At 42.6% G+C, this 119,323-nt stretch overlaps 4 protein-coding genes across 8 annotated transcripts; 2 read left to right on the top strand and 2 right to left on the bottom strand.

Moving 5' to 3' along the window:
• The first annotated feature begins 3,544 nt into the window (after positions 1-3,544).
• On the top strand, positions 3,545-7,926 carry lysmd3 (LysM, putative peptidoglycan-binding, domain containing 3). Its single transcript, XM_034091182.2, has 3 exons — positions 3,545-3,689; positions 5,539-5,816; positions 6,275-7,926. The coding sequence occupies exons 2-3, from the start codon at positions 5,550-5,552 to the stop codon at positions 6,962-6,964; spliced, it is 957 nt and encodes a 318-aa protein (XP_033947073.1). The 5' UTR covers positions 3,545-3,689; positions 5,539-5,549; the 3' UTR covers positions 6,965-7,926.
• A 93-nt stretch (positions 7,927-8,019) lies between these two features.
• On the bottom strand, positions 8,020-14,355 carry polr3g (polymerase (RNA) III (DNA directed) polypeptide G). Its single transcript, XM_034091183.2, has 8 exons — positions 14,065-14,355; positions 13,759-13,887; positions 11,918-12,047; positions 10,224-10,289; positions 10,091-10,147; positions 9,942-10,006; positions 8,309-8,437; positions 8,020-8,205 (listed from the first exon to the last, which is right to left on the bottom strand). The coding sequence occupies exons 2-8, from the start codon at positions 13,867-13,869 to the stop codon at positions 8,113-8,115; spliced, it is 651 nt and encodes a 216-aa protein (XP_033947074.1). The 5' UTR covers positions 13,870-13,887; positions 14,065-14,355; the 3' UTR covers positions 8,020-8,112.
• A 117-nt stretch (positions 14,356-14,472) lies between these two features.
• Positions 14,473-23,146, top strand: mblac2 (metallo-beta-lactamase domain containing 2). The gene is made up of 3 exons (XM_034090662.1): positions 14,473-15,056; positions 21,490-21,704; positions 22,486-23,146. Exons 1-3 carry the CDS (start codon positions 14,615-14,617, stop codon positions 22,657-22,659), a joined length of 831 nt encoding a protein of 276 aa, XP_033946553.1. The 5' UTR covers positions 14,473-14,614; the 3' UTR covers positions 22,660-23,146.
• Positions 23,147-23,869: 723 nt separating this feature from the next.
• On the bottom strand, positions 23,870-118,191 carry rtkna (rhotekin a). 5 transcript variants are annotated; one of them, XM_034090655.1, is made up of 11 exons: positions 117,689-118,191; positions 35,745-36,006; positions 33,961-34,014; positions 31,238-31,355; positions 30,521-30,745; positions 29,920-30,014; positions 28,948-29,054; positions 28,552-28,683; positions 27,397-27,562; positions 27,167-27,271; positions 23,870-26,103 (listed from the first exon to the last, which is right to left on the bottom strand). In XM_034090655.1, exons 1-11 carry the CDS (start codon positions 117,797-117,799, stop codon positions 25,391-25,393), a joined length of 2,088 nt encoding a protein of 695 aa, XP_033946546.1. In that variant the 5' UTR covers positions 117,800-118,191; the 3' UTR covers positions 23,870-25,390. The 5 variants fall into 5 exon arrangements, with proteins under 5 accessions (XP_033946546.1, XP_033946547.1, XP_033946548.1 ...); XM_034090656.1 differs by having other exon boundaries at positions 28,552-28,680; XM_034090657.2 differs by lacking the exon at positions 117,689-118,191 and adding an exon at positions 89,112-89,708.
• Between the last annotated feature and the right edge of the window lie 1,132 nt (positions 118,192-119,323).

Below are 119,323 nucleotides of genomic sequence, written 5' to 3'. Positions count from 1 at the left end.
GCAGATGGTGAGGGGTGCAAATCTCCTAGCCACTGGCACATTGGACCAACATGGTGTGCCCTGGCTAAGGTTCATACACCCAAATGAGCATGGAGTGAGCGCAGTCAGCTCCCAGCACAGAGAGAGGCAGCTTTAGAGGATACATCTGTTTTGCACCAAAGGATTTGTTCTACTGCATGGTACATCTAAGCCGGGAGACGGTCATTTGAGGGAGTAGTGGGAACGTCGGAGCAACATTGTATCCTCTCAAGGTGTGGACATGAAAACCAGACCATAACTAATAAGAGGTGTCTGTTGGTTTTCTCATCTCACATAATAACAAATGTAAACGCAGAACACTCACTGAGGGATACACAAGAAAATCCTTTTGCATTGTGTTTACCTCTAATAAAAGGTTTCTCCACAGTACTGATTATTTATGTTATTTTTAAGAGCATGTGGTAAGCAACAGAAAACATGTGAGAAAGCAACCAAAGAAGTTGTGTTCCAATAGCGCAGATATGTCTGATGAATATCCAGTGAGTATCTTCAAGGCCATTCCATCTAAGTATATAAATGTCCTCCATTCAACAGATAAAGACATTATTAACAGCGATTGCCCCCAACAGTGATCCATGGTGCACAGATGAGCGTTGGCGGGCACAGCCTGTTGCCGGGCGGGTTAATGTATGTAGAGTTGAGCCTTCATCTTCGATTCCCCTCTATCCCCACACACTGGGAACGCGAGCCCTTCTCTTCCCCAGCTAACATTAATCTCAGCACGTCAGCCATGTGCAACACTTCAGCACCTTTCATCAATGAACAGGCTCTGTTTATGGCACTGTCCCCCTTTTGTGCCGTGCAGCCATTAGGGGGGAGAGACAGAAGGAGAGAGAGGCAGGCAGTAAAACAGTTTCCGCCCAGTGAATCACATTCAGACCCTCACACAGGCGACTGGGGGCTGACCCCTGCCAGGCGATGACATAAACACTGACAAACAAAGGACCTGAGCTCTGAGTGTGGATCTTATAGGACCTACATCTACAAGAACGCACCAACAGAGGGTGACCCGTGGGTTTGGCATGATGGAAATAGACATTGTATAGTGGAGAAAATAGAAAATGTGAAAATGTAAGGCAGATTTAGCTGTTTCCAAACAAAGGGGCACGACTGTCCAACAGATTGAACAATGTCACCCTTCCATACAAAGATACATACAAGAAACAGTGTGGAGTGAGGGCTGGCACTGAGGAAGAGCAGGTGTAAGTGCTGAATGGATACAGAAGCAGCTCCCTCCCTTCCTCCCCGGTGAGAAAAAAGGATTTAACTCTGCTGGGGCTCCACAGAGGAGGCAACAAAAGAGATTTGCAAGAGACGCACCAAGATGACATCATGTCAAATCAATTAAGATATAAGGTGGACATATTTAATTATTCAACGACTGACAAATTGTGTAAAATATGAAGCTTGCACATCTTTACGCAAAGACGAAGCAGCACAATGAGGCCGGTTTAACAGAAACAGCACATGTGCGCAACTTTATATGTGCCAAGATTACTTGTGGCCAGAGTAAGCCTATAGATTAGCCATCGGGGCCAATATGAGAGGGTCTCCAGCTCACCATGTGTGGCAGTTGTTGTTTTATTTCCGAGGGAGAGAGAAACCCCACACAAAGCGCAGTAATCACACTGGAGATCCTGGATGTAACCATGGAAGCATTTGTCTTCTCCTCAATGGGCTGCCCGGCCATTCATTTACTGATCGCGCTGAATCAATATTTAGGCTTTTCAATTTTATTAGCTGCTCCGAGGGGGATTCTTGGCACGATGCAAAAAGAAATTAGCAGTGGCCAAATACTTGTAATCGTTTTCTTATAGTGTTATACAATATGTCTGCTTGAGCTGTCTGGCATAATTGATGAGGAGTATCGCCATGTGTTTGCTTTATTCTCAAAGCTATTAATCTAACGCCTGGAGACACCAATCATTACTGACTAAATAAATCTGTTTTGTCTCATGACCATGTGTCACGAAGCATGCTCATCTCGCTTGCAAGTCTTTCTGTGAAATTACCCAGCAAAGTTCGCCACATTTGTATTATTAACCGGCACTCACAATGACAAAGAGAAGCATTTCAAAAAGCTAAATAAGATGAATAATTCCCACTTACCTGACACCTTGCTTGGACTCCTAGTCCAAAATTAAACACTATAATGTTATTGTTGAGGGTAACATCGATGAGTCCTCTTCTTCTCAAACAGCAGCCAATAACAATCTCATGTTGTAGTGTTTCCTAAAAAAAACTACTGATCTCGGTGTTTCACTTCAGCTCTGAAGCGTGTGTATGTCATCTAACGGGACCGGGAGAAATAACGGAGACGGAGCAGTTCCCCGGTGCGTTCAGGACCTTTTCCTCTCTCTACACACACATCACGGTCCTCCTGCAGCCATGTGAAAGCTACTGCTACTGCACACACACAGACACACACACACACACAGCTCTAACACAAAGATTAGTTTGCAGCTTCTCAGTGACTCGTCTCCCGGTCTCTGCGTAATGAGACAAGATGTTTTAATCCCATGTGTCTGTCTGGGGCTCAGTGAGGTGGAGGACAGCGCCACCCTGTGTCCGGGACAGCCGTCTGCTCTCTTTTGTTGTCACTTCACTTTGCAAATAGCCTATGTACTTCTGTATAAGTAACTTAAAATTGATCAAAGTTAGATAACTAGCCCACACACAGTAGTTTAAAGTAGTTTTACGCGAAATGGCTCCTGCCTCTTTGCCCGATAAGGTTGTAACATTACGTTGTTGATTTATAATAGGCTACTATGTTTGTTCTATTGTTGATATTGATCATATAGCCTACTGTTACTTGCATTTTGTATGTGTTATTTATTGTTATGTATGCTTGTGTGAACTCTTTCACGTTGGTCTTGCAACACAATCTTGAAACATTTTATTTATACTCTGTTTCTTCTTGCTTTTTTAAAATGATTGCTTTATGACTTACCTATATATATATATTTAAGTTGCATTGTTGGAGGAGCCTGAGACTTAAGATGTACATTGCCATAACTACTCTGTAGCTACTGTGCACAATAAAGCCTTTTAATCTTGAATCTTACCCGTCATATCCTGTATTTCAACACCTGCATTTCCCTACATAGAGATCAATACGGTTTCTTCTTTGTCTTAAACATATCTTAAACATGTACTCGATAAAGAGGACTGCAGTGTTTTAAATATACTTTACATTACACTTGTGTGTAGGCCATTTGTTAGTTAGACTAGATGAAATAACCATGCATACCTTATTCTACTGGATTGAGACTTTGATTTAACATGATATTTCATATTTTGAGTAAAAACTAAGCAATCAGCTGATAGTAAATCGACAGCACAAGTCTTGGGGAGAAAAAAGAAGCAATCCTGACTTCAATCCATCTGTTATGGTTTCCTCGTGGGTAAGGTATCCAGCAACTAGTAGCTTGCCATTTAGCGCCATCTCTCGATTAAAAGTAAGGACGTCCTCTCAGTGGTTACGTCATTACGTCATTACGTAAACATTATGTGGACGTGGCGTAAATGCAATGGTAACAAGTCAACGGTAGCTAGCTAGCCGTTAGGACGGTATGCAAAGGTGAGACCAAAGAGATGGGAAGTATGGATATAATCCAGGCCAACTGAATGATTGCTGTTCATCTTTTCAGGTAAAGATTATTGTTGAAGACTTCCTCCAAAAATATAATTCACCAACTGTGACAACGGATTGATAGAAAGGACCATACGTTTCTAATCACAATTAACAGGGCGATGCTACTTAGCACTAGCCTGTGTTAAGGGTTCATACTTTGCTAACTTTTCAGCAACCTGACAGTTATTTAACACGTTATTTGCCGGAGTAAACGTGTTATCTAGTTATTCCTGCTGGAGAACTATATATCCTATACGTCTGTGGGGTGAGAGACTGAGGAGTAGTATTAGCTATTTTTCATTTCCACTATATAAATAGTTGCTAACCTGTGGTCTTAGTCACATCAGCCTTGCAAGTTTAGCTTTTAACGACACCCCTGCCGGCTTCTAAACAAAATAATTGCAGTTCAACATGTATGATTGTTAGCTGCTCCGCAGAGGTGGGAGAACTATTCAATAACTGCACTTAAGTGAGAGTAGCAATGCCAAAGAGCAGGAATACTCTGTTACAAGTAAAGGTCCTGTATTGAACATGTTACTGAAGTAAAAGTACACACGTGTTGGCATCAAAATATACTTAAAGTAAAGCATTCATTATGCAGATCGGTCCATTTAATTTATATCTTCCAAGTAACCAAAGCTACAACATAAATGTAGTGGAGTAAAAATACTGATTAGTAGTGGAGTAGAAGTACAAAATAGCATACCATTGAAATGCTCAGGTAAAGTACAAGTACCCCAAATGATACTTAAGTACAGTACTTGAGTAAATGTACTTAGTTACTTAACACAACTGCTGCTAATTTAGCTAGCATCACTTCTCGCCAGGAATATGACATTTGGTTTAAAGTGCTTTGCTCATAGCAGTTGCATCACAACTGCAATAGGGGAACAGTTAGGTAACACTATTTCAGAAGATATCACATTAGCTACTGAGCTTCATATGATCGTAATCAGAAATGTTTCTAAAACAGAGGACATTCGAGACTAGTATTCAACATACTGCCTGCCTGCCATTTATCAAACTCAGAGCACCAATCTTATCTAGTCTAGCTGTAGCTTGGATGCCCTGGACTGTCAGACAGATGGACTTTAGTCTCTAGTTTGCAGACAAACCTTAGGAAAGTATTATTGCTGAGCTGTGGTGAACTTCTGCTTGACTCAGTCATTAGCTGGCTTCACAGACCAAAATAATACTTTGATAAATGTATGGTTTGATTGGTTATATTTGTTGTCTGAAACAGTGAAGGTAGGACTCACATTCATTATTGTAATGGTACACAGAGAGATCCTTAATAAGACGCCCACTGGTGGTAACATGATCTAGTCAAACAGTCGCATGCATGTAATGTTTTAATGTTCCTTCTGTCAAGCTGTCAGTTGTCCAATTGTGCCTTGCACGACCACACTTTAACATTACAATAATATCCTCGTCTTAGCTTAAAGGTGGGGGAGGTAAGTTATATTCCATGGAATGCTCTTAACATCCCGATAGCAATGAATATCTGAAGTGCTTTGACAAAAAATACATACAAAAATATCATCTGTGGAAGCCGTAGTGCTGTAAAAAGCACGACCAATCATCTGAGCCGGCCAGGCTAAAGTAACTGGATGGCCTACCTGCCTGTCAGCCTTCCATCTGTGCACAAACTTATCTCGTGCCCTCATTGGTCATGTGCGCGTTCGTGTCCTTCGCGTTTCCGGCTGTGTATTTTCAAATTCTAGCACACTCAAGCCGGTTTCTCAAATTTACCTACTCCACCTTTAAGTTAAACAAACTGTTAAATAAGTGTTTAATCTGACTCAAGGATGTTTGCCTTAGTTTCACATTTGTGACTCATCCTGTCTTTTCTCTTCCCGATACAGTGTAGAAAAACATGTCCGGTATAAGCCAGCACTATGGATTCCAGTCCGCCACCATGGTGCAGCCGGCCAATGGCGGTCACGCCTACCTGTTTGGAAACAATGGCTCAGAGAATGACTTGTCAGAAGAGGATGGGGAGAGCTATGAGCTGCGGCCCCGTGGCAGAGAGAGGCTGCGGAGGAGCACCTCCAGAGAGAGGATGGACGATATCATCTACCTGACCAAAGACATCCAGGAGGGGGACACGCTGAACAGCATCGCCCTGCAGTACCACTGCTCAGTTAGTTTGTCACATGGAAAAGATTATCAACTCTGTTAGTTTGGGCTAGCCTTACTTTAATTTAATAAGTTTTGTATTTAATACCTGCTTTGTTATTCTCTAGAGACTGAAATATTCAGACCCCATTAGGGCGGCTCGATTATGGCAAAAATTATAATCTCGATTACTTGGGTCAATAATTGATATCACGATTATTAAAAACGATTATCCATTTATTGAAAAAAATGGAACAGTATGTTTTAAACCGTTGATTACCCTGAACTTTACGTACAACTCAACTGAAAAACCAATACAAAAATTAATCGTTTTATTTCGATGACGTTGTTTTCATAATCGCTGCAAGCCAAAATCGTAATTGCGATTAAAATACGATTAATTGAGCACCCAGTAAAATAAAAAACAGCAATTTTTATTTTGTAAACCGAATTGTAAACCGATATTTGCACTGTGTTTCTCAGGTGGCTGAAGTAAAGCGTGCTAACAACCTCCTGACGGAGCAGCACTTCTTCGCCCTGCGCTCAGTCAAGATCCCTGTGAGGCGCTTCAGTGTCCTCACTGAGACGCACAGCACCGCGCCTCTCAAGTCTGCCTCCCCCTCGGGCTCCAGGCACCTGGCCCAGATCTCACCCATAACCTCCCTCCCCTCGGAATCCTCCTCAGACTCTTCCTCCTCCGCGGACAGCATAGAAGGGTTCCTCCTGGAGAAGGACAAGGACATCGAGCGGCTGGTGAAGTCCACGGGTCCGTCTCGGAGCAGCCTGAATGAGGTCGTTTCCTCCTTAACGCTACAGCAGCCACTACTAGCAGAGGGGGAGTACAAACCGGTGCAGAGGAAGGACCCTTATTACGGGGCAGACTGGGGCATGAGATGGTGGACGGCTGTGGCCATCATGCTGGTGGTTGGCATCGTCACGCCTGTTTTTTATCTGCTGTACTACGAGGTTCTCATGAAAGCTGAAGTCAGCCATCACGGCATTCCTACAGCGGCTCATGGAGACAGGCCTCACGGACATCCAGACGGCAATCATTTAAACATTCCTGCAGGAGAAGACCACCACGCTGTGGAACATGCTGGAAATGTTTTGAATGGAGATTCGGCTGGAGGTAAAGCCGGAGACGGTGAACACGGAGGACTTGAGAAAACATAACAAGGGATTATAACTTTTCATAGAAGACACATGCCGACTCTAATGACACCTAATGGAACTGGGTGGATGTCCCCTTGTCGAGTCGTTTTAAGACCTAATGCAATCTGTCTGACGTGGACGGTCTCTTTATAGTGCGAAAAGTCCTTTTTATAGGGTTGAAAGACATTCCTTGTGTATCTCAATATACAGATGTGCTTTTTAAGAAGGAATATCAATGGCCTGAAGAAAATAAATGTTATGATTGGCTGAAAAGGGATACATGTCAGAGTCTATATCAGGATACCCCACAGATTTCAGGTTATCAAAAATGTTGGGTTGGCGCATTTGCTGGACTCAAAATGTATAATCTAAGTGATGTTTGTGTTATCTGCATTATCCATAAGCTACCCTCCAACTGTATGAAAAAGAACCACAGCAGCACTTCCCAATTTCTGTTTAAACAGGGATAGAAAGTCATCTTTAATTCTCCAGATTTCATTTAAATGTATTTCTTGCCATGTATGAAAGTGTATTTTCTAATGCCGTGTGTCGGGGAAAGTATGGCTGCTGCCATTGAGTTTTTAATGTGCTAATTTATTTAAAGAATGTAGTGCATTAGCCTCTACTTACAATATCAGTATTGGAAGGTACTCGTTAAACTATTTTCTGAATTTCCATTTAAGTTGCTTGAATATATTTTTGCGTTAGCTTGCAGGGAGAAATGCATCGTTTCCATTTACAAACCTCAGAGCGCATGGTGAGGAGAATGGGAAATGCACATTATTCCCACAGTGACTCAAACTTGTAATTATTTGAGATTTTAGACTTTGTTATATAGCCCTTTTTATTTGATCAACGTGTCCACTTGATACTTTATGAAAAAGCATTACATGTTGTCCACAGTATGTGCCTTTCAACCTGTGGAAGTGTGCCACAGGCTGGAAAATAAATACATCTATTTTGAATAAATTATTGCCAGTGCACATCGTTTGGCATTTCTTATTTACACAAGTCAAAGGAAAGCTCGTCACTCAGGATCGCACAGAATAAAGAAAACAAACATCACTCTGCTACACATTGTTCCCAACTTATCTACAATATTTAACCAAGAAACAATCACTCAATGATTGTTTACTTTAACCCAGTCTTCGTGGTTGAGTCAAACTTCTTCAGTATGTTCCCTCGCCATCAACGTTCTCATCACTGCCGGCACCACCGAAATCTTCGCCATTGTCAAAATAGCTGTCAATGTAGTCGTTTTCCTAAAGGGGAACAAAGGAAACATGAAGTCTCCTTACATCGACCAGACATTTGGATTCAACACATTTGCTAGTAGAAATGTCAGGTTATTGTTTGTTATATCACCTCTTCAACATCCTCTTCATCATATTCTTCCGCTTCAATTTCTTCCTCCTCCTCTCCCTCATTCACTTTTTTCTTTTCGGTCTCATCATCCGATTTCTCAGGGTTCCCGTCATCTTTCTTTTCCAGTTCCTGAAATATTGACGACAACATTAAATTATTTATGTAAAAACATTGGCTAGCTCAGAGGCCTGTACTACGAAGCCGGTTCAACCTAACCTGGATATGTTTGAGTTAGCCGGTTGGCCTAATCCAAAACATACGCGCTCAACGGTCCTACGACGCGGGTTATCAAGTGGATCGCTCAAGCCAGCCGTGTCCTATCTAGTTAGGTGCGCGTTCACATGAAAGGGGTGGTATCTGGAGCATTCGACCAATCACAAACATGGAGAAGCGCACTGACAGCGCAGCGTCATACTTCCTGAATGAAAAGTGAACTTTAATACTAGTCAAATATGAAGAACTTTAAACATCCATGACTTAAACACTTTATCCAGGATCAAAGCCACAGAGCTGCACCTGCAAGGTGAATACAGCTGGCAAAAGAAAAAGTGTTTGAATGCGTACATTAACAGGTTTATGATATCACTGCCCCGAGACACGATCTGTCTTTAATTACATTTGACTCGAGTGTTTCGTCAACTTAATCCATCCATCCATCTAATCCGTGGTCGGGTAGCAGTTCCAGCAGAGAGCCCCCAGTCCCTGGCGACATCAACCAGCTCTGACTGGGGGATCCCAAGGCGCTCCCAGGCCAGTGAAGAGATATAATCTTTCTCCTGTAATATGACTTGATCGCTTTAAACTCCGCACACTGAGCTCTGATTGGTCACTGAGTTGATCTCTTAACCTGCTCCGGGGCAGGTTAGCCGCTCAGCATAAGTTACCATGGAGATCTAGCCCGCTAAAAAGAGAACCAGCGTCGTAGGACCGGAAACCCAGAGTTTTCCCTGAAGTTAGCCGGCTAAGCGAAAATCCTGCTTCGTAGTACAGACCTCAGAAGTGAATCAGCTCCCAACACATAAATGGGTACTTTATAAATCAAGAAAATAGCCAACCCAGTCTCACGGCATTTTGTGTTATAGTCACAAAATTAATTTAATCTATTGATTCGTGTTCCACAACACGATTTTCCCCTTTTTTTCGTGTCACACAGAACGAAAAGCAATGTATTTCTATTGGTAGTATGTTTCGTGCCTGCAGCACGTCTTTTTGTCCGGTCGGGTCTTGGAATACCAGAAGCTGTGTGGTTCATAAAAACATGTTCTTACTCAATATCTTACCCTAAGCCTAACCCTTTTATTTTAAATTGTATAATGTTGGAGTTTATTTGCCGTCCGCGAGGAAAAGAAATGGCTCAGAGCCTCAGAATACTGAAATCTGTATTTTTTGTCATCTTTTTTTCCTTCTAATTTGGTATTATTTGGTGCAGGCACGAAACATACTACCAATAGAAATACATTGCTTCTAAACTCGTTCTGTGTGACACGAAAATAAATGGCGAAATCGTGTTGGTGATGACAAATCAATAGATTAATTTCGTGACTATAACACGAAATGCCGTGAGACGGTGTTGAAATAGCAGTACATGTTATATTGGGCTTTGAAAACTGAACAAACAAGTGAAAAAACATACATCTAATTTTGTCAGCATAGCCTCCGTTTCTTTGCGTGAAATCTTCACAGCCTTCTTCTGTTTGACTGTTGGATTAAGGCATTATGTTGTTACTGTTATAACCATCAGATGGAATCTCACATATCACAAATATATATGCATTTATTTACCTGGTTTAACAACTTTTTTCTTTTGTGGCATCAATTCTTTTGGGAGGAGGCTCCAGTCTACAATGTCAAAGAGAGTATTAATAATATATTTTTGAATTTGCTATGATCACATGACCATGTATTGCGCATGTACCTGGAGTCCAGTTTGCATCATCTAACTGGCTTTGCTTCAGGTATCTCTCCGTGTATCTCTCCACTTCTGTTGTATGTAAACAAGAGACATCGTTTAAACAACAACTCTCACACTCAGCAGTTTATCACAACCATGATTGATTTTATCAGCACAAACCACTGTGCTACTCCTGAGCAACAATATCTCAGATGGATTAAAAGGTCAGCAATTGTCATCTCCATAAATATACATACAATTCAATTAGTGCCAAAATAAAAGTGATTTTAACCTGATCAATCCTAGTCCATAAATAAAGTGATATTATTCTGTGATTACAAAGCACTCTGACAACATTCAGAAAACGTCATTCTTTTGTGGCTATATTTAGCTCAGTGCTTACCTGTGCTGGACTACGGTGATTTGGTCTATATGAAAGCACCTGATCAAGTTAGATGCCGCCTATCACAGCGCACTAAGATGTGTTACTAACTGTAAAGTAGGGCTGCTCGATTATGGCAAAAATCATAATCACGATTATTTTGGTCAATGATTGATATCACGATTATTAAATACGATTATTCATCGACTTTGAAAACATCCATTTATTGAACTTTAAAACAAATACAAATAATAATTTAAACAGTATCTTTTTAACTGTTGATTACCCTGAACGTATAATTCAACTGAAAAACCAATTCAAAAATAAATGATACATTTAATTAAATAATATCAAAATAATAAATACCAATAAACAAGATCAACACATATTTTGGAGCGCACTTCAACAAGCTACTAAACATATGGAAATATGATAAATACAAATAAATTAGACCGATCAAATATGTTGCCGTGCACTGTCACAACCAAGCAAAGCAAAATAATTGTTTTTTTCGATTATGTTGTTTTCGTAATTGTGGCTGGCCAAAATCGTAATTGCGATTAAAATACGATTAATTGCACAGCCCTACTGTAAAGTATTAACTCATCACTGTACCCTGTGTGCCAGGGCAGGTCTGCCTTCACTAACTGTACGGAGGCTCAGTCACTGGTTCATCTACAAAGCCATGTTAGGTAAACTACCATCTTACATCTGCTCTCTGATCACACGGCCAATTGAAAGTAGTTATCGCCTGAGATCTCATGCTGTGGTAAGTGCTAGGACTGTCTCAGGGACGAAAGCTTTTAGGTGCGCAGATCCACTAACTTGGAACAGTCTGCAAAAAGAATGGAAACTGAGCAATTTGGTTCCACTACATGTTTTTAAAGCTCGGATAGATGCTATGCAATCTGATACTGTTGGTACCTGTAAATGCCGTTAGGTATGTACATTGTAAATCCCTGTATCTATGTTGTCCTTTTCTGTTGTTTTATGTTTTTCTGTCTTCATGTGGAACCTACTTGCAGCAGGTCTCCCTTGAAAAAGACATCGATGATCTCAATTGGATTCACCTGGTTAAATAAAGGTTTGAAGTGGCTGAATGAGGGAACTCGTGAAGGCCCTATCAGCACAGATCATATACATCGTATTAAAGCCAACCGGATGAGGCAGCAGCTGCAACTCAATATTCTGCAAACTATCTTTCTCCGTCTCTCCTTTTCCCAGATATAACCCTAATGAAATGTCTCAGCTCCTAAGTGCTGCATTACCTTCCCTCACAGCAGCCATAGCATTACTACCAGCCGTCAGGTCTCTAATGCACTGCTCTCCTCCTCACCTGCTTTATTGGCATGACACTTGATGTTGTGAGGTAGCCGTTGCATCGTTCCCCTCATTTCCTGTTTCAAAGCCAGCATGTAGTCCTCTTCCTCACCAGCTTTCAGCGGAACCGGCTTAAAGTCTATGTTCTGGGAGGGAGATAATAGCTATTACTTTTCCACAGGTAAGTGTGTTGCCTAAAGTACACTATGTAGCTGGTGTGGCAGCATGAAGGATATGTTTCTATGTATGCAGCTTCAGTGTTCCCTTCTATTCTTATTTACCACACTTTATTTTAATTTTATGGAATATCTTAGCAATAAATATATTACACTAAGGTGCTTTATGGTAAAAGCTACCACATTGGTCCCGCATTGATCTGAAAAAGATGACATTTGAAATGCAGCATTAGCTGGTTTCCACCCTGCCAAGTAATGGTGCAAAGGGCTTTTGGTATAAATGAGCAGAAGCTAGCTCAAAATTGAAATAAAAACAAGAAAATGATGCTCACTATCTCCTTGAGTTGTTCACCATACTGCAAGACACACGCATATCAGGGTTTCCGTTAGCCGGTAATTACCGGTTTTTAGCTGGTAAAATTTATAAAAAACCGGTAAATTCAAAACCTGACGGTCAAAATGTCTGGTAATAATTAGGGAGGCTCCGATCGATCGGCCGCCGGTCATTATCGGCCGATATTCACTCTTAATAGTTTGATCGGTGCTCTCTATAGAGGCCGATCAGGAGAGCTGGATCTGATCGATATGGACATGAACGCGAGTGAAGTGTAACCAGAGCGAGAGAGAGATCAGATCAGCTGCTGAGTCTGACCGAGTAGCGAGCTGCAGGAGCTGCTTGAGAAACTGACGTGCTGTCAGGAGAGAGAGGGAGGGAGGGAGGGAGAGAGAGAGGGAGGGAGGGAGAGAGAGAGAGGGAGGGAGAGGATCCGTTTCTCCCGTGTTATTATTCAAAGTTGATGTAAACTTCTGAATAATGTACGTTATCTACTACAAGTAGTTTGTTTGAATGTAATAATTATGTTGTTTGTTGTTTGTGGAATCATTTATTGAAAAATTAATCTGAATTGTTTCGATCTGTTACGATTATAAACTGAAGCAATATAAAAATGAGCCCGTGAACTGAGTTTTAAACATCAGCAATGCATATCTGCTCATAGTCCGGTAAATTACCTGCTTACGGAAACTCTGCTACTATTATTATTATTATTATTGAAATATGACCGGTAAGTTTCAAATTTGTCCGGTAAAATAAATTCTGCCCGGACATTTGACCGGCGAGAAAAAATCCTAGCGGAAACCCTGACGCATATATACCACCAAAATCAAATGGTCATGATTAGTCTCTTAGAACAAGATATACACAAATCTGTCATGTTGTGTGTGTTGGTTGTACATGCATAGAGCACGTATGCACTATTTACAGAATGTTTGAGGAAAAGGAGTCAGTTAGGACATACAAATAAGCTATGCCCGCCCCTATAGATTTATATTGGTTGCATCATGCAGAAAATAAAATAAGCATCCTAAAGCAACTCATACAGAATATTGTCTATTTGAACATTAGCATGACAACAAACTTTACTTTAGTAGTGTACACACAAATATAAGATTGTTTTCTAATAGATCATAATGGAAGCTATGTTTTCTGGGAAGTTTACAATGTGATATCATCCAGGCATCTCTGCATTTCTGTGTGTGCGTGTGAGAGAGTTTGTGTGTGTGTGTGTGTGTGTGTGTGTGTGTGTGTGTGTGTGTGTGTGTGTGTGTGTGTGTGTGTGTGTGTGTGTGTGTGTGTGTGTGTGTGTGTGTGTGTGTGTGTGTGTGTGTGTGTGGTACTTACTGGAAACAGCGGCATGGGCCCCACCCTGGAATCTGGCATGCTACCCCTGCCGATGCCAAGAGCCTCGATGTTAAAGGTAAAGGCCCCCACTCCACGACCCTTGCCTGCCATGGCTGTACTCCTCTGTTCCTGCAACACAGCAGCCACATGCCTTTAGTCAACGTCACTATCAAACACGTGTGGACACAACAACTTCATGTAACGTTAACACAGCTTTAACGCATTTTGCCTACTATGAGGCGATGGTCGGCATTGAAATAGTACACTGAAGACACATTGAGTCGTACAATAAGTGGTTATACTCACTATGGGACTGTTTGTAAATTTCTCCTAATGTGGAGACGTATCTCAGTGGATTTTTGGTGGCATTTAGCCTTTTAGCCTGTACTAGCTCTCCATGGTTTCACTTATGCAGTTTACTTGTCAATACCATTCAGCTCCTCCGGTGTATCTATGGTTCGGCACTAAAAGTAACTCCTTAAATTCACTGAATGTATAGTTAAACGTAATAAAGATGCGGCTTTCTACATGCAACGTGGAAACCTGTGCAATGTGCATGGACTACACTCAGCAGTATGCGTAAATGTGGCTTTTAGTCGCCCCGCCCCGTGTGACGTGAAAGAAGGCGGGGCTTGTGTTCAGCCAATAGAGTAGCGCGCTTTATGTTCCCGTCATTAATCTGGTTGTCCAGTGAGAACGCTCTCTTCCTGCAAGGGTGTGTCCGCGGCCACCATCACATTAACCACAATGAAAACCTGATGAAAACACATCACCTCTAGTTTACACCTCTCCGCCGCAAAATCACCTGACAGCACAACACCCGCAGCAGGTTACGTCGACCAGTGCATGAACTGGGATGTCTGCAGCCGACTGGTACGCTCACAAATCGCTGGGAGACGGGCTCTTCTGGATCCAGGAGCGATTCTACCAGTCGGAAAATCGGGCCAACATCTGGCTGCTGCGCGGCTCGCACCAGGACGTTGTGATAGACACTGGGCTGGGCTTGAGGAGCTTACCTGACTACATCGACGGCGAGGGGCTCCTGGGCGAAGGCCCGCAGAGGAAGAACCCGCTGCTGGCCATCGCCACCCACGCGCACTTCGACCATTCGGGGGGTCTGCATCAGTTCCAACAGGTGGGCGTCCACAGCGCCGAGGTCGATGCCGTGGCTAACGGAGACAACTTCGAGACGGCCACCTGGCTCAGCGACAGCGAGATAGCCGAGGCTCCCAGTCCGGGATGGAGGGCACGGAACTACAAAGTGAAGGCTGTGCAGCCCACACACATCCTGCAGGAGGGTAGGTAGGAGATGCAAGCTTGGCACCTAGTGTTTACTGCAAGGAAATGGACCTGTAATAAAAGGCTATAGGTCATAATGTCTAATCGCATTTGTGTAGGGATAAGTATCGAGGTCGATACCATTAGGCGAGATTTAATGGGTGCGCCTGGACTTCAGTAGCTATGCTCTTATGCTCCATCCAGAACCCTATTTCTCCACTCACAGGAGGATTACACCGCACAATGCATTTGGCAGAACATCAAAAATGACTTGCTAAATGAATGCAGACATCCATTTTTGCACATTCATGCATACATCAAAGTAGAGGAACCATATCAGGTGTGGAGTATTGCTAACAACATTTTGCATCAGTGTCATAAAGGATTTGTATTTGCTTAGGCAGAAGTGCAATATGAGTTGAGATGTAACACTTATCCAGGTGGTAATTGCTTGTATACAGAATCCAACTGTGTTGATAGTTATGTGACGAGAAGAAAAGTGTTGTTTTGTTGGCAGCTGCTTTGCTCATTCTTTTTCTGTCAGTGCGGAGCAGCTCTATTTTAAGAGGCTGACTCTGTTTTTTCCAAGAAAGAAAGAAGAAGAGAATGCAGAGATGTGCCATGCTCATGGAAAGCATCCCACTCAGTATTAATAACACCCCAGCATTGATTGATCCATAACCCACTGTGTTGTTTGCCGATATACACCACAGCACAGCACCTATAGATACAACTCACATTCTGGCAAATGTCTCTGCAATTTAACATGAATTGCATCATAAATGCTGCATGAAGCTTATATCACTAAGGATGTGTTTGTGTAATGTATGAACAGTCAGTCAATGCGGACTTGTTCTGCTGTGTCAGAGCCACTGCTGCAGTGCAGTTGGATATCTCATTGCCTGCTATTTCAGTTTCACCTTTCTGTAAGACTGTGCAACTTCTAAAGTACTAAATCAATGAGTTACTGAATGTCCTGAACTGCACAACATGGTGATATGTGGCAACACACACAAACAGAACCCTGGCTTGTTTCCAGTCAGCCAAATTGTGAGGAACATGAGGTTTGGATATACGCTTGGCAGTGGCGGAGCCAGGACATTTTCAGTGGGGTGGCCAGGATGGAACCAGTGATCATTTTGGGGTGGCATTGAAATCACTATGATATGAACATAAAAATACATCTCACTATAACATAAAGGGTTATTTAAGGCACCTACAACACACCTCGACATTATTTGGGATCAAGTGGTGGAATAGATCAAATAATATTCAGTATATCTAACAATTTCTTTCGTATTCCCGCAGGCAAAGTATCAATGAAGCTTATTATACAAATGTAAATGCAATATACAGACTGTTTAGCTTATGGTGATCAGTAGCACTATGAGCTCATTCTCTCAGTGTATCATCAGGAATACAGAGAAACACACACATCATTTAAATAATAGTTTTTAAATTAAATGATAGGTTAAGAATAAACATCTTAAAGTAAATAACAATAAACAATAGCCCTTAACCCTGTAAGGCCCCCGGTTGTAATTTTACAACATTACTTTAAGCTATCCTAAAAAAGTCAGTAAATGTTATACCTACATTTACATAGTCAAAAGGTCCTTTTGTTCAGCCTCACAATATTGAGTAGTAAATGTGTTATAGGTCCTGCCCTCTGGCCACACACGCCAGGCATTTTGGGCCCCATGAAAAGATATCACATTGGGCCCCACCACCAGGCCCCGGCCACGCCAACCAAGCACAATGCTGTAACCACACCTCCAGAACCCAACCGACTCATTTATGCTTTAAATAACTCTACCTGTACAGGCTTGCATCTATCTTGTAGTCCAATACTAACATTACTTTAAGCTATCCTAAAAAAGTCTTAAAAAAAAATACTAACTGCACAATATTTACTGACACTGAGCTGTGAAAATATAACAGTGTGCAGACGTGCAACATTCTGCCGCAGTAGAATTCACTATTTGATATAAGACTAACATTCCTGACAATATATCTCAATAGTCATCTTTTATGCTGTCCATGCCTTTTTAATAATAACATTTTTGAATGGAACATTCTCAACATGAATGCATAAATCCAAATAAATATAAGTTAAATATGTGGGAAAATACTGTGTTTGAAATGTGTAATTGAAATTAGATGCTAGCTTTTTGTTTTGATATGTATATATATATATATATATATATATTTTGTATTCCAGTCTCCCTTCAGATCTGTTAAGTGGCATGGCATTCAACACAATGCTACTCACTTCCTTCAGTTGGGAGAAAAGCTGGTTCAGGTTCAGCCTTATGGGGGGACAGGGCTGCTGAGCCTCGAGATGGATCTGTTGGTCCTGGCACCAGGGGGGGGGACAACTGATTTAGTATGAATAGCTGCTAATAATCTACCTGCATTTGTTAAATGTCAGCTAAAAGAGCAGTGCAATTAAAAACCTGTATAGATATTAACAGTACTTAATGTCATCTTAGTAAAAAAAAAACATAACAATTATTATTTACAATGGACTTAGCTTTGCGAACAGACACAATTCCACCACTGGGTGACACACTGTCGCCCTTTATATATATCCTTTATTTAACCAGGTAAAAAACTCATTGAGATTAAAATCTCTTTTCCAAGAGTGACCTGGCCAAGAAGGGCAGCATGTACAAAGTTACAACATATAAAACACAGACATGACAGGCAGACAAATACAGCTGTAAAACACAAATAAAATGGCACATTAGCCAGTCAATATGCGAAGTAAAACAAACTATTAAAATCATTCAAAAACTGGCAACATTTAAAACGATTTCAGGATATACGAGCACTCACATCGACCAATGGTGTCGTGTTCTCTGTCCTTTAAGATGGACCTGAATTCCCCCATAGTGACTAAATCTGAGAGTTTCAGCTCCTTCTGTACATTGTTCCAAGCTGTGGGGGCAGCATATCTAAAAGCTGTTTTTCCCAGTTTTGTTCTCACTGTAGGAACCAGCATCTGAATAAAATCTTGGGAGCGCAGGCCATATCGAATTGCTCTTTGACACATATATGTGCAGATGTAGGAGGGAACCAACCCAAGCAGAGATTTATAAATAAAACCCAACCAATGGGAAAGTCTGCGAGCAGACAAAGATGGCCAATTAGCAGCAGCATATAAAGTGCAATGGTGTACTCGATATCCACATCCAGTGATAAATCGTAAGGCACAATGGTACACAGTATCCAAGCTCTTTAGGCATTGGTCAGAGGCATTCATGTTTAGCAGGTCACCATAATCTAATACAGGTAAAAACGTTGCAGATATCAGATGTTTCCTTGTCTGAAAAGAGAAACAGGATTTATTCCTGTAAAAGAAACCTAATTTTATTTTTAGCTTTGAAACAACATTTTCCGTGTGTAACTTGAAAGACAAGTTCTGTTCAATAAGAAATCCCAGATATTTGTAGGTAGTGACCCTCTCAATGTCAGTCCCTTGTGCAGTACAAATATTGGGTAGAATAGATGGTAACTTTTTGCCATTCGAAAATATCATTACTTTGGATTTTTCAGCATTTAATACCAACTTTAGTTGATATAAATGGGTTTGTATGACATCAAAGGCAGACTGGAGGAAATCTAGACTTTGCTCTATAGAAGCGGAGGAACAATAAATAACAGTGTCATCTGCATAAAAATGGTAAGAAGCATTTGCTAAATTATTACATAGATTATTTACATATATGGTAAAAAGAATGGGTCCTAATATGGAACCTTGTGGCACACCCTTTGCTATCGGGAGGAAGGAAGAAAAGGACGCAGAAAATTGGACGCATTGGGTTCTCGCTGATAAATAATTTAAAAACCAACCTACAGTATGCCTAGATAAGCCGATACTGTGAAGTCTTTCCGTCAGGATGATATGATCAACTGTATCAAATGCCTTTGACAAATCAATAAATAGAGCTGCACAATACTTTTTACAGTCCAATGCCTCAATTATGTTGTTCACCACTTTAATAGCAGCAGTTGTTGTGCTGTGTTGTTTTCTAAAACCGGATTGGTGTTCTGACAAAATATCATTTGTGTCCAAGTATAATTTAAGTTGTTCACTGAGAAGCTTTTCGAGGACCTTCGCTACAACACATAATTTTGAAATTGGCCTATAATTATTAACAGATGAGGGATCCCCTCCTTTCAGTAAAGGAAGAACATATGCAGATTTCCATATGTTAGGAATCTCATTGTTGGAAAGAGTTAAATTAAAAATATAAGTAAGCGGCTCAGCTATAAAGTCGGCTGCTAATTTAAGAAAATGAGGAGGAAGTTTGTCCGGACCTGCCGATTTGTGTGGATCCAGATTCTGCAATGCTTTATGGACCTCTATCACCTCGATAAAAGTAAAATTGAATGGCTGAGCCATGTGATGGGATGAAGGTGGTGAGGAATCAATGTTCTGTCCAGGGCCCGAATGTAGGGACTCAAACAAAGAACCAGATGAAATAAAATGTTCATTAAAGCAGTTGAGAATGGCCGATTTGTCAGTGAGGGTTTGCGAGTCTTTAACAATGCAGGCTGGTAATTCATTTTTAGTTAATATAATAATGAGTTTTTTATTACCTTCCAAAATGTCCTTGGATCATTTAAGTTACTAGTAGTATTAGAAATATAGTACTCAGATTTAGCCTTTTTAACTAGGAAGGTGAATTGATTTCGGAGCTGTCTAAATACAATCCAGTCCACTTGGGATTTCGATGTTCTGGCCCTTGACCAGGCAATATCCCTTTCTTTTAGAATGCTGGCCAGTTGAGGACTAAACCAGGGATTTTTTAGCCCTTTCACCCTAAATGTGCGGAAAGGAGCATGTTTGTTTATAATTCTAGTAAAAGCCTCATGAAAATAATCCCATGCCAGTTCAACATCACTAATGAGAGAGATCTTGTTCCAATCAAAATCCCACAGGTCATGAAAAAAATGCTTGCTCGCAAAAATGTTTAAAGTCACGTTTAAAAACTATTTGTGGTCTTGTTTTTGGAAGCTTAGCTTGCCTGATTGTAGCTATAGCGCAATGGTCACTCATATCATTTACAAAAATACCAATATCCAAAGAGACGATAAGAGACGATAAGAGACGATTTATCTTGGTGTTTAAGATTAGGACGAGTTGGGCTATTGATAAGTTGCGTACGATTAAAAGAGTCACAGGTTGATTTAAAACTATCGGAGACAGAGGACAACCAGTCCCAATTAAAGTCTCCAGCAATTAAAATCTCATTAAAATCCAAGCAAGATAACTGATGACTCAATGATGATAAAGCCTCAATGCTTGCTGAAGGGAGTCTATAGCACCCTACAACAGTGATGAACTGACCCTTAAGTAGTTCAAATTGTCTGCTAAGAGACACAGATGATTGGATGGTAGCATGACATTTTGTTTTTACATAAATTGCAACACCACCACCTTTTCTGGGACGGTCACAACGAAACACATTGTAACCCTTAATTGCAATGTCTTTGTCCGTGATAGATTTCTTTAGCCAAGTTTCAGATAAAACAAGAACATCAGAATCAGAGGATTTTGCCCAGATTTTCATGTGGTCCATTTTAGGAAGTAGACTTCTGACATTTATGTGGATGATACCAAGACCCGACCTTGCTTTAAAATCATCAGGGGTACTCAGACAATTAAAATCTGGTCCAGGGTTTGGATGAACGTTTCCCGATAAGAGGAGCAGGATAACAATGAAAGATTTCCTTTTCACCCAAGTTGTTGTTTGCATAGATTCATTATATAGGCCTATTACTCTCTTTCCACCATAGGAACACGAGCTCATCGAAAACAACCATTTATAAGGACTAAAAAGACGAATAAGACAAGGTAGAGACATGAGATCCTTGGAGATTAGAGTGCTCCAATTTACAGAGCTCTTAAACAAAGTAGAATCCCAGTTTCGTCCCTCTCTTTTGTTTTTCCCTCCTTTCTTTTCTCTTTTGAAAGCCTGACTTTGTAAGTCGTTGAGACATGGTACTACACACGTAAGTACTAGCATCCCAGCTCCTCACATGCTCACACTAGTCTCTGCTAGAAAGTGCTGGCGGCGCTGCACCGCGTTTGGAGGCAGGACCAAACCATTACATGTAAATAGAAGGGGGCGTACAGAGGCTTTGGATAATTAACTTTTGGAAGAAAATAAGTTAAATGAATTGTAAGTTTAGTGAGTACTTTACATTATCGATATAACGTCCTATTAATGTTAATTCTTGATGAATGATGAAAGGTTACTTAAACGTTTTTTTGTTAATGTTCTAAAATAGTTTGGGCCCCGTGGTGAGACTGTTTGGGGTGGCCAATAGGGTGGCCAGGATTCAGCCACCCCCCACCTCCGCCACTGCGCTTAGCAGTGGGATGCGATTGTGTTAGTATCTTTCAATTATTTTGTAAACATCTCTCCTTCCCTGTCTTTCTAGGTGATGTCATTAACCTGGGCGACAGACAGCTGAACGTGCTCCACATGCCCGGCCACTCGCGGGGCAGCATCTGCCTCCACGACCGGGACAATAAGATGCTCTTCAGTGGAGATGTAGTGTATGACGGCGCCATGATTGACTGGCTGCCCTACAGCCACGTCAGTGACTACATCAGCAGCTGTGAGCGTCTGGTGGGGCTGGTGGACAGCGAACAGGTGACGCTCACACACAGCTGAGGGTCGACAGACTGTATCTGCTACTTCAGCTCCGACTGCCTTGGAGCAGATTGTATTTAGCATCTTTGTTTTCATTGTCGAGTGAACTGGTTATCTTTGTTTGACAAAATGCTGAAAAGCGTTCATTAGTATTTGCCAAAGAGGAAAGATTAAATCATCAAGTTTATTTTTGTTTCCACAAAACAAATATATTTTGAGTATGTGACTGAGGTACATAAACCAGAACATATTTACATTTTACAAGCTGGATTCAAACTTTTGTTTAAATGTTTTCTTTAAAAACTACTCTAATACATTGATAAGCAACATGGTTAATTTAAATCTGAAAACGTATTGATGAGTCTTAGTAGCTCTACTCTAATCCAATCGTCAAAATATTGTATTATTGTCGTATTATGAACATGTCATGGTCCTCTTATGTAAGTACATTTTAGGGTGATTTCTTTTCACTAACTACCTTCTGTATTCATGGGAATTCATACTTTATGTACAACCTACATTTTTCCAGAAACTGTTTATTAAAATAGGAAATATAATGATTAAGTATTTTGCGTGTTAATCCTCAATCAAGATTTACCAGCATTTGAGAAGGAGCTGCAGATGAAGATACAGAATTCACATCCATTCAGAACCCGGAGAAATGACACTCGATTGTGACACGGCTTGTGTGTTCATATAGCATGTGCTCATATAGCTTGTGTTCATATCGCATGTGCACATCCTTTTATAAGTGTTTAACAACTGGCCGTTCATTTTCCAGGTGGACCAAGTCCTCCCAGGACACTACAACACCTTCGGTGCGAAGCGGCTGCACCGGATAGCATCGTCATACATCAGCAGAGCTGGCACGTGCCCGGCAAAGTTCTCCACGTTCGCCTGGGGAACTCTGGCCGGGGTGGCGCTGCGGGCGTTTAACCCCCGCTGTGCCTGCTGAGGCGAGGGGACCGTGGAGCGTGAGGAAGCACAAGTGCACAAAGAAAGATATTTAAATATGGAGGGCACCCTCATTCATCTGTATCTCGATGTATCATTGTTCATTTACTTATGTAATCCAACGTATATCATTGAATTGCCAAACTTTGTGTTAAACGCCCTGTTTGGGTTACATAAGTCAATAATCAGCACCATACGAAGCATACAATATAAAGTATTTGTGATTCTGTTCTATACTAATCGATATGTATTTGTTAATATGGTTTTTTATACTTTGAGCATTTAAATTATTAATAGCACAACAATGGTAAAACTCTGCACTGCAAACAGGAAGCAGAGTCGGTATGGCCATAGTATCTCTCTATGCATTTGACAATGCTCAGTGAAGCCTCGCTGTCGACTACCTCGAATGTTTGTAACAGTGCTTTGTACTATTGACAGATATAAGGCTTTGGTATATACACAATGAGAATAAAGCCTCTGTTCTACCTGCCTTTCTTTTTGAATCTACAAGACAACTGCACCAGGTGTTTTATCTGTCGTCTTTAGAAGGGTTCTCCTCGGGGGTTATTTGGTGGAAGGAGAAAAACAACACATGTTGATAGGATCCGCCACCTGCCCGATGTGCAGAGCTCTAAAGAGGCCTTGTTGTGCTTTTTGGAGTTTTCACTTTCCTGCAGTGTGTTCTATCGGTTTGTATGCATGTGAAAAGGCTGAGGTTCTCTCCCACACCCCCCCCCCCCGTCTGAAATGCCTCAATTGGACTCATTTATTCACTACCTGAACATAGTGACATCACTTTGTAACACCCATGCTTCTATAGGCTAGCTCTCCAACATATTGTACATGATAGATTAAGGGGCAGGACATCTCTAATTGGTTGACTCATATCACGGACAGAGCCGGCAGCTAACCAATCAGAGCAGACTGAGCTCTGGTTTCAGACAGAGGGTGAAAAGAGGTGCTGCAGTATGAGAGAAATAAAGAGCTTTTTGAACATTAAAGCTTGGAGACATGTCCCAGTGGAGACACTACATACTGATATGAAGCTGAAAGTGAGAAGAACAGGGCCCCTTTAAGAGGAAGCTCTCCCACTGCAATAACGGGTGTACGTAGTGGGAAACAACAACAATCCCCTAGCTTTTCTAGTATATTATAGAAAATATAAACATCTGATTTTATGTAGATGTGTTAAAAAAAAAGTGTCAGTCTTGTATTGATAAAACATTTATTATAATTAATGTTATTTTTACAGGAGATTTCCACATTTCTCATGTATGTCCGCCTTTATGACGGCGCACATGCAGAACACAAAGCCTGCCAACAGGAGAGACTCTTGCAAGGTTATAACACTCAATGTTACCTATGCATAACAGTTATACATCTGCACATCATCTGTTAACATTATGATAATCAGGTATCAGTAATATAGCTGCAATTATAACAAAATCAATTATGTAACAAAAGAGAAAAAAGGAGGTTTATTTGTTAATTTATAAAAATTAATTTACAGGAACAAATGCTGTTTTCCTAACATTTGACAGTTTGTATTCTTAGTCAAAATAATCACCCGAGTTCTGAGCCCCGAGACGAAACTGTTAAAGTAAGACCAACAGTAAGAGAAAGAGAAGAAGAGGTTTTACTGCACACACACACACACACACTCTCCTATAAGATGTATAACGGACGCCTTGAGCCAGATGCCTGTTTTCTTACATAAATTAAAATGGCATTCCATTAGCTTGCTCTGACCTATTGATTGGCTATAGTTTCACATAATGCTTAAAAAGTTGTTTTATAATATGATTGGTGGATGCTTCACATTTATTGAAATATCTATAATAAGGAACCGGAAAGCTTAAAAAACCCACAATATTGCGTTAAAGTAACATGATCAGAACGGCTTGTTTTTAATGACATTCAAAGTTTGAGTTATTACATTTTTATTTTAATGTTTCTTATGTATTTAGGGATAGTTACCTGTGTGGGAGTTGAGACCAGAGATCACAGTATTAACCAGTACAGTGTGATGAGCCTTTGCATAAGCTTTCACCAGATTCATGGTTGAAACGTGAAATCATGCAGAAACAAAACAAAATGGTGGATAGTCATTTTAGGAGAAGCATGTATGAATAGTTAGACGCGTACACTGAAGCAGATATCACAGTTCAGACAGACCAACGCTTCCCTCCACACTTTATCATTTGAAAACTCTTGGCCGTCTTGCCCGTTCATCTCGACTCCTGCTCTCTCATAGCTTAAACACTGCATTGATTTTTTTGAAAATATTGATCCAGGCAGGGGACATTTATAGAGATGATTTTCAAATCCTGTTTGTGTTGCCAGGATACGGAGGGGGGGAAAAACCTTTCTAGTTTCAGGGTGGCGAGTTCATCTGAAGTCCTTCGCGCTTAACATCACTTTCTCCCAAGCAGCATGACCATAATCATTTTTCAAAGCAAGCAAAGTACCTCCCATTTAGTTCTGGACCATCTTCAACTGCAGTGATTGTCACCTGTCCTTTGTGATCGAAGACATTCCAGTTCGCTCCAGGAGGGTCTTCAATGATCCCCCCCCCCAGGACGCAGGCCAGAGGCAGCCTCCTCAGGGCTGTGCATGTTGCCAACAGACTGCCTGAGAGGGCGGTTCACATGTGTTAAGCCAGTTAAACCTTGATTTCATGAGAACTGTTTTAGGTCAGTGTTAAACATGTCCGTCTGGCAGCACGCGCTTCACACCTGACTTTGGAGCCAGTTGCGAGGATCGAGTCTGGCCCTGAGGTTCCTGAGGCTGCGTCGGGCCGGGGAGGGCCGGGAGAAGGGGGCCCCCTCGGAGGACTCGGGGCTGAGGCGGCCCTCACTGTTGCTGGAGCTGTTGCTGGAGGTGGAGCTGGAGCAGGAGAGCGTGGTCTGGGTGCTGCGCTGCGACCGAGGGGAGCGAGAGGAGACGGGGAGCGGGGCGAGCAGCGAGGAGGTAGGAGGCTGGCAGGAGCACTGGAAGGTCCCTCCCCCTCTGAACCCCCTCCCCCGCAGGGTGCTGAGCTTAGCATCCAGGGAGAAGGTGCGTGGCCTCAGGCGGGAGGGCGACGAGGACAGGAGGGGGAAGTGTGAGGAGGGCTCGGGCCAGGCGTGGCGGTGGGAGCAGGGGCTGGTGCTGCAGTGGCTGTCGCTGTCCGAGGTCAGGCTGGCGTCTGAGGAGAGCAGGCTGAGCTGGGGGCAGCGGTGGGGGCTCGCAGGGCTGCGGGGGGGGCGGTGAGGTGTGCAGGGGCTGTGGCCGGAGAAGCGGGAAGTGCAGGGGCGAGGGCGGCCAGCGCTTTTGGGGTTGTTCTCCTCAAACAGAGACATCCAGTTCGGGGAGGTGCCCAGCTGGCTGCGGAGCTCCAGCTCCTGCATCCTCCGAGCCAGGATGTCCGACACCGTGCTGAGGTCGTCAGACGACTCAATAACTGCAGCAGAAACACTCATTATTATACAGCTGTTTACTGGGCTGGAGCCAGGGGTTCCAAATGGAAGGTTCTTACCATTTGAACTGGTAATACAGCCATGACTTGGAAATAATTAAAATGTTTTTCTTAATATTGTATAGATAGTATGGCTTATGTACGGATTAGAGACATACTTGCACTTCATAAAATGTTAGTTTGAAATGTATTCTGAGAAGAAGAAGAAGAAAAATATGCTTTGATATTTTTGTTAAGTTATTTTCCAATGATGAATGAAACAAATATCCTGTCCTTTAATGTTTTGCAGTAAATCCTGGACTGCAACATTTACCACAACATCGTTTACATGGAGCCCTACTCCTGTTACTTCACCTGTCGTTGTAATAGGACGAGAGCAGAGCGCGAATCTCAGCAGACACAGCGTTATCCTGCAGCAGAAGACCCTCAGAGGAGGGCGTGGCAAGAGGGGCTGCCAGGGCGGGGGGGGGGGGGGGTTAGGAAAACCGAGAGGGAACAGGGAGCGAGAGAGAAAGGGTGGAGAGGATAGGAGGTGTGCAACAGGTGGAGTTAAGTGTGTGTGTTGAGGGTGGCGGGAGACATCGATAAGGGTTTATTGTTTATTAAGGAAATGAATGTTATGGCAAGATGAGAGAAAAGAAATCACTCAAGGATAGTTGATGAAAAACGTGGCGTTGATTATACATATTTATGAGGACACGGGGAAATAATAAAAGGACAAAAGGAGCGATGGATTCAGGACACACGAGGACAATTGGAAAGGACAAAGAGGAACAGAGAAAGAGAAGACAGACAGTCAGCGTGTCAGAGATAAGATTCGATTCTACAGAAGTCAGGCCGCAGAGTGTGAGGTCGAGATATCGGAGCGGAACATTTTATTATGACAGCATCTCACATGCACAGACTGAAAGGAATTAAAGCTACACACAGGCATGCAATGCAGACGCTTTCTCTCCCTGCCTCAACGTTTACGTTTTCTTATTTTATCGACTAAAATAATCCTTTTTTATTTCATATTCACAATGACATTATCACAGTGAAATCTTACCCATTTCGTGATAGAGCGAGCCTTGTTTTGGTGTGACGGGAGTCGGTTTCCTTGGCGATGGCAGTTCAATTTTCATTAAGTCATCACAGCACTGTTTCCATTGGCCTGTATTATGAAGAAAAACAGATGTTAACGAACCAAGCGACAACAAGATATGGGAACCTTTATGTAGCTATGGTTACCGTGAGTTACTGTATTCACACGCTCCCCATGTTAAAGCAAACACTTACTCATGTCGTAGAAATGCTGCCAAAAGGCCTCCATCCACCGGTGTGTGTCCTCGCGGCTGTCTGACGTCAGTGTGTGTGTAACCTCCTCACCTCCGTACTGGTTACTGATACAGATGTTCTGAACTTTACTTTGAGGGTCTTTCTCTGACGCACGTATTCTGGTCTCCTGAAAAAACGGGCGACAAAGAATACAATCATCGGATACAAAATGACTACAATCACGAATGAATGCCAGCACTCCAAAATGAACTCAATTATGCACCGCAACAAGTGATCATTACAGCAATTGTAGATGTGAGACTCCACTGGAAATAAGCCCCTGACTAATAAGCCGCTAATTAGCCCTCTTCCAATCCATTTCCCTTCTGCAATTATCCAACACAAGGTGCAGACTCCCAATTCCCACATCCTCGTTCTATTCCAAATGTGTCCAAGTGTGTTTTTGACCACTAGATGGCAGTGTTGTTCCATTCATCACCCCTCGCTCACTCTTAATAAGAGACAACGGACTCCTGACTACAGACGCCTCTGACCTGTCTGACTTGGCTTCAGGTCAGCTGTGAGATCAGGGTCAGAAAAGGACTGAGTGAGTCACCACGGGAGGAATGGGAAGGCCCACGGGCATCAACACAGACACAGGAAGTAAGATGATCAAGGACCCATGTTGTTCATATTTGTAAAATCGGGACGAGGGATGAAAGAAATATGATTAGTAGTCGGATGAGCCTGAAAACGGTGTCTTACTGACGGTTTGCAAAGACTGGAGAACACCCTGAACAAATCTCATTTTAAAATCTTCAAAGCCTTTTATCTGGAGATGCTCTTTTCAAGTCTTGCTGAACTTTTTACACAGTTACACCTGAAAGCTGAGAGCCAGTTTCCACCTCTTGGCTTTCAAGCAGCTCTACATTGGGTTACGAGGGGATGAGTTCCTTGCTGAAAGGCACTTTAATAGCACTTAGTTACTAAGAGAAGAGATCGTTTTTTCTTGGCTCATGGTCTACCAGCTGGCTAGAGACTCAAATTGGCAGCAAATCACAAGTCCATACCTTTCCATCTTTGCTACTGATGCCTTAAGCGTAAAACAAAACAACTCTATTGGTTTTTGTAAGTCGGGATCAACCTCAGGTATTTTGTTGTGCTTCCATTGCTGACCTTGTTGATGGCGATGGTGAAAGCTGGCTCGACGTTAGCCTCCACATCTTCTTGCCGGTGGTAGCAGAAAAGGCTTGTTCCTTTTAGTACGCCGTACACTTTTGTCCAACTCTGAGGTTCACCTCCCAACTGCTGCGAGGGGGAGAAAAAGATCAGTCATGTGTGGAGTGAAAGACATGGAGAGAATCAGCAAGAGAAGCGAGGAGGAGGAGGAGGAGGAGGAGGAGGAGGAGGAGGAGGAGGAGGAGGAGGAGGAGGAGGAGGAGGAGGAGGAGGAGGAGGAGGAGGAGGAGGAGGAGGAGGAGGAAGAAATAAAGACAGAAATAAACCAGGACAAAAGCCAAACACTCTTCAAACCCTGAGAGGGATATTTCCCCTTCACACCTGCCAACTTACCTTCACTTTCAAACATCCACTCATCATCTGTCGGGTCATGCAGTGAGGCTGAGCTGCGAAGCGACAACACATGCTGCCATAGAGCGGCAGCCAATAGGAACACTCCTCTACAGGGAAGAGAAGAGATGGGCAAAAATAAACACCATAAATAAATACAATATTCCCACGTGATATTGAAAACCCACACAAACATGTATACTCATGTGCATCCACACACACACACACACCATGTATACATCACTTCAGGGGACATTACATTGACTTACATGCATTTCCTGGAGACTTATCCTAACCTAATCCTAACCAAGTCTTCACCCTCAAATTAATGACACACACACACACACACACACACACACACACACACACACACACACACACACACACACACACACACACACACACACACACACACACACACACACACACACACACACACACACACACACACACCACACACACACACACACACACACACACACACACACACACACACACACACACACACACACACACACACACACACACACACACACACACACACACACACACACACACACAGAGAGGACAGGGTGTAAATGACTGGCAGCTGCAGGGAGTGTTCATGAAGTGCAGCAATGAAACTTTACTGCAAGCTGAAGGGCCAATGAATAAAAGACTAGGGGCCTGTCTGTCGGAGGGGTCCGGGCCCTTGTTAGCACACATCATTACACAGCAGACACCTCACCAGAGCAGTCTTTATAACTTTGACCTTGGCAATGGCTGTCTGTCAGAGAACATGGGGGGGGGACAGAGACAAAGAGGAAGTAGAAGAAGAAGAAGGGGGAGGAGGAAGTGTACACTTGGTTTAAGGGAAGTTATTAGAGTGCTGAGTGAGACGGTGACGAGTGAAGCACAAAGAAGAGACAGATGGCGGATTTGGCAGAGAGAAGAGAAAGATGGAGAGGCGACAGATTGATGGAGGCTGCCACTCACCGTTGCCTGAGATGGTGAGGTCATGTGTGCGAAAACTGTCCTGGATGTGTGACAGCGACATGGTGGTATGAGCTAACAGGTGGTACTTAGGACCCCTGCCAACACACAAGAGAAGGAATACAGATTAATGTTTTGGTTTGAGCATCCATTTTCTCAAAACAACTCCATTAAGTATTGTTGTGTCTGAAATAAACATTATTTCACTCTTTATTCTCTCCTTCTTTTTAGTTTGAATGCAGCTTGTCTCCTTAGTGTTGCATAACAACCACCTCATCAGTATCCAGTTTTCATATTTGGTAAAAAACATTACCAAACATTTTCTCCCCGGTCCACCTTCGCCACAGTCCAGTCTGTCCTTTTCTTTCCTTAACATCACCCCGTATTCTCTTCAGTCCCTCCATCACGTCTATTATCTTTGGTGCGTATTTCCTGCAGTCCAAATGGATATTTCCCTATAATTCTTAACGCCCAGTTTAAGTTACTGTGCCATATTCTGAGTCTTGATTTTACCACATCCTCTCTCCTTTTTCCTCACCTTCCTTTCTGGCATGAAATGTTCTTAATCTTCTCTCCTAGTCCCAGATGTGTGTTTTAAACTTACGGTACAGAGGGAACTGGCAGAAGCAGAGGAGTTGCCCCCCCGTTGCCAACAGGACTACACGGCCCAGGCTCCATGGCCGACCTGAACTTCTTCCCCGCCGATCTGCCCAGCGACGAGCTCAGTTTGCTGGCTAGCTTCCTGGGCGTGCTCCCTGCTGAGTAGTCGTCTTCTGAGCAGCAGCTGTACAGCTCCACACGCATCTCAAAACCAGGGTTGGCTTCACTACTGCCAATCAGAATCAGAATACCTTTACATTGTTACAGCAGAAAAGATCCAAAGACAGCTTAATGTTAACTAAGAAGCATGCATACAAAAGTGTTCAAGATAAACCAATTATAATACAAAAAAAGTTACACAATTTACAAAGTGCACATCCTGTAACAGTTCTGAGGATTTAGCAGCTAGGTATATAACGGCATATATATTGCACAAGGATTCACACATGAGGAACATTACATTGTTGCAATAATTAGAGTTATTGCAGAGGATTATTTTACTCTACAGTATTTCATTTCAATTCTGTTTAATGTTCTATTTATTAGTCTTATTCTTAACTTGAACCATTTTGTCAACTAAACTATTTGATGTATTTTATTGTTAAGTATTTCATATGTTGCATTGTTTTTGGAGACATAACAATTTAATTGACAAAACCACGCTGTAGCTTTTGCACACATGACAAATAATGGCTCGAATCCTTTGAGATGGATGACTTACAATACGATGGTGTTGTCGAAGCAGATATCGGTGAGCGTCCGGTCCACTATCACCATGTCGGTGTCAAAGATCTCTCCTCCGAGCTGCACCAGGCAGAACACTGCGCACCGATGAAGCTCTACAAAGGGAAGGTGGGTGGAAAGAAAGAAAGTTAGAAAACAAACCTGTGATTTATGTCAAGAGATTTCATTCAGTTGCATCACTTGAAAACTACCTTTCAGCTTCAAACACTATCATCGCGGAGATCTCAGTAAACAACATGTTTACCCCGAAGGCTACAGAGGGCTTATGACCTGAGCAGTTAAAGGTTGAAACAAGAGTGGCTCGTCCACCTGGCTGGCAAACACTTCCACTGTTGTTAGTTTCACTTCAGCGATCTTAATGACCAGCTGTGCAAAGAATGACCATGAAGTATTGTTCGCTTGCTTTGTAGTTAAAACTGAGTCCCCTGGTTTTAATGTTACAGTAGCCAATGAGTTGAAATAATAAAATATATAGTGTAGTATATAATGACCCAGTTTAGCACTTATATGCTTCCCTGTTTATGGCACAATGACACTTAATATTCACAGTCGTTATTCCAACATTGTAAAGAAACGATCTCAGGAAATAGGCATTGTAAAAAGCTGTAAAACCCTTTTTTGGGCAAGCTCACTAGGATGATGGTCAATTCCTGTGCAGAAACCATGACATTTATCATCAAAGTAAGACTTATATTCAAAAAATGATGTTGTATTTAAAAAAAATGTGGCACCTCTTAGTCTACTATCATTGTTACTATCACCAATTCCTTTTGCCTCACATTTAACATTACAACTGAAAAGGCTCCTACCTATATGCTTCCTTGTGCATGGCACATTGACACTTAAAGGTGGGGTGTGTCATCGTGGAGAAACCAGCTCGAGTGCGCTAGAATTTGAAACTACGCAGCCGAAATAAATCTGCCCCTTCCTTCAGACTTCCTCACAGAGCCCCTCCTCCAACACACACGAACGCGCACATGACCAATGAGGGCACGAGATAAATTTGTGCCCCGATGGAAGGCTGACAGGCAGGTAGGCCATCCAGTTACTTTAGCGGCCGGCTCAGATGATTGGTTGAGCTTTTTACAGCACTACGGCTTCCACAGATGACATTTATTTATTGTCAAAGCATTTAATATATTCGTTGCTATCGGGATGTTAAGAGCATTCCATGGAATATAACAAAAAGTGTATCTGAAATAAATGACATACCCCACCTTTAAGACTCACACTTGTTATTCCGAGTATGTGCTCAACGCTCTGTTTAAAAGGTGATTGAACACGTGGCAAATGGCGTGCTTTCCTCGTCCTCACCTCCTGGGCTCAGTTTATGTCTGGGTGTGCTTAATGACCTTGACTAACAGCCTCATTAAGCTTTGTTAAGAGTCTACTACCTGTCTCTTGAGTTCATTTACATGCACAGGTCATGCAGATTAATCCCGGTCTAGTTGCCAGGGGAGAGAATGAGCTCAGGGACGGTTATAATGATCGCACGGGGGATAACCCACATTGACTCTATTGAGAGGGGGAGGAGGAACAGCAAATAATCAATCTAAATATCACCATTTGCTTAATGGCAGTGCACAATTGAATGCTAATGCCATCAAAAAAACATTTATATGTGAAATGGTTCACAGCAGTACTATTACACGTAAAAAAGGAGTCCCTCGAATGCAACACAGATCTTTTCAAAATGGCTTTATAACAGAGTGATGACGTGTTTTTAGGCTAACCCAGAAGCTAGCATCGCAAGGGCTTCCTTCGACAAAAAGAAAGGGGATTTGGGGTTATTGCAGAAAATAAGTTTATGGTACTTATACACTTTGTACAGCAGGATAATCACTACATATATCACAACTTTTATGATTTTAGAAGCGTCTAATAAATTGCCAGAAAAAAATAAGCTAACACTGCTAATAGCTAAAGGCGGCTATTTAGCATGATTTCTTTTAGCAGTCTCATTTATTCACTAGATAGAAACAGCCAGTTTTTTACGACACAACAGCTTTTGACATTTAGAAGGGGGAAATGTACTGATGCATTGTAGGCGGTATAACAACATTAAATGTCTCTTACGCTTGTGTTAACCACAGACCTTTTGTCAGGCATGTAACCAAATAAATCACATTAAAAAATAAGTCGACTTTGAGATAAAGGGAACCAGATGTGGTAAAATTCGAACTAATTTCCATGATTTAGGACTCATTCCGGCATGCCCTTTAATGACCCAGTTTAGCACCTGTGTGCTGCTGCTTCTCAGAGCCAAGAGACAAAGCCAGCAGCCCGTGCTGAGGGCCAGCTCGTGCTGTCAGGAGTCTCTCATAGCTAGAGAAATCTGTTCCTGGAAAATATGGAGATATGTGGTAAAGCTGCAACAGATTGTAATGATCAGTTCCGGGAACTGTGCTGCATAGAATAGAGAAAATGCCATCCTGTATGGTCCGTTTGCACAGTTAAAGGGGTCAGGGGCATTTTAAAATATAACACTAAAAATCTATAGCCTATCAGTGTTTCAACCTCTAGCCAATGATAAAAGGAGATGAGTTACGAGAAATCCCACACTCACCTCTGTACAAAGCTTTTACACATCTTTGAATTAGCCATTTCATAATGTGTAAAGCTACATCAGTTCCCCATGAAGCGAATCATTAATGCTCCATCAATGACTTTCTTCACATGCATACAGAGGTGGCTGCTCACCTCCTTTGTTCTTGAAGTACTCCGTGTCTTTCCACATGAGAGGGATACGAAGATCTGTAACCACAAGAGACAAGACCGCAAAAATGTTAATCAGCCTCACTGTCAAACTCATATGTGGGCTGCACTGGCTAAAGTGTCCATAGCGAATTACTGTGTGTGTGTGCGTGTGTGTGTGTGTGTGCGTGTGTGTGTGTGTGTGTGTGTGTGTGTGTGTGTGTATGGTTTGCTCTCTAGCTGGGTACAAGACATGCAGCGGTGGACCCATGAACCTACACCCACTGTCTCACAGCTCATTAATATCATTTTGTTTACATTCTCATCACGTTCTAAAAACAACCAAAACAAGAAGAACTTAAACAAAGAAAACCCCGTCTTGGTTTCCATGGTGTGAATTATCTCTCTGCAGTGCGTCAGTGATGCAAACAGAGCAGCTCCATCATCAGTCAACCGACTGCCCGCTGTCATTTTGCAAAGCGCAGCACCGTAACTCAGCCTGTGCCTGAGAAGAGGAGCTCTGGATTGAATTGTAACATTAAAGTGAACACCGAGATCTTAATAACAGCTGGTCCATGTCGACATATACCAAATAAATACATTAAAGGTCCCCTAATATACTGTTTTTCATCAATATATTAGAGGCCTCAGATATATACAGAACATGTCTCTGATTGGCTGAAACACCAAACAGATCATTGCAGCATTACCCATAATCCCCTCTGTTTCAGCCCTGTTTCCAAAGTGCTGATTCTCTGTCTGTTACTTCAGACATTCAGACATTTGGTTACAAAGAACTCAATGGTGCTCTAGAGGAGATTCAGGTGATAAGGGGGGGGGGGGGGGGGGGGGGTTACCTTGGTTGCTGATTGGCTAATGGTTACATAAGACAACACATCGTTATGACATCATAAAGTGGCCAAAATCTGATCAGCTCATTTTCAGACAGGTTTTTATAGAAATGGATCAAAAAGAGAGAGAATCTTTGTTCCTGACACTTTCAGAGTCTCTTTCCACAGAGGGGACACATGTTGATGTAGAAGAGACATGAAGAAGAGGGGACACATGTTGATGTAGAAGAGACATGAAGAAGAGGGGACACATGTTGATGTAGAAGAGGCATGAAGAAGAGAGGACACATGTTGATGTAGAAGAGACATGAAGAAGAGGGGACACATGTTGATGTAGAAGAGACATGAGGAAGAGGGGACACATGTTGATGTAGAAGAGACATGTAGAAGAGGGGACACATGTTGATGTAGAAGAGACATGAAGAAGAGGGGACACATGTTGATGTAGAAGAGACATGAAGAAGAGGGGACACATGTTGATGTAGAAGAGGCATGAAGAAGAGAGGACACATGTTGATGTAGAAGAGACATGAAGAAGAGGGGACACATGTTGATGTAGAAGAGACATGAAGAAGAGGGGACACATGCTGATGTAGAAGAGACATGGAGAAGAGGGGACACATGTTGATGTAGAGGAGACATGAAGAAGAGGGGACACATGCTGATGTAGAAGAGACATGAAGAAGAGGGGACACATGCTGATGTAGAAGAGACATGGAGAAGAGGGGACACATGTTGATGTAGAGGAGACATGAAGAAGAGGGGACACATGTTGATGTAGAAGAGACATGAAGAAGAGGGGACACATGTTGATGTAGAAGAGACATGGAGAAGAGGGGACACATGTTGATGGAGAAGAGGGGACACATGTTGATGTAGAAGAGACATGAACAAGTGGATTTTGCAAAACAGGTGACCTTGAAGGTAAGGTTTACTCGCCTGAGATGGCTACTTTTCCCTTGCACGGGTGTCTGTCGTCCATCGCCCCTGCATCCGACGACCTCCGCGTGACCTTCTGCATGATCTGCGCCTCCTTCATCCTCTGCAGCTCCGTCATGTAGGCCATGATGCGAGTGCTGCAGGTCTGCAGGCTCTTGGACGCCTCCAGCGCCTGGTCCTTCTGAGAGCAGGCGGCCAGCAGCTTGCAGGCCCCGTCCCGCATCCGGATCTCATGGTCAATCTTTTTCTGGATGTCGCTGTCCTGCAAGGAAGAGAGATGGTGGAGAAGGGGGGGGGGGGGGGGAGTGAGGTTTAATATCCATTACATACACGCTTAAATGTCACGAAGCACAACTATTGAATATGACATTTAGGGAGCAAAGACTAATACCAGATCTAAGCACACGTTTTGCAAAACACTACACACAGCACTGTTTTCAAAATCAAGCAATCGTAAAGAAATGTAAATGATGGATTGATGTCAATGTGTTTGGCCAACGGAGAGAGACATAAGAGAAGTGCAACGGGAGGAGAGGCATGACGTCTCCCTCTTTCTGTACAGATGGCGAGAAAAAGACATCAAGAGTGTGAGACTGGAGTACTTTACAGGTTTCTCTGGGATACATTAGTGAGGTGTGTCTCGGAAAGCACTCAGGACTCTGTGTTCAGAGGTGTGTGTGTGTGTGTGTGTGTGTGTGTGTGTGTGTGTGGTGTTATGGCCAGTATTCAAACACATGGCCTTTTGCCCTCTCACCCAGGAGCCCACCCTCGCTGAGCAGACTCATAGATGCTGAATCATTTAGTGCCCCACACACACACACACACACACACACACACACACACACACACACACACACACACACACACACACACACACACACACACACACACACACACACACACACACACACACACACACACACACACACACACACACACACACCACACACACACACACACACACACCACACACACACACACACACACACACACACACACACACACACACACACACACACAAAATGAAGCTGTGGAACATGAACGTCTGCAGCCCACATGAGAGACTCCAGGCTCACACATCTAGCCGCGGTCCCTTTCATGGAACTACTTTCTCAGAGGGAAGGATAACATGTGATTAAACTAACTTTGATCTGGCTCACGCGGGGCAGATTACACTCTGCATGCTTGGTGTAGACACATGCACACACTCACAAACCTAAACACACGCAGACTGTAAAGGTTCCTCAAGCGCTCTGGCTCTGCCTCTGGGAACTCTGTCCAGAGTTTAAACAAATCTCTAAGCCCTTCTTCAGTCTGCCAGCAGAGCACACTGGTGAGTATGCTTAAACTCAAAACAGTAGACAGCAACACGAGAGGGATGAGAGAGAGCACGAAAGGGATCCGAGAATCAAACAAAGTCCAAGCAGAAGCAGAGCCGAGTTGACCTCGAGTGCTTTTGAATTGTTCATTTGCACATTCATTGCCTCGAGCTCAGAATATTGATCAGCAAGGTCGTCTTTCAGGGTACTTTGTGATTATAATGAGCAAATGATCAAATGCCGTGCAGCATCTGTAGCCCGCTGGAGTGCGTGTGCTCCTCCTCGTCTTCAGTGATACGATAACAAGCTGATGAATGCACATTCTCCACCTCTAATCTCCCTCCCTCTCCTCTAACTCGATGTCTTAGGAATTATTCTTTTGATTCAAGCTTTTATGCTTCCAGTCCTTCCGCCTTCTCTCTCCATCCGTTCCACTTCACCCTCCTCCATCGGCTTTCCTTTCTTCTCCCTCAGACCAGCTTTCTTCCTTCTACCTGTCCCTTTGTTCGCACCAGTCCATCTCTTTGTCCACAGAGGCGCAGTGGGAGAGAGATGCATGCAGCTTGCACATTAAAGTCCACATTTGGAAGCAGATTGTTCGCCTCGACGACACAGCGCTCGTCACTTGTGTTGCCTTTGATTAACCAAAGTGTTGGAACTTACTTCTTGGAATATAACCACACTCGCTCCGCATGGAGATGAACGCTAAGAGCAGAAAATCACACATTAAAGGGGCCCTGTTGTGCTTTTGCAGTTGTCCCTTTCTTCTAGTGTGTTGTATAGGTTTTTGTGCATGTCAATGGTTTGCAAAGGTAAAAATCTCTGTGTAACTCTTGCGCTTCTATTGGCTAGCTCTCCAACACATTGTATGTGATAAGCTAAGGGGCGGGACATCTCTAAGCGGTTGACCAATCACAACAGAGCCGGCCAGCTAACCAATCAGAACAGACTAGGCTCTGGTTTCAGACAGAGGGTGAAAAGAGGTGCTGCAGCACAGGCAGTATGAGAACAATAAAGTGCTTGTTGAACATTAAAGCGTGGAGACATGTCCCAGTAGACGCAGAACAAAGATGTGTGAACTTGAAATGAAGCCACACGTGTCCTCTTTAAAACTATTCTTTCAAACCTGAACACATCATTAGTAATATGTCTGGCATGCAACATAGCAGATTTCTCCACACAGCCAGAGTGAGAATTATCAGACCAAATGAGAGCATGATTGAGGGTACTTATACTGATGAAGATAATGATCAGTCTGGAGTCGTGTAAAATGTAAACTGTGGCTGTTGAACACAACGTAGCTACACAAATAAGCCTGCCATTAAAAAAAACTTTCACTGACTGAAAACCAATTACATTCTTGACTGCGGGACAAAGGAGACAGCGTCTGCACAGAGATGGATGGCAGATAACGGCTGGATGTCTGCAAAGTGGAGCATTTATTTTACAGATCAAGTGTTTGTTTATGAGAGTTAATTGGCTGAGTTGTTTTTGATTAATTAGAGTGTCTGTTTCCGCGAGAGAGAATTAGTCATTCACATTCAAAGCAGACGTGTTGATTTGTATGCAGTGAATACTTAACTGATATTCTAAGAGGGTCTTTATATCTAATACCTTATCTCATCTAAAGAAACGGTGTAAGTATCATTTATTGATCACAAATTGGGAAATCGTTTTGAAAGTAAACAAGGCATTGCACTTGAATTAGAGATAAGAAGATATAGCAAATATATTCATATTACCAATGAAATGATGGATATCTAATGTCTGCAATATAACAATGCATATAAAGAAATATACTACTACTATTACTTTTTTGATGAGTTGATTAATTGACAATAATAATGATAACAAATTAAATGTTGAAATGAATTACTATGACATCAAGTATATTACATTTGTAGAAAAAAATACATCTCAAGATCAGCTGTTTTTCAGTCTTTCATTAACTGTTGTATGTGTGTATCTTTTTCACAAAGCCTTCAGTAAAAAGCACTAAACAAACAACATTGAAAATGAAACATAAAGAAAGAAACGAGAATATTATCTTCAGCCGTTTTCTTTGAGCTGTAGTTAATATGAATTATATTGATTATGATCATTTGGTCGTGGATCTTAATGTAGTTCACTGTCCCTCGTGGGTTAATATGCTGTTTCAAACAGCCAATAAATACATTTTTAAAAAGTAGGTCAAAATAGTAAATTATAATATTGTCTTTGAAAATCTGATTAAAATAAATATGAATAACTTTCCAATCCACACATAAAAGCTGGGTATACAAATTCCTGATTGTCAGTCGTAAGGCAAATATTAGGTGTTCACTTGTAAATCAATTTAATATATTGACAGGTTTTTTTATTTATTTGTATATTTGGAGATTCGTTTTGTATTTGCAAACAATTTTTTCGAATTTGCATTTGTGAAAGATGTTTTACGTTCACAGATCAGCATACAAGGATTATGGCCCTATTCACACAAACGATATCGAGACAAATCGACCTCCATGAGTTACGCATTCTTTAAAAATACTGGCTCAGTCGGTCTAAAAATATCAGAACCGGCCCATGTCGGTCAAGTTTTTCCAGAGCGGAACAAGTGCAGGACGGCACACTCAGTGTGGAGGTATTTATGGAGGCTCTACTTCAGTCATCAGTCATCACACACACACACACACACACACACACACACACACACACACACACACACAACACACACACACACACACACACACACACACACACACACACACACACACACACACACACACACACACACACACACACACAGCACACACACACACACACACACACACACACACACACACACACACACACACACACACACACACACACACACACACACACACACACACACACACACACACACACACACACACACACACACCACACACACACACACACACACACACACACACACACACACACACACACACACACACACACACACACACACACACACACACACACACACACACACACACACACACACACACACACAGTCTGGGAGTGACCTGCTAGGAGGAGGTCCTGTATTTATAGCAGCTACATTAACAGGCTTCTCCTTCTGGGGAATCTCAGAATAGAAGACGAGCGCCTGAATCTGACTCTAATCCACACGTCTGGCTGCGTGTCGGTTAACAGAGCACTAACAACCTGACACAACCGGTCACAGTCAAAGTAAAAGATGAATACACATAGGACAACAATATTGAAATATCAGTGGAAATGTACCAGTTCACACAACTGGAGGGAGTTCTATTGGAAAAGCCTGAACATATATTTGATAAAACTCTCTCAGAAGTCTCGTTATGGTGGCAACTCCCCAGACGGCTGGAGAAAATGTGGAAATTCAAATGCAAATCATTATCATGTTGTCTGGGACTGCCCTGCTATTGAGGTATTTTGGAGAGACATACATTTATTTTATGTAATCGTTTATTTGAACGGGGACATTAATGAACACTTGAGACAAATAATGTTTCAAGTGTAAACATGCCGGATTTGAGCTAATTTCCATCCGTAGTCCCTGACATACAACATGGAAGAACATGACATTTGTAGACATAGCGAAAAATAAATACATGATATGCAAAAGAGCAATAGCAGCACACACAAGTATTTACCACATGGCAGTACACGATAGCAGCAACGACATATAAAGTGCAAGAGGAGATACAAGAGATACATAAAGTGCAAGAGGAGATGCCCCTGTGTTAAAGTGCATTTAGCGGTGAGCGCACGTCTGTTTGTTTCTCATCCATTCTTTGAGTTGACCTTTGAAGCCATTGAGAGTGGGACAATCCCGTATCTCAGTTTGGAGGCTATTCCACAACGAGCAGCCTTTAACGGAGAGGACCTTTTGTCCAAAAGTGGTCCGTCTGCGGTGGGCTTCACAGTCTCTTCTGGTTTCTGACCTAGTGCAGCGTCCAGTGTGTTTCTGTGGATGAATTCCACTAAGGGGGGGGGGGGGGGGGGGCAGTCCATGTAAACATTTATAAAAAAAAGCACATATTTTTAAAAGACTTAAAATTGTCAAAACTCAAGAAATTGTGTTTGTCAAGGATGGTACAGTGGTGGTATGAATATGGCTTTCTGTCAAACACCTTGATCGCTCTCTTGTACAGCTGTTCTATGGGTTTAAGGTTTGTGGCACAAGCAAACGAGCAGTTTGTCAAACAGTATTCAATGTGGGATAGTGTTAGGAAAATATCACTCGCCACCAGGTTGAGAATCAATAATCAGGTACTAATTTATTCTTGCAAGAAGGAGCAGAGTTAAAGTGGACCTATCATGCTATATTTGAAACATATATTGTAGGGCCATACCTATATAAAACATGTCTGTGAAGTTTGTTTTTCAAAATACCAAACAGATCATGCATTGTAGCCATGCCTCATTTCGCTCTATTTGCTCTATTCCAGCCCTGTCTTCACAAGGGCTGATTCTGTGGCAAATGAGCTGCAGCTGACCACGCCCCCCTGCAAAGGAGGGGGGCGTGGCACAAGCTTCATGTTACCATGCCGTTACCATGCCGTTACCATGCTGTTACCATGCTGTTACCATGCCACGCAACCTCTCATTCCCCTGATAGGTGGAGAGTTGCCCATATAGGCGGAGCACCCCGTTTCTGACGTCAGAACAATTTCAAATCTGGATCAGCTCCGTTGCAGCCCCGTTTTTAGAGATTTGGGTATGGAGTAAAAGAGAGAGGGTTGTGTTTCCTGACACTTGGTGAGTTCCCCGACACACCGGGGACACATATTCATGTATAAAAGACGTACAAAAGTGCATTTTGCATGATAGGTCCCCTTTAAGTCACATACAAAGGATATGGTTTAACTCACACACATGGGGTATGTTGCTCAACGGAGCAGGACAAACCATCAGGCTTATATAGTCCAAAATACGGAGATAACAACAAAGTCGTAAATCGAGGTGGCGCTAATATCATCCGCAGGTGTCGGAAAGGTGACGGGGACATCTGCGACGTCTTCTGGAAAGAGTCACGTACTTCCTTCACGCCTCATAGAAGTGAGGTATTTAGGAGACAACAAGTATGTGTCCTCTCATAAATATCAACAACCTGAAATGCCCTGCCTCCTCCCATCATTAGAAGAGGCAGCTGCAAGGTCATACACAGTGCAGACTCACACATTAAAACAACCCATAAAGAGGAGACAACTTGTATTTTCTCCAACAGATGGAATCATACAGTGGAGGTCTGACTTTTCAGCATTGACAGTTAAGAAAGGTCGAATTTGTTTAAAATTTAGCAAGTTGAATTGAATGGTATTGGATACTTTCTTAATATGTTTCTTAAAAGTCAAGTTCGAGTCCATTATGACTCCAAGATACTTGAAGTGGGGGACTCGTTCTAACTTGTAAGACATACATAATGCCTTAGAAGTTATTTTCAAAGGTCATGTGCTCATGGAGAGTAAGACTTTGTTTTTTGGACTCATACCTGAAGAATGAACACAAAAAAGACAAATATTAATTAAATCTGTTGCTCGTGGCAAGTAAAAAAGCTCTTACAAGGAGGTGGTTATCACCCGATAGCCGAACTTTAAGCGCATGGATGGATGGATATTACAATGGAAATTTACAAAATGGAGAGGATAACATCATCTGTCAATCACAAACTGGAACTATTTGTGTCACGATGGAGAAAGTGGACTGATTTCGTAAAACCTCATCGGCCAGATTTTATTTTTTACAAACGTATGATTTTACTGTGGAGTCCTGATCACTCCCTAATGTTCGTACTTTTTACTGTTTTCATTTGATCTTTGTGTAAAAAAAGAAAAGGCATTTCGGACAGACAAATGTAAGATGTACAATTAGTATGTCTTGAAAAAACTCTGTCTAATTGTCTGCTGCAAAATGTCAATAGAAAATATATGACAAAAACATATATGAATACAATAGGCAACACAAATGTCTAGAATAGAGGATGAACCCATTTTCCCTTTCATTATCTATCACACAGGCATATATAACTCTATACGCAGATGTGGTCACATTGATTTCCTTAGTGTGTAAAGAGTGGCAGGTGTTTGACCAGTGGGCATTGCCAGAAGGGCTGCTTGTCTCGGAGTGTGGACGGCAGCCAGAGACAGGGTGAAGGAAGGGGGGATTGGCGACGGGGCTGCAGTGCATGCTGGGTATCAAGCAGCAACACAGAGGCGAGGCGGTGCTGTCTTAGAAAACAAGAGGAGACTCGAGGGAAAGAGAAGAATAAAAGGAGACGTGGGCTGACAGGGCGCAAGGTCTGAGTGTGAGAGGCAGTTGGGAGAAAAGAAAGAGACAAAAACAGGAAGTGGGAGAAAAGGAAGAAGGAATGGGGTGTAAGGTGGCGTCAGGTGCTGGACGTTCAAGAGAAGACAATAATGATGGGAAAGTATCAAAAGTGTTGGCAAAAGAGAGGAGGCCATCAGGAAATGAAGAGAGAGTGTTTGGCATCAGAGAGAGAGGCGATGGGTTCATTATCAGCAAATCTGCTGCCGAGGTAAAGAAGCATGCAGCAAATGTAAATGAGCAGGCGTGGAAATAATTGGGAGAGATAGCGACTTTCCAAACTTGACAGTAACGGCTAAAGACGGAAAGCTTCTTAATTACTTTCCGGCAATTAACTTTGAAAGATGGATATGACCGAATACAGATTCCTAGCATGATGTTTAAGGACAGTAACCGCATACCCAGCCCTATTAGTGTTCTTCTTACGTTGTCTAGTTAGATACAGATGGTGGAGTGGGTCGGTCCATAATCACAGAGCAATACGTGTCCACATGCTTAGGCGTCGTCAAGCAAGAAAACACAAGTAAAGCATAGTTGTATGAAGCAGTAATAGTCAATAGTGATATTTGAATTAGGGCTGAGCGATTATCCAATATAGTTTTAGTTTTTTAGTTTAGTCAATTTATTGAACATGTCAGAAACAAAAAAATATAACAATAATATATATATTCTCTTTTTTTCATTCAGATTAATAATTATAACAAAGTACCAAAAAAAATAATAATAACGAACAAAAAAAAATACAAAAAAAAAAATGTTCAATATAAACATGTCTTCCATTGGATTATATCCTGATGGAACCGTACGTCAAGATGTTATGGAACAAAATAACACCAGATATTAACTTGAACTCTCAGAAAGAGGCAGGTTTAATGTTGTATCATTATTCATGTGATAAACACTCCAGCTTCTCCACACTTTAAGCTTCAGGACACCAGAAGTACAGCCCACTTGCAACCCACATTTTGGTTAAAGTAAATTGTGAGTATCGTTCAACAGCAGTGTGCAGGGTTTCCTTAATCTGTTCAGCAAATGTTTTCAAATCTGCGTGCCTAAACCCCAACATTCTGCTTATGGAAATACCCAAGTGTAGTCAAATCAAACTATTGCCAGTGCATAACTGGAAATATGTATTTATTTCTCTTTAAACTATTATGTTAATTTTGCACTGAGGTTCAAAACAATCTGAGAAAAAGTCCAGGACCTTATCAAGCATTTAATTCACACGTAAAAATGGGTGTTAAACTGTGGTTAATTCATAATCTATTCTACACCATTTACTTCTCTAACGCCCTCTATCAGGATGTACGATTGTGGCTATCATGCCCAGCCCCGCTTCACACACCAATACATGTGCTACCCCCTCTGTAGGACACACAGCACATGCATAATGCCCATGTAACCTTTCAGCAGGTCATGTGATGCCTCAGTGGAGACCAGATGGTCACTTCCTGTCACCTCTCTGTCCCCGTCTGTCTGCGTGTGTTGATCCTCACTTGTGTGTCTTTGGGTGTGATCTCAGTGACACCACCAACACACAGCTACACAAACACACACACACACACACACACACACACACGCTGGTTTGGGGATTTGACGCCGCCGCAGATGGTGTGTAATGGCTTGTTTACGATGCGTTGTTCTGCATGAGTAGGCTTTCCTGTACTGCACACTGACCCCTCGACCTCTGACCTCTATCCCTGAGCAGACCAGACGGCTGCAGCTCGGGCTCGGTCCTTAGGGTGAGGTTTAACACACAAATGAGGATGTATGCCGGCTGTGTACAATAGGGTGGTGCAGGGATGAGTGTTGCTAGGGTTCACTCGACAAAAAGCAATCCGATTGTTCAATTGAATTTCGGTACATTGCCGAAAATAATCTCCGTATCAAACAACCCTTTATGATGCTGACAGTACATGTTTTGTTCAGCAGGATAATCTCCACACATTACCACCACTTTCTGACTTAGTAAAAAGCTAACGTGAGGCTATAAAGGAACAACATCATGGTCACAAGGCTACACGTCGCCATCGCTAAGCTAACGGCGGCTAATTGTTTGGAGTGATGACGTTTAGTCGTCTTCAGACGTTCGTCAGTGGGGTATTTCTTTTCCTCAGCTTGTGTTAACAGCTGACCTTTTTCTAGGCCTCTGAACAGGGCCGGCCCTCCCTACAGGTCGATCACGCAGACTGCGTGGGGCCTCACCTTGCGGAGGGGCCTCACCTTGCGGAGGGGGCCTCAACTGAGCCGAAAATGATAAGGGCCTCATCATATAACTTTGCGTGGGCCCTCGTGTTGGCCAGGGACGGCCCTGCCTCTAAAACAAAAACCCGTTCAGAAGCTGTTGACTTGGAGAAAAGGGAAGTGATGCAATGCTACTGTCCGGGTTGTAGGACTCATTCCTGCACCACTCTTTAAACGTTGCTCTGAAAATGCATCCTCCAGCTAAAGGCTATTCCTCTCTCCACTATAAAACCATGCCACCTTTTCTTATTTGCTGAATCTGAGGTTGTTCTTCTTTTCAATCTGGCTGCAGCTGACTGGCTGAAAAGAGAGAGTAGGATAACTGTAGAGAACAACAACAGCAGGACTCAAACACACCCTGACACAGAGGGAAACGTCTGGCCAAATCTCACACACACACACACACACACACACACACACAAATCGTCATGACCACAGCTCTTAGGATTGACACGAATGTTCTCCGTCTCTATTTCACACACACACACACACACACACACACACACACACACACACACACACACACACACACACCCACCCACACACCCACACACCCTGACCACTCCCAATGCGTCGGGACTTCACTGACCAAACTGCCGGCTTTCAATTAGCCAGCCACAACTATGTGCCTCGCCTTCCTCTCCAACCTCTTCCGCTGCTTTCCCTCCCTCTCCCTCTCTCCCTCACACACCCAGAGGATGGAGAGGTTGAGAGTGCAAGAAAGAGTTTGAGATAAATGGATAGAGAAAGAAAAAAATCAATGGCAAATAAGCTGAGAGGGTTAGAGGATGAGAGAAAAGGAAAAGTGAGAATGAAGATACAAGTAGAGGAACGAGGGAGGAGGAATGGATAGAATATAAATGCATGGATGAAGTTGTGATATAATGACTGGGATGTGAGGGGAGAAAGTCACTCATGCCCTCAGACACTTAAAAAAGCACAGATTAAAAGAAATTGCTGAACAGTAAAGTACTTAAGTTCTATACTTAAGTAATTGTTGTAGTGGCCAAAATCCCGAAAGGTTTTTCTTGTAACCTTCACCTCAACAGTTAATGTTCTCGGCCACATGTAGAGCTTGGGCCTCGGAAGCAGTGTCAGACTCGCAGTACAAAAACCACTGGACGTTTCTGTTGCTCTTGAAGGTTTATTTCCAGGTAAAACATAAAACAAAATACGAAAACAATATTGAACATAAACTTAAACATCAGATCCTAATAATCCGTTTTCTACTCAGCTTAAGGTTGCGTCTGCGTGTCAATGACGGTATTGCTGCTGCCTGCTGCCCTGCCGTCACACACCGCACCTCCAACTTAAAGCCTTAGCCCCGCCCCCTTCACCTGAGCCCTGCTGCCCTCTCACTGAAACAGAAAAATGCATTAATCAAGGTTCCAAATAAATCAAAACAAAATAAACTTAAATGCGGCTCCTACACACCGGCCCCTAATTGTTCTCTCAGAATCAATTACTCAAATTAGCAACAAGGGAGCCGTAAAACGACCAACAAATAATGACTTTATACAAATAAAGTATATACATTACATCCCTTATTGATGTTTAAGGAAGACCTATTGTTCTTCCGTCTCCAGGAGGCGGCACAGCTTAGCTATGGGCCTATCGATAATGGAGGTTTTCGTCTGGAGCTTCACTGTACGGGTCAGACCTCTTGCATCAGGCTTGGTCTCCAGTACTCTGCCTAATGGCCACGACCCCAGTGGAGCAGTTGGGTCAACTACCAGAACGACATCTCCAACGCTAAAGTTTTTCCTCACTGTGTTCCATTTCGGTCTCTCTTGGAGCAGCAGAAGGTATTCCTGTGTCCATCTATGCCAGAACAGATCCGCCATGTACTGGACCTGCTTCCAGCGGCGCCTGACATAGAGGTCAGATCTCTGAAACGTTCCCGGAGGTAGGATAGGTTGCGTTTTTAGCAGGAGGATGTGATTGGGAGTCAGTGGTTCCAGGTCGTGCGGATCGGAGGACACGGTGGAGAGAGGACGGTTATTGAGGATGGACTCTACCTCGCAGAAGATGGTTTGTAGGCCTTCATCGTCGAGGGTTTGCTGATGGAGAGTGGAGGTCAGCACCTGGCGGACAGATCTTATGAGTCTTTCCCAGACTCCACCATAATGTGAGGCCGCCGGTGGATTGAAACTCCACTGGATTCCTTCTGGGTGCAAAGCGCCTTGGATTTTCCCTTCGTTTAGTGAACTCATGGCCTTTTTGAGCTCAGTGTGGGCACCCACCAGGTTTGTACCGTTGTCCGATCTGATATGCTTAACCTGACCTCTCCTGCAAACAAATCTTCTCAGAGCATGAATACATGAGTCTGTGTCTAACGAGTAAGCCACCTCCAGATGTACAGCTCTGCTACTCATGCAGGTAAACAGGGCTCCATACCGTTTAACCATACTCCTTCCTCGCTTCACTTTAAGCGGTCCAAAATAGTCCAATCCGACGTTGGTGAAAGGAGGGAGGTCAGGTAGGATTCTTTCTTGTGGCAAATCGGCCATTTTCTGCTCACCTGTCTTGCCTCTCACACGCCTACACACAACACACTTCCTTGCTGCTGAGTTTCCCTTTAAAACCCAGTACTTTTTACGGAGCTCTGAAAGCATGTAGTTTCTCCCGCTGTGTCCAGAGCGTTCATGGATGTGTCGTAGTAGGAGATCTGAAGTGTGAGCATCTTTGGGCAGAATATAAGGGTGCTTGGTCTCATCAGGCATTGCAGATCTGTGTAGGCGGCCGCCTACTCATGATGCCTTCATCCAGTATAGGGTCGAGCCTACAGATCTTACTGCTCTTCTGCACTCTAAATGGAGCGGTTTCCAGCGCTGCCATTTCCACTGAGAAGGATTGCTTTTGAATATAGGTGATGACTGACCTCTCTGCCTGTGAGAGGTCTTCCACTGTGAGGAGCTGTCCACCAAGTGTGGACCTGAAAGCACTTAGGTCAGTGCTCACCTTTTGGCTGCTCAAGCGGGTGGTGATGGGACCTGAGGAAAGCTCTTTACGCTTTTTGGCAGTCAACATCAGAGCATTCTTCACCTTGAGGTACCATGCCACTGCTTTAAGCAGCCTCTTCCAGTCAGAGAAGTATGAAAGAAGACGGTCTGTGGGAGTTTCAATGATTGCCACTGTTGTGAATACAGCAGCGTTTTTCCTGACCTCTGGGTCATTTTGCAACAATGGCTCGGAGGTCAATGATTTTTCCACAGGCCAACTTTCCTCTGGCTTCCATAGGAACTCTGGGGCATGTATCCATCTTTTTTGCTGCATGAATTTGACTGCACTCAATCCTCTCGAGGCGTCATCAGCAGCATTTTACTTTAGTATTTCCATTTGATCCTACTTCTACTCCACTAACATTTGGAAGCATTGTACTTTCAAATCACTACATTTATTTGACAAGATTATTTACTTTACCGTTTCATATAAAATGTACATCTTTGTATCAATTATGATATAATGTTATAGATTAAGATGCCTGGCAGTGCAGAGTCAGTAAAGTCAGATCCTTCACCGGCTCCAAAATGTAAATGATTATGATCAAATGAATGCATCAAAGATTATAATCCAAATATATAATCAAATGTATTTCTAAAATGGCCATTCTGCATAAATAGTAATTGTATTTGTTGTACTTCAGTATATTTGGATGCCAGTACTTTTTACATTTTGAATGCCAGACTTTAAGTTAACAGAGTATTTGATTGATTGAAGTGAAAAAGCGGAATACTTCTGGCCATGGAGATCCAACACATTGCGTGAATATCAGGGCGAAAACAGGCAACCCGCTCTAAAACAATGATCTAATTCATCAAACAACGTCCCTACAGTGTCCGGGAGTCCAGCTGCTGCTGGGCACAACAACAGTGAAGGGAACTGGTGTGGTACTGGTCAGGGAAGACAGAAAGAGAGGAGGAGGGGGAGAGAGAGAGAAACAGTAACTGGGTGGAGTGTTTCAATTCGCCTTTTACGACAGCAAGCCTGGCCTCAGAGCAGCGTGTTCAGTGCCAGGACAGACTTAACACACACTCTCACACGGCAACATGTGCCGGTGCCAACATGCTGATGTCATGATTGAGGTGTTCCTCTAGAGTTTCAGCCATGGTCTTACCAATAATCTTACATTTATTCGCTGACAATAGACACTGTTTTGGCTCCGCTTGCCTGGAAAACTGTGCGAGTGCTTGTGCACATGTGCTTGTGTGCGAGCGTGTGTCCAAATGACTTTGCAGCCAGCTGTTCTTCTCACACAAAGCCAGTGTGTTTCAGTGCAGCTGGGACCCAGCGCACAGGGCGGAGCACAACGTGCTAAAGAGGGAAATAATATGCATGGGTCCTAAATCGTGTTTATATACAGGCAGGAGAATATGACAGAATATGCACGCAAACAAGTGCATGCAAGGGAATCTGTGTGTGCGCGCACATTTCTGTTGTAAGTGCATTGTTCTTTTGGCGAAGGCTGTAAGGAGACCAACAGAGGAGTGCATTTTAGGCTTTAATACAAATAGTTTAGAGCTATGAGGGAGCACAGGGAGCTTAGAGTCTGCCAAGTAGTGATCACTTCAGCAATTCATGGGCTCACTAAAGCTTGATGGCTCTTACACGGCTCTGCACACTCAACACCGGGTCGGCATTATCATATAGTAGCAGAGTGGGACCCGGGAGAAGCAGCCAGTAATTGAAAGGCGATGTGTAGGTGATAATAACAGGAAGAGTGTGAGCACCTGTATATCTCCTGCATGACTGTTGCCCCTTTCACACCAGCGCCTTTTCAGCTCCGGCTCGGAGCTAGAGCCTGAAAAGCGCCGGGTTTTCCAGTTCACACCGGAGCTGCGCCGGCTCTTAGCTCCGGAATCCGCTTCATTTCCAGCTCCAAAAAATTGTCGGTCCAGAGGCAAGAGCTTTGGAGCTAAGAGGCGACGTCGCTTACGTCTCTCTCACGTCGAGGCGTGCAGGAAACTAAACCCACCTCCCATGGGTCGACTGTTATGCCTGCCTGCAAGCAGTAGTGCCTATAAACACACTTTATAAAGTCAGGCAGCACTAACCAGGCTTCGTGTGATTCTGTTTATTTGTGCCTTACTTTGACCATCCGTTCACTGTCATCGATCATTGTGGAGAGAGGCAGACGTGTTGTGTTGTATTATTGCAGCTATCGGATGCAAGTAGTCAGTTTAGCTTCGGTTGCTATGCTAACATCACCCGTTTTATACCAGAGAAACTTTCATAACAGCGTTGTGATACCAAACAGCGTCAATTCAGACTGACACACATTCACTTAGGCTAAGGGGAACTGGGGATATGCATCAGCTGCTTGTGTGAGTCGGACAGTGAATACTTTAGAGTGGCCGCTGCAGTGTGAGCTAACCGGGAGCTAACGGGAGAATACACTCCCGTGGAAGAGCAGCACTGCAGCGGTCGGTAAATGCTGCAGAAACACATTAATAAACAATGAACCACGGCACTCTGGAGAAAAGTATAAGGTTGGAGAAGTCGTTATTCAATTTATTCTGGCTTCGTGTGATTAAAAGCAACACGATCATCGACCCGACGCAGTTGTTGTTGTTGTTGTGAGCGCCGTAATGGCTGCCGTTGGGGAGCAAATCAGCGATGTAAACGGTGACGTCATGACGCAGCAGGGGCAGCTCTGGGGCGCCAGTGGGCGGTGTGCACAGAGCGGGAGCTGAAAAGGGAAACCGGAGCTGAACCAGAAAAGCTCCCGCTCGGAGCTAGAAACTGAAAAGCGCTGGTGTGAAAGCCGCATGTGTGTGGTCTCTCGGCGAATAACTAGCACGTCTGGAGTGTATAGATTTATGAAACACCGCACACAGTTTCCAGAGCACTCTCATAAAGAACTGTGGGTTAGAAAAAAAGGATACATTTCAACTGCAGGGCAGTTTATTATGAGTAACAACAGCACACACACACACTGTTAACAGCAGGACCTCTTCCACCTCACCTCTTAAGGAACAAACTGGGCTGCATTTAAGGTCTCAACTCCAAAACACTGGAGAGTAAATCAACCCTGACTTGTGGAGTTCAAACACAACACAAGATTACATTCTTCAGTAGCGAAAACCCCACAACGGGCCGAAACAGCACTCCGTTTTAAACGTGTGCATTTTTGAGCTGTTCTGGCCGTTTTTAGGCGCAGAAATCTATGACTTCTGATGAGAAAGGAGACCGAGGAGGGCGAGAGCGGTCTCCAGCTTCCTTTTCCAATCAAGCCGTAATGGAAAATCCCTAATGAGAGTAATTGGCCGACTGTCTGGAGCTGAACGAGGCATTTAATGAATTAAGAATCTCACACACAGCATACGGTAACTTCATCAGTGAACTTTGCTGGCAGCGTGTTGTGCACTGCAGGCCTGGAGCACAGCCACGGACTATTACCCCAGACGATACTGTATTATTAACTGATTAGATGGCTTTTCCTGTAAGCCAGACGCCCGTACAGAGGAAGAGGGTTTAGCGCAGGCACGGGTATGAAGCAGGTCTTTCTGAGCTCCTGATCAAAGACTGCTGTGATCTCTCTCAATGAGAACAGTCTGCTGGTGCGTCACGAAGTGGGGAGATGGAGTGAAGTGGATGTAATGATATTAAAAGATACACATGATGTGACATTGTAATCTACTCTTGGCTGAATGTACATGTCTTTTTATAGCACATATAGTGACGGTGTGAAGAGAGTGTTATTCTGTGAAGGGAAGTTGGTCGTGTTGCTGTGAGGAACTGGGTGGAGTACGTGGCGCAACACTTTTTTTATCAAATAAACTAATTTGACTCTTCCAAGAACCTCTCTGTGTGCGTATGTGTCATGTTGACTGACAGCTCTCAGTATGACAAGCTACCTCACACCTCTGGTGGTGTGGGGGAGGAGGGGAGGAGGGGAGGAGGGGAGGAGGGGAGGGGAGGAGGGAACACGACAGGCTTCAGATTCGATCTCCGCCATACGTACAGCCCAAATGTTCGCAGGCTTTTTCACGTGTCTGCCTGTGACTTGCAGCAGTAACTTGAACTTAAACTAAAAACAAATACAACAAAACACAAACACACAACTCAAACTGCTACAGGCTGCTGGGATACATCCAATCAGTGGCGGCCGGCCCATAGGGGCGCCGCCCCACCTCTTGCCAGATACAAAATAAAAAATTAAAATTAAAATTAAATAAAAAAATATATATTTAAAAAATATATATTTTATATTTTAATTTTTAATGAACAAGGTAAATATCATACAATTAGTATCACAAAAATGTATAATCTACAATACAATCTCGTTTAAAATTGTGTTACGATGTCCAAAGTTACTGATAAGTCACATGTTTCCTGCCTGGCCTTGCCCATGGCATTAGTTTATCATTACCGGGCAGAGCCCCCAAGCCAAACAGCAGCAACCAGCAGGTTGCAAAAGTCTCAATAGTAAACTGTGCCGCCGAAACATAATTTCAGCCAATCAGCGCCGTCAAATATTTTGGTCACGTGGGCGCTCACGTTGGCGCCCATGTTGCTTACGTGCGTTGATGAGTTGTTTTTTAGACTCGTGAGTGACCAAGGTGACGCAGTATTTGGATGAGAATGGTGTGCAGGTGGAGTCGCCGGAACCTCGGTCTGCCCAAGAGCTACTCTCCAATCCTTTTGAAAGGAGAAGTTTGGGAGATAAATTGATACTTAAAGACCTTGGACCGGACCAACCCGATTTGTATATATCACAGCAAGTTCGTGAAAAAGACAAAACGTATCAACAAGGCTTCTCACATGGCTAGCTGGATGCAAACAGGTAAATGCTATCTTTTGTTTCCCATGCTTGCTCTTCAAACAGCCGGGGACAGATACGATCTGTTCAGAAACTAGACAAAAGTTAAACAAGTACAAACCACAGACTGCCTGTGTCATGGTGAATACAGTCGCTGGTTTATTTATGTCTGTAGGCCGTTGTTGTGAGTGTGTACGGTCGGAGCATATATAGCGTTAGCTTAGCCAAGCTCCATTCAGGGAACAAGCTTTCTAAAAGGTTTTTCGCCTGCCGTCTGTCTGCAGACTTGTCAAAGCATTAATTCATGGTTTTTACTAACCGGTATCAGTATGTTGTTACGTCGGCATCATTTAGAAACGTGTATTACAATTTAATCACGGTAAAATATGTTCATGTTGTTGTAGCTGTAGCTCCCGAGCCAGCGCGTCTTGTTTGAATGATGCGAGTAAACACAGCTGGCAGCTGCGGTGAAACTCGAGCGTTTAGAGCGAAGCGAATATTCGCATCGCGTCCGGTCTGAACGCAGCATTAAAGCGAGCTCCGCGCTGCACTGGAAACGTGCCATTACATCACCAGAAGTCCTAATTTAAGGGGTCATTTCTCCCAAAAAAAAATGTTTTACTCACTCTATCAATAGCCCCACCAAAAATATTTTCCACCAGCCGCCACTGCATCCAATGTCTAGGCAACAATGTAGTTTGTGCATTTTATTCCAACAATCCAATGAATTTGACCCCTTTTTCCGGAAAAAAAAACGATTGCCCTTTTTTGCTGCAGAATCCAACCTCCACCTACCATTACATCCCTACTAGCCCAAATCACAATGTGCATGAAGCTGCATTCAAAATAAAAGCATAACAAGTACCTTCAATAATTACTTTAATTATGATTAAATCATTACATACAAAAACTCTAAAAAAACTATATAATACAAAAACAATGAACATGCCTGGTTGTGTATATGGTTTCCAGCTTTCCCAGTGACACTTGAAGGCAACACTGACATGAAACCCTGCAGCACAAACACTACATTTTGACAGAACGGGGCGAATATCTGGAAAGACAAATGTCAGATGAGGAGCAGCTTAAGGGACAAAGGGAGGTCAAGAGGTCACAGAGCCACAGCCCCCCCCCCCCCCCCCCCCCCCCGATAGAGAGTAGCATCCCTGCTGGGCTCCGTACAATTAAGCTCCCTTTCATCGTCAGTGGGGTTAGTGGAGGCTGCCGTTATCTCACCACCACAAGCCCTTCCACTCGCTGTGCAACACACTGGTACACATTTGCAAAGCTCTTGTTAGTTGACTTCGGCAAATAAAAGCCCCCCCCCCGCTGAGGAACAGTTTCAACAGCCTGACACCGTTTCAGTGGCACACAGAAAATGTTGGTCCCAGTAATCCGAGGCTTTCCTGCCCGTCTGAATCAGGATGAGGAAATCGGGGCTAATTAGCTCAGCCGGCCTAACTAGCATTAAAGGTCACATGTCGTGGCCATTTCCACTGATCATAATTCCATTGTTGAGGTCTACTAGAATAGATTTATACTGTGCACTTTTCCAAACTCACATTGGTTTCGCATACAGCATCTGTGCTAAGTATGTGTATTCACTCTCTCCACTAAACGGCTCGCTGCAGCTCTTGCCCCCCCCCCTCCCTGTGAGCCCAGTGTGCTCCGATTGGTCGGGACCAGTCGGGACGTTGTGAATCGCTCTGAGCTCCGTGGAGGTGTGATTTCCTTGTTTAGCGAAACACAGCGAAACTCACCCTGAGCACACACAAAGTCACAGCCGAAGTAAAAACCATAAGTGTGGCTTGATATTGAGTAAGAAAAAGGTTGATAAACGCTGTGAGAATGGGTCTGCAGAGAGAATTTCGCCGCGATCCCAACTGTCTGTTATCAGCCTGCAGCCAGGGAGGAGAGATCAGCAGAGCTGCATGCACTGAGTGTGTGAGGAAGTCCGTGGATTGGTCAATTTGGACCAATCAGCGGGGGCTTAACGTAACGGCTCCACGGACGTAACGGAACGGCTCCACGGATTGGTCCATTTCGTTCCGGGGACGACATGACATCATGATGTCCCCGGAAGAATCAAATGGACAGTGACGTATCTCCAACGAGGCGTTTTGGGGAGGTATTTTCTGTTTTAGAGTTTTACTCGCTACATGGTGTACTTTGAGGGTTTTGACTCTGCAGACCGTTTACATGCATAAAAACCTTCATAACACACAAGGGGACGGGCAATAACCGGAAAAGCGTGACATGTCTCCTTTAAAGCTGCCAAATTGTCCTGCCTGTTGTCTCCCCCCCCCCTCCCCCCCACTCTCTCTGTGTGCCACACTACACACACAGAGAGGTGAAGATAAGTGCAGAGCATGTGGGGTTAAGACCCTATTAATGCGGTTCAATCTGAAAGTGCCACATTCTCAGTTTTAGCCTTTTTCACACTGCAAGATGCTCTTTAAACTTGGTAGATTATGATTTAAAGGACACTTGTCTTCGCATTGATGGGCCACAACGAACTTTTATACACCCTTTACATGATTGCCATGTGATAAAACTTGTTTCTAACAATCCTACTTCCAATGGTTTAGTTGTTTGCCTGCATCAAAAGTGTATTTAAATCATAAAATGGACTGGTGTAGTATCTAGTGTGGCAAAATATCTGTGGTGCTGACCTCAAGTCTACCAGGACCATTTTAATACATTTCTTGATAATGTGAATATAATTCAACATAATTTAACGCAAATCATCTCAGAATTGCAATACAAGCCAAAATAGTCGCAATTGTTATTTATTCCAATTTGTGCAGCCCAACTAAGGAGACGGAAGATATTTGAAATGTTTGTTGTTGTCGTCTGTTTTGGCGTTTGGAGTCCTCATAACATTTTCATATCTATCTGGAAATGTTAGATTAAACATGAAACTGATCATAGTTCCCATATCAAGACTTCAGGCCATTATTTTTCAATCTTGCAGCATCACTAGCAAAGCGTTTATACCGTGCAGATGGTCAGTATGTTTCTGTGTTTGTGTCCACCTCTCTCCATAATTCAATTATGTGTATTGCAACTTGGCTCCTGTAGAGATAAAAGCAATCAGACAAAGTTGTGTACAGCTTCTATTGTCTTAATCAATTCTTGCAATCCATGTACATGTCTGTCTGTCTCTCTCGTATATCCTCTGTGCTCTTTAAGCCCCATTTCTGGCCAAAAGCTCAGCAGTTGAAGCTGCTTTTATCGCTCTGTATTATTCATTACTGTTGCCTTATTTAGAATATATGGCTAAATGTGTATATATAATCACATGTGCTGCCCCCACGTGAGATCCGTTGGAGGAGGGGAGGTGCGGCACGGTGACGCGGTGTGTATCTCTGTCCTTGAATAACTATCGACCGGTGAGAGAAGGCGGTTAATTATAATATTCATGAAGCTGCAGGACTTCTGAGCCGAGTTGAAGAACGGCGGACATGACCGATCTGACCTCAGCCTTCTGCCCTCAGGACAACAAGACGGGGACAGATGAGGGACGACCAGAGGGAGGGTCTACTGTACGTAGGCTAGGGGAGTAACGGAGAACATGTCATGGGACTGTATTCCCTTACAGTCAGGTTGAAAAAGACGTAATAAGATAACTGGTACGTTTATTACAATGATGATAGTAGGATTACAATGTTACGAAACATGTTTAAATAAAGTTACGAAGCACATGGACACATTACAACACTTCACAAGGCTCACGATACAAAGGGAAACAAGTGTTGAGTGAAACAATAATCTTCCAGGTTATCTTTATGGTCAAGAAGGGCTCTCAGATTGCTCGATGGTTTTCACTTTCTTTGGTTCATTTGTTAGTTGTTACTCCGAGGGTGATCCCATATGTTCCTAAAGTATTGTGGGTGAGCTTACCAGTGTGCATTAAACTAAAATGGAGCATTTCCAGTTAGCTCAGAGTTTATTTATTGCTTTTTTAAACTGTGGTGTGTGGTCATGTGTTTCATGACTGTAGACTACTGCCTGTGTTTCTTTTCTTTTTTAAATCGCTAATATCACATGTTCTTCCTTTTTAAGTTTGAATTGCTGTTGTCTTACATAAAAAACGTAAGTACTGATATTATATTCTCTATATTCAATATGTTTTCCTCTTATTTGCATTGCATTAGATATCAATATAGTCCTAATCTCATTTTCACAGAAACAAGATCAAACAAAGTCTTGAAAGTTGATCTGTAATGTAAGACTGCTTTCTCTGAGGGACAGCTTGACAGCCTTGGTATTTATTCATTTCTGCCTTCAATTAAAACCTGAGATATAAAACAGCAGTATTCTTTTCACTGCCCTGATTAATGACGGTCATATTATTGTCACGGGGAACACATGTAAGGGGAGATTCACTCGCAGTCCCTGAATCTGTCACTTTGGTTACACCCTTCTGGCACTTTAAAGCACTTCCAGCCTGCTCTAGTTACTAATGGTTCACATTAACCCTTTGAGCCCGTGTGTGTGTGTGTGTGTGTGTGTGTGTGTGTGTGTGTGTGTGTGTGTGTGTGTGTGTGTGTGTGTGTGTGTGTGTGTGTGTGTGTGTGTGTGTGTGTGTGTGTGTGTGTGTGTGTGTGTGTGTGTGTGTGTGTGTGTGTGTGTGTGTGTGTGTGTGTGAACTGTACATGTATTCAAGGGTGTGTACAAGCACGAGTGAGAGAGACAGTGAGGGGATGCGTTAGGGGGAGAAAGGGTAAGTGAGTTTGAGAAGCAAACGGAGAAGAGAGGGAATGTAATTAATTGCAGAAAATGTGTGTGTGTGTGTGTGTGTGGTTCTTATCTCGGTCCTCCAGAACAAATTGGGGAGCCACATTTACACAACCCCATCACATATCTACACACTGATGCCGCACAGATAAATAAGACGTATTTATTCATCTACAGCAGAACAATGTACAGCTTCTACTGTATCTGCCGACATTGAATGCACCATAAAAAGGCTGACATGAACAGAACACACATTGTTTTTACACAATTGCAATCAATCACCATTTGTCTTTCCTCAACCGTGAGGGAATTAGAAACATTCATCTACACAGGAAAATAAACCTAAAAACGTGTCAAAATGTCATTTTGGAGAAACCAGCTCGAGTGCGCTAGAATTTGAAAGTACACAACCGGAAGAAATCTGCCACTTCCTTACAGAGCCCCTCCTCCAACACACACGCACATGACCCATAGGCACGTTCACACTGGAGTACTTTTCCCCCGTACTTTTCCCATTTAGTTCCATTAGTACCCCTTATGTCGCGTTCACACCAAAAAGAGTACTTATGGGCCGGGAACTTTTACCCCCATTTTTAGTGCCTGCTAGCCAAAAAAAGTACCAATTTCTATTGGCTGGGCGAATTGCAAACCACGCCCCGCAAAACTCTGAAAAGTTTTGTGAAGCCGCCATTATATTTGTGGCATTAGCATTATTATCATTAGCATTAGCCCCGCGCACCAACGGAGAGAGAATAACTTATGGCAACACAAAAACAAACATGGGAGCGGTGGAGTGATGAGGAGGTGTCGGCGTTCTGGCGATTTGCTCGGAAGGGGACTTTGGGCGGCAGTATACGCCGTGAAGTTGTTTGCGGCCTGCCAGTAAACCCAAAGCAGAAGAAGACGAAGTGACGTCAGCGGCTCATTTGCGTAATCTTCCCTCAGGGAACTTATTCCGGTGTGAACGCCTCCTATTCAATATCTACATGCTCCCACTTGGTCAAATCATCCGCCAACATGGTCTCAGCTTTCACTCTTATGCTGATGACACACAGCTCTATCTCTCCACCAAACCGTCCACTCAGCTCCCCCTCAATCCCTTGTCAACTGCCTACAGGACATAAAAAACTGGATGTCATCAAACCTGCTCAAAATCAACAGCAATAAAACAGAGCTCATGATTGTGGCTCCCAAGACGCAGCTCCAGAAGGTTGGAGACCTGCTTCTCTCCATTGACGGCTGCTCCATCTCCCCGTCCACTGAAGTCCGCAACCTGGGAGTCATCCTGGACACCACCCTCTCTTTCCAGGCGCACATCAAATCTGTCACCAAATCCGCCTTCCACCACCTAAAAAACATTGCCAGAATCCGGCCTTCACTCTCTGACTCTGTGGCAGAAACCCTTGTACACGCCTTCATTACATCCTGTCTGGACTATTGCAATGGAGTCCTGTCCGGGGTTCCCAGCAAAACCCTGGATAGCCTCCGATACGTCCAGAACTCTGCCGCCAGGCTTCTCACCCACACCAAGCCATGGCACCATATCACCCCCACCCTCCTACATTGGCTGCCGGTCAAGTCCCGGATTCAATACAAAACACTCATCCTCATGTGCAAGTCCCTCCATTCCCTCGCCCCCCAGTACTTATCGGACCTCCTCCATCCCTACACCCCTTCTCGGAGTCTGCGGTCCTCAGACACGGGCCTGCTCTCCATCCCCCGCTCTCGCCTCCGAACTGTTGGTGACAGGGCGTTCAGTGTTGCGGCCCCCACCCTCTGGAATGCACTTCCTGCCGAGAACCGTAATGCTGCCTCGCTGGACATCTTCAAATCATCACTAAAAACACACCTGTTCACCCTGGCCTTGGGGCCTAGCCCTTTTCTGGTCCCCCGGATTCCTTTATTTATTTCTTTGGTTTGCCCGTTGATTGTCTGTTTGTTTTGTTTGTCCACCATGTACAGCGACCTTGGGTCCCTTGAAAGGCGCTATATAAATATAATTTATTATTATTATTATTATTAACGCGATTGGTACTTAGTGCCCTGGGGTACTAAGTGCCGGCACTAAGTACGGCAATGTACTTGGTGTGAAAGCGGCTAATGAGGGCACGAGATAAGTTTGTGCACAGATGGAAGGCTGACAGGCAGGCAGGCCATCCAGTTATTTTAGCCGGGCCGGCTCAGATGAGTGGTCGTGATTTTTACAGCGCCTCGGCTTCCACAGATTTTGAATGTATTTATTGTCAAAGCATTTAATGTATTCATTGCTATCGGGATGTTAAGAGCATTCCATGGAATATAACAAAACGTTTTTCTGAAATAAATTACTCCTACCTTTAAGCCATTACACAGCCAATTTTCAAGCACGTCTGATCATGGTACCATTGATCAATAGAAAATATTTATTGGATATTATCTTCAGCCGTTTTCTTTGAGCTGTAGTTAATATGAATTATATTGATTATGATCATTTGGTCGTGGATCTTAATGTAGTTCACTGTCCCTCGTGGGTTAATATGCTGTTTCAAACAGCCAATAAATACATTTTTAAAAAGTAGGTCAAAATAGTAAATTATAATATTGTCTTTGAAAATCTGATTAAAATAAATATGAATAACTTTCCAATCCACACATAAAAGCTGGGTATACAAATTCCTGATTGTCAGTCGTAAGGCAAATATTAGGTGTTCACTTGTAAATCAATTTAATATATTGACAGGTTTTTTATTTATTTGTATATTTGGAGATTCGTTTTGTATTTGCAAACAATTTTTTCGAATTTGCATTTGTGAAAGATGTTTTACGTTCACAGATCAGCATACAAGGATTATGGCCCTATTCACACAAACGATATCGAGACAAATCGACCTCCATGAGTTACGCATTCTTTAAAAATACTGGCTCAGTCGGTCTAAAAATATCAGAACCGGCCCATGTCGGTCAAGTTTTTCCAGAGCGGAACAAGTGCAGGACGGCGGTCTGACAGTCACGGCTCAGTGTGGAGGTATTTATGGAGGCTCTACTTCAGTCATCACACACACACACACACACACACACACACACACACACACACACACACACACACACACACACACACACACACACACACACACACACACACACACACACACACACACACACACACACACAAACACACACACACACACACACACACACACACACACACACACACACACACACACACACACACACACACACACACACACACACACACACACACACACACACACACACACACACACACACACACACACACACACACACACACACACACACACACACACACACACACACACACACACACACACACACACACATTTCATTGTGAACAGCAGCAGACCATGTTGGAATGAAAATGGATTCGCACCACACCCCTCTCACATTCTCTTACCAAGCTAAATCTACGAGCTATTCTCTGTCCTCCGTCACACACACCCCTCTGTCTGCATCCTTTAACCCCAACCAGCAGTGCGTTGTCATGTGAGCCGCATCATGTGATCGTGGACTGATCTGTGTGTGGATGTGTGTGTGAGGGAGTTTGAAAGCTATGTCTATGGTATTATTAATATCGATTCTACACAGCCTTGTCAGCTTTTAATAGGGTTCATGGGAGGAGGATAGATATTTCCACAGATGCAGTTTGTGAATGTGGACAGACTGAGTGGCTTCAAAAGAGCAATTCCACTAAACAAACATAACCTAATCATGGATTGACAGCGTGGTTGCAATAAGCGGATAACTTGCTCACTTACACACAACAGGTAGCAGGAGCCTGTCGAGCAGCAAAGTATAAATGAGTGACAGCTCAGCATCTGCTGCCATGGAGACATGACAGATAGACGAGGCTCTGATGGAGATCGGCTGCCAGCAGCTCTGCATTAGCCGCTTGTCTGATTATCCGTCTGCGGGACAGAGCGCTCTCCTCCATAACCATCAATCCCTTCCCAATCTCCCTCTGCATCGCCAGGCCATCACTCCTCTCTAATGGTCCGCCTGTCTGTTTACCTGTCCTGTTTGCCATCAGACTCCTGTCCTCAGCCAGCCAATTCAGCAACAAGGATACGCCATGAAAACGTTAAGATACAATAATAATTTATTTTTTAGATCAAGTTGTACATTTTTCTTACATTACAGAGGCTCCAGTTCAATCAATCAATCAATCAATGTTTATTTATATAGCCCAATATCACAAATCAACAAGGGCATATATGACAAGATAAAAGGGAAGACCCATGTTAAAGGGGCCCTATTAAGCTTTTTGGAGTTGTCCCTTTCCTGTAGTGTGTTATATTGGTTTGTGTGCATGTAAATGGTCTGCAAAGGCTAAACTCACTGTGTTCTCTCCAGATGAAGTTTCTCTCCCAAACACCCGGCCCTTCCCCCTGCCTGCAACGCCTCCATTTGACTCCTTTGTTTACTTCTGTTACATTGTGACATCACTATGTAACACTCACACTTCTATTGGATAGCGCTCCAACACCTTGTACGTAGTGCTGCGTACCTGGACTCACATTCAGGTTCAGGTCTAGACTCAAGTCCAGAGGTTCAAGTTCAGGTCCGGACTTATAAGTCTGGACCTGAACCCATGGCTTGTGTCAAGTTGTGTGAGTAACTAAAGTGAACTTATTGTGAGCTAATTATCAATTGAAAATAAACTCATAAACTAAAATTCAAACTCATCAGGTTTATTGTGCTCCCTTCCAACTTGTGTCTACATTTCTCTACAAAGTACAAATGTAAAAAAAACACTTTTTGCCACTTAGTCTACAAATGACTTATGACAGCAACTACAGTGAACTACTACAAAGTTCAAACATTTATTTCATTTACCAAACTAAAGTAACCAAACAGTTCCTGAGCTGACTGAGCCTAAATCCCTAAAACGTTGCTGAAAGGTAGAGTGTAGAGTAGACTATACGCATTACACTGTTACACACCTACTATACAGTATACACTGTACTGTACAGTCAGTGTGTACTGTACACCATGTATTTTCTACAACTCTACATGTGTACATTATACAGTACATACATAGTGATGAAATTAAAATTAATGTTGATATGGCGTAATTTGAATTAAATACACTATTTAATTTAAATCAGTTTTATTCTGAAAAAACCGGAAGTTCACACTATTAACGTAATACTTTTATTCTGAAAAGTATTCACTTCCGGTTAGCATTAGCATGTGGCGAAATGCTACGTTTTCAAACCGTGAATCGAAAGTGAAATTACATATGATGTTGTACACTGAGCACACTGGGATTAGCACTCATTTATTGACGCTGAATCACGTTTATCAGGGAATGTTTAAATAACAACAGACACCAGAATGATGTAATTTAACAACAGAAAAATACAGGAATTGCATTGGACCCGCCCCCCGACGACGCCGGCCAATAGGAGAAGACCTCAGATGACAACAGGAAGAGCAAGCCAAGAATTGATCTCTTCTACCTGCTGACCAGGGCTGACCTGGGAGATGAGGAGAGCGCCTCCTTTTGCAATTTTTGGTGTAATTAAAGGCTGTTAACTTTTATAAGCTTCCCTTGACTCTTTTCAGTCTCTCCTGCCTTCAAGGAGGTTTTAGATGGTTTAGAACAAAAAGGAGAATATCCGTAAGTGCTAGTATTTTTGCGAGTCCAAGTACCGGTTCCCGGCGTTCCGGTTTTAACCAGACTTGAACCGAAACTTTTTACAAGTCCAGTACCGGTTCGGCATACCGGTACGCAGCACTACTTGTACGTGATACAAGGTGTACGGGATATCTCTAAGCGGTTGACCAATCACAACAGAGCCGCAGCTAACCGATCAGAGCAGACTGGGCTCTGGTTTCAGACAGAGGGTGAAAAGAGGTGCTGCAGCACAGGCAGTAAAATATAGACCTTTTGGAACATTAAGGCATGTACTTTATTAAGTTCCCTGTATCTCCGCCTATCTTTGATGGCCACGATTCCCATTCACTGGTCAGAACAAGGTTGGGGTTTTGAGACAATGTTGTTGGATGCCCTCAATTAATCTTATTTTTATCGCGATCATGGCTTGCAACGATTGTGAAAACAACGTAATCGAAATAAAACGATTATTTTATTACTTTTTTTTTTAATAATCTTTTTTTTTTTTTTTTGTTGAGTTATACTTAAAGTTCAGGGTAATCAACTATTAAAAACATACTGTTCAAATGTTTTTTCTCCAATAAATTGATGTTTTCAAAGTAAATGGATAATCGTTTTTAATAATCGTGATATCAATTATTGACCCAGTGGAGTGAGTGGAATATGTTGAATACGTTTTACCAAAATGTTGGCTATATGTTAAGGAGTTTTCAGGTTGTGACAGCGCAACATGTTTGTTGATCTTGTTTATTGGTATTTATTATTTTGATATTATTTATTTAAATGTAGACATGAATGTATAATTTATTTTATATTGGTTTTTCAGTTGATTAAAAAGTTAAAATTATTATTTGTATTTGTTTTAAAGTACAATAAATGGATGTTTTCAAAGTCAATGAATAATCGTATTTAATAATCGCAATTACAATTGACCCAAATAATCGAGATTATGATATTTGCCATAATCGAGCAGCTCTAATGGGAGGTTGATTCATAGAGTAAAGCCTGCATAAAAACACCGGCTGTCCAATTAACACACAGATTTGTCCTCTCTCTGCGACACACTCTTTCTTTGGACTCGTCTCTTTTCTTTCCGTTTGTAGGCACTCATGCCAGGACAAACCCATCGAGAACTCAGCCTGCCACAACACTTGCTTCTGAGAGGAGAGTAATAGGACAGAGCATTACTGAGAGAGCTCTGTCAGCAAGAGATTTGAACTGGCTTTCTGTAGTTGAAGCTAGAAGCTGAAAGAAGAAGAGGAGGACTAAAGCTGGAAGAGACATAGTTAGAAACTGCCAATGAGGGGAAGAGAGTGTATGAATAGCTGTTAGTTGAAGGATCTATAATTGGGTGGGCGATAAGGCAATACTGTGGCGGAGCAAGGTATAAGTGGCTCATTTTTCACACTAGTCCTACAACTGGTTCAAGGACACACACACAAAACAAAGTCCAATTCCCTCCTCCTGCACAGCTGCCGTCATGGCGTGCAGTACTCGGAGTAATGACTTCCAGTTCCTCCTGTGTTCCCTAGGCCGAGGAAGCCCTACCTATCTCAGTCCCAGCAGCTGGCTCCGGGGAAAAAAATAAATGGACAATATCAGCAGAGCAAACAGAATGACCTCTGCTGCAAACACGCAGCGGCAAAGAGCAGGGCAGAGCGAGGTGAACACACACGTGACTGCAGAGGTGAGCAAGGCTGCGGAGGGAAGAGGCGGAGGAGACAGATGCAAGCAGAGGAGACACTCGAGATGCCTCTCCAGATAGATATGTGGAGAAAGACAGACATGGACGGTCAGAGACTTCGCTGCAGAACGCTTCTCTGCAATAAGTGCTTATTGATTGCTACGGGCCGGAGGATTCCTTGGCCAGCGAACTGACACAGGATGCTGACTCTTCTCCTTACTCGTATAATTGCAAATGCAATGAAAAGCACAAGCGGAAATGCATTTACTGTAAAACAAGACCGGTTTAACGACAGCATATTATGAGTACAGTAAAAGCTGCATTAAAAAGCATCGGGAAGACGATGTTGACGATGATATTGTCTCACTGAGGAGGAGCATCGTTACAACAGTGACCTTTTCACTACTGATGATCAGCTGTGGTTGTCACAGTGGTAGGGCAAACATGAACACACACACACACGCACACAGACACACACAGAAGTGCAGGAGTGGAAAGATCACGTCTGTCTTGCTTGTTCAATCTCTGACTGATGCTGATGCAGGTGACCTTTTACATCAACATGAGGCTTAAATCTCAGCCAGAGCTCTCTCTCACACCAGGAAGCAGCCAGCATGTCCTTAAGGAAAGGGAAGGCAATCAACGGACAGAGATGCAGCCAGTTTAGCTAATCTGCGCATGGGTAGAGTTTCAAAGATCTTAGAAAAGTTGATTATAGGAAGTGGTCAGCACTGCCCGTCACACACACTCAGGATATCCACTGTTCTTAAGGGTTTCATGTGTTGAGGTAAATATGTTTTGTTAGCTGTCATTTCTTTTCAGCACTTTTCTGTGGTTTGGCGTGCATGTGTTTTAGTGGAAAGATAATCAAACTGCTTCTTGAAATAGAAATATGACTGCATGATGACCGACTGAGCTACACATGTGAAAACCAATCTATTGCTGTGGTGTACTGTAAATGCAATTAAATGCATAATAATCCCATATGGAAAGGTCTTCTCTTCTGCAGTCTTCAGTTTAAGTGTAGCTATTTGTGTGCTGCCAATTCAAGGCGTTCAGGAAAGATGTACTCACAAGAGAGGGGACAGGGGGTGACTGGGAGATGTACGTCATTATTGCAGCAATATCCCACAGTGTCACATTGTTCCAACCCTGCAGGCCGGGTGATATGTGCAGTCAGACAACATGCAATTGAAGGCAACTCTCCCTCTAGTAATGAAACCAGCAACCCACTGTCATAGCACTAAGAGAGTGAGTTATTTAAGGTGGCAAACAATCAATAGGTGTCATTATTGAAGTGGGTCAGTGGTCCCACAGGAATGTGCCTGTCCCCTGATGTAAAAGGGCACACCTGCCAATCATGGATAATTTGGGACAACCAGACTGCGTTGAAAAATCATGCATTTTAAAAAACAAAATGTGATTATCAGTGCAAATCCTTACTTGAAGAATATGACATAACATATTTTCCAAATCTGTAGGTACCACTCTGCAGTTCGGCACATATATTACGCAACAATTAAACAACTTTCGCCTGGTAAATTCACATTTAAAACGGGTTCATCCATTATTAATTAACAGATTCTAAAAGTTGGAACTGTATTGATAAAATCGGCTGCTAAATGTAGCTGTAAGACGAATTAATCATCATATTTGATGGATTTAAAACAGGTCTTCATTAGTTCAAACCAAGAATGCACCTGAGAGACAAACACGTCAACTTTAAAATGTCGGAGTTTTCAGTAGCGTCTTTCCAAACAAAAATAAACGGAGTAGACTTGAAACAGTCAATAGTTGATCCAATGAGATGTCTCCAAATCTGTCAGCCTGCGTGATCGATGGTGACAAATTAACCCAAAGTGCGACCTGTACTGGGTCACAGCTGACTTTCATTTTCCATTTCATCACAAGCATAAACTCCATTGAATCTTTTTTTAAACAAAATCTTACCATTTGGTTCTTTGAGTTGTTCATCCTATCCAAAGAGGAGCCCTTCGCTTTCCAACTCTCCAACACTGGCAGCACGAGAGCTTTACGCAACACGACGGTCCGTTAAACGACTCACACACACACACCCCTGAAACACCTCAACTCAGATTTTCCCTTTGAGGAACATCCATTTATAGGTTAAATGAAAAAATCCGCGGAAAATACGAAAATAGCCAATTCTTAACCTCAGAAGTTGTTACGGATCCGCGCAGAAAACAACACAGCACACACTCCCGTTGATCTGGGATCGATAGCGGTCATGTGTTTCAGCCCCTGTGTGTGTCTTCATTGTCATCATTGTCGTCGTCCAAATAGCTCCAATAGGGATTCACACAACCAGCACACGGGAGCATAAAGACTGGACCAACCGAGAGCCGATCCTGAGGAGGAGGAGGATGTGTGCGCGTGTGTGTTGCCTAGTGTGTGTGTGTGCGCGCGTGTAGCTGCGATCAAGCAGAGCAAAGGGAACTGTAATTTATGCAGTGGCTCTCAGCTGTGTCTAGGGTCCTTGAGAAAATTCCCAGGAGTGTTGACATGCAGCAATTTTATGAAGTGTCACCCCACTGCCATTCAGTACAGTGAATTATGTTGGGAGAAGTACTGTTAACCTTTAAATAGTACACATACTATGGTCTTAAAATACTCCATTGCAAGTAAAAGTCCTAATTGCAAAATGTTACTTAAAGGTGGGGTAGGTAATTTTGGAGAAACCAGCTCGAGTGCGCTAGAATTTGAAAATACACAGTCGGAAAAAATCTGCCACTTCCTTACAGAGCCCCTCCTCCAACACACACGAACGCGCACATGACCAATGAGGGCACGAGATAAGTTTGTGCACAGATGGAAGGCTGACAGGCAGGTAGGCCATCCAGTTACTTTAGCCGGGCCGGCTCAGATGATTGGTCGAGCTTTTTACAGCACCACGGCTTCCACAGATGACTTTTTTTAATGGATTTTTTGTCAAAGCACTTAAGAAAATAAGTTATATCAGCTAAATGCAAGGATACAAGGTTTTGAATATTGGTACTGCATTATGTCATATAAGCATATGGTATTGTATTTAAAATGCTACTACTTTATGAGTGTCAAATCATTGTAGTGGAGAAAAAAAGTATTTGTTATACAGAGAACAAGTACAGTATATTGTAGCAAACAATGGAAATACTTAAGTAAAGTACAACTATGTCAAAATAGTATACTTGAGTAAAAGTACTCTCCACCACTGGTCCTAGGAAGTTGATATTTTTATCTCAGGCGTTTGTTGCTGTCAGACCACAGACATGCATTTCAGTGTTCACTGTCCCGTGGAGTTCTCGTTTCCTCCTAAATCCAACAAAATGGCAGTGCATTGTGGGAGAAACTGACATAAGAAGATTTTGGCAGCCCTGAGATTGGCAATAGTTTGAAGTGGGTTGCAAGTGTGTCAGTGAAAATCCACTGCGGTCGCTCTGTGCCTACACCGCCTGCTGTGGAAAAAATACTTTTTCTTTTTTTAATATGACTCAACAACAGTTTTTTTCTTTTACTGGTAAATATGTGGTTTGCAAAGCTGTGCAGTAAAGGCAACATATTCCTGTATTTCCCACGAGTCATTACTCGCCTCCACGATTCAAAGAAAGCAGCTGAAATTCTGCAGAAAATCTATTGAAAAAAGATAATCAAATGTTCTATTATTTTACAATTGCATGATACTAATTAGATACAGAAGTTGTAGCATAACCTTCAAGCAATTCATAAAAAAGGAAATAAAGCTGCATATTCAGGTGAGATCTGCCTTTATTTGGCATCAGTGTTCATGTGGAAGACGAAGTAACATCTTTTCGGTCTCAGTAGAAATGGCCCTGAGTGTAAAATATGTTCACTATATCAAATTTTAATTCCCTTTAGTAATATGCATTTATACTGATTTGTTGGCAATTAAACTTTAATGATTCTACTCGGAATTGGACTGTAGATGAAAACCTAATCTGCATATGACAAAATGAGGTTCCTAAATCAAAACCTCACAGTGTGATGAAGCCTGCAGTTTCTACATTTATATGTAATTCTACCGACAGATGAATGTATCATTCCAGGGACAAATCGAAGTTGTCATCCTTCTCTCTCCGTGCCTCTTATTGCCCGGCTCATGTGTGCACTCTGGAAGTTTCTGTGCAGCGGAGTGCATCACCCTCTCGGCCGGTGATGTATGAGAGTGAGTTGTGGGCAGGTGAAAACTGAAAACACAGATGAGTCCGGCTAGAATTACGTGTGGGGAATAAACCGGGGTAAAGGGAAATCAGCGGACTGAGATTGTGGCTCTGCACAATCCACAATTGGAGTGGAGTGCAAAGAGGGAGAATGATATATAACATATAATACAGCATCAAACATCCTCATCGTTTTAACTAGGGGCTACACAATTGTGTTTCCATGCATATGATGTCTCTGTAAACACAACTGAGTGATGGGTAGTGCTGCACCATTAATCAAAATGATATGGAAAATGCAATATTGACTAGTGTAGTATTCAAATAGCAGTAGGGTCAATATTTGCTGAAGGCAAAGTGTGGCTAAATAACTGAAGTCAAGTATTCTTGTGCCAGTCCAAAAGACAATATTTCACAGACCTAATACAAATCCTTGTTGGGTACAGATCATCCTAAAAATCTTTTCATAAGCATAGAGGTCATTCTCTTCAATATATCATACCCCATTTGCAATGTCAGTCAAAAACAACAGCCGTACTTTTGAAATGTTCCTGAATATTGCAGGGTAAATTAAAATGGATACAACCTCTGCATAGAAGACAGAAAGCACAACACTTGCTTTGTTGCGTGTTTGTGGGTTGAGAAGAGGAATGGTACACAGCCCAGAGAGGCAGCAGATGACTTGTAGGAGGAGCAGGGTGTAGGAGGAGAGTCTGTGGGCAGCTTGGCTAATGGCAACAACAAAGTTCCTCCCAATGGTGCAATAACACATCTGTGCATGTTTGCATGTGGACGGGTGGAGCTCTAAGGTGCTCTATCGAGGCATTAACGATTCAATTAAAAGATGAGAAGGCTGTGCTGCCATATGCACAATATCTACAGCCAATTAGTCCCAGGCTCTTCCAACAGTGCAACGAACAATACAATGTAAGGGCCCCTATTGTGCTGTTTCCCTTTCCTGTAGTGTGTTGTTATCGTGCATGTAAATGGTGTGCAAAGGCTATCATCCCCAATACATGTGCTATTATTATATATTATATTATTATTGCTATTTTATTTTACTATACTTACTTGTTTGCCTGTCCTTATTTGTCTACCCTCCCTCATACTGTAAAGCGTCTTTGAGTTGTGAAAAGCGCTATATAAATAAAATGCATTATTATTATTATTAACAGATGAATGTGAAGACACAGAGCTTTACCTTAACATCACCACCACCACCACCAACAACAACAACAACAAGTAAAACATGCCTTCATATGTATCTCTCTCTGCGTATCCCTCCGTAGAAAGACAAGTGCCACACAAATAAGATGAGCCTTGATAACTCAGGATTTAAAGCTGTAAATATCCCAGTTAATCAGATTAAGGTTTCATCAGCAGGTAGCTGTGCCTGAGAGGAGCTGTCAGACACATTCACACTCAGAGGGTTCAGAGGACAACATGAAGGAGGGACAATGCCAGCACGTAAGGCAGCATACACAGGCGAAAACAATGGTGGTCACCTGTTAAATAGGGATATGGTATTAACTTAACAACAAGACATATACGGATGTTAGACACAGACTTGCACCGTGAGCTTCAGACCCAGACCAGCTGATGAACGATAACCACCCCAGTCATTACTCTGCATCTTACAGGATGAGAGGACATTCCTCCAGCTGCAATAACCTGCCCCCCCCCCCCTCCCTCTGAGACATAAGCATTTCCTATTGACTCACTGACCAGAGTGTATTTCCTAAACATGCGTTTCCTTTCCTCTCTGCTGCTACTGTACATCCTGAAAACCCCTTCCTCCTGTCTGTGTGGAGAGAAGAGCAATGTGTCTAATTATAGACATATTTCAATGTCTGCTACATTTCTAATCTTTTCACAAGTTCAAATAAGAATGAAATGAAATCGTAATTACATCCCAGCCTCGAGGAGACATTAAGCGTAGCAACATTCACACCTCATAACTTGAGTCTTTGTGGGCAGAGGTTGTTGAGGTGCTTCTCCATCACATATTTGACCCCCTTGTTCACAGCTCTTTGTTTGAATAAAGGTCTCTGGGCAATTTCACATAAACTGCCCCAAAGGAAGAACTGGAGCACATGGACAAGCTTCAGTTGCTTTATTGCAAGGGGCCGGGAATAAGAGGGAAAACACAAGAGTGTGACGCTTTCTCTTCCTGTTGCCACCGTCACTTTTGATTTATTTTACGCTGGCACACTTTTGATAACTAATGCAATCAAAGCTAAATAGTGCAGTACACAAAGACAACAACAAAAGTGCTTTTGGGCTAGCGATATTCAAATAAATAAACTGCAATACGTATTTGTTAATTGTGCAATGGCATTTCGATCTCTCCGTCTGTGTGCACACAAACTGAAAGATTGACAATAAAGTTGAATTTGATACATTTGAATATTTATTGTCTCTTTTATTTTTTACCTTTTGTCAGATGTTTTACAACAAAATCTCTTAAGACTAATATGTATTTGAATTGGCCCCATTATGCTCTTTTTCAGGTTCATATTTGTATTTAATTTTAAGAACAATGTGGTGGAGCTCCAGCCAAAAGAAATGAGAGTTTTACACAGTGATGACTATGTTACAGAAGTAAACAAAGGAGTCCAATGGAGGCGTTTCAGGCGGGGGGGGGGGGGTGTCGGAGAGAAACTCCCTCTGGAGGGAACACAGGGATTTTAGCCTTTGCAGACCATTACATATATTATATATCCTTTATTTAACCAGGTAAAAGACTCATCGAGATTTGAGAGTCAAGAGGGACCTGGCCAAGAAGGGCAGCATGTACGAAGTTACAACAGATAAAACACAGACATGACAGGCAGACAAATACAGCTGTAAAACACAAATAAAATGGCACATTAGCCAGTCAATATGCGAAGTAAAACAAACTATTAATAATCATTCAAAACTGGCAACATTTAAAACGATTTTCAGATATACGAGCACTCACATCGACCAATGGTGTCGTGTTAAGATGGACCTGAATTCCCCCATAGTGATTACATCTGAGAGTTTCAGCATTATATGCACAAAAACCAATTTAACACACGACAAAGGGAAAACCCAAAAGAAGGTAGTCATGTACTCCATACCAGCCACCTACTGGGCATGAGAGGCAATGGCATCCTCTGAAACAGGATCATTCTCTCCTTACTGTTGAACTCTGAAGTTTGAGAAACGGCGTTGTTATGTTCCTGTGTTGTTGTTTTTCTTTTCTAATGCAAAGACCAAGTAGCATGTAGAGACGTGTTTTCCTTTAAGTGTCAGGCAGGTAGAGGGGCCAAAAGGGTCATGTACATTAAGCATGCTGCGAGAAGACTGAAGCATGTCGCCAAACAGAAATTATATCGACATCCCACCCTGACTTTAGTCTAAGGGGTTAACTCATAGCTCATAGTAGTCAGCAGACCACCGAGCTTAACTGGCGTGTAAAGTTTAAACCTAGATTACAAAATCATAATTATCACTACAGCGTGAGAAACCTGTCTTACATCGTGGGATACTTAGGCCATCAGATGCATCGCTGCTGTAACATATACCTCAGCTTAGTATATGCAAGTCAAGTAAACAGTGATCATATTCAAAGCTATATATACTACCTGTCAATCATGATGGATTACACAGTGACATCTGCGGTTAAAGACTCAAGCTGTGTGTGTGTGTGTGTGTGTGTGTGTGTGTGTGTGTGTGTGTGTGTGTGTGTGTGTGTGTGTGTGTGTGTGTGTGTGTGTGTGTGTGTGTGTGTGTGTGTGTGTGTGTGTGTGTGTGTGTGTGTGTGTGTGTGTGTGTGTGTGTGTGTGTGTGTGTGTGTGTGTGTGTGTGTGTGTGTGTGTGTGTGTTTTAAAGCCCAAAATAGTGGCTCGATAAACGTACACAGGTAGTTACATGACAACCAACCCCCGGTCTGTTTTCAGTGACTTACTGACGAATGACACAGCGTTATCGAGGGGCTTGGTTTAGTGTGAGTCTCAGTTCAGTTAGCTGTCTCTCAGCCAATCACATCAAGCTATGCGCCTCCCCAGAACCACAAGGAATCCTCGTCTAGTTCATTACCCAATGATAAGACGGATTAACCTTTTCCTCTCCTAATGATGACAAGATTAGACACACACAGACCGACAGATGGAGTCCCTTCAACTCTGACAACGTGCGGAGGCTCTGAAAGGTTTTCCTTTAATAGTTTCACTAATGGGTGGGGGCGTAGGAGGACACACAAGGTAAGTGAGTCAAAGCTGTGTGTGTGTGTGTGTGTGCAAGCAGACAGCACACAATACAAGGATTATGGCACTAACAGAACAGCCTTTGGACAATTCTCTAAGGGCATTACACACCCCCGCACACACACACCTTTCCCTAATGTGTCCCTGAGATTTTGACCCCAAGTCCCAAAGATGATGTCATCCAGCTGGAGACTTTGTTCCACTGATCTCATCACGGTGAGGTAGACACGGAAGTTGTTTTTTGAGGGGGAAAGGGAGTTGTTTGGGGGTGGAACAGCTCAGCTATGGCTCTCAACAGCTCGCACCACAACAAGAGGCCCCCTTTTCAGCAGCCTCGGCCCCCAGATCTACCTCAGCCCAAAGCCCAGGCTCCCACTGACCCGCCTCGAAACCCTGGAATTCCCCCATGACAGTTTGCCCTTGGCGTTTAGTTTCTACTTAACAGCACAACCATCAATCTTAAGGCACGCAGCCACAGAACTCACAAACAACTCAAACTTGTCTCTAGTTGCAGAGATAAGCCTCCTGGGGATGCTGCGAGGCCATCTGCTCGGTGTCACTTTACTCTCGTGTGACTCAAATTAATAAAAACTGCTATTAATGTGATGTGGGTGTCTGTCAGACTCTGTGAAAATTAGAGATGGAGACAGGGGCAATAACGGCATTACATCAACAAAGAAAGAGAGAAAAGATAATCTCTTGTTCTTAATGAAAGCAGAAAAGACTCTATGATAGTCGGATGGCATCCTTCCAAAATGCTGACACACCCACCAGTGACACACACATTCACACGAGAGCTGCACGATTTGGAAAACTAAAAATACCAAAAAAAAATAACAAAATTGTGATCATTTTGACTGACATTGCAATTGCGATATGATTCACAAGACTGGAGGGACATTGTTGCTTCATTGTCTTCATTATCATTGAAAATTAAGATTAAATGATTATGGTGTGATTTTTTTAATATCTAATATGTCTTGTTCAATTCAATTCAAAACCTTTATTTACCCAGGTAAAATCCCATTGAGATCAATGATCTCTTTTTCAAGGGAGACCTGCAGCAGTCGGTTCCACAAGAAGACATAAAACATAAACAACAGAACAACAAAAGGACATCATACAGCAACATGTACAGGGATTACAATTTACATATTTAACCACATGTAGAGGTACCAACAGCATCTGATTGTGTAGCATCCAACCGAGCTTTAAAAACATGTAGTGGTACTAGCTTGGTACTTTTCCATTCTTTTTGCAGACGGTTCCAAGTTAGTGGAGCTGCACATCTGAAAGCTTTCTTCCCTAAGACAGTCCTAGCACTTGGCACATTTAATAAAACCACAGCATGCGATCTCAGGCAATAAGTACTTTCAATTCGCAGAGAGATCAGGGAGCAGATATAAGATGGTAGTTTATCCAACATGGCTTTGTAAATGAAAAAGTACCAGTGACTGAGCCTCCGTACAGTAAGTGATGGCAAAACCGCCTTGGTATACAGGGTACAGTGATGCGTAAGTGCTTTACAATTTGTCACAAATCTCAGTGCACTGTGATACGCAGCATCTAACTTGCTCAGGTAATTGGCAGGTGCATTCATACGAATCCCCATAGTCCAGCACAGGTCAAAGGTCACAGAGCCTTTTCCTGGCCTCAAGCGAGAAGCAGGACGTGTTCCTGTAGAAGAAACCTAGCCTAACCCTCAGCTTTTTAAGCAGGTTATTGACATGAAGTTTAAAAGTGAGACAATCATCAAGCCAGATACCCAAGTATTTGTAACAGGCAACAACTTCAAGTTGTATTCCTTGCGTAGTTACAATATCCAAAGCAGTCTCCGGTGTATTTTTAGCTTTAGCTTTAGAAAAGAGCATTACCTTGGTTTTATCCACATTTAAAAGAAGCTTTAGTTCAGAGAGCTGAGCCTGAATAATATTAAAAACAGCCTGTAATTTAACAACAGCCTCGTTAATCGAGGGACCTGCACAGTACATCACGGTATCGTCCGCATAAAAATGTAAGGTTGCTCCTTCGACATTTTCACCTAAACTATTAATATAGATAGAGAATAATAGCGGACCTAAAACTGAACCTTGTGGAACACCATTAGTGATGTTTAACCACTCAGAAGACAGCCCATCAAACTGAACACATTGGGACCTTTCAGAGAGGTAGTTCACAAACCACCCACTGCATGGCTGGATATGCCAATACTGACCAGCCTCTGATTTAAAATGCGATGATCAACGGTGTCAAAAGCTTTGGATAGGTCAACAAATAGAGCTGCACAACTCTGCTTATTATCTAAAATACTCGCCACATCATTCACCACTTTCATTGTGGCAGTGATGGTGCTGTGTTGCTTTCTGAAGCCTGACTGATGTTTAGACAGGATGTCATTGTGACATAAAAACTCCTTTACTTGTTCACTCACTAAGCGTTCAAGAACCTTAGCCAGAACTGACAATTTAGAGATGGGTCTATAATTGTTTAATAAGGTGGCCTCCCCTCCTTTTAGTAGAGGCTGACTTCCATACTTTTGGGATTGTGTTCATGCTGAGAGAGAGGTTAAAAAGAGAAGTAAGAGGTGGAGCAATAAAATCTGCAGCTATCTTTAAGAAGAACGGTCCTACGTTGTCCGGACCAGCCGGCTTTTTAGGATCTAGCTTGGTTAAGACTTCACGAACAACATCAACAGTAAAAGGAGTAAAACTGAAAGGGTTTTCCAGACCACATTGTTCTGAGTCACCGACTGTGGTGTTCACAGAAGCAGAATTAGAAACAGAGTGAAACAGAGAGCCACAGGACACAACATGCTCATTAAAACAATTTAACATGGTAGCCCTATTCGATATAGTGCCAGATGCTGTGGTAAGGCACGGAGGTAGCTCATTACGGATCTCACCGGTGGATATCGATTTTATGGCTTTCCAGAATTTTCTAGGGTTGTTCACGTTCTTTGTGGTAACTGACAGATAATACTTAGATTTAGCACGTTTGACATGTGAAGTGAAGCTATTTCTTAGCTGCCTAAAATGCAGCCATTCTACCTCTGAGCCTGATTTCCTAGCCTTTGCCCAGGCCTTGTTTCTCTCATGTAGGAGACTAGATTATTCAGCCGAAAACCAAGGATTGTCTCGTCCCTTCACTCTAAATGTACGCAGGGGTGCATGTCTATCTATGATCTCCATAAAACCAAGATAAAAATAAGACCATGCAGTCTCAACATCAGCACACAAATCGATTTTCCCCCAATCAAACCCAAACAGATCATGAACAAAACCCTGCTCCACAAAATGTCTTTTGTCTCTCTTAATGATAATGCGAGGTTTAACCTTTTGGATCTTAGTGTCCCTAATTGTGGCTACAACACAGTGGTCACTCAGATCATTCGCAAATACTCCCACAGCTGAGAATTTATAGGGAATATTAGTTAGAATGAGATCAATTAGGGAGGATTTATTAGGGGACTTAATATTAGGGCGAGTAGGACCGTCAACAATCTGAATAACATTTAAAGAGATACAAAGGTTTTTAAAATCCTCTGACACTGCAGTTAACCAGTCCCAGTTAAAATCTCCAAGTAGCACTATTTCATTGTAGTCTAGTTGTGATAAAAAATGTGCTAGCGAAGACAAGGAGTCTTTGACAGCTGAGGGGGGTCTGTAGCGGCCCACCACCATGACCTGTTGACCCTTTTCCACTTCTATATTTAAGGCTAAAAATTCAAATTGCTTACTGATCGATTTGGAAACTAATGTGGATACACTGAACTTATTCTTAACATAAATTGCAACGCCACCACCTTTATTAGGCTGGTCGGTACGATACACATTATAACCATTTAAGGCAATGTCAGAGGCCAAAATAGACTTGTTTAGCCATGTTTCTGATAAAACAATGACGTCAGCGTCAGTCGAGCTCGCCTAGATGCGGACAAAATCTAGTTTACCTAACAGACTGCGCACATTCAAGTGGATGAAACCCAACCCAGATCTAGCTTTAAAATCAGCAGGAGTAGCGATCTGACTACTACTAATGGGCGGACCAGGGTTAGGTTGTACATTTCCTGACAGTAATAACAACAACAAAAAACAGGCATCTTTTCCTCTTAAGCGACACACATACATCATCTAATTTAGAATCACCGGAAAAGTCTGCGAGAGTGTGATTAGAGCTTAAGAAGCAGTCCTGAAGAACCATCATCGCAGGAAAACAAAAAAGACAAACATATTTCGTCGAGCAGATTGACTGTGACAAGGCAACCGGTAATTGTTTGAGCAACACATCCGAACCTTTGCAGGGGATGCCCACTGCGGGTGGCAGAACAGACCTGAATCCAGTAGACTCCTCAGAATGACTAGAGATCTTCTCATAGTCCAAAACAGTTAACAGGCACAGCAGAATCCCGATATGGGCCATTTTCCCAGACCAGCACACAGAAACCGCGATGTTCCTGGAGCAAAATCAGCACAGCAGCAAAGGACAGACGAAAGCAGCAGCGTGGTATCCCCGGGGTGAAAGCAGGCCTCTGCAACAGCAGAACCAGGACAGGGTGAAAGCAGGCCCCAGCCGTGGCAAAATCCTTCTCCGCACAGCAGCACACACCCGGTGGAAAACCTCTCCAGTGCAGCCGTACTCTACAAGTGGGAGCAGGCCTGGTATTGTACGGTGTTAAATCCGTACAATACCATTTGTAGATCAGCATATCTTTGCAGCCAAAAGGGTAATTTGGTTAGCTCCATTGGACTCCATTATATACTTCCGGAACATAGTGACCTCACTATGTAACACTCGCGCTTCTATTGGCTAGTGCTCCAACACGATGTACGTGATAGGCCAAGGGGGTGGGACATCTCTAAGTGGTTGACCAATCACAACAGAGCCAGTCAGCTTTAACAAATAGTGTGCTCCCTGCGGTAACTTGTAATAGTCCACATATAGATTTTGATAGAAGTTGGATTACTTGTGCAGCTCTAACACACACACACACACACACACACACACACACACACACACACACACACACACACACACACACACACACACACACACACACACACACACACACACACACACACACACACACACACACAATCTGTAGAGACACAATGATGCTACAAATGCTTTTCACTTCATGGGCATTGGATTGTTTTAATGGTGGTGATTATTTGTTTACACAGCTCTCACTTCACACTCATCCTCTCTGACTTCCACCTACCCTCCGTCGCAGGAGGGTAGGTGTTGAGAGAGATCACAAACACACAGAAATACAGACAGAAATAGACTGAATGTATTCACAAACACTTAGAACTCCCCCTCACACGATACAAAAACCTCACAAAAGACACATGAATCAATAAAGTCACCGCATGAGCCATAAACTTGCACACAATCATGTACGCCGTGCAGTTATTCTCACAAGCTGGATTGCACACAAATATCACACAGACGCGAGCACAAATTGCATCCATATGGACAAAAAGCAACATCTAGGCTCAATTAAGCACATGACTAAACGCTCGTTTTACCACAAAGACGACCATCTGATTAAACAGCCTGCGCCGCCAGCTGTGTCCCCAGAACAAGTCCACACGTTCTTAACTGCATGTTTTACAAAGGAATACAGACTTTTAATATCTCCGCTTCAAAACAGTGGCTTCTGAGATGTTGCCACGATAAGATAGCATAGCATAGCTTGAAATCCATTACCGGCTGATTTGAATAATGCCGCAGTCTCAATTCTAACAGCTTAAGTGACTCCAATTTTCTTTGCAGCTTCAAAAGTAATCGTTTCACTGGTAAAGCCTGTGTGCGTACCCAGCTAAAAAGCCTAAGGAAGCGAGGAAGTAGGATTAAAGAAAGGTGATGCTGAAGGCTGAGATAAAAGAGTGGGGGAAAGGCTGGGAGCTGAGATAGAGGCCGACAGACGGGAGAACAGAGAGGGGAATTAACCAATGGATCCAGACGGAGATAATGCGGAGAGTAAATGTTCCAATAACCAGGCTGGGGGAGTAACAGATTACATGAGAAAGGACTCTATCAGAAGAGGAGGGAACAGTCCCTTACAGTTACATCAAAAAGATGTTTTAAGATTACTGGTACTGATTACTAGGATTACAAATACTTTCTAAAATACAGAATGCAGATGCTTACATTACAACACCTCATGAGTCTCAGGTCCTGACTGCCCATGTCATCCTTTTGTTTATATGCAGTAGGTGACTGGTGGTATAATTTAATCTGAAATATTTAGTGTGTGTTGCCTTTATTTGTTGTGTTTTTGTGGAAATAAATACTGAGGACACTCTTAATCCAGTTATTCTGTTTGACGTAAGGGAGGACACTTTTTTGAGACAAATATATTGCTTTCTTCTTTTCTAAAGTCACACTGTTGTACATAATACAACTGGTGGGGCGACTGTGGCCATGAGGGAGAGTGGAATGAAGGGAGGGTTAATCCCCTGCAGTCATCATCGTTGGCCTGGCCAATGTGTGTGAATGTCAGTTTACTTGAGCAGGTGTGTGAATGTGTGAGACTGATGACTTGTAAGTAAAGTACTTGTTTGTTAGTGTTTGTTCCTTTCGGGACTCTATGTTTTGTTTTCATGTTTCTGTGTTTCTTAATTTGAATTTTGTTCTTTCTTGTGAAGCACTTTGTGAATTCAATTTCTGTGAAAGGTGCTTTACTAAATAAACTTATCAGGACTTTGAGGGGTTATAAAGACTAGGACATGCAGTTCCTTGGCCATTTAGGGATTGATATTTCTTTCTTGTATTTTTCTGCATTGCATTCGATATCAAGGTATCATAACTTTTATATTGTGATACTTTGATGAGGTTACAAAAGGAGGTAATTAGTAAAAAACTGAATACATTTTTAAAGCCCAACTCCCATCCCGGCCAATAACAGCCCCTCTTAGTGTGCGTTTCCTCCTGCTCCCTCTCCTGGCTCATGCTCGCTGTTTGTCAAAGGAAGCTTGGCTCAGGCAGCATCTAACTGGTTCCTGCTCTCACTGAGTGCCCATTCAGACCTGCTGCTCCTGCTAAACCGCTGTCTGGGGTGAGGACGGATGTACGGGGGGGTACAGCACTGAGGAAGGGGGAGAGGGAGCGTTGGGTGCAGAGGTAGGTGGGTTGTCAGCTGGTTTGCACAGGGTTTAGGAGATATGCCGTTTCCGAGCGGGAGAGGAGGGCTTGGTAGGGAGCGCAGGCCAGGGTGTGTGTGAGGTGATACAAAGCACTCTTTCTCCTCTCACACACACTGTGCCGGCTTCTGGCATACAGCACTGGAAGAACTGGAAGCCACAGTAGCTATTCGTGATACAGATGCCAAACACACTCACACACACAAAACCGACAAGGGAATTAACCTGGATACAAATCAAAGCTCTCGACTTGAATATACAGCTTACAGTATTGCAGTACTACTCTTTGCAAATATTTCCCCACACACACTCTCTGGCCACGCTCCGCAGGTTAGCGGTGTGCGATGAAGTCTTCCGTTGTGCAGGAATGTGTGTTGGCTCAGACGTGAGTGTGTATCCTGTATCAGCAGAGCCAGGCGCTGTTAGCTTTAGCACACCTTCCACCAAAGCAAGCAGGCCTGGCGTAACTTAGGCTACCTAAACAAGCGGGCAGCTGAACTAACACTCACACACACACACACACACACACACACACACACACACACACACACACACACACACACACACACACACTGAGCTGAGACACACACAGATATAAACTTTGTGGAAGGCGATATTATTGGATTAAAATGTTATTTGCGGATGATACTCAACTATATTTATCAATCAAGTCTGATGAAATTAATCATCTAAATAAAATTCAAGACTGCCTCAAGGACTTAAAAACGTGGATGACCTTAAACTTTTTGATGTTAAACACGACCAAAACTGAAGTTATTGTACTTGGCCCGAAGAATCTACGAAACAAACTATCTAAAGATATACTAACTATGGATGGCATTAATTTGGCCTCCAGTGAGACTGTAAGGAACCTTGGTGTTATATTTGATCAGGATTTATCCTTTAACACCCACATAAAATCAAATTCAAGGACCGCCTACTTCCATCTACGTAACATTGCAAAAATCAGGCATATCTTGCCTCAAAACGATGCAGAGAAACTAGTCCATGCATTTGTTACTTCTAGGCTGGATTATTGCAGGGTTGCTGGTTGTTCCTAGAATCTCTAAAAGTACGGCAGACACCCTATCCGTTTTTAAGAGTGCGCTTAAGACCTTCCTTTTTGATAAAGCTTATAGTTAGGGCTGATTAGATTCAGCCCCTAGTTTTGCTGATATAGGCTTAGTTTGTCGGGGACATCTTACTTCTTCCTTCTCTCTGTCTGTACCTGTGTACTCTCATGTTCCGATTAACCCAGCTTCCCCAAATGTCTTTCTTTTTGGTGTCTATATACGCCGGGATCTGGAGTCATGGATGATCCTGCGGTGCATCGCGAGCCCTGGATCTTGAGTCGTGGCTGTGGTCCTGGATCATCGGTCCTGGATGGATATCCTCGTGGATTCATCTTCCTATTATACACACATGCATTTCCAAACATCTGGACTACCTATGTTGCAAATGTATTATCTTTTCAATTTACACACGGCATCTATTGCACGTCTGTCCGTCCTGGGAGAGGGATCCCTCCTCTGTTGCTCTCCCTGAGGTTTCTCCCATTTTTCCCTTTAAACTGGGTTTTCTTTGGAAGTTTTTCCTTGTACGATGTGAGGGTCTAAGGACAGAGGGTCTAAGGACAGAGGGTCTAAGGACAGAGGGTGTCGTATTGTCATACTGATATTCTGTACACACTGTGTAGACCACTGAGACAAATGTAACATTTGTGATATTGGGCTATATAAATAAACATTGATTGATTGATTGATTATTTAAAAAATGCAAATACTGGACAAATACAAATGTTGACATTTTGTTAGTAGGTTGGTCTATTATAGAACTTCTCTACTGTATATTTATATTGTGTATTCAATAAAAAATACTCTTTAGGTATACAGTATAGACTGTTGACTTGTATATATTTACTTTTAGGTTTGTTGTCCATTTTATCCTATGTTTAATTCATGTGTAGTGCTTTGTTTACATGATGCTACAAAAACAATTTCCAAACTGGGATCGATAGAGAACTTTTAATCTAATTCCATGTTATCTAATATTAATACTGACTGCAATGCCAACATGGTAACTTCATTAGAGGACAGAAAGGGCCAGGAAATAATATTGAACGGAGGAATGCTATGGTATTAAAGAACAACATGTCTTAAAATAGAAAAATTGGATTCAAACATTACAGACAAATAAATGCAACTTCTGGTCTAGACCGTTTTGCTGTCCGAGTATAAATAAGATTAACCTCTGCTGTTTCTACAAATCAATCATCCGGGGTGAGATCCATCAGTCTGGCTCCAGTGCACAAGGAAATACTGCTTTACAGTCCCAGAGCAGGCAGGGATTCACTGCTGTCAATTTGGCCTTTGGCCTCCAGGACCTCCTACATTTAGAAAGCATCTGCGGGGCTGAAATACCTGTCACCAGGACTGAAGGAAGGCTTTATGTACAGTATGGAAACAGCCCCAGTGTAGGTTCCAGAGACATGCCAAGAGATATGTACACTGAATCATAAGAAAATATGTCTTTCAAGCACGGATTCGATCAGGAACAGAGGAGGCATTGATCTGGACGGTTACTCAAAATGAGATTAAGAGAGGCAGCATGGATACCAGCCAGCGGATATTTAACGCCTGCCTGTGGTGTTCAGAATTTGCAGAACTATCTGGCATGGCCACGGCTAAGGCCCCGGCCACACGAGGACGAAAACGGTCGTTTGCGTTACTGTTTAGTGTCATATAGACCGTTCGGCCACACGAGGGCGACCGAATACGGCACTAAACGACTGCGGAAACGATAACGGGTCCCAAGGTGGATAAAACGGCATACGCTACGCTCTGGGGGATCCAACGGCTCCGTGTGTACACCCTATACGATAATTTTCTGATAATGATGAGGCAATAGCCCCGCCTCTCCCCACCTCTGCTGCTCACCCCCGCGTCAAAGTAAACTGCACCCTGAATTCAGATTATTTATCTTTCTCTCGATATGGACATAAACGCGAGTGAAGTCTAATCTGACAGGACGGAGACACCTCTCAAACTCCCTACACTAGTTATAAATATGTTTATTTTTACTGTCGGCCGGGTCACTCACTACTGGATCAGCTGCTGCATGAGACAGACACTGACGCTGTCCGAAGAGAAGGAGGAAAAAGAGAGGCTCCGTGTATTTTATTATTATATTATATAGAGTCGTTATTCATTTGTTTTAAAGCTCAATAAATAACAAAGAAGACCTTTGACCGGCACTTTTATAATTTTGTCGGAAGATTTAAACTTTAATACACACTGACTGGCGAAAAACTCTGCCCGGTTCCCTCGGCCCCCACCGCGGAGAATAAACAGAAGGGCAACCATGACAACCATGCTTCTTCGCTGCTTTTGTGGAGGAAGTTACAGCGCCACGTACAGGCTCGGCATATGTACTGCAGCTTCTCCAGCGGATGGAGCTAAACGGAGCGGTCTCGTGTGGACAGACACTATCCGGATAACTATTGAGTGTGGACGGAAGCTTTTTTGCGTTTGCGTTAATCCTATGCGTTTAGCCGTTTTCGTCCTCGTGTGGCCGGGGCCTACATTTAGGGATGGGGAGCGTGTGAGAGGTCAAACAAGAGTCCCTGGTGAGGCAGCAAGAAACTCCAGCTGCCTCAGCATCAACAAGGGTCAGAGACAGAGCTCCCACTACAGCATGTGAGGGTGTCTGTTTGCTTAAGGACATCCAACCGGTAGATAGATATTCAAATAAACGTTTGTAATTCATCAGAATGACTTAGTAGAACTGCACAACATTGAAATTGTGGTTCTAACACAGAAAAATTGTATTCTACAGAATTATAACATATGTTTGTTTGATACAGACTCTCTTTAAAGAATCACTCCATGTTCATTTCAAATATATCTTTCATGATGAGGACAATATTGATGCCATGGGATCAGTCCCTCGAACAGAATCGTATCAGAATTTTAATATCAGTCAAAAAATTACCCAATGACTCATTTCTTCCCAAAGCATGCAGCCATCATTTCTAGCATATGTAAGGGATCAAAAAGCATATCATGAAATTATGTTTGAATTAGACATCTGAAGGGACTGAAAACATGTAAGCACTGTTTGATAAACAAAACAGATTACAGACCCAAATGTTGAACTTATGTCAGTGTTGCTCTTCTACAGATGGGGAGTTTCTAACCACACTTGCTCTATATCATTTTGTTTTCAGCTACACCTCCCAGTTTGAGATTCAGAGATTCAACGGCTTCATTGTCACACGCACAATAGCTACAGCATAGATGTGCCAATGAAAATGCTAGGCTCTTCCAACAATGCAACATAAATACACTTAAGACGTAAAACTGTCCAAAATAGTAGAAGACAAAATAGAAATAAAATAGTGCAACAGTTGGTGTTTTCCACACGTTTAACACATAGTAACGGGTGCATACTGGCTGGGCCCTACACCTCACCGAATACAACAACTCTCTTCAATCTTTCATCATTGGTGTGATCCAGAGCGGCTTCATGCCCCAGGCTGCACCCCCCCCCCCCCCCCCCCGAGGAGAGGAGGGCAGACCCAGTGACACAGAGAGAAAGTATTGTACTGTCTCCAACAATGACTGAGTAGCAGAGGGAACACGACAACACACAGACCCTGCGTTTCTATCTTGACCTCACAAACCCTATCCACATTTAACTCTGCCACGATCCATGTATTCAATGCCAGTCTGCAGGCTAAAATTAGACCGGGGGGGGAAAGTGTCCATCTAGGGCACTCGGGTCAGGGAGAAGGGGAAAGACCGGGGGGTGAAAAGTCTGAAAACCAGAATAGGAAAAGGAACCAGGACATTAAGAGAACAAAAATAAATACAAATGTTGATGTATCCGGGTTTGTGGTGACAGGAAGTAACGAGTATGTGTCTAATAACGGCATGGATCAATGACTCATGATGTTATTCCCGCTGGGAAACAGTAATTACACCAGACCATTTCCTGTTTCCCATCAGCCACCTCTGATGTGTATTCTGTGGGCAGAATGTTTGTTACACTTTGCATGTGATTAAAGAAAAAGCACTCATGTCTAACAGGGCTTCACAAGAGAAGAGGAAAGAAAACGGTGCAGGGGAGCCCAGAATGCAGCCTTTCTTATTATAAGAGACTTGTTAAAACCTGAAGAGCTGAAAGGTTTCTTCCTACTGAGCTTGCAAATACACAAAGGCTGCCCTCGCTCCCCTCCTGACACAGCAATTATATAAGCCTAAGGAATGCTGGGACCTCAAGACACGCATGACTTTTACACTTTTTCATGTTCTTATTAAATGACGGGTGAGCTTATCTCGTAATATGACATGCATGCAAAAAAACAGTAACAAACTATGTGCACTTCTGCTATAAATGTATACATGTACAGTACGGGATGGGAGTGGCAGATATATGTCGCCTCAGGGTCAAACAAAAGCAGCAGAAAGGGGCTTAGAGTAGGGCTGCACGATATAGTGTGTCGTGATGATAATCGTGATATGCGCATGCGATTAAAAAGAAAAAGGACGTGCGATATTAAGTAAGCAAATTAACTCAAACACGTCATGTTACAATTATTTTGCTGCTTGTTAAAAAAAGAAAACTCGCACGGCTCTCATGTCAGGGGTACTTGAGTGAGTGACAGCAAACCACCAATCACAATCAAACCTCCAAAGCAAACGGACCCGGTGATTAAAGGTAAAAACACTGAATAAAGTCGTTTCATGTGTTTCTCAGTTCGGCGCTGCTAACAGAGCTAGCTCAGCTTGTTGCTCTGATAACTTAAGATCCAGATGTCCGTGACTAAAATCCTTCATCCGGTTAAATATAGTTAAACAAATACCAATTGTATAGCATTAAAGTTCAAGAAAGGATGGTTTGCGGGGGAAAACGGTCTTTTCTTCAATTCCTGTATGTTTTCATATCGCAGGGAGGAAACAAATTGCAATGGCGTTTTTTTCCAATATCGTGCAGCCCTAGCTTAGAGTGTAATAATTGCAAGTCTTGATGACCCAGCAAAACGTTTATGAAACACCCTGGAGCGTGATGCATCCATAGCTTGCTGAAATGACAGTTAAACTGTGGGCTGTGCAGCTCAGACACATACAAAGAATCCCTGTCTCATAAACCCACCCAGGAGACATGGAGGGGGAGGAGAGAGTGAGCGAAACATGCGAGTGTTTACCAGCAACAAGTCTCATATGAGTTGAAGAAAAATCATGACTTTCTATGCAGCAATCTGAAATTCCCACTGGTTATTGCCGAGTAATGCGTCCCTGCAGCCGACCCTGACCTCTGAACCCCCCGTGAAGGAGGGGCAGTTTTCCCACATGGCTAAAAAAAAAATCTCGTTATTTAAACATTCCTACACTCGCAATTGCGTTTAACGACAACTGGAACCGAGACGATGAAATGCTCCAAAATCCTCAGATAGAAATGCCTACATTCCACGTTGATGCCCTTAATTCAATATTCAGACACATATTCAAGTCGGAGCTGTAAACAAATGTGTTCATCAAAAGGACAGACTGTGACAGGAACCAATAAACTGATTAGAGCTCGATCAACATGTTGGTGAAAACACCTCGTGATAGCCGGTTTGTGGCATTGCATTTCAGGCTATAATGGGCTCAGAGAAAATGCTTCAGCACAAGCGACTCTAAAGTAAAGAGAGCTATGATGACAGACCAACCGTTTGGGAGCCAAAGCATCCCAGAAAGAGAAAACACAAGCTGGCGTGAGTTTATAAGCTTCTCCTATGTCAGGGGTGTCAAACTCAATTTCATCTCGGGCCACATCAGCATCATGGTCGCACTCAAAGGGCCGGTTTTATATACATACAAAAAATACATATATAAATATTTAATATATTTAAAAGAATGTATTATATTACATTATTGCCGTCTGCATTGGATTATTATCGCATAGGGTAATAACTTAAGTCTCTTCAGTGAGAATGTCACAAAATCATTTAAAAAGAAATGCCAAATTCTGGAAAAAAAAGTCAAAATAAAATAAGTGACATTTTGAAAAAAAAGTCCGATTCTGAGAAGAAAAGTCAAACTTGAGATGCATTGTGGGACATGTAGTCTATGGGTAACGTGCTTCTGTAAAGTAGCATGTAACCGTATAGTAAACATATTATATTCTTTGCAGGCTCTTGTGGGGCCACAGAAAATGAAGTCACGGGCCGGATTTGGCCCCCGGGCCTTGAGTTTGACACCCCTGTCCTATGTGATAGAAAGTCTTCTTACACCTGGCAGACTCTGTGGCGCTTGGCTCAGGTAGATAACAAACCCTCCCACAACTCATCAGTGTGATATCACCTCATGCTGTTCTTGTGTCATACAGCTGAAGGCTTTTTGGACTGGATTTCATTTGACAAAGTGAAGACTGCTTTTTTAAAAACCTCTAAGCAGCTGCAGCCAAGACAGCACATTAAGTATATGAGAATTCCCCCTTGACATTTTTGTAACACTTCCAATGACCATATCTCCACTTCCTTTAAACTAAAAAAAGGCCCTTTGTTCAGCTATTTCCTCCAAAAGGAACAGATTGTGGAAAGCTGGTTAGTTATTGTTTTAATGGTAAACCTCTGCCATGTTTTATGAATTGACTAGTTTCTGTTACTAGCACACACACTTCGTACTTTTGAGGCACAGCTGTGGACTGTGTGTGAACCCCAGTTGGACGTGGAGACAGAGAGATGGATGGCATGCAGTGTTGTTTTCTGTTTGCTGTTAGTGTTAAGATTTGCCATCTGTGACGGGGGGGACCACACCAGTGTCAGCCTGACTTGTTTGTCCCATAGAAAGATTCCTCAACACACTTTCCAGCACAGAGCCACAGCTGCAGAGCTCACACACTATATATTTTCGAAATAAATATTTCAGTAAGCTTGTTTGTATCCAGTCCAGTTAAATCCATCAAGACAAAGTAAATGTGTGACATGATCACACATACATGTCTACCACTGACACATCCCACAGCGTTGAGATTGTGTGAAAACTCGTAAAAACTGCAAAAAAGACAGCAGCAAAAACGCGTTTCGAGGTGCAGAGACAAGTGGTGCATTGAAACATGTGTTTACCTGTAAGCTGAGTGCAATCTGACGGATGTACATCATATTAAGGTCCTCCAAAATCCATAGTTTTTCCTCCATGTTTGCGAATTTATCAACTGGCATCTTTTCGGCTGATATCCACACACCGACTTCTTCTTGAAGTTAATGATCCGGTTCCAACTTTCTATACCGTAGGTACCGAGGGGAGACCGTTCATTATGACTGTGTCAGTGCGTAAAAACAATGCGTAAAAGTTCATCCAAAACGAGACTCCGGGAGAGAAAAACATAGGTGGTCGGCGGAGTGGATGACAGCATCGGCTGCACTGTCCATAAAAATCCCCCCAACCCGTTCACGGCGCGTATTCTTCCTCTACTTTCTCCACAACGATCCTCTCAAACACCCACAGCGAACACCCAGCGGTTGCGCGGAAAGAATGGAGCCTTTTAAAAAGCAGTTCTTCTCTTTGTGTCACTGGGTCCCGACTGAATGCAGTCTGTCCTCTGTCACAAGAGACCTCTCCACAAAAGGGCATCGCCTCTGCGGGAGTGATCGACACAACTACTCTACTGTGTGCGCCCTGACGCTCCCCAACCCGGCGCTAAATTAACCCCTGCCAGGCGCCTCTGGTGATGGTAATGAACTTTAAAAAAAGAAGAAGAAAGAGGGAGAGATTACTGTAGCAGCCTCTACGCCCCTTTACACAAACAAATAGCAAATACCACACCACCACACAAGCATGGCGGGGTGGGGAGCTTTGTTCTTTTTTTACTGGCTTGATAATAAATGGCGAAATTATAACCGTGTCAGCTGGTGTTCGTCAGGAGTGAAAATGAACACCCAGAGATGTTATCTAGCAGTCACCAAAGAAAAAGACCAAGTGGGATTCATTGTTGGGAACATTAAACCTTTTTTGAAATGGTTTATCTGAATGCCCTGATATTTGAAGAAAAATAAATATGTAATTTAGTAGGTCACCGGGTCACAAGCATTTGACAAATTCAAATCCATATTTTATAGAGCAGATCCACAGGGTCACAGATCTTTTTAATAATGTATCATGTTTCCCTTAAAATATTAATATAGGTCTCTCCTTCCATATCCCAAGAAACATCACCTCCCGAAATAAGGTACAACCAGCCAATTTGGGATTTTATAAAAATATGAGAAAGTTGTTTTTAAAAGAAAGACATGTCACGCCAGGGCGAGGACAGTCTCCTCTCCCATGCATCCAGCTGTTTGTTGGCTAGCTTCCTCTGTTCTCAAAACAAGACCATCTCACAGTTTATTCCATGCGACTTTCAGACATGAACTGTGCTGATGGTTCCGCTTCTGTCCTCTGGGAAAACTGCTTCTCAGCCAATCTGCGCTCGCTCTTCAGAAAAGTCTTGTTAAAAACAGAACAGAGACCCAAACAGACTTCTCTCCAGCGCCCAGGACCTGCACCAGCTGTTGTGGGAGGTGTTTCTATCCTTGTTCGTGAAACAAAGCTGCGCAAACCACATGGAGAGAGACCACTCAACAGGAAGCCGGCGTCACATTATGCACGGCTCACACATTTATTTAGTATTCACCAACACCAGAGCAGGGAAGTGGAGGTTTTCTGACTGGAAGATCACCTCTACAGAAAACTTGTGGAAGACACAGTATTTGTATTTGTTAGTTTTGATGCAAGAAGCTTTGACGTGACTTGTGGGACCATCCCTCTCCACACACATGCCCATATGGCACTCCATCACTGTGAACCATATCCTCCAAACTCTTTTAGGCAAACAGTCAAAACAAAAGGAGCCGTAAAAGCCCTTTCACACCCAAGGGTGCCAGCAAGCCGGGTCATTTCCTCAAGCCTCCACCCTCGGCCTTAAGAGTTTAAATCATGGAGCTAATCTGTGGCAGGCACCAACATACACGCAGGAAGAGGAGAGAGTTATTGGTCTAAGGGAGGAAAGAGAAATAGCTGAGGTGAATGCACAAAGGGAGGGTTATAGGTGCACAAAACACATTCTGGGACTCTGCGCGCGCGTGCGTGCACGTGCGTGTGTGTGTGTGTGTGTGTGTGGTGTGTGTGTGTGTGTGTGTGTGTGTGTGTGTGTGTGTGTGTGTGTGTGTGTGTGTGTGTGTGTGTGTGTGTGTGTGTGTGTGTGTGTGTGTGTGTGTGTGTGCATGCGATTCACAATTAACTGTGTGTAGAGTCAGGCAATCCCCTCTGAAAGTTGATACCATGCTGCTGAACTGGACAAATATTAACTTACCAAGAACTCAAACACCTTTAACACTACTGAACTATACTGTATCAAACAGGCCTTAGAGAAATGCTTCGCTTTTGTTGCAGCTTTTTCAGTTATACATTGATGTTGCTTTTTAGAGGACATATTATGCTCATATTCAGGTTCAACTTCATGTTATTATGTATCTCTTTGTCTCCATGCTTTAATGTTCAAAAAGCTCTTTATTTTTCTCGTACTGCCTGTGCTGCAGCACCTCTTTTCCCCCTCTGTCTGACAACAGAGCCCAGTCTGCTCTGATTGGTTAGCTGGCCGGCTCTGTTGTGATTGGTCAACCGCTAAGAGATGTCCCGCCCCTTAGCCTATCAAGTACAATGTGTTGGAGCGCTAGCCAATAGAAGCACAAGCGTTACATAGTGATGCGATTATGTTATGGAAGGAAACAAAGGAGTCCAACTTTGGGATTTTAGCCTTTGTCGACAATTTACATACACTAAAACCAATATAACCTAGAGGCAAGAGAATACCCCACAACGCATAATAGGGACTCTCTAAAGACTGAACAAGCAACAGGACAGCAGTGTGTGATTGTGCCACTTAATCCATTTAGTCTCTCTTTATGCCGGCAGCAGTTCATTGAAGCTGAACATGCTGCAGGTAAATCTCCCTGCAGCAAAACACAAGGACTGACACCTTATGACAAAGCCCAGAGGCTGAACAAAAACAGACAGAAAACAGCTATTATCTCAATGACAGGGCTCGCTGGCAGGCAGGCAGGCGACTAGCTCAAACATCGCTGCTTCTTGGCCGGGCGCCACCGAGGACAAAGCTAACTCAGGTATTCACAGTCAGTAGATTAGCATTTAGCGCTGAGGCCTGACAGCTTTTGCCCTGATGGGGAATGTTGGGTGTTGATGGTGTGTACCTACCAATAGGATGGTGGATCAACAGGTGACTACAGCAGGGCCAGATGTGCTCATTTTCTGCCACGAGGGAGGAGGAGGAGTGAAACCGATATATTACACGATCAGTTAATCCAACACTAACTCCAAGGTTTGATCGAAACAGGGGGGATTAGGTAAATAGAACACTAACAGGAATCACTTGTTCCATGAAAAGATAAGAAAATGTAGATGAAATCCCCTCTCAAAACACACACACACACACACACACACACACACACACACACACACACACACACACACACAACCGCACTGAGAGGGTTGGACTGCTTTCAAGACAATAGCCGGTGTGTTCCTTGTTTCTGAACGGATGTGAGGAGAAATACTGAAAACTTCCTGTCCGAACACCTAATCAGCTGGAGGAAACATGCTGTCAGAGCTGAGGGTCACTCAGAAGAAAGCGATGTTAAGGTCAAGTGTTATATATTTAGTGTTCGCAGGTAAGGAGAGAAATGATATGAGGTGTACGTTTTGTGGAAATCAGGTGGACAGCTGCGGTTTTAGGCACTGAATTGTAAATGGAGGGAAACGCCATGGAGACAAAAATGGACTACATACAGTTTACGTTTTAAAATAAAAGTGATAAGACGAAGACGAAGGTAAAAGACAAAAACTTGTTGTCATTGTAAAAAATATGAAAGGATAATTCACAACTTTTCTGTCTTATATTTATGATGTCGGTCACTCAGATAAAAGAAGTAGAGGTGTTAACTGATCAGTGCACTGATTTGAAAACACAATTAAGTATAGAAGTATGTGAGAAAATTAATAGAATTCTCACTTGATTTCTTACCTCAGTAAACATTTTCCTAATGAGTTTATCGTTTCAATTACTAGTTTCAAGACATCTTTAAAACATTTGAATGTACATTTCAAGGACATTACATTTTTGTTTTTATTTGTTGATATTTATACCAAAACTGTTTCTTTTTTTTTAAACTTTTTTTGTATTGAGTCAGGCACAATGAGTTTACATTTATACAGTCAATATTTTTATTTATTTTTCCCCTTTCCCTCCCTCCCGGTCCTAGCTAGTAAAATAAATAACTAACTAAATAAATAAGATAGATACCTGTATAGGTAAAAGTAAAGTAATATAGAAGATAATATTAAAAGAAAATGTATAGATAAGGGAATAAAGAATAGTAACAGTAATACTTGTACCCATATACTCATATGTATACCCACATGTACACATGCACATACATACACGTACACCAAAACTGTTTCTGAGATATTTTTACAGTTTGCCTTCATTTTGTCTTCCAAGTTTCTGAAACTCCGCAGTTACGCGTCCTTAAACCCGGAAGTAAGTTAGCATTTTTACCACGTCCGGTTCCTTCGATAAAAAGCAATGCAATTTCTCCATAGGATTTTGGAAAATAGCTCCAAATAAGGACACACATTGAAGAGACAGATCACGTTTTGTTCTACAACATCAGCAGTGACCCCGCTGGTGATTTCTGAAGAGTTTACGTGTCTGAAAAACGATGGTTGTTACCGAGTGGCTGAATAGGACTACAGAAGTTGTCCAGGCCGTTTTACGTAATTTCATTTCATTTCAAACCTTTATTTAGACAGATAGGTCCCTTGAGATCATGGATCTCTTTTACAAGGGAGACCTGCATCAATTTAGTTCCACATGAAACATAAAAACAACATAAAACAAACAATAGAGGACATCATATTTACATATTCACCAACACTTACAAACACCCATAGTGTCAGAAAGCATCTCGTGCAGACGTGCCTTAAAAACATTCAGAGAAATAAAATTGCTCAATTTCAATTTGGACTGTAGGCTGTTCCAAGCAAGTGGAGCTGCGCACATAAAAGCCGTCTTACCTAAGACAGTCCTCACTCTTGACACATCTAACAAGACCACATCCTGCGATCTCAGACAATAGCTGCCCGCAACTTTCTGCTTTACCAGAGAACATATGTAATACGGGAGTTTGCCCAACATAGCTTTATAAATAAAAGTGTACCAGTGACTTAGCCTCCGTACAGAGAGAGATGGTAAACCTGCCTTGGTATACAGTGTACAGTGATGTGTAAGCGCTTTTCAATTTGTGACAAATCTCAGAGCACTGTGATACGCAGCATCCAATTTGCTCAGGCAATCGGCAGGTGCATTCATATACAACACATCACCATAGTCCAGCACAGGTAAAAAGGTCACAGAGCCTTTTCCTGGCCTCAAGCGAGAAACAGGACTTGTTTCTGTAGAAGAAACCTAGCCTAACCCTCAGTTTTTTAAGCAGGTTATTGACATGAAGTTTAAAAGAGAGACAATCATCAAGCCAGATACCAAGGTATTTGTTAAAGACCCTGTCACACTGTCCCGAAGTTGACACCCGATGGACACACGAATATGGAATTGTGAATTTCGCACGAAGATGGCCCCGAACCACACACGAAGGCAACATTTACATTACATTTAAGACATACAACTGCAATGAAAGTACCAAAAACAATTATGTTACAGTACTATGATACTGTACTGATATCTTCAGACTTTGTTCTTTACTTTATCCGTCTTTATATGTAGAAAATATTACGTTTTCTCCGTAATGTTGTTTCCATAACAACAACAATTTCCTGTCAACTGTCCTTCAAAATAATATATTATATCCTTTTTAGTTTCACAGAACACAAATTGGGTTATTTACATAATATGTTTACATGATTTTGTTGTGCAATAAAACAACCCGATAAAGGAAATGTTCAAATTCGGCTGTGATCGTAGCAACATCGGGCCATTCGTGAGGGCATCTTAAGCCATCGTATGACCACCGGTGGAGTTTCTCAGGCTCCGGCAGCAACTTCGTGAGCGGCAACTTCGTAAGGCACTCGTGAGGGCATCTTGTCAAATCGTGTCATCTTCGTGTTATCATCGGTGCATTCACATTCACTCTGATCGGGGCGAATGCCCGATGGCACCGAGGATAACAAGATGCCCTCACGATGGCCTTACGAAGGGCAACATTGACACACGAATTCAACACGAAAATGAACCTTCGCAAGGTCCTTCGGCAATTTTTTGGCATTCCAAAGATTTTGCCTCCGCTCACGAAGTTGCTGCCGGAGCCTGAGAAACTCCGCCAGCGGTCATACGATGGCTTAAGATGCCCTCACGAATGGCCCGATGTTGCTACGATCACAGCCGAATTTGAACATTTCCTTTATCGTGTGTCCATCGGGTTGTTTTATTGCACAACAAAATCATGTAAACATATTATGTAAATAACCCAATTAGTGTTCTGTGAAACTAAAAAGGATATAATATATTATTTTGAAGCACAGTTGACAGGAAGTTGTTGTTGCTATGGAAACAACATTACGGAGAAAACGTAATATTTTCTACATATAAAGACGGAGAAAGTAAAGAACAAAGTCTGAAGATATCAGTACAGTATCATAGTACTGTAACATAATTGTTTTTGGTACTTTCATTGCAGGTGTATGTCTTAAATGTAATGTAAATGTTGCCTTCGTGTGTGGTTCGGGGCCATCTTCGTGCGAAATTCACAATTCCATATTCGTGTGTCCATCGGGTGTCAACTTCGGGACAGTGTGACAGGGCCTTAACAGGCAACAACTTCAAGTTTTGTTCCTTGCGTATACAATATCTAAAACAGGCTCTGGTGTCTTTTTTGCTTTTGAAAAGAACATTACCTTGGTTTTATCCACATTTAAAAGAAGCTTTAATTCAGAGAACTGAGTCTGAATAATGTTAAAAACAGCCTGTAATTTAACAACAGCCTCTTTAATGGATGGACCTGCACAATACATCACAGTATCATCCGCATAAAAATGTAAAGTAGCTTCATCCACATTATCACCTACGCTGTTAATATGGAGAATAAAAGTGGTCCTAAAACAGAACCTTGTGGTACACCATTAGAAATGTTTAACCACTCAGAAGACAGTCCATCAAACTGAACACATTGTGACCGTTCAGAGAGGTCTTTCACAAACCACCCACTGCAAGGCTGGATAGGCCAATACTGAGTAGCCTCTGCTTTAAGATGCGATGATCGACGGAGTCAAACCCTTTGGAAAGGTCAATAAACAGAGCTGCACAACTCTGCTTATTATCTAAAATACTAGTAATGTCATTCACCACTTTCATTGTGGCAGTGATGGTGCTGTGTTTCTTTCTGAAACCTGACTGATGTTTAGACAGGATGTCATTGTTACATAAAAACTCCTTTACTTGTTCACTCACAAGTCGTTCGAGCACCTTAGCCAGAACTGACAATTTAGAGATTGGCCTATAGTTATTTAAAATAGTTGCCTCCCCTCCTTTCAGTAAAGGCAAGACATAAGCAGACTTCCATACTTTTGGAATTGTATTTGTGCTGAGGGAGAGGTTAAAAAGAGAAGTAAGAGGTGGAGCAATAAAATCTGCAGCTATCTTTAAAAAGAAAGGTTCGTCATTACACCGAACACGTAAACACTCCCGCTAAGTTTGTTTGCCCTGTTCTGCTTGCAGTGATGTACCTGAACGCGTTCAATGAACGATCGTTCATGAACGATCGTTCATGAACGCGTTCATATTTTGGGCGAACGTGAACTGAACGTACTGTATTTCCGCTAGATGAACGTAATTGAGAACGCGTTCATTCTCAGCGCTGTATAACGGCGTTCAAAAGTGTGCCAGATTTCATATGCCTTACAGCCGAAAACCCAGTTAAAACACACCGTAAACAGGCTTCAAAATAATGCGGAAAACCACCCAATCTGGCAACAGCAAGCTGCCTGTGACGCGTACACGCCTGTCACACTAATATATACGTCATCAGACTCCTCACAACAAACAATGTGGAACCGGCGAGCATTGAATGAATGAATGAATTAGTATGGACGAAGCCGAGAGCAGCTGCAGCAGCACTCGCTCAGAGTCAGACTCTACGGCGTCGGCGTTTAAAAGAGTTTTACGTTAAAGTCCGTAGGCTACTGACTCAGACGGAAAAAATCTAACGTTTGCCTGTAAACTGTGTCCGCCCGGTTTGAAAAAGCAAGTCCGTACATCGACGACAGCAAACCTTAAACGGCACATTGAGAATAAGCACACGACTAGCCTTTCAAGGTATGTGCGAGTGGCCAAAACAGATCCACTACCACCCAAATCCCATTAACATCGTACAGGAGACAAATAATAGCTCGCAGCAACATATTGAAAAAATAACTATAAACTATAAATTAGTTCATTTTTGAAACCATGAACTTTAGTTCAACATTTTGAATTATGAACTATGAACTGAATTAGTTCATTTGAAAATGTGTGAACTGTGAACTGAACTAGTTCATGTAGAAAGTGAACTTTCCCAACACTGTCTGCTTGAAAGCAAGTACCTGCCTCCTGTTCAAACAAACGCTTCAACTTGTAGAATTTTGAATCTGTATTTTTTAATATGGATCTTAAATTGGCGTGACGTTGAAGCAGCGACCCTGCTGTAGTTCCTTTATAGCATAACGTTAGCATTTTGCTTCTTGCGACTAGATTTATGCTTCGAAAATTATAAAAGTAGGGTAGACATGTGGATATTATCCGGCTGAACAAAACGTGACCCGTCTCTTAAATGTGTGTCAACCACAGACCTTATTTCGAGCTATTTTCCAAAATCCTATGGAGAAATTGCATTGCGTTTTTGACAAAGGAACGTGAAGGAGTTTACATCCGGGTTTTAGGACGCGTCACTGCGGTTCTCTATTACCTTGATTGATTAAGTGTCATTATTACTGGTAGCGAGGCAAAAGTTAACAAAACAAGACCCTAGTTGTAATAAATCACAATTATGCTTTGTTATCAGCAGACCCGCTTTGCTTCAGAATACACAGTCTGCACATGTTTTGACAGGCAATCTACACAAAAGCCCTGAGGAGATCCACATGATACTCTGGAGAGTGGAATAAAACAAACACACTGATGAATATCAAATAAACGTATCTTGTAATTTTCTAATCAGCGATATCTTATAAACTCAGATAGCAGCGCAATCATTTATCTTCATTACTGCAGGGTCTGTGCTGAAGGTTAAAAGCTGTCTAACTCAAAGTGTAACAGGGAAACCGGAGAGGGCCCCATACCACAACAAAGCACCCTGACTATCTGAAAACTGAACCCCGCCCACACCACGACTCCCACACGAGACATACGTAACCTTCAACTACATACACAAATACACACCCAGGCATAAACAACCCCTCTTTAAGCCTTGTGAACATCGCACACACACAAATAAACTGCGGCAAAAATGTCTTAAAATTCACACTGATCAAGGTTATTGTGTCTGATTATGGCCTGCCAAGCAAACATCCTCCCTGTTGTTTCCCACAGAGGGCAAAGACGTACAAATAAGACAGAGTTATTACAGATCTTTGTCTCGCTGTGTGTGTACACTCAGACAGTTGATTGCACAAGGACACAGAGATGATAAGAGAGGTTTTCAGAGAGATTAATAGTCACACAGTGAAAATTGGATCCTCCAAAGCACCAGGTTACAAATGTGTTCCTGTAAATGTGTGCCACACAACAGGCTCCTCAGATCTGAGTGTCACAGGGCGGGAGTTTCACGGCTGTGTTACGGCAGGGTCACATCTGGTTGACTCGATGACAGCAGCGTGTGACGAAGTGTGAAACCAGACGTATCATGGCGCAATCCCCCCGGAGGTCACTTCTCAGTTAGAGAGCCTGGAGAACCTGCGCTGACAGACAGAGTCATAACTCAATAACTCAGAGACGGAGTAATGACATTGTAAATCTCACCGACAGTCTGCCTTGTTATTAGCTGCATACGTTTCTGTCCGCGATGTCTGACTGATCTTACTTTCTCTTTAAGATTAGATACAGGGGATGTTATGGAGGTGGCGTAAATAACTTTCTACTCTGTACCCGTGATGAACATTTGAGTAATACTGCAAATGAAATGTCAGGCGTGGACCCACTAATCATTGAGATGTTGTTCTTCTCTCACAGGAAATCCAATATTGGGGAAAAAAGGATGTATGCGTCACAGGTCGTGGATTCGCTCAGAAGAAAAGCTGGAGGAGACGTCGCCTCATCACACAGAGTAATAACAGAACAGGGAGTCTTTTTAGCACCTGGTCTGATCTTATTTCACAACTCTTTGTACTGGAGGAAGAACAGGCTCCATCATTAGTCAGACACTAGGCATGTTATTTCTCCCCTCTTACCCGGGCTTCAGCGTATCAGCTGATACCGAGTATCGATCTGATACTGGTGTTGAAATAGTAACCTGTGAAAGAGACTGGGAACATGTGTAAGGCAACATTAAGCTTGACCAAAACAATAATTAAGAGGATCATAATCAGGTTTAGTGCCAAGTGGTATTTCATCTACAAGAAATGTGCTTTGTCTTATAATGGTGCAAACATTAAACACAGTAAGGAAAGTTAAGTTGCAAAAAAGGAGTACAAATATAATTATTATTAAAAATGTTTTTAAGAACAAGAAAATGTAATAATAATGTAAAAAAAGAAAAATAATATTAACAAAATATATTAAAGAAATATACAAAAATATGTATATCTGGAAAATAAAATATGTGAAGTATATTGAGCATATACTTCAGACGAGTGGAGAGCTGTGCAGTTTTCAAAAGTTGTACAGACACGTGCAACATGTACAAAGGAATGTGCAAAAATACACATACATGCATAGCTATTAAAGGAACTGAAACGTTATTTATTAACATAATCATATCCTAATGTCACTGGTCCAGCTGTTTGACTTAGTATAGGTTTTGCTCTTCTATCATCACTCCTACAGATAGTGCAGCAAGTCAGCAGAGAGCTCTCTGGCTGCCGCCCAGACGCACTGCTGACGCGCAGATTGCCCCCTCAGTCACAGGAGACTGCAGCATTTCATCGTCTCTGAAGAAGAGAGCAGCTCAGCGAGAGGGAAACTTACTCGTTAGGCAATTCATCTCCATTGATTTCTGCCCTAGGGGCGAGGCTGTGCTATCAGAGACAGATATGTGTGGATTTAAGAGGAAGTGTACACATAGGCAATCCATTGAGCATTTCATCATATCAATGCTTTTTATAAATGACCATTTATAAATGTATGAGGTGAATGTCAATTCTGTAAAGGGAAGATGATAGAGACTGGAGAAAGGTGAGGCGTTGCTCTGAGGCGACTGCAGGGTCTACAATGGAGCAATGGCTCCCTCTGCAGGACAGGAAGAGCAATGCAGTAAGAAGTGCCTCACACAGGGTAAACAGTCAAGGAGAATGCACCCTACTTTACTAGTTAACAATAATTATAATAATAATAATAATAATGATCATGAAACATTACTTTAAGATGAGTGTATTTACAAATGTGTTAAATAATTGTTGACTTTGAATGCTACAAAGGAAATGTGCTTGTTTTCCAATCGTTTCCAAGTCAAACGAGACATAATGAGTGAGCAGTGAAAACAGAATGTTTAAAACTAATGTATAATTGGTGAAGCTTGAAAAACATGAAAGTATTGCACTTTGTTTGCTGTGCGGTCACTTCTGCCAGACCGTCATACATATTGTTAGAAGAGCCCCCAGCCAGAAGCTGCTGTTTGTAGTCAAAGTCTGTCTGAGTAAAATGTTACACAGGAGACACAAATGTAAACATCTGCAGAAGCAATAAAACAAAGAGAACATCTGCAGAAACTGAATAAGAATGTAAACATCTAAACAACGTAGTTATGTTATCATTAGGGACAACATACCTTTAAGGGTTACTGGGAGAAAGTCTAACAAGGCAAGATCATTCTGGCCATTTAGTATAAATTATTGTTAATATATAATTTTACCGAACAACTTGTGAAACAATATTTGCATATAGATTGAAATTGGTTTTAGTACGATAGTTAAATGTATCTAAAGTGTTTGTTTGTGGTATTTTAACCCCGTCTCTATCAAGAAAACTCTTACTTATTACTTGTTTGTAGATTTATTTTAAACTAAAGCCGCAAACTTCCCTTAGTCAGGTGGTTCTCTCGTCTGGTTCGTCACCACTTTGGGGGATTCCCTGGCAAGAGTCTGGATAGCATTTACAGATAAAGTACACAGTGTATAATGTCTGTATAATGAGCTATAGTTACAGTCCTCATCACATGGTCTATCTATCGACCCTTCACTTATTCTTTTGCATCGATTATTATTAATTTAGTCTATCAAATGTCGGAAAAAATATCATGTTGATCAGATTTGTTTTGCATTCAACGAATTGCTTGAGCTCTAATGAGGTTGTATGTCAGGTGGTGTGAGGTATGGAAACTCGCCACAGCAACACGACAAACAGGTACAACACATTCAGAAACAAACCAGTGAAAATATACTTGATTTATTTCCGCTCGTCAGCGCAGTGTGTATCTTGGATTTGTTGAGACGGTTTCCAATCACACACTGATCCCCCTCATGTGAACACAGGTGATTCGTCTTCCGCTGCAATCCCATCTGAAAGTGCTGATTGCAGACTTCTTTTAGTAGCTGGCAAATTGTGCTAACTGGCGTTCAATCTGGCACACCTAATGAGCGCATTTCTGTTAATCTGACTGTTCACTCAGCACTCAAATCCTATTTCATCAAACAATATGTGTCTACCCATCATGGTCCGCTCTTATCGGCATCCACGTTATCATTCACACCTTCGGGACGGGCGATTAAGCATCCAGTGAACTTCCAGACAAGCTGATCTCTCTCTTTTTCTTGAGGTAGGCAATAACCGAAAAGCTAGAGACAGACGCGATAAAAGTAATTGCTGAGAAAGCAGGAACAACACGGCGATACAACAAGTTCTGACACCACACCTTCTGCCACTGGGCCCGGTAAACAAACACATTAAAACACAGGCACGCTGGCAGGGACTACAATGTGCAGCATGCAGGGAGGCAGACATGCATAATAGAGCCATCTGCTCGCATAAAGGCAAACACCTGCTCGGCATCATCAACACAAAGAGCAACATCATTTGTGGCCGTGCCCCTTTGCCCCTTTGCCCCTTTGCCCCTTTGCCCCTTCCTTCGTCCCTCTGAGATATCTCAATGTAGTCTCAATGCTTTGAAACAGCACGAACAAAATGAAGTGCAGGGAAGACATGGATTGGATAAACTACATACAGCTGGTTATCACACACAGTTCACAGTGAAGGTGAAGGCGAACACACACACACACACACACACACACACACACACACACACACACACACATACATTGTATACATCACTTCAGGGGACATTACATTGACTTACATGCATTTCCTGGAGACTTATCCTAACCTTAACCAAGTCTTCACCCTAAAATGAATGATCCCCCTTATGGGGACCTCCAATTTGTCCCCATAAGGGAGGTGAGTCCCCACACGTGACTATGTAAACAGATGTAGGTCCCCACAAGTATAGTAATGCTAGACCACACACACACACACACACACACACACACACACACACACACACACACACACACACACACTGATGTCACATCTTCATGTATGTACAAATTAAATATGTATAGAATATGCATTCAGACCCTAAGGATTTTGATGAACTAGTTCTTTAACAAGTATTTAGAAATTAACACAAAACACACACACACACACACACACACACACACACACACACACACACACACACACACACACACACACACACCCCTCTGGATGAAAGAGGGGCCCTGACTCCATGCGTTCCACAACAGAGTCAGGTGGTGATGTGATGTATAGGAGCAGCGGATAAAGAGCCTCTTTGTCCTCTTTCAAACACATGAAAAGAAGAGACTGGAATAAAGAGGAGTGCCGAGAAGATGTAGGACAGTAGGTGGACGTCGATGTCCCACATATTATCCAGTGTTAATAGACATGTGGAAGGTTAATCACGAGTCAGGGACAGGCTAAACTTAGAGCATGAGGTAAAGGATGGAGTACTACGTGACTTTTTGTCCATTACTCTGGATTTGTAAACTGTGCTCAATGTTCTCAAGGTCTAATGAGGCAAGGTCACGCATTTTGATTAAATGAATTGATACATTTGTTTATCAAAGTGTGAAAGTGTGCTTGTGTTCCGATGGGAAACGGTTTCCTCATGGGATCAACATGTTAAAAGAGACGGAGCAGAGAAGAGTGAGCCGTGACAGAACAGAAATACACATAAACAACACAATGAATTGTCCCTCGTCTAGTGAAGCTTAAACAATATGGAATTCTGCTCTTTTAATTGCAGAGTTCACTTTTGCCAGACCATAATACTTACTTTGAGAAGAGCTAACAGCCAGAAGCGGCAGTGTGTAGTCAAAGTCTGTCTGTGTCAAATGTTACACAGGAGCCACACAAGTAAACATCTGGAGAAGCAATAAAACAATGTGAACATCTGTCGAAACAACGTTAACATCACGGAGAAGATATCTCAAACAGACGGGCATCACATGTGGAAAGGTCGCTGATCTCTGTTCAGGTAGAAGAACACAGAAAGCCGAATTTGATGAACTCATTTAAGATATATGTCATGTGTGTGTTCAGATTGGACTTGGTTTGCGGTATTTTAACTATCTTTCTTTAAAGAACACATGTGGCTGCTTCTTGTGACTTTGTTTGTTGATCATATTTAGGAAAAGCACAGTCGCACACTTCACTTAATCAGCTGTTGTTCTCGTCTGGCACAAAGTCACATCTTTGAGGAACCCCCGCCTAGAGAGAGGCTGAATTAAATGTAGACACACACAACTTGAACATTAAGTGAGATACTTGGTGGATAATTACAGGACTCCTTATGTGGTAATTCATCTTTCTTGATTAACCAATTATTGTTAATTTAGTCTATTTAATTTCAGAAAGGGTAAAACAATCAAATATTTTTGTTTTGTCATGTTTCAGCTTCACTTAAAATAATTTGACAAATTTAGTAACAAACAAGTAAAACGTTTTTCCGTCAGTGCAGTTTTTAATGATTAACATTTACAAAATCCAGACATATCAGCTTTTAACTGGGGTTAAAACATGTGAACACACAGCCTTTGTTTTGGTAACTCAGTAAGATATACTAGAAAACACGTTTTAAAACCTGAAAGAAATCTATTTTGTGAACCCAACAATGGAAACTACGTCTCAAAGTCTTCAGCATAGCGATGTCTTGAGAGAATAGCATGTTCCCACATCGATACAAAGCCTCTCATGTTTCTAAGCCCCTCTGTGATAAGTCAAAGGCGGCTGACAGCAAGTGTCCTGGACTGTAAATGAAACCACGCATCGGAATCTGTGTGTGTCCGTGGGCGGGTGTCCTTTCGTCAATGTTTAACAGGGGAGTACCCAGTGGGGGGTCTTATGTTCACAGGAGGAAGAAACCTTCGGCGTTAGGCAGTCAAAATGTGCTTTACAGTCTGTTAGTGCCGAGCTGGATGGGTTCCGGTTCGGGTCTCTCGTGGGGAGCGTGTCCAAAGACAAACAGTGAGAATAGATTGGCTGATAAAAGAGACATAAAACAAACAGTAATCTTCCGTGGGTGTCTCGAGGTAAAGACAAAGGATGAGTTCCTCTGTGTAAACTGGATCAGGAAAGTGGGTTAGCCCTATACAGTAAGAACAGTCCCGTTTCCTTGCAGTATCAGGGGACCACAGCCTCAAAGAAGCAGTGTGGCCCATATAATGTGGCCAACCTGATCTCACCAGAATGCGTGACTCCACCACGACTCCTTAACACCACAATGCGTGGTGGAGTCACGAACTTTGTTACATTTGCGTGTCGGCACCACGCAAACAACCCCAATGTAAAGTGAATGAGGCTCCTTTGTCGTGGTGCACACACGCATTTCTACAACGTGCATTGTGTGTAATGCAACTGTTAATTTGATTAAATTAGTTTGTTTTTAAGGAAGGCCAGAGCTTCAGCTGTGTCAAATAGATTGTTCCCTTCAGTTAACGTTATTTAAAAGATAATGATCATGTCCCCTGTATTGTATTACGAGCGTCCATTCCCATTGGATAACGGAGAATTTTACACCCGGAAGTAAGTAGCCTATTCTCCTTACTGTCGATTGATTTTACAGTGATATCTGCACTACTCATCGACTAAAACACACCAAATTGTCCTTGTTAATTACACAACATTGATTGGTTTGAATTGTGTGCAATGCTTTTGTATTTTCCCCCTTCAATTCGGAGAAACAAATATTTTTTCGGAGTTTTTGGACGGCAGAAGACACTACACTACCCAGAATCCTCAGCTATCGTTTGGGACTACACCATGAACCCCGTGATCAGTCCTCAAGCTCTGTGATTGGTTGACCTCCAACTGCATTCCATATGAAAAAAAAGGTTTCGTAAAAGAGAAAATCACACTTTATTCAGCAGTGCTTGCTTTACTCTTTGAAAGTCATCACATGAATGCATTGTAATAAATGGTTTGGCTGCATTAAATATTACACATCTGTCTTAGTTCTTTCTTTATCTACAGAGATCGGGCATCAGAATACACCGGAAACTATTCTTTTACCGTTCTGTTTTAATTTCACAATAAAGTTAGTAGTAATATTTTGTTTTGATATTATTGTTTTTTATTAACTACTAGACGACTGGGTCATGTTAAGACCATCTTTTTTTGGTTGCTATGGGTTTTTTCCATCGCTTTTGTGTTACAAATATTAAAACAATAACAAAATAATATTCGTCGTAAACTAAACCGGAAACAGCAGTATATTTTATTGTGTTAACACTGTAAACTTGACAGCCTTTTAACCCAAACCACCTACTGGTTAAAGCACGTTATTGCACGTTTAGAGTAATTGCAATGCAGGAAGATTGTGTTGCTTTTTAATGACTGTTTAAAATGCCTTTTTCTTAATGTCTTTCATTTTTGTAACGCACTTTTGAATGTGTTATATTTTATGAAAACATTCAAATATTAAGCGTACATACAAAATAGTGGGAAAGTAGAAGGTCAATTATATAAATATAGAATAGAAAATATCAAGAAGATACTCAAATGATATCTAGAGTAAAACAGTTTAGTGCCTGATAGGAGGATGTGCTAACTAATAAGGCTTTAATTAAAGAAATGTGCAGAATACGACAGTGTAATGGTGGAAGTATACACACATTGATAGATGTCTTGTAATGCACTGTTGATGAACCTGTGACCCAAGTTTTTCATTCATTGCATAACTACACTGTTGTGTATATGATATGTCAATAAACCTTAGAAAATCTTGAAATCTTGAAAGGGATGTGCAAAATAGCAATTATATACAGTCTTTAATGAACTATTAGAGAATAACGAGTAATGAATATGCTTTAAACGGATCTGCAGATAAATATTTAGTCTTCTCAAGCACCAACTATCAAATATCTCTCCTGATTGTTGGCACTTGACAATCACCTTCACTGAATTTCATTCAGGTGTAACTAAAGTCTGATTTAAGGGTTGTTTATATTTCACATCATTAATCCAAATCTGTAAAGTAACTAAAATAAATGTAGTGGATTAAAAATACCAGGTTAACCTTAAAGAAAGCCCTCAGGATTATAAAAGACCCCATCACCCCAGCCACAAACGGTTCTGTCTGCTGCAGTCTGGCAGGCGGTACCACAGCATTCGGACTAAAACCACCAGACTCAGAGACAGCTTCATCCCACAGGCCAGAAGACTATTAAACACCTGAACTTAGAAATAGCATTCATCTGGCTGCTACTTAGAAATTATTTATCTAATATATCATATTCCAATCACTTGTATATAGACTCTTATTGCACTATTTCACTATTTTTTCTGTGTATCTGTTTGATTGCGTAGCACTGTTGGAGGAGCCTGTGACCTAAGGGGGGGAGGGGGTAGGACACGTTCGATTCCTGTTTTGAATAGTGTGCCGTCGATGGGTTTCATTCCATTTCAAAGTCCTTTTGGACGCTCTGTGTAAACGTCGCGCATCCAATCACAGAGGTTGGGGACTGATCACGGGGTTTGTCAAGCTAAGCACATGGTGTAGTTCCAAACGATAGCTGAGGATTCTGGGTAGTGTAGTGTCTTCTGCCGTCCAAAAACTCCGAAAATATATTTGTTTCTCCGAATCGAAGGGGGAAAATACAAAAGCATTGTACACAATTCAAACCAATCAATGTTGTGTAATTAACAAGGACAATTTGGTGTGTTTTAGTCGATGAGTAGTGCAGATATCACTGTAAAATCAATCGACAGTAAGGAGAATAGGCTACTTACTTCCGGGTGTAAAATTCTCCGTTATCCAATGGGAATGGACGCTCGTAATACAATACAGGGGACATGATCATTATCTTTTAAATAACGTTAACTGAAGGGAACAATCTATTTGACACAGCTGAAGCTCTGGCCTTCCTTAAAAACAAACTAATTTAATAAAAATAACAGTTGCATTACACACAATGCACGTTGTAGAAATGCGTGTGTGCACCACGACAAAGGAGCCTCATTCACTTTACATTGGGGTTGTTTGCGTGGTGCCGACACGCAAATGTAACAAAGTTCGTGACTCCACCACGCATTGTGGTGTTAAGAAGTCGTGGTGGAGTCACGCATTCTGGTGAGATCAGGTTGAATGTGGCTCTCCTGGGAAAAGGAGGCATGAGGGAGATAGACGGGGAAGGAGCACACGGTGGAAGAGCCGTAAAGAAAAGGTACAGACAAGCAGGGACTCGCATGGCAACAGTTCTGTGTATACTGTGATTCAAAAGCATTACGCCCTTCACTAGCCGAGTAGCCGCGGTGGTGACTGTACGAGACGGGTTTGATGATGCATGGAGGAAGCTTCCCATCTGGGCGAGTGGGAAAGTGTCCAGTGATTACGCCACCTCCATCTACCTCTCCACCCGTCTGTTAGCCGAGTCACTGCCGGCGACAGCCCGGCTCAGGACGCCACGCGCTGTGTGAACAAAGCCCGTCTATGTCGGATAATATGCAATGGACCTTGCTCAAGGAGACACTGCTGCTTAGTCACTGTCTGAATGTGTGTGAGTGTGTGTGTGTGTGTGTGTGTGTGTGTGTGTGTGTGTGTGTGTGTGTGTGTGTGTGTGTGTGTGTGTGTGTGTGTGTGTGTTTGAAACAGAGGCTGACGAACTGCAGTTACCATGAATGACTAATGAAGCGCTCCAAACAGCAGCTTTCATTCAGAACACAAACCAGTAAGGAGGGTTTTAAATGTGTGGGCATATATGGAGCCGATGTGACCTGGATACTGACAGATTGTGTGACTCACTTCCTGTGTGTGTGTGTGTGTGTGTGTGTGTGTGTGTGTGTGTGTGTGTTTTAACGTGCCTGAAGGCTGGAGGCAAATGAAGCCAACACTGCTGTTAGTAATCGAGAGACAGCAGGAACAGACTTTGGGGATGTTATGGACAATTTGCATAATTATGACAATCAGTTCTGTTTTTAAAATATATCAATGTTGCAAATGTGTGGTCCAGCATTACTATACTTGTGGGGACCTAAATATGTTTACATAGTCACGTGTGGGGACTGGCTTCCCTTATGGGGACAACTTGGAGGTCCCCATAAGGGGAATCATTAATTTTAGGGTGAAGACTTGGTTAGGTTTAGGATTAGGGTTAAGGTACGGTTAAGGGTTAGGGTTAGGCATGTGTTGGTTATGGTTAAGGTTAGGATAAGTCTCCAGGAAATGCATGTAAGTCAATGTAATGTCCCCTGAAGTGATGTATACATGGTGTGTGTGTGTGTGTGTGTGTGTGTGTGTGTGTGTGTGTGTGTGTGTGTGTGTGTGTGTGTGTGTGTGTGTGTGTGTGTGTGTGTGTGTGTGTGTGTGTGTGTGTGTGTGTGTGTGTGTGTGTGTGTGTGTGTGTGTGTGTGTGTGTGTGTGTGTGTGTGTGTGTACATACATGTTTGTTATCTCTCTCTCTCTCTCTCTATCCGCTCCTTGTGCAGAGTTTAGTCCAATGACTTCTGGGTGGGGTTCACTTACAACATCAGCAGCAGACTCTCAGCTGTTGAACTGCACCCTGACACCAGATGCCACAGAGACGCAGGCCACCAGCCACATTCCACGGCCAACACACTTTGAGAACATGTATGGCCCTCACACAGAGGGCGTGTGAATGTGTAGCATTGAATGGTGTCGATCAATCATTCAAAGTATTTATATAACCCAATATCACACGTTACACATTTGTCTAAGGGGGATTTACAGTTTGTTCACATTACGACACCGTCTATCCTTAGACTCTCGCATCGTACAAGGATAACTCCAAAAGAAACCCTACAATGAACAGAGGGAAAACCGATACACCTCAGGGAGAGTGACAGAGGAGGGACAGACGTGCGGTATGTGTTGTCTTTTGATTAAAAAGATACTACATTTACAACCTAGACAGTCCAAAAACATAATGTGTCTGTATATAAAAAGATGGAATAACAGAATAAAGCAGCAAATGAGATAAAAACGAGAGTGAAAACGTATTAACATTAAAAGGAAATCTGCTACGACATCTTTGAATACAGGCCGCCGTACGGTAGAGTTCCGGCCGCCGTACGGTAGAGTTACGGCCGCCGTACGGTAGAGTTACGGCCGCCGTACGGTAGAGTTGATCCCATACACTGGAGCTCAGTCATCCCTAAAGAAGACCCAGGTTTGAATCCGGCCCTGGGAACATTTGGGCGTGTCCCCCATGGATGGATAAAGAGAACTGGATACAGCGCTGGAGGCGGGGCCCCGTTCATTCCTATGAAAGTTGTGATGGCACAAGACGCCAAAATGGCCTCAAGATCAAAAATACCCAGATGTTACGGCAATCTTCCTTAAGCCCCGCCTCCCAACCGCTAAATCACACACGCATTCCACCCAGTCTCTGCTCATTGGAATGAATCAGGGAAATAGGTCTGGATTCATCTTTAAGCGAAATGTACGACATGTTGGACCTCGTGATTTCAATAGGGGCTATTCAAGCGTTCAGACTGCGAAATCGATTTACCTTAAAAAACATATACACTGATTTACTGATTTCGAAGTTCATTAGACTTTTTTTGGGCCTAATGGCTTCACATGACTAACACCAAAGTTGTATTACCACCGTTATGCCCTTATAAAAACCAGCTTGAACGCCCGGCACACCTCCTGAGGGCTTGGTGTCGTCCGCCCTGTCCCCCCCTTTCGACTAAAAAAAACATCATAGGTGAACCTATCACATTTTACTTTTATAATGCCACATGTACTCATTGAGCAGAGCATTACATATCTGTCCATGATGTCCAGGCGGTGGGAGGATGAGACAAGCCAGTGAAAGAGAGTTGTGTCCCGCAGGAGGACGTCCACTAACTATGACACTGACACCGTGTGCATGTGTGGGTCACATGACAAAGAGAGGAACAGACAGCTTCAGGGCTTCAGAGGCCATGTGAACAAACCCACAGTGTGCTGTAAGGTCCGTCGGCTCAGGTTCAGATAGCTCACTGTGAAGATGAACAAATTAAAAGACTGAAAAAGATTATCACTGCCTCAGAGCAAGGACATGCATTATATTAAATATATGACATTTCCCTACAAACAATACGCTTATTGTGTTGAGTAAAAAAACACAAAATAACCCTGGCTAGTCACATTTAAAAGATAACAAATGTGTGTATGTGATTTCAATAGAGAGAGAAGTAATATTCTTTATTAAAAAGCCGTGTTCTCTCTTTCTCTAAAGTTATTAGGAAAACAGACCCATTGTTACCACGGGAGCAAAAGCAGGATATTTGCTGATTTTTCTAAGAAAGAGATTAAATAAGTGTTCTTTTTGTGCACTCTGAGGCTGAGTGGGAACATTGCTCAACAATGATGTTTACACAAAGCCTGAGTAATAAAAAAAAGTTAAACATTCGCTAGTTAAAATATCCCTTAGCATACCAAGAAGGCCCCGGAGCAGAAAGCTCCAGTGGTCGAGCTTTGTCTGAAGGAAGGGTCTTTGGGAGGGTAACACTTTCCCTGGCATCTCCTCTGCACCCCTGCAGAGCTCGACATGCCAGAAAGCCCCGAGGCCGCACACTAACACTTAACGGTAGCATGAAGTCCCACACTAACTTGGAAGATTGGGCTTCAGATGACATATAACTCTCTCGAAAAAACATTCTTCCTTGTGAAAAGAGTAGAGGTAAGTCAACAAATTACAACACTTAAAATGAAACGATCTTGGAATGAAAAGTCAAACTGAAATTCCAAATCTAATCTTTGACGATAGACGGGGAGATGGGGGTGGAAACACAAAACATCACTGAAAACCTTCTGGTTGGATGAGAGTCAATGATGTATCTGTTTAAACGGGTGCTATTATGCAAATGTTCAGGTTTTATATTTGTATTTAATTATTCTACTGGGACATGTCTCCATCCTTTATGGTTCAAACATGTATTTCTCTCATACTGCCTCTTTTCACCCTCTGTCTGAAACCAGAGCCCAGTCTGCTCTGATTGGTTAGCTGGCCGGCTCTGTTGTGATTGGTCAAACGCTTAGAAATGTCCCGCCCCTTAGTCTATCACGTCCAATGTGTTGGAGGGCTAGCTAATAGAAGTGTGACCTAGTGATGTCATTATGTTACGGAAATAAACAAAGGAGTCCAATGGAGGCGTTTCAGGCAGGGGGGGGGGGGGGAGAAACCGCCTCTGAAAGGCACTTTGGAATTTGAGCCTCTGCAGACCATTTACATGCACACAAACCTACAGTAGGGAAATCCCAAATGCTTCAACTTAATCCTGTAAATTAATATTTATAATTGTACTGTTTTGTTTTTCCTGCAGTTTTTTTTATCTTTTCTGATTTGTGGATTTATTTTTATTTGTATTACATTTATATCTGCGTTCATTTTATGTATGCACCGTAATCATATTCATTCTTAAAATGCAAATAAAACAATTAAATATTAAACTTTTACACTTTAGTGGTTCAAGAAATGTAGTAGAAAGCCCCCCCCCCCCCCAGGCATCCAAGCCCCTTTCCCTGGCTGTTCATACCCAGGCACAGAGCTCGGTTTTGGGCCATGAGAAGCGGTGGCTCATTGTCCTCCCGGTACACAGAGCTGCCTTGAGAGAGAGACTCGGGGGGGACGTTTTGGCATTCCTTGAAAGCGGCTCTTTCCTCAATGGGTTCATGGTCTGAGGTGCTTCCTCGTGCTGGCTAAAGTGTCGTCCTGGCAACATCTATATGACCTCTCTCCCTCGGTGTATGTGAGGATGCAAACACATGCTTACATAAACAGGCTGTTTTCTTTGGGCAGGCCACATTAAGCGCGAGCAGAAACCACACTGAGAGGCGGCTGAAATACACGCTGCCTACAGTGTTTGGTTTGAACTATAAACCATGCATACAAACATCTGGAGAAAACATACAAGAGAGAAAAACATCTCAGACTTCGGAGGAACAACACAAGGACACATCAGGCCCAGTGAGAAAAGCTACATATTTCACGTCCCACAATTCAACCAAATACTGATGAGAGCTACTGTAAGATAGGAGTCAGCGCACTACTGGTGTGACCAACACATTCTTTGTAGGGTGGGTGCTGAGCCTGGGAAACACCCATCCAACATTTCCCTCAAGCCACTACTTTGTTCACTTTGGATACTTGCTGGTGAGTGTGTGGGTCTACAGGGTGGAGAAGGGCAGAGCACCAAAACCAAGCGAACCGCAGCCCAGAGCTGTCAAAGCTTTTATTTATCTCAAGCGGCAGACTCCCAGGATGTGCCGTACACTCCTGCGGGCTGGGAGAGAGTGTGGGTGGATGGGTGTGTCATCTCACACACATCTAACCACTTCCTGGGCCTGCTGGTGGTACCCACAGTGTGGACTAGTCTTAGGAGGATACTTGGAATAATGGAAAGTCAGGGAGTTATTTTGGATTCTGACTTAAGTTTCAAGCAAGGTAACCAAAACAACTTTCTTCCACCGCAGGAATATCACCGCTGCTCGACAGTTTTTCAATACAGAAGTTGCTGGACAACTCATTCATCTCCAGCAGGTTGGACGACGAGTGATTGTTACACTTTGTCTTTCGAAAAACGTCAATCGTTAACTTCAGCCAAATTCAGAACTCGACATAACCAAAACAAAAAAGAGAGACCACATTACTCCCATATTGGCTCCACTGGCTTCCTGTATCTTCTACAATTGATTTTATGGTCTGGCACCCTCTTATATTTGCAATTCTCTATTGTTTGATAGCCTTCTGCCAGCCTCAACAGAAGGCATTTTAAATATTTAAAAAGTCCCCCGAAATAAAATGAGAAAAGCAGCTTTTATCCATTTCTCACCCAAACTGTGAAACACCAGGAAATACACTTTCAACAACAGCTGAAAATATACTTTTACTTCTAATTTTTTATAAATGTTTTCTTATGTCTCTCTAATTCTTAATAAGTTGGATTATTTTTATTGGATTTATCATCTTGCTTATTTTACCTTCTTGTATTCCATTGAGAATATATCATGTACACATTTGTTATTGGTTTAAAAATGTGACTTTATTTACGATCGTCAATTTGTTAAAGCTGCAGAAAAGTGCTGTAGAAATCAAGTTGAGTGGGGAGGACCATCCTTTGGTTACACATAAGTCATTGAGATACATGCCATCCCCAAACTTCAGAATACTATCTGCACCAGGGCCCGGGTGGCTCCAGCTGAAACAGCAGAGTGGGGGTGGGGGGGGTGGACACACACCGGTGGCCTTGTGGATCCCCGAGGAGCAGATGTATTCTCCTCTCCCGCTGAGAGCAGCAGGCAGAGCATCGACTGCAGAATGGATTTGTGGACATGTGCCGAATGAGCACGTCATCTTTTTGCTTCAGCTTCCCCATTCTGATGTGCACACAGCCGAGTGACTCAGACCTCAGAGGAGACGAGTCAGAACACAGCACGACTGGCAGGACTTCTGCAGATACGACAAGCAATTATATTAGAAACAATAACTAGCCGAGAATACGCTTCACCTCAAATTGACACCTGGCAACATTTGCAACATTGATATCTTTTAAAAACAGAACTGATTGTCATAATTATGCAAATTGTCCATAACATCCCCAAAGTCTGTTCCTGCTGTCTCTCGATTACTAACAGCAGTGTTGGCTTCATTTGCCTCCAGCCTTCAGGCCCGTTAAAACACACACACAGACCCATACTACACACACTCACACACACAGACCCACACACACACTCATAGTGATGATATGATGTATTTACCAGTGTTCTTTTCACCAGTTGACTCTATTTAAAAGATATTACAGGAATCCCTTTAACAAAAAAGGCTGCTTAATTCTTTAAAATAATCGAATTAGCATAATCCCCTGCAGTGAATATGCTCTATTGCAAACTTTAGATGTCACACCTGGCATATAGAGAGTCCTTAACCGTATCCTTTCCCTAGTGATTACACATTGTCTTGCCACGTACAGATGAGTTTCACTTCGGTCTAACAAAGGTGTAGCTGTTCACTTCCTTCTCTGATAACATGTCAATGACCTACAGAAACACATTTACACAAGAGGTTCAAGTGTTGGCACAAATAAGCGAACACACACACATGTGATATCCACTGGCACGGAGGGAAGACTAGAGGCTGCTCTCTCACAGAGGTAGCCTGCTTCATTGACATGCCACAGACGGGCTCCACAGCGGCATCGAGAGCCCGAACACACAGCCGGAGGAGAGTCCTTGAAAGAGGATCATTAGCATTGGCAACAAAGCCACCTTGTGTGAGAACCAGCGGAGAGCAGATTACACAGTTAAGGAAGCAATGATTGCGACTAGAAGGGAAGTCTTTACCCTGATAAATACAGAGGCTAAGCGGGGTAAAGCAGCTCGAGTGAGGCGTGGAATAATTATAAAGTTTGGATTTGGATTAGGTTTCGGGAGTTAGGGCTACAGGAGATGTAATGAGAGTTACATCAACACATAGATAATTGATTGGAATTTATAGCAGGTTAATAATGTTACAATACATTTTAAAATAGCTTACACTTTACAGAATAAACTTTTTAAACGGTATGGTCATTTCTTTTAGACGTCTGCCTGAATATTATTAAAGAAAGGCATGTTATACAAAAAAAAAGTCTTTATTTTTCTCACATTTTTTCTCACATTTTTCTGCAGCACCTCTTTTCACCCTCTGTCTGAAACCAGAGCCCAGTCTGCTCTGATTGGTTAGCTGGCCGGCTCTGTTGCGATCGGTCAACCGCTAAGACATTCCCTGTCCTTTAGCCTATCACGTACAATGTGTTGGAGCGCTAGCCAATGGAATCGCAGTCTTACACAGTGATGTCACTATGTCACAGAGGTAAAGAGGGAGGGACCTTTGGGATGTGAGCCTTTGCAGATCATTTAAATGCACACACACCGATCTAACACACTGCCGGTAAGGAAGAATCCCAAAAGGCACACTGGGATCTCTTTAAGATGAATGTGATGGTTCACCAGGTCGGTTTCTTTTCATATTAATTGTTTTCCTCCTCTTTCCACCTCTGCTCCCTCATCATCGTACCCTCACCTGACTCATCTGGCCAAACAGATAAAGAAAGAAATATTATGAAAGCCAAGTCATGAATGCCTTCGCTGCCTATAACAGCCCGTGCCAATGCTCGTCTCTTATCACAATGCCTCTGAGGAAGATGGCTGTCTGTACACCCAGAGGCATTCATCAACTCACCCCACCTGAAAAGAAAGCACACGGCCTGGATCACAGTATAGATATAACCACATGAACACTACCCCCAGGAGAAGTCAGGTGTTATTGGCCTGTATGTGCGTGTGTGTGTGTGTGTGTGTGTGTGTGTGTGTGTGTGTGTGTGTGTGTGTGTGTGTGTGTGTGTGTGTGTGTGTGTGTGTGTGTGTGTGTGTGTGTGTGTGTGCGTGCGTGTAAGATAGGAACCCACGCTGCTCAGACACCATCAGGGTAATTTCTGAAAGCACATCAATACGATACGAGTGCGCCTGACTCTGCCGGGGTTAGGGGTGTTTTCATGTGACATCAATCATAAACAACTGGTGAACTAAGCTGACAGTGTCGATGCCTGCGCGCGCACACACACACACACACACACACACACACACACACACACACACACACACACGCACACACGCACATGGGCAGGGTGAGAGAAGGAGAGACAGAATCAATACCCCATATTTTCCATTTGCTGTATTGCACCATTAACATTCCTTACATATCCTCTTACAATCCAATCCACCACATCTTCTCTTTCACTCTCTTCAACACACAGACCCCCCCTCAGACACACACACACACACACACACACACACACACACACACACACACACACACACACACACACACACACACACACACACACACACACACACACCTCTTTTCTCTGTATCACCATAACAGTTCTCTGACCTTTCAAAACTGTTTACAGGTAAAATGTGGGTTTAATTTAATGCACAGAAATGCCTCTAAAACCGGAACATATGTCTGACTGAATAACCAAATAACAAGTGGAAGTAATATGCAAACTGCTTGTAGTTGCCAGAATGTGTGTGTGCGTGCGTGCGTGCGTGCGTGTGTGTGAGAGGATGCAGATAGACAGAGGGAGGACTTTCCATCACAACAATATTAAAGAGGCATGCGAGTAAACAATAATTAGAGGACGGGTTGGAAATGTCTTCTGAGCCTGTCTGCTTTGCCGACAAACGGTGGCTAATTTGAAGCAGATGTTTACATGGCAGCTTCGCAGGGAGGAAGAGGAAGACATGCATGAAGAGTAGCAGTTTAATCCAGTGCTAAACAGCTGAGAGGGATGCAGGCTCTGACCTAGTTCTCAACTTTTGGATGAAGACTTTTTTTGTGTCTGTTCCCTTGAGGCTGACTGTCCACATTCTGCAGTCAAAGCTAAAGCAGTTGAAAGACACACACACCTGAGCCAATGGGCTTCACAATAGAGCATTGAAGCAGAAAGCTCCTGGGACAGACTGACGAGAGCAGGTATAACGCCTTTTTTAATAAAAATGAGCCATAATGAAAAACAAATGTCATGCAATAACCATTTTAAGGTGCCAGCATCACAACAAAACAACACCATACCAAATTAAGCGGAATACTAAAACAATACCATGGGAGATGGAAGAGAACATTAGCACCTTTTATTTACTACCAACACATTAGTGAGTAGGCCTACCACAGGCACACTTGTAACTCTCAGTAGGGATATTATTGGTTTTTGTTTAGAGTCGAGTAAAATGCAAAGTAGTTTGGAGATGCTGCAATTAACAGAGGACGTGAAGGCAGCAGCTCTCAGTGCAGTTTAATTAAAATAGAGTACTCCTCAAAAGACTTCATAACGAGATTAGAAGTGAGCCAAATGAGTTAGTTTGCAGAGGGAGAGATATCACTCAAAGTTGTAAACAGAGAATCCCCCGGTGTGTGCGCGTGCGTGCGTGCGTGCGTGTGCGTGTACCTGTGATGTGTCCAGGAAAACGCTCTTTCTGAACTTCCCTCGCCGTATCTCCATTTCAAGGGCAGAGCCGCGGGCAACGGTTGCTCTGGTAGTTTGATTTCGGCAAAACATCGCCTCTGCTTTCTGCCAACTTCACACACAGTCCTTTGCGCGGCTTATTAGGCAAACTTAAAGTGTGCGCAACGGGAGGAATTGCTTCGAAAAACTTCCAAAAAAACAGCTCCGCGCGGATTCAGGTGGTACGAAACGGCCCCACCGGGGGGGAACTCCCAAGAGATTAAGACAAACCCCGAATCAAACACTGACGCTTCTTCTGATGTGAGACTGAAGCAAGTCCACACGCAGGAAGAAGAAAGTAAAAGTGGTTCACAGAGTCTTCTCTCACAGCTGACTTTTCACTTTTCCAAACACTGCCCCTTGTGAGGCAACAGTGACATGGTGACACCCCATGTGGAGGAGTGGAGCCCGGACCCAACCTTCACCCTGTCCTGCAGTGCAGCCTATCCGGAGACCCCTACCGGCCAGGGAGGCAATATCACAGATGCCTGTTGCAGCCGGCCTTTTTCAGGCGGAGAAGGATGAAGCATCGAACCAGATGTGCGCACGAATCACGATACTTATTATTACTATTTTAACATCAATTATTTCCAGCTTGTAGAAGTTGTTGTTACTTATTAGAACATGCACGTGTGTGTGTGTGTGTGTGTGTGTGTGTGTGCGTGCGTGCGTGCGTGCGTGCGTGCGTGTGTGTGTGTGTGTGTGTGTGTGTGTGTGTGTGTGTGTGTGTGTGTGTGTGTGTGTGTGTGTGTGTGTGTGTGTGTGTACAAGGAACACACACAATGCACACACAATGAAAGTGGTGGCTTTATTCAGAACCACAGCATCGGAAAATATATATTAAAATATAGCCTAGGAAAAACTCATCATCAACATTAGGCTGCTTTACATTAATGAAGTGCCTCATTTCGACGATTCCTTCAACTTTTATTTAAATCACATGCCAATCATTTGTGCCTTTTGTTGTGCTACTTAGTTAACTTAGTGTTCTTATATATTATTTTCTTACAAATTATTTTTAAGAAAAATTCATTCTATTTGAATTCATAACGTTTTTTCGGGAGTTTTATTTGTACTGATGTCTAGTAATTTTGCCACAATACCGGCACTCCAAAGATTCAAATTAAAATGATTAAAGTACGTTCAAAGTGAGAGCATTACTCTCCAACCTAAGCGTGCATCCTGCCTACTTGCAAATGTCTTTATTATGTTAAATGAATCTACAGGTTTGAAAAATACAAATCCAAGTTATCAGAATAAGGTTTATTGTCAAGCAGTTGTTCACCTACCAGAAGTTTGCCTTGTTGTTTTGGGGCCAACAATAAACATATTAACACGGAAAACATACAATAATACATCACATTAAATAAGAAAAAGATGTACAAAATGATGACAGTTCAGTACCAGCAAAACTTTATCGAGGATGTGCAAAATGTACTTTAATGTAATGCACTAACCTTTTCATGAAGCCTCCTGCATCCTTGGCTGGCACATTCATATTCATAATTATTTTAGGGCTGTACCATTCCTAACCTTTCTTCTTCGGTATGCTTGGAAAGCTCAAGGATTTCACTAGGA

This window comes from Pseudochaenichthys georgianus, chromosome 9, assembly GCF_902827115.2.
Source record: "Pseudochaenichthys georgianus chromosome 9, fPseGeo1.2, whole genome shotgun sequence".
NCBI classification, from domain to species: domain Eukaryota; kingdom Metazoa; phylum Chordata; class Actinopteri; order Perciformes; family Channichthyidae; genus Pseudochaenichthys; species Pseudochaenichthys georgianus.
This window is presented reverse-complemented; position numbering and strand designations above follow the sequence as displayed.

What these genes read in the sequence shown, in the direction of transcription:
- lysmd3 (XM_034091182.2), top strand. Translation starts at nt 5,550, where the DNA reads ATGTCCGGTATAAGCCAGCACTATGGATTCCAGTCCGCCACCATGGTG. An exon ending in CCCTGCAGTACCACTGCTCA is followed by an intron (nt 5,817 to 6,274) that starts GTTAGTTTGTCA and finishes TGTGTTTCTCAG; the next exon opens with GTGGCTGAAGTAAAGCGTGC.
- polr3g (XM_034091183.2), bottom strand. Translation starts at nt 13,869, where the DNA reads ATGGCAGGCAAGGGTCGTGGAGTGGGGGCCTTTACCTTTAACATCGAG. An exon ending in TGATGCAAACTGGACTCCAG is followed by an intron (nt 10,148 to 10,223) that starts GTACATGCGCAA and finishes TTGACATTGTAG; the next exon opens with ACTGGAGCCTCCTCCCAAAA. An exon ending in ATGAAGAGGATGTTGAAGAG is followed by an intron (nt 8,206 to 8,308) that starts GTGATATAACAA and finishes GTTCCCCTTTAG; the next exon opens with GAAAACGACTACATTGACAG.
- mblac2 (XM_034090662.1), top strand. Translation starts at nt 14,615, where the DNA reads ATGTCTGCAGCCGACTGGTACGCTCACAAATCGCTGGGAGACGGGCTC. An exon ending in CACACACATCCTGCAGGAGG is followed by an intron (nt 15,057 to 21,489) that starts GTAGGTAGGAGA and finishes CTGTCTTTCTAG; the next exon opens with GTGATGTCATTAACCTGGGC. An exon ending in GGCTGGTGGACAGCGAACAG is followed by an intron (nt 21,705 to 22,485) that starts GTGACGCTCACA and finishes TTCATTTTCCAG; the next exon opens with GTGGACCAAGTCCTCCCAGG.
- rtkna (XM_034090655.1), bottom strand. Translation starts at nt 117,799, where the DNA reads ATGTTTTGCCGAAATCAAACTACCAGAGCAACCGTTGCCCGCGGCTCT. An exon ending in GTGGATGTTTGAAAGTGAAG is followed by an intron (nt 28,684 to 28,947) that starts GTAAGTTGGCAG and finishes TCCCCCTCGCAG; the next exon opens with CAGTTGGGAGGTGAACCTCA. An exon ending in TCACCATCGCCATCAACAAG is followed by an intron (nt 27,563 to 28,551) that starts GTCAGCAATGGA and finishes CCGTTTTTTCAG; the next exon opens with GAGACCAGAATACGTGCGTC.